We start from the raw sequence: 144,179 nt of genomic DNA on the forward strand, positions 1-144,179 counted from the left end.
TTAAGAAACAGGCATTCTGAAATGGCAAACAGGCCCATTAAGAAAAGCTAAGTGGTCTTCAGAGGAGACTAATGATAAAACACAAATGGGACTCTAGAGGCTGGCTCTAGCTTCCCATTTTTGTCCCTGAATCAGAAAAGACTTTAGTCTGAGCAAAGCAAACTTTCCTTTTAATATAGCAAATGAGTATTTGAAGGAGCAAACCTTGTAAAAGTAGCAGATCTTGAAAAAGACATCTGAAACCATGTATTCCATATTAGCAATTGTCTGCCATTTGCTAAAATAAAAAATTCACTAGAATTGCTGTGGTTCTCTAAGCATGTGGAAAACGTTTTTTTGACCACACTTTATACACATTCATGGTGATGTGTGCACTGGGTTTCGTTCACCTGAATGTCAGATGGGTGTTAGGAAATCAGTGTCTGTCCTCTAGCACTCACCTGTACCTCCAGAACTCCAGGGAAATTAATTATTTTAAATCTTCTGTTCCTTCCTGATGTGCGCGTGACATTTGTGGAGGGACTGTTCCTCAAGCAGAATGTGTAAAACAGTAGAGCCCTTGGCATTCACGTTGCTTTTCTTTCACTTTGCTTCATTGGTCCTTGGGAAACGATTTTGCTCTGGCATGTCCTGTAATGCAAGCTCTGAATTGGTCATGCATCTTGTAAAGCAGCATGCTTTTGGATATGCTGGAGAACATGATGGGGACTTTAGTTAAAGCATCCAGAATCCCTGTTCATGAATTACCAGTGCCATGTGAGGAACGCTTATCCTGAATCCATTACCCTGAAATCACCCCTGACAGCATGAGATGCAGACAGAACAGCTGCAAGGCATTTCATAAGAAATGGAATGCCAAAATAGCCTGTCTCTTCATACAGGAATTACATCTGAAATGTCTCTCTTCCTGTTCCCAATTATTTGCAGGACAGACTCTTCTTAACATTTTCTTAAGTCTTCCTTTATAACTTCTTAGGCTGCATTCCTTCTCAGCAGCCCACATAGCCTCTGAATGTTTTGAATCTCTCTTCTACCTTCCCCTATACTTGCTCCCCAAAACATTTCACGTTTTCACTCCAGAAGATATTTACTTCTCATTTACTTGTAGGAGTAAGTACTCTTTGCTTGTAAGAATCCATTCCAGTACTTGAAGGGAGTGTATAAACCACAGGAGGAATGACTGTAAACATGGGTGGATAGTGACAGGGCAAGCGGGAATGGTTTTAAACTAAGACAGGAGGTTTAGGTTGGATATTAGGAGGAAGTTTTTCACACAGAGGGTGGTGACGCACTGGAACAGGTTGCCCAAGGAGGTTGTGGATGCCCCATCCCTGGAGGCATTCAAGGCCAGGCTGGATGTGGCTCTGGGCAGCCTGGTCTGCTGGTTGGTGACCCTGGACATAGCAGGGGGGTTGAAACTTCATCTTTGTGATCCTTCTCAACCCAGGCCATTCTATGATTCTGATGCTTGTGCTTCTAACCACTGCTCTCGAGTTATGCACCAACACTGATTTTATACTGAGTTTTGCTGCAATGGCAACTCTGCTGCATCAGATTTGTGTTTTATTTCATTTATTTATTCTTGAGTGTGCCTTTGGCAATAGACAGAAACAGCTGGAACACCATAGTTTTTGCTTTGTACTCATTACAGTGATGTGAGAATTACTTCAGCCTTTCCAAAGAGCAGCAGCTGATGATGATGGAGCGCTCTCTGCTGCCCAAAGCACATGGACACTTTTCAAGTACCACCCCAGCTAATCTGTGTGATTTCCTGCATAAAACCACACATTTTTCTTTTTGCCTGTGCAGCATTTTGATTTCCAATTATTTTACATGTTGCACACAGAGTCACTATTCATTCAAATGTAACAGCAAAGCACAAATACCAGATACACAGCTTTACTTGGCAAGTAAGACAGACACACTAAAGATCAGTTCCTTTTCTCCGTTTTCCCCATCCCCTCCAGCACAATATCTCTTAACATTTCCTTATTAGCACCCATTTCAAACTTGACATCCTAAATCAGCTGGAGCTTCTGTTTTCTTCTGTTTCGGTGGAGCACTGCAATTGTTCCTTGGATGGCAAATCACACGCTACTGGCTCTTCTCTCTGCATGAAACAGAGATCTCTTATTGCTCCTCCACTATTTGTTTTTCCCTTTTGGCTGTTGTACTGTGTGACATACCTTTTCCTCTGTTTTTCACTTAGCTTTAATTTGCAGATTTCTATCAAAGAGTCTTCCTCTCTTTATCTCTGCAGATGGACCCATTCAACCAGTTCTATTCTTTCTGATACTGTTTTTCTCAGTTTATCTCCGCGTTCTTCTCTCTTCTCCAATTCATAAAATTTGATCAAGGACTACTTCTTTTCATGGGGAAAATGCAACTACTGAGGTGAATGGTTATCCTACTAAAATGTTTTTCCGCTAATTTGCTTGTGTCCTCAGTTCTGCAAAAAGGTATCATAACCATAATGAACTTGAAACAGAACACATTATCAGAAACAACACAACTGGGCATGAAAAAAATTGGTGGGTGTGATATGTACAGCTAGAGAAAGCTCACTGCTCAATGTGAAAAATGGAGAAATTCATGTGTACAGTTGAGCGGGTTAAATATTTATAGCATCAATAAATGAATTTAGTAAACTACTAGGAATGATTAGTCCCTCATGTGCAGGCAGAGCAGATTTCTTACACAGCAGTAAGGACATAATCCAACTAAGTTAGTCACTGTACATTAAAAAAGTTACTGTTTGGAAGAGAAAAATATTATGCTGATTATTCACAGAACTACAGAATATCCCAAGCTGGAAGGGATCAACAAAGACCATCGAGTCCAACCCCTGGCTCCACACAGGACCACCCAAAATCCAAACCCTATGTCTGAGGGCAGTGTCCAAATGCTCCTTGAATTCAGCTCTCAAAACAGACACTAAATAAACTATCAATATTACTAGGAGAAACTGGTATGCCACTTAATTATCATAGGCATTCTAAGTTTCCCTCCTACTGTGATATGCGTAATTTTTAACACTGTGCTGCTTTCCTATTGGTTATCCCACCTTGTAGCAATAGCTCCATGTGACTATACTAGCAATATTCTAGACCCCACCAGCACAAATTCTAAAGAGAGAAAATACCAACAGCTTTCTCTCCTGCCTATAATTACATGGTAGTTCCTAAGCAAAGCCATGTTAGATGTCATCAGGCATACTGTGGTATCCTTATAGGGCTGGTAGGCACAGTCCCACAGCTCTGTGGGACATGTCCCCTCTTGGAGCACCGCATTCTCTAGAAGCAAATCAAATGGCATTAAATCCATACATTCAGGCACCTTAATCACTCCTATATTGTTGTTACTTTCATTGGTAGCAATACAGGTCAGCTTACTGTTTTAATAGCAAACTGTTCACTTGTATGATCAGCAAGTTACTGACAAATCAAAATATATGCCTGAAGTTAAGTCTGTGATAAAGGTATCTCAGATATTCTGGAGAGAATGTCCTACTCTTATGCTCATACGTGCATCCACTTGCAGGATGCAGAAAAGGAAAGAAAATAGGTTTATATAAGGAGCAAGGCTTGCCATTCATGTAGAAATGAGACTTCTCACCTCCTTTTTAATGATAATCTTTTACTGTAGAATAAATCAAGTACTTTCCATTGGTCAGCCATTCCATTCTGAAAACTCATACTGTCAAATGTAGGAAACTTCAAACATTAAAAGATGTTTCTTGATACCTTCCATGTATCTGTTGATTTAGAATATCAACATGGAAGTGGATTGATGAAGAATATATTTGAAAATATTTAAGCTAGGCTGAGCCTATGAAAGCTGTCAGGCTTTAAACTACCCTGAAATAAATCATTCATTGTCCCTGTTAGTCTACAATGCAAGTGGGAAAAAAAATAGATCATCTGAATCTATCCCACTCCCTTACTGGTGCTATGCTAGTAAAATGCATTTGGGCAGTCCAAATAAGTCCTCATTGTTTATCAAGGAAATGAATTTGGCATTGTGTGAATACTTAATAGATCAATCATCAGCTGATATTCAACCAACTACGAGGACATCAACTATGCTTAAAATCATAGCAGGAATATCTAAAGTTGATTCAAACTCTTAGTGTGCTAGGTACAATAAGTACTTCTAAACCACTTCTGAGTAGTTAAAAAAAATCTCAAAATAGAAGCAAATCAACACACCATGTTAATAGTTCTGTAAGATTAGCAGTGCATACAGAATTTCACAATACAGCAAGAAGCTGATGGACAGATCCAACAGATTTCATTTCTAGCAATGCCTCTGTAAACACACCATTTGAAACAATGCTGCTCAGTAGGATCCTGCTGTGGATGTGCTTATATGTGGACAGGACACACTCGAAAACTAGGCAGACAAGTCAAAGTCTGAATAAGAAGTTTCAAACCAGGAGCTCTCATTCTCACAAATTGTTCCTCAAAGGTAAGCACTCTTTTGTGTATTATGATCATGACATAGAGCATTTTGAGATTTCACACAGCACTGATGAATAAAGAAGGCAAATTCTTCTTATTTGTAAACAGCTAGGACTATCAAAACACTTTACAGTAATTACTTGTTTGTAAAATGATTACACGGTCTTAGCTTTGTCTTCTCAAGCACACAATTTAATATTTAAAGTCAAAAGTAGCTCTGTACTTTTTAAACCTTGCTTTTCTATCCTTCTTAGCTTTGCCAGATACAGGAGTTAACTAGTTAAAACAAGCCTATTAAAATGGGCAGGAAAAAAAGCAACAAAGTATAATTGACTCTTCACCACACAAGTAAAAATCATAGTCACAGCTTCATATTTAATGTGGAATCACTTTAAGTATACAATATTTCAAAAGACTCAGAAACTAGTTAAAAAAGGAAAGCCAGCAGAATAAAAAACACAGGAAATCCGAAATACATCCTTGACCTTATTAATCCTGAAGTTTAGAGTCACATGTCTGAGGAGACAAGTTTTTAGCTTTATGCGGAATAAACTTTGGTATTTAGTTGAACTTGCCACATGAACAGCACCTGTAGCTTTCAAAATAAATAGTAATGGCTACCTAGATGCCATAGCAGCAAGACATCCCCCTTCAAAAAATAAAAAAAAGGACTAAGAACAAGCACATGCTTGGAAGCTACATCTCAAAGCTCGACTACAAAAACAAGCCTAATCTTTTTCTAAAGTAATTTTAAAGCACATGCTAATTATTGTTTTCTCTGATACTGAAATTACTTAAGAAATGTCTCCTATCACGAGAAAGCTGTCCTTATTTACTAATCACCCACACACAGTCCTCTTAAAATTATACTCTGATGCTTTAAGAATACTTCATTGCATCTTTTCTCTAAGATTCTCTCCACTTTCCTGAGATATCTTATTTGTATTCCCCAGATTCACCCTGTCAGCAGTGAGTGTTGCAAAAGAGAAGTACTGTCTTACTCTAAGATTTATTTAATTAAAAAGGTCAAAGATAAATTCAACCACAAACTGCAGCAGGAGGCTTTCTTAATGAATAGTATCAGAAATGATTAATTATCTTTGTGACATCTGATACTCTCATCAGCCACTGATAAAGTAGTCACCGGAATGTTAGTCTGTGTTAATCTGTGCGTTTTATGGGTTTGCAAATGAAGTGTAATAAACATTGAACAGAGTAAGTGGTACTTCAGTTTCCAGTGTGTAATGAATTTTAGTCACTTAATAAATTTTAGTTTTTATTTGCGTATTTCCACTGTAGTGCTGTGACAACAAATCACGCCTGTGTATCAGAGCATACATCAATGGTATGATGTAACTTACACCACTGCTATATTTTAGCTTTTCAAAAGAAACATAAGCATAACACTATGGCCACACCAAATAATTTTCTGGGCTTTTTTCTTGATAACCTCCACTTATCAATACTTCACTTCTAAAATTTGTATTACTGAAAAAAAAAAAATCACAGAAATTTTATAGCTATAAGGAATAACCTCACAGGCACCAATATGACAAACATTTATTTTTTAAGGACTGAGAGGCATTAATATCATGTTGCCAAAAGTTGATGGAAAAGAATGATTACTTTGTCCAAACGGAAAATGCCTGCTTCTGCTTATATTTTCAGAAAAGAAAGTCAGAAAGTTATTTCTTGGCCTTGCTATGTCACAAAGTCAATCATATGGAGAACTATGCATTTAGCCTAAAATAATAGTTTTTAAAGCCCTTCTATTGAAAACAAACATCATGCAAAACTTTAAACAGTTATGTGGCTGCTTCAGAACTGTTGCAAGATCATACTGTATATATTAGCTTTTATACTGCTAATGCACAACTAACAGCAAATTTGCTTAGATTAACACAAATTTGTCTTAATTACAACGTTATATCACACTAAGACAAACGCCACAAGATTGGCAAAAACATTTAACTGAGCACTCAAATGGCAGGCTAATTGTGTTGTAACCCCTCCATGTTTAGAAAAAAACATAATCCTGCAGTCTCACTTTACAAAAAAAAAAGGTTTGTAAAATATTAATTGGGAGGGGAACAGTTTATACTATCGAACACAAGGTAACTTACACAACTAGTGTCAAGAGCAAACAAAAAACCTTCTAAATAAAATGCCAAAATACACATTGCAACAAAAGCACAAATACTGCATTAAACACAGTCAAGGTAAGACAACGCACTTGTTCATTAAAAAAAAGGACAAAAAAATAACAAGAGTTACTGAAGTTAGCAATACTTTTAAAGAAAATGCTATGAGGGAAAAAAACTCCAAACTATTTTTTTCCTATGACAGTTTCCATTTGTAGTCTTTCCATCCATAATTTGTCTGATACAGCACATCCATTACAATGTTCAGAATCACAGAAGAGCCAGATCGTTCTCTTCCAAATCTAATTTCTGAGTTGGTTTTGGATGTTTTAAACAGACATTATTATGCATGGAGTAAAAACAAGGCAACAAATGGATATTATATCACCTTCAATCTCAGCATAAAAGGCGAACTTTTTTTTAAAAGTTATCATAATCTTTTTTGTCTTTTTTTCCTTCTGCTTCAAATCCATCAACTCCATCACTGTCCCTTCTCCTTTTACGATTGTTATGGATGTTGAAGCGTTGATTCATCTGTGGCAATGGATCCATTCCTAAAACTTTGTGAATTTGACGGAATGCAAGGAGTCTCAGTGCAAACTACAAAAAGGGTAGAAAGAAGATATTTCAGTTAGAAACAAACAACAATTTTGAATAATTTGTCCAACAATGAAGAAATGGTGTAAGATAATATCCCTCTCAGCTCCTGCTGTCCATGTTCTTCCTTTCCACAACAAAGTTAACATAATATGTGCACATCACATTTACTGTGTCAGTGCAAGTCCAGAAGCTAAGACATTACATTGAAGCTGGGAATGTGAAATTCATACAGCAAATGCTACATGCACATATGACTGTGCTGACTTTATTTCTGGGAAGAAGAGAGTGGACTGTGACAGCTATCAATGTCCAAAAAAATCCAAATTTATTTACTTGGAACATACTTCGCCTTACCTGTGCACTTGAAGTAATATCCTCTCGTTGCTGATCTGTCATTACAGCAAGTGTATCAAAAGGATCCTTTTCACAAGGGTCCAGAAGGCCAGGACCACCTAGAATGGTTATGTTAATTAGTAGCGTATCTTTACCTTGATTAATATTAGATTTTTATGTTACTTCAGCGTAAGTATAGATACAATGATCAAATTCAACTTGCCTTTAAGGATGATTCCTGAAGATATACACTCAAAAACTCTTCTAAGTGCATCCCCAGGGCTCTGCGGCCCAGTAGCACTGCTGATTGCTTTTTCCACAAGCAACTCCATAGCCTGTAATAGTAATAAAGCCTGGTTAATTTAGAAGACTGTTTGAAACAGAAGAATGCTGGTACTGTTATCCAGTCCAGAGCTTTTGATAATAGGAATTTTGAAGAACATTATACAACATAGAAGCATTTCAGTTAAATGAAAAAAAAAAAAAAGAAAAAGAAAAAGACTGTTTTATAAAGGCAAATAAAAAGAAAGCTGGTGCAAGTATCAGTCTTGGTATCTCTCTTTTCACAGCTAGCCCAAAAGTTTTTTGTAAGTTTGTACAGTGCTACTCTACCCATTAAGACAGCCAACTTGTCCAAGATTTTTTTGAGTTTGCATGAAAAAAGATGAGTTATCCGAATCTGGCAGCCATATGAATGAAAAATGCACAGTATACCTAATGAGATTAACAGAATGACAACATGTTTTGCTAGAAGAACACAAACTCAATCAAATACATAATGGCCTTCTGAAGTTTAATCTAAGCAGTTACTAGATCCTCAATTTAAAATAACTGAAGCTTACAGTCAATGTTTTTCCCGGATATAAGCTAACAGTAACTCAGATGTTCAACAAATATGAAAAAAAAACCACATTTAATGACTAGCAGACTTTCAAAAATTAACACATCTAAAATGGTTTAAATGACTATCAGCATCTTAAATACTACCTTTTTCTCTCTGATCCTATTTCTTTTTTTTTTTTTTTTTTTTGCTTTTCTTAGATATTATTAAAAAAAACCCCAAAACTGTAGAAGATATTTGCAGTACTAAGGAATAGCTTTCCTTAGCTTTTTCAGCATTAAATGGATGTTTCAATACTACTTCATTTGCAAAGTTCATTTGCAAACATTTTTTTTTTTCCCTCTTAGTTTACAGTTTTTCAAATGTTACCTTTTATTTTCACTTTCTAGGAATGAATTCACACAAGTTACTGTAGGCAACGTTGACTACAATTCTTCATTAAGGATGCTCATTCCTTCCTATTTTTGGCGTGATTTAACTGTTAATTTTCACTTCTTGATCATCACATTACCATGGTCCCACGTCCTACCATATTACTTGGACCAAGCTTCTCACTTCTATCAACAGTAATAGTTGTTTTCAAGCGTGAAGCAAAACGTAGCAGTAAAGAAAAAAAAAAAAGGGAATAATGTTTTTGCACTTACTCAAATCTATTTTTTCTGGATTCAAAATAGGACAGTGTGAACTACAATTCCCTGGTGTCTGTGTGCATTAGAGGCTAGATTACATGACTGGAAAATTAACCTTGAATTATCTTGAATGATTCGTAGGAAATTGACAAAATTCTTCAAGTTTAGTTTTTATTTTTAGGTATATAAGGAAGCTATTAATAATTTCTGTGTTTAATCTTCTGAAGATCTTGTATTATTAAAAATAGTTGGGATCTTTTTGAAAAGGTCTTTCACTTGCTACAGGCTACTAACATACACGTCAGGAGAAGTTCTGTATCCAGATCTGAAAAATTTCAGCTGTGACTAGCAGAAATCACATAAGTTTAAAAATCAACATTTGTCACTGTGTTGTTTCTTTTGTCAGGAAGACTTTGAGAACAGTCCAGAAGAATAACTGACTACACAGATTTCAGTGTTGGTCCATTTCACTCACTAACACAGCCTGTTCTGTCATCCTGTGCCAGAAGCAAATCAGGGAGCCTTCTTGCAGAGAACACAGCTACGCCTGACACAAATCTCTGTTCCCTTCAGGATGTGCCTCAGAACAATGTGGCAAAGAGGGAACAACATCCCTTGTTCTCCATACATACGTCTTCTGTGTGTTGTAATACTTACAAGGATGCTTTTCTACAAGTACGCCAGGGGTTATTTTTTGGTTCAGTGTAGTGGTGATAATAGAGATCAGTTAAATACTTCTCTAGTTTTTTTAAGCTGTATTTGTACAGCGTAACTTTCAGAAATGTAGCACAGTAATGAGCAGGATAATTGTATATTACTATAAAAACTTAAACATAACTCTTTTTATATTTTTTCCAGAAACAATCAATATTATCAGAAGTATTTTAATAAAATTCTCTGCAAGCCTAAAACAGCTGTAAAACATTCATTAAAATAAGGACAACCATTGAAACTGCCTTGAAAATGTTAGCTCTCTTCCTACCAAAAGTGAGGAGTTTACAGCGAGAAGCAGCACACTGCAACAGAGTTTGGTCTGTGGAACATACCAGTCAGTTTACCTGCATAATATACATATTTTTGAGAGTTTTTGTTTCATACTAATCTTCTGTGGTCAACAAATCGTAAAATAGATTGCATTCCTGGAGAGCATGTTTTAAAACAGTCAATGCAAAAGGAATTCTCCAAGAATATCCAGCTGGAGAAATTACCAGCTGGAAAAATTATGAGAAGTAAATGAATTCAACCTAGAAACCTATTCTTAAGTGGCACTGATCAAGATGGGAATTTTGACACATCCACTGACTAGAACTGTCGTATTTCATCTTGCAGAAGGGTTGTATTAACAATCACAGGAATTACTGTGATTTTTTCATCTTTAAAGTAACCTTTCCGTTATCACAGAGTTACCTGGGCACAGATAACTGTTAAATCTCATTCAATAAAGTTCAGACAATTTCTAATCAACCACCAGTAGGTGGCTAGAAAAGATAAATTTTGTTATATACAGTTAAAACAAACATCTAGAATAAAGATTCTACCAATAAATAATTCATATGAACAAGAAAATTCCTTTGGAAAAAAAAATTCCATCTCCAAATGGCTAAACCTCAGAAAATTAAGTTTCTACAGGGACTACATAGATTCCCTCTAAACACAAAAACAACAACAAAAAATACTACTGCTTGAAAACGTCAACATTTAATGGCAATAACCTTTTCCAGTGCCTATATATGAATTTCAAAAAGACTATTCAAAAGAACATTACTTACCCAGCTTGGAAAATCAGACCAAGTTGGCACACGCTGACAGAGATCACGAAGAATACGAATGATAATCACACAGGACTGCAGACCATTAGCTCTAGCCTTGAGAGCAATACAAAATCAAATTAATCAATCCCAGCACCAACAGCAAATATGACTTGTTGAAAGACTAAAACACCACTGTTCAATGGAAGCTCAGATCCAAGACTGAAACAAATCATTTTACAAGTTTACTCCATGAGCTGCCATTTACAGCAGTATTTTATACAGGGTTAGTAATTTAAGGTGGTAGAAGTCAAAGTGCCCAGGTTATACAAGAATAACATTTCTTGATCCCCTGTACACTTTGACCCATGTTCACTTGTAACAATAAATACAGTATCTTTCTATATTAGAAATAAAAAGGATAAAGTAAAGGTCTAAGAAGTAGGTATAGAGACTGAAAGGTCAAGGGAATCTGTTTGGTTTCTTTATTGTGCCTTTGCCAGAATGCAAAGTCACTAAACCAAACAGTTGCTTCTCACCTTTCATTCCCTACACTCAATGCACTTAAAGAAATAGGAAAAAGTCTTAAATCTAAACACAAAGCTTTAAACACATATTCCATTATTTAAAGCAAAGTTACTCTGCAGCCTTATGGAATATATAACAAATATACAATATATGATCACCCCAAGCGAGTCAAACTTTCAACATCGCCTTCTCAAAGAGCAGAAAAAACAATCATGTCAAATGAGCCATAACTGCATAAAGCAGTTCCTCCATACTCAACCTTCTACATTTAAATTTAGGGACCAGAAAAATATTAAGTATTATTAGCATGAACAACGCTGAGTGTTTTCAGACAATTAAACACTTATAATGCAACTGAACTTAATCTCTCATAAGGCTACAAGAAGAAAGTAAAATGATGTTCCGAACCTGGAACCACTTAGCGTGGCGTAGAGCAGCCAGAGCGTCAAGGCATTTTTGCCTGTCCAAGACGTCCGGTGGGTCTTTCACCATACCCGAGGTTACATCTAAAATGGATTGAATTGGCAAAATGCAGTGAGGAATGGGTGTTTGACCAGGTGAGCAAGACACTTCCTTAAAGTAGCTTCAATGTCACACATGCCATTTGAATTTTAAACCCTTGAACGAGTGTAAACGTTCCATAAAAGGTATTCAATTAGGACTAGGGCATTAACCCAAGGTGAAGATCAAGAGCGTAATTATCTTTTTGGTTACTTCCAAATGCATTGCAGATTATGCAACGCCTAGTGCTTCTTTGTTTAAGCTGCCAGTAGAAAAATACATATCCCCTAAAATTAACTACTGAAGGAAGGATGGTTGGACACAGTGCACCAGCACAGAGAACACAAGACAGAAGGAACACAAAAATCCACTTTAACCAAGTAGAAACATTCAAACTTCAGCTCTTTGTGTATTTTAACTGTCTCCTGTTTTTTGGGACCTAGACCTCAAAAGAAAAGTATAAAAACATCTCAAAAAAACCTAGATGTTTTGTAAAAATATTATTATTATACCTCATGATAACACAGTGATTTTGCTTTAAAAGCTGACTATAAGAACTGGAAATGCTCTTCAATAATGCAGAGTTCCACTGCTTTCTAAGTACCCTCTGTTATTCAGCCAAATTAACACCTCAATCCATGACCTACGTGCTCCAAAATAACTTAAAATGCAAAGAAAGGGAACTCCTTAAGACTTAGCAGAAAAAAAGCAAAGCAAGGAATAGTTTAAAAAACGAAGCAGAATGTCTGAAAGATAAAGACAATTCAGAAGATCCCATTTATTAAATATTCAGAAAATTAACTGACAAGCTGACTGCTTTGTTACCTAAATGGAAGAGATCACAATGCCATTTTGGAAGTGGTTTTATCAATGAAACAGGAACCACTGAATAAAGTGAAATTATATCTTCAGATTACTTTCAGTTGTAAGGCTATGCTGTAGCAATCAACTTTAAAAATTAATGTATTATGAAATTGGCTATTGTTAACTAGCAATAAGGAATACTGGTAGCATAGCTGGTAATGTAACACAGGAAGAAACAAAAAGTCCTCTCTCAAAGGCATGTTTTTCATGGGAGGTGGCTATATGAAACTATATAGTTTATGGCAGCAAGACATAAATTTAGGTAAGCTACTTGTAGTGATGCTGCAGAAAGACAGCTCTGAAGCTGCCACTTAGTTTACTAAAAAAGCAGAATAAATAGTTGGATACTTTCCTGAGTACAAGAAGCTGTAAATTAGCACAGTGCTACAAATTTCCAATACTGTAGTTAAATTTAAGCTGAAGTACTGCATTTACATTTAGGCATTTTCATATGATAGTCTTATTGCTCTGAACAGAATTAAATAAAAAAGTATTTCAAAATAAGAACCAGGTTGAGAAGAATATTGTTATCTTCTCACAAAAATACTCAAACGTAGGGACCATATGTTAAAGTGGAAAGAAAGCTAAAAAAGCATTTACAAAGCAAACGAACACATTTAAAGTGGTATTTAAAACAAAACAAAAAATAACCAAACACAAACAAAACAAAATGAAACCAAACCCCAAACCTATGCAAGAGAGGTGCCAGGTAAGATAACTGACAAAGTGAGCACAACTTGGATAATAGAGACAAGAGGTACACTAAGAGAAAACCTACAGAAGAAAAGAGTGGCAAAGTAAACTTGAGAAATTTAAAGCAGAAGTATGGTTTTGGTGGGCCTAATTATTCATTATTTACGTTCTTCTAAAACTAATATGCAATGAGGTGACATTGCAAATTTTCGGCACAATTTACTACTTTATTTTATACTCCTCTTACTTGATTTCTAGCTCTCAAAAACTCTAAAGTTGGAAAATAATTTTACAAAGCAGTATTACACTACTAAGTGCATAGAAGAGAAGCCTACTCAATGCTAGAAATGTAAATCTAAAATGTGCTACCAATATAGGAAAAACATATGAATAGAATACCCTTGAAACTTAAAAAGACTGTAAAAGTCAGAAGTTGCCAAGGCACCTCTCTCATTGAGAAAATACTGATTGAAAAAAAAAAAAAAAAAGGAAACTCTTGTAATATTTAATCTGTGGATTTTTGCATCTGTTTCACGTTGTAGGATTAACCCCTTAATGACTATTTAACTAAATTCAGACCCCCAACCTACCACCCTGTTACACTAAGGCACAGAGTTGAGTTAATTTACAAAACTCAATCATGAATTATCACCCTATGTAACATATTTATAACTGGTCTAAGTATAAGGGGTTAATCTTCAGTTAGACATGCTGTGTCCACACTACTTCTTCATTAAAAGTTAACAGGTATATCAATTTCGTAGCATTATTATGCGAAATACATATTACCCAGTCAACTGTTTCAAAACTAGTGTGAACACTGCTTAATTCTAGAAGAGAGACAAGGACAAGAAGAAAAACAAAACAAATAAAAAAATAAACACAAAGTAACAGTAGATGCTAGGACGATGCATCCAAACCCCCTTTCTTTGTAAAGTATGGCAGGTGTGACAGTGAGCTTTTGAAAACCTTGGTCAAAAATCCTTCCGATGTCTTGGCAGCAACCCCTGACAGGAATCAAGTCTCTTTGCTAGAAGGCTTTGGACCGGGGCTATTAGCTAAGGATAAAAAAAACCCACGCGCACACATGTATGCTTTATAGATATGTACACTTTGCTTGCTGAAGGAAAGATTCCACAGCAGGGGTTAGAACACTTCAATTATATCAGATTTGGGAAACTGTCAAACGCAGAGCACTGTAAAGAACAGTAGCTATGCGGTTAACAATTTTATATCGCACCGTATTTTTTTTATCATGTAATAGGATTATTATACATCAAACGTAATTCTTCTCCATATGTAAGTCTCAGTCTCATCTTTACTCAAACTGGCTCTTCCGGTAAAGCCTTCCTTATCACCTGAACTAGCTCCCCAAGCGAGCTAAAAAAAAGAAAACTTGTAACCATTGTTAAGACACAGAGCATGAGAAGCTGCAGTAAGAAAAAGAACACAAACCACGCACTGTTATAACTCTGCAGCAAATAAGCAGCAGTCTTCATAATAAGGCCTTCTTTGCTGCAACAATTTGCAATTCAGTCTTCTGTTTTCTTGTTTCAAGAGTGAACTTTACTGAACATCTATTTCATACTGCTCAGTGTCTTGGAGAGAAATCTAACTTGATTTTGCTTGCCCAGAGGCAGTACTGCATTCAGCAGTGAATAAACTCACAAGTGATCATTTTAACTCAAGAGTGGGTCAGACAAAAATACAAATTTGTTTCCTTTTGGAGGCATAAATTGAGGAATTAATTGTAGGCATCTTATTTTTATTTTTAGCTTGAATAATGTAATTTTAGACCACAAGCAATTTAATTGCAATTGAGTACTGTGGTAAAATCAATACTACCGTTTTTGCATAGCACATTAACATGGTGTTTAAGGTTAAATTCTTTTAACGATTATCTGACTTAATAATCAAGGCCATTAAATGAAAGTATTCTTATAAACTTAAGCAATATGCAAAGTCAGATCGAACAAAGACCAACCAAGAGTCACATTACACTTAAGATTGCCAAATCCTGAGTACTACTGACTGGATGTGACAGTCCACGTACAAAGCATTTATAGGTAGCTATGATAGGCACAGCTTAAAAATCATGTACAAAGTATTCTTAACTACTCTTCAGAAGGCATCCGAACTACAGGAGACATCTGGAATTTTCTCTGATTACACAGGATGATTTTGTTAACTAAGTTTGCTTATGATGCACTAGTCACAGTTACAGTTACATAACTAATGCAATATAAAGACCTCAAGTATTTTAGAGGACATGTAATGATGAGATAAAATAAAAAAACTGTAGCTTATATCCATATGTATATACAGAAGCACATATATACATAAACGTACAATTTTTTCAACCTGCATGAGAAGCATTAAAATAATCTCAGACCTCCTATTTGTAGGTTCATTGTCAAACACCAGAACCGTGTCTGCCATGATGTCTTTCAACTATGAAAGAACAGGATTAAAAGGAAACAAATGTTAATTTTATCTGACCCGTAGACAAAAGAACCAATGTACTGCAGACATTAATCATGCTTGTTGGCTTAAAAGCTTTCCGAGCTTTGAAAGTGTTACAGAATAGACCCTAAAGCAACACTGCTGGCACCAGAGAAACTGTGGACTTCAGAAACGTAAATTGATTTACGAACACCACCTTCTTCTTCAGCTCAGTGACAAGCTGTTTCTTACTGTACTAGTCTGGGTTTGCCAGTTGGATATGAGACTTATTATAATACCAGAAGCCTAAAATGTACTCAAAAAGCACTACAGACCAAAAAAACAACCTCAGAGAGCTGGAAAAAATTGCACTGTCTTTTAAAGTCAGAAGTGCTATTACCATCAAAAATATTACACAAGTGCATTTTAAGTGCCAATGCTAATTGGAATGTGTAAGTGATGGTAATACTGATCCAGTTTAAATCCAAAACTATGTGATTTGGTTTTCTAAAAAGATGTAATCTTTCTCTTAAGGCTCTAGAATGCAGTTTATAGCCACTTTCTACTGAATGCTTAGTTCTTCACTTAATCAAAATGAAGAGGGGAAAAAATAATCAAGCTTGTACCTTTTCCAGAAAGCTGAGGTTGGACATAAAGTTAGAATTTTAAAAAATTAAATAAATGCATCACATAAGTATTTATTTTAACCAACTGCTGTCTACCAAGACTGGTTATTGAAAAACAAGGTTTCAATCAGTGTTGTGCCAGCATGTTACCTTCCAGGACCTTAATGCCATCTTAAGCAGAATAGATAAACATATCAAAATACATAGGAGAGAGGTAATATCTTTAACAACTTCCCAACCTCCTTCCCTCATGTTCTCTTCCCGAATGACTGGAGATGTCAGTGTGATAGTAACTTGCATTTTGGGTTCCACACATGAATTTAAAATTATCGCTGCTTCTGGGACTGCACACTTGATATCGTATTTCTCAGGACTTATTACCTAAATATTGGGAAACAGAGATTTCTATTAGCAGATGACCAAAGCAAGTATGGAGAAGAAAATGGACTTCAAAACATTTTTTTAATAGAAAGACAGAAATGCAGTAATAATTATACAGTGCAGGTACATGTATTTTCAAAGGAGTCACAGTATATTCAATTAAAAAGAAACCTATAAACACATAGATATATATAGATACGGATTTACTGCTGCCAAATCTGCTGTCAACAAGCACGCAAAAGAAAAAGCACTATTCATAAAGGGAATTCACATGCAAAGTTAGTTACATAACATGAATCTTAACAGCGTTTAAAAGAAATCCTCACAGCCACTTGAAATGTGAACGGAATATGCCTCCCGTTTGAATACAGCAGCCACAAAGCTGCAGCAGTTCCTCTCCTTCTAGCTCTCACTTTTACAGGCTGAGTACTGCTAGGGAGATTCTTTACTTAGCTGTCACAGCATCCTCAGGTAGGAACAAAGGGCCAGACACCCAGGGAAAATGTTACAATAACAAAACGGTTATTCTAAATTGTTTCTTGCTACTAGATTTAATAGTTCTACTTCAAGAAGCAACAGGCACATCAGTCACCTCCTTCCACAAATTAGAGGTGACTTCTTTGCACAGACAGGCCAAGGTGTACAATTTTTTATTCTTCTTGTTTTGTTACTTTGAGCAGGACCCAATATTATTTTCTAATTAATACGATCCTGCTAACACTTCTACCATGCTACTGATTCTGCCATGCAATTCACTGAATTGTACCAAAACACTGATTCTATGGCAAGACTTCTATAATGATGGCAAGCAGACTTGGTTTCAGTAGGGAGCAGATTTTACATTCATTACTTATGGAAGTATTGCAAATGTTTTATATGAATTCCACTGAACAGTCTAAAACTGCATGTTTGATTTGGTAATTTTTTTGTAACTAAAAGGCTACAAGACTTATTTTGTTAACTTACTTGTTGAATCTCAAAGCATATACACTGAAAAGAGGAAGGTCTTAATTCAGAACATTGACTTCAGGCAAACACTGGAAAGACTCAGAAAATCAAAAGAAACTAAACCTGAGCTAGGAAATGCAGCAATCAGCTTAAAGAACATGACATATTCTATGAACAGATTTTTTTCTAAAAACAGTATCATCTCATAAAAATTAAGTAAAATCTCAATTCTACTTACTGCAAGTTGTTTGGGAAGACTCTCAGCAATACGACAGAGTAATGTCTTTGAAGGCTTCTCAGCACATAACAAAACAAGATTGACGTTCCTATCTCCACGCAGTAGCAGGCCTTTAGCCAAAACGCCTACCCGCAAAACTCCTTTCAAAGCTCTGTGAAGTAAACTATAGTTAAAAGCTGCATTCAAAGTAGAATTAAAACCTTACAATTAATCCTGAAGATAGAAAAATGAAATACAACAGGACTATCCCTAATCCATTTGAGGACAGACTCAGTATCAAAAATCGCTATATCAAAACCTTACAAGAACAGGATCCTTGGAAACACCGAGAACAGTCTGAGGAAAAATATAAAATGACTTTTAAAAACAAAAGATGAATTTCTCAAAGAAGAAAAATACCTGTCTTTACTGCCGTCTTTTTTATCATCTCCCTCTTTGCTCTTGTTTTTTTCATTGTCAGTCATGTTGTCAGAAACAAGTTTCAAAGCACGCTCAGTAATAGAAACAATTTTTTGGACTGCCTGAAGTTCCTCCTCTGTTGGATATATTGCTGCATGTTTGGTCATCACATAGCGGTCATCAGAGGAGTCAGGGCGACGCAGAGGCTAAACAGAGGAAAAAGAGTATTTCTGAAATGTGTGCATATTACAAAGTTCACAGAATATTCAAATCTCAAATCACTTAAATGCAATAAAACACAAACTATGTCCCTAACTAACTAGCACTCCTCACAAACAAGCTGTGGTCCTGCTGAGCGTGAGGCAAGGTACTAACATGACAAATCTCAAGATAAACTTATACAGCGGATTTAGTAACCTTAGAATAACAGAATCACAGAATGGCCTGGGTTGAAAAGGACCACAATGATCACCCAGTTTCAACCCCCTGCTATATGCAGGGTCACCAACCACCAGACCAGGCTGCTCAGAGCCACAGCCAGCCTGGCCTTGAATGCCTCCAAGGATGGGGCATCCACAACCTCCTTGGGCAACCTGTTCCAGTGTGTCACCACCCTCTGCGTGAAAAACTTTCTTCCAGTATCTAACCTAAACCTCCCCCGTCTTAGTTTAAGACCATTCCCCCTTGTCCTATCACTATCCACCCTTGTAAACAGCCATTCCTCCTCCTGTTTATAGGCTCCCTTCAAGCACTGGACGGCCACAATGAGGTCTCCCAGGAGCCTTCTCTTCACCAAGCTAAACAAGCCCAGTTCCCTCAACCTTTCTTCATAGCAGAGGTTCTCCAGTCCTCTGATAATCTTAGTGGCCCTCCTCTGGACCCGCTCCAAGAGTTCCACATCCTTCCTGTTCTGGGAGCCCCAGGCCTGGACGCTGTACTCCAGATGGGGCTTCACAAGAGTCAAGTAGAGGGGGACCTCTCCCCTTCCTTCTCTCTGCTGGCCAACCCTTTTGGATGGAGCCCTGGGCAGCCTGATCTGGTGGGTGGCAACCCTGCCCACAGAATTTGCATTTGAACTGGACGGGCTTTAACATCCATTCTAACCCAAATCATTCTATGATTCTATGGTGATTCTAACCATTCTCTGGAACTGATGAACCAGCCACTTTTTACTCATACATCTGTCCACAATCAAAATGTTTTAGGTTGGAAATAATCTTTAGATATCAGTATTATTAGTATTTAGAAAATACTGTTCTATAATGCATTTAAATAGAAAGTAATGCACAAATCCATAATCACACGTATTTCATAAGAATCAGTATTTGTCTTTGAGGCATACTTTCTTCTTACAGGTGGACCTTTGTTGAATGACAGGTTCACATAATTTTTTTGTTTACTATCCAAATACTTTACTAAGAAACACTTGAGAAAATGCAGCACTGCGTAATTTCAGTCCTTAACTGTGACTCCTGGTAAGTAAGATTTCATTTTTTCCCCGCCTTAAGTTAAGAAACTCACAGCTGGTCCTTGGGGCTGAGGAGGCATTCCTGGTCTAACTCCCAGCAGGCCAAGAGGTCCTGGAGGACCATGAGGATATCCTCCATCTGGTATTCTACGACGGTCATCCCAATGATGCTGCTCTTCTTCCATTCTCCTCCAGTACATGTCCTCCTCGTATCGCCTGAAGTGTGTCAAACAAAGCATTCTCTTTACCCAGCCATTAGCAATTCCAAACACTGTAATGAATTCTTGGATGTCCGCTCTAACCCATTTCTAGCAGTCATCTATAAATACCAGGAAACTCCAGAAGGTAAATAAAAATGAATGCCTCTTTGAAAGTCAGTCTCTTCATGGCAAAGTAATTCTATTAAGTCTACATTTCTCAGAAGGGGTCAACACTACCAAACAAAAAATCCTAGAGGATTTTTTAACTATTTAACTCAAAACAAGTTAGTATAGAGCTCCCATAACATTCAAAAGCACCAACTCCAGAGGCACCAACTAATTTTAGATGAATTTCACTGCAGCTTCGTCTCACTGGTATAAATGCATTTACCTCATTTCCATCCTCCAGCGTTCTTCCTCTTCTCGTCTTCTCCAGTATTCTTCTTTCTGCATCTGTTTCCTCATCTTTTCTTCTTGAATTTTTCTTGCTCGAATGCTGGGCTTCACTTCTACTTGTAGATCTGGGTTTACTTTTTTCTAGTTCAAAAAATAAAATAAAAAGAAAAAGAAAATGTTGGTTTTCCTCCCATCTCATTGTTAGAACAGTTTTTCTGGAATGTTTAACACACTACTTTTGTACAATAACATCAAGAGGAATAAAATACAGTTTTAGAACTGCACTAAGTAGTTCAAGAAAAATGTTTCCATTACTTTGAAGAACGAATGTATTACAAATATCATGAATTCGTTTTTCACTTGCCTCAAGAACCAAGCAATTTAAGATGAAAATGCTTCATGTAATACCTAATAACTTGCTGTTCAATCTGAAGCTAGAAAAAAACCATTTCCTCCCTAATATTGTGTGCTTCCTGATACCCTGTTCCTGAAAGAACATATTCACAAATTACTGGAAACATTTTTCTAGTAATTCTCTTTTGTCCTTTTCAAGATTATGCACACCCATTACATCTCCAGTAACCACAGCAGATTCTTCTTACATAATTTTATAATAACCAAAATGCATACTGTACATCAATCTCTCTCCATTCATGACTGAAAAAAAACACCTACGTTTGTTTCTCATGTCTTTACAAAGGGTTTATGTTGTCTACCCAAACAAAATTATTCAGAAAATACCTATATTTTTATATATATAATATATATATAAACATAATACTGTATTTTCATATATAATTAATTAATAATATATAATATATAATAATATATAAAAAACTACATTATGTAATTAATATATATGAAAATAAAACTATCCAGAAATACTCTTTTACAGTGTTTGAAATTAATGGTAAACAACATAGAAGAACCCCAATTTGCTTGCATATGTTGTACCATATTTTAACGTTGCAAATGTTCCCAAATATAGTGTTCAAAATATTAAAAAATAAAAATAAAAAATAAAAATGCATTTTCAGTCTGCTTAACTTATTTAAAAACAATAAAGAAAATCAACTAGAAGGTGAGTGTATTTCTCTACCTTTTCATGTGCTGTTTACTCAGAACACTTAATTTGGTAATCCTTAACGTAAGATAATGCAATTAGCCAGCTGACATGTGGCAGATTTTCAGATAGAAGCATAAGCATTTCTACTAACCTTATATTGGAGTCTGTGCCTCCTTCCTTTTAAGTGCATCTCCTTGGCATTAGGGTCATTAAAACTGCATTCACAAAGTTTGCAGTGAAAACGGATCACCTTTCCTTCATCATTTCTTACCTGGAAAATAAAATTATAATACATATTTTTATGGGTTTTGATTTTTAAATCCAAAACTGATGCAAAGATTAATTTAATTCAGTGATACTGGATATTGTCTGATTTCAACACATTAAGATATTTGTTTAAACACTAACTGAAATAAGACAAACTAGATCTTCTAGTTTCACAACCAAGCACACTGGTTGTGAAAAGAGTTCTTCCATTCAAAAGAACAGGCAGCTTCAAAGCTGAACATGAACATACTGAGTTGAAGTCAGTAATTGCAAAATATGAAAAACTGACATCAGATTCTGATCCTATACATTTCATCCCACTAACATGAATAGTGTCTCACTAAACTCAAAACAAAAACACACAATACAATAACGTAAGCATATAAACAAGCCTTTTCAGGTTCAATGTTTGTTTCATCCTGAACAATTTTTTTTACCAGAACATCTAAAAAAACCACCACAAATTGCCATATTAATACCTCCTCTACATAGTCATGTCCCACTGGCTGGACATCACTTTGCAAGGCAGCAAGAGTTGTAGGAGTCACTGGTTCAGCTGCTGTGTCTGGTTTCACTTCCTGTGTTTGTACCATGGCAGTGGAAGTTGCTTTAATACTTTCAGCCGATTTCATTTCTTCTAGTTTACTTCCTGTTGTCTGAAGCTTATTGCCACCTAGAAATCAAAGTATTTCAATTTTTAGCTTTCATCAAATGAGAGTATGATTACACGTGATATGCAGACTGATGATTTCATTTGCAAGTATCAATGTCCTGCGCAAAGCATTATAAGTCCTTTAAAACTAATTAAAACTTAAATATGCTGAAATTACAATTAAACAGGGTTTTGTTCTGAATAAATATATTTAAAAACACCTAAGCTACTTGAACACTTAGTATTAGCTTTTTATTTTAGCATGAAAAAATTTATTGCATAAATGCAATTTACGTAATAGAAGTTACATAAGTAACTGCAATTTTCATCATTTTCATGCTTTTTTAAAAGTGACAGGAATTAGAGGAACAGTTTAGCAAAGATATTCTAATGATCTCTTTTCATCATCAGATATTACTTTTGTAAATGGATGAAAAAAAGTAATTAAAACCATATGTTTGTGTTAGCAAAGGTATTATGCTCTTGCTTTTGCAACTGCATGGAGTCTTTCCTTCAAGAGCAGGATAACCTTATTTTGGAATATCTGCTTCTCATCTCTGAAAGTCTGTCATGCTCGTTACAGAAGTTTCCATGCTACATTTCCACTACCATAAGGATGTTCCAGTTGCCCAGTTACCAACTACCAATGTGCTTGAACAGCCCAGGCTATAAGATGAAATTAGGGCCAGCTGGACTATAAACTGCTGTACTCCAGAAGCTACTACACTCTTATGAAGTATGAACAAGCTTCCAGGAAAGGCAGAGACAGGACAGAAAACATCATAAACTGTGAAGCAAAACTTTTATACACATTTTTCTTTTCACCTATCAGTAATTCTCTTAAATACAACAGAGTTATCCATGCATAGTTAACTAAATACACTTGTATTTGCTACAGTAAGATCTTAAAAAAAACTATGGAATAGGTTAGGTTTCAAAATAAAGACTGACTTCTGTACTTGCCAACAAAGTTTATTTTCGGTGTAGATATTTTCTTTACTGCTATATTAGCAGCAGTTGAAGATGTTTTGTTGTTGGACGCTGTGTTAAGTGGTGTGTTTGCCGTGGGAGTAAGAATTTTCACTGCGGAGGATGCAACAGAGGAGTTCACAGTACTGCTGCTAGTTGCTATGCTTGAAGCAGAGGCAGCTGGTTTGGAAGCAGATGTGGATGTTGAGGAAGTAGCCTGGGTAACCACATTTGGTTCAGTTGAAGGAATGGGTTTGCCAAGTTTTGTGTGCAATTTTACTACCTATAAGAATAAAAAGAAATTCATATCACCTCCCTAGAAAAACTAGAAAAAATGAACTTACAGCTTATGGAAACTGTAATACAAACACGAACGTAACACCAAAGAAAAAAAATCAGTAATTAAAAAGTTAGCTACTGCTTCTTAACGAAAAGTGATCTTGGTATAAAAAGGACGGAGATGTAAAAGCTTTTGTCATCTGAAACTAGAAAATACTTATTCATCATCTCAGATTGCTTATTTTCATCACAAATCCATAGATTTACTCCAAAAGATATGTGTATGAGAACAGAAAGCCAATAAGCTAAGAAGGCAATAAAACAGAAGGAAATGTTTTGCTCAAATTGTTTCTACATCACTGCTTTGCTGCCTGGTTGCTTTTTCTTCTCTTCAAAAAGCACAGTTCATTAAGCTATTTTGGCTCCAAATTGCTTATAAATCAAAGTTATTTAATTCAAATTCAGGAACATCGTCTCTTTTGATCACTATCTTTTAAGAATGTTGAAAGAACTGCCAAATTACCTAGCAAATTCAAAGAGATTAGTTAGGGAAAGGTTGTTTCTTTTTTCTTTCTGTTTTTGTTTGTTTGTTTGTTTTGTTTTTTTAAATAAAGATCTGCAGAGACGATTAAGGCGGACGTGAGAGGAGTATTTCAGTGCTCCTTTAAGTTCACAGAAAGCGAAGAGGCACAATGCTTATTCTTAAAAGTAACGCTTAAGGTAGAATAGTAGTTCCTTCTACAGACAGCTGATCACCACTGGAGAAAGGAATATAGGGGGTTCATAAAAACCAAATACACACCATGAAAGCTAAAGTTTAAGAAAGATTTGAAAACAGCAAGAAAAGTCTGCTTTTATCTAAACCCGTAGACAATGATAACACGTATACAACAGCATACATGCACTTCTTTTTGTGCTTATTTTTTAAGTAAATCATAATCCCCATCAGAATACATATTGTCAGGTAGTGGAAGAAGTTTAAGCAACATTTCAAATGACTGTCTGAAGCAGAATGAACAAGGTTCTTCAGAGTGTACCAAAGTAATAGATTGAGATTTCAGTTTTACACAGATGGAAACCTAAATAAGCAGTGGCTAGTGACTATCTATAGGGCAAAGAAAGCTACATCCAAATGTATGAGGACAGTACGTACCATACCTCATGTACATATGTGATTATTGAGTATAACTCAAAAATTTAACATCTCAATGTATTTATAAAAGAAAGAATACTAGATGAGTTAATTAAAATTGTACTAACAACTGGACTAACAAAAAAAATTGTATTTAAAAAACTTTTAAATCATAGAAACAGAGGAGCATAAAATTGCTTAGGTTGGAATGGACCTTAAAGCTCCAACCCCCCTGCTACAGCAGTTATCACCCACCAGATCAGGTAGCCTAGGGCCCCATCCAATCTGGCCTTGAACATCTCCAGGGATGGGGCACTCACAGCTTCTCAGGGCAGCCTGTCCTCCCAGTGCCTCACCATTCTCTGAATAAAAAGTTTCCTGCAAAGATTTAACCTAAATCTCCTCTCTTTCAGTTTTAAACCATTCCTCCTTGTCCTACTACTATCAGACTGTGTAAAAACAAAAACTGTAAAAACAGGTCTCCCTGTTGTTTATAAGCTGACTTTAAATACTGAAAGGCCACAATGAGATGTCCCCAGAGTATCTTCTCTGGGCTGAACAAGCCCAACTCAGTCAGCCTTTCCTCACAGAAGTGCTCCAGCTCCCCGAGAATCTCTGTGGCCTCCTCTGGATCCACTCCAACATTCCATTTACTGCTGTACGGCCAAATTCAAACACAGGTCACAGGGGTTCACAGTGCAGCCTGTACTCTATAATACAGAATTCCTACCTAAGTGCACACTTCCCAAATTTTTCCAAATACTCACTATAAAGTCTACTACAGCATGCTGCTCTTGCTCCTGCACGTTTTCTTTGCAAGAAATGCCAAGGAATGATGACAAAGACAACTACAGAAAATAGTCTTGGAAAGAGTGAGGAGGGACATGTCCTCGCCCACTCTCTTCCCCACCTTAGTCAACATCTTCTTCCTATGATTTTCAAATTTTCCAAAACATCCTTTTCTCACTGATGCACTGGAAATATTTTTCCCCTCTTCTGCCAACAATGCCCTTCTAATAGTGAGATTAAATATATGTTTGAAAAAAAAAAAAAACACAGAACAAAATATTTTTAAACAAAATTATTCAAATTGTATTGTTTCTGCTCATTTTCTTCCCTCTAAGATGAGTGGGAAAATCTACAAGTGACAAAAACAAGTTCTTACTTTCTGATGCTTGGCTCCACGGATATGGGCAGCATATGCATCTGCTCCTGTACAAGACACATCACAAAGCTCACAGCGCAACTGATTCTGAGTTCCACGAGCAGAAGTGCTGTTGTTACTGGTGTTCTGGGATGCTTTCAACGCTGCTTCTTTCTTCTTGTGTTTCTGACCTTCTAAGTGTTCTTTGTAAGTCTGTTTAAACAAATAATACACACACACTAAGCTGCCTTTGTATTTTTGGCCATCGTTTGTGTGAACACACATAGTATAGAATGCAGCATAAAATACATGCTTTATGTAAGAAACAGTCAGTATGCTGAGCATTTCTTTCATATGGCAAGCTCTAAGGCATAAATAAACCACTTTTAAGATTAGGACATTTTCTTCTCTTCCAATACAAGTCCATGGAATCACAGAATCACAGAATTGTAGGGGTTGGAAGGGACCTCTAGAGATCGAGACCAACCCCCCTGTCAAAGCAGGTTCCCCCTACACCAGGTCGCACAGGTAGGCGTCCAGGTGAGACTTGAATATCTCCAGAGAAGGAGACTCCACAACCTCCCTGGGCAGCCTGTTCCAGTGCTCCGTCACCTCACCGTGAAGAAGTTCTTACGCACATTCGTGCGAAACTTCCTGTGCTGCAGCTGATGTCCGTTTCCCCTCGTCCTGTCTCCACGTACCACTGAAAAGAGACTGGCCTCACCGCTATGGCCGCCACACCTCAGATATTTATAAACCTGGATCAGGTCCCCTCTCAGTCTTCTTTTCTCAAGGCTAAACAGACCCAGTTCACTCAGCCTTTCTTCACAGGGGAGATGCTCCAGGCCCTTCACCATCTTTGTGGCCCTCCGCTGGACTCTTTCCAAGAGATCCCTGTCTTTTTTGTACGGGGGAGCCCAGAACTGGACACAGTACTCCAGATGAGGCCTTACCAGGGCAGAGTAGAGGGGGAGGATCACCTCCCTCGACCTGCTGGACACGCTCTTCTTAATGCACCCCAGAATGCCATTGGCCTTTTTGGCCACGAGGGCACACTGCTGGCTCATGGCCAACCTGTCGTCCACCAGGATGCCCAGGTCCCTCTCTGCAGAGCTCCTCTCCAGCAGCTCATCCCCCAGCCTATATTGGTGCATGCAATTATTCCTCCCTAGGTGTAAGACCCTACACTTGCTTTTGTTGAACCTCATCCGGTTTCTTACTGCCCAGCTCTCCAGCCTGTCCAGGTCTCGCTGAATGGCAGCACAGCCTTCAGGCGTGTCAGCCAATCCTCCCAACTTCGTATCATCAGCAAACTTGCTGAGGGTGGCCACTATCCCCTCATCAAGGTCACTGATGAAGATGTTGAACAAGACCGGACCCAGCACAGACCCCTGGGGGACACCACTGGTTACAGGTCTCCAGCCAGACTCTGCACCACCAACGACGACCCTCTGCGCTCTGCCACTCAGCCAGTTCTCAACCCACCTCACTGTCCACTCGTCTATCCCACACTTCCTCAGCTTTGTTATAAGGATGTCGTGGGAGACACTATCAAATGCCTTTCTAAAATCAACGTAGACTACATCTACCGCTCCTCCCCCATCCTCCCAGCATGTGACAGCATCATAGAAGGCCACCAGGTTGGTCGAGCACAACCTCCCCTTGGTGAACCCATGCTGACTACTCTTGATAACCTCCTTTTCTCCCAGTTGTCTGGAGATGGTATCCAGCACAAGCTGTTCCATCACCTTTCCAGGGACGGAGGTGAGGCTGACAGGCTTATAATTACCCGGATCTTCCTTCTTGCCCTTTTTGAAGACTGCAGTGACATTGGCTATCCTCCAGTCTTCAGGGACCTCCCCTGTTATCCAAGACCTCTCAAAAATGATGGAGAGCGGTTCGGCATTGACCTCCGCCAGCTCCCTCAGCACACGTGGATGCACACCATCAGGTCCCATGGACTTGTGGACCTTAGTACTGCCTAGGCGCTCACGCACGTCCTCTTTCCTGACTAAAGGGAAGTCTCCCATTCCCCAGACCCTCTCACTAACCTCCAGGGTGTGGGATTCCTGTGGGAGAGCCTTTTCACTGAAGACGGAAGTAAAGAAGGTGTTCAGTATCTCTGCCTTCTCAGCATCCCCCGTTACCAGAACCCCCCCCTCACTTAGTAAGGGGCCCACATTCTCTCTAGTTTTCCTTTTGCTGTTAACATACTTGAAGAAGCCTTTTTTATTATCCTTTATCACTTTAGCTAGATTCAATTCCAGACGGGCTTTAGCCTTTCTCGTCGCATCCCTGCAGGCCCTGACTACATTCCTATATTCTTCCCAAGTGGTCAGACCCTTTTTCCACATTTCATGGACCTTCTTCTTTCCTTTGAGCTTGCGCATGAGCTCCTTGCTCATCCACACAGGTCTCCTTCCAACCATTTCCCGATTTCTTGCTCACAGGGACGCACCGATCCTGAGCTTGGAAGAAGAGCTGTTTAAATGCTGACCAGCTCTCAGAGGCCCCCTTACCTTCTAACACCCGAGCCCACGGGATAGCTCCAAGTAGGTCCCGGAAGAGATCGAAGTTGGCTCTCCTAAAGTCCAGGGTAGCAATCCTACTTATTGCTTTGCTTCTTCCACTCAGGAACTTGAACTCCACCATCTCATGACCACTACAACCCAAGCTGCTCCCAGCCTTTACTTCCTTAACAAGTCCATCCCTGTTGGTGAGAATAAGGCCCAGTAACACCCCTCCCCGCGTCGGTTCCTCCACCACCTGCATCAGAAAGTTGTCTTCAACGCACTGCAAGAACCGTCTGGACCGTGCGTGCCTGGCCATGTTGGTCATCCAGCAAATATCTGGATAATTGAAGTCCCCCATAAGCACCAGTACCTGGGAACGTGACGCTACATCCAGTTGCTTTTGGAAGGCCTCATCAACCTCCAAATCCTGATTAGGGGGCCTGTAGTACACACCCACAACAGTGTCACCCATACCAGCCTGCCCCCTGATTCTCACCCATAAGCTCTCCACTGCTGCATCACTCTCCCCCAAGTGAAGTTCAATACATTCTAGCTGCTCTCTAACATGAAGAGCAACTCCACCACCCTGCCTAGCCAGCCGATCTTTCCTAAAAAGCACACAGCCTTCCATGACAACATTCCAGTCATGCGAGCTGTCCCACCACGTCTCCGTGATCGCTATGAGATCGTGACCTCGCGACCGCACGCAGAACTCCAGCTCTTCCTGTTTATTCCCCATGCTACGCGCATTAGTATGCAGGCACTTAAGAGAAGCAGCATCCCCCCACCCCTCTCCAAGCCTTTGAACTCCACTGTCTCCACCCATCAAGTTCTGTTTGGAGCCTCGAACTGCCCCCTCAGTCCCAGCGGTCCTCATTTTGTCCCCTTCCCCCTTCATACCTAGTTTAAACACCTGTCAATAAGTCCCGCCAGTTCCTCAGCTAGAACCCTCTTTCCCCATGGAGACAGGCTGCATTCATCTGCAGCCATCATGCCAGGTGCCGAGTAAATTGCCTCTTGATAAAAAAAAAACAAAACTCCTGCGTTTGCACCAACTCCTAAGCCATTTGTTCAAGAGATGGGTTTTTAGGCACATCCCAGTATCGCTTCCTGCCACTGAAGGTACAGATGTAATAACCACCTGCACACCTGTTCCTTCAACTACACGTCCCAGTCCCCTGAAGTCATCTTTGATAGCCTTCAGGCTTTTCTCACCAACTTCTTCACTGCCAGCCTGTACTATCAATAGTGGATAATAGTCAGAAGGGCAGATCAGTCTGGGATGTCTCTGACTCATGCCCCATGGAGGCAGCACACCTCTCTGTGGGTAGGGTCGGGCCGGCATATAGGTCCTTCGGTTCCTTGCAGCAGGGAGTCGCCTATGACAATCACCCTTCTATCCTTCTGGGTGGAGGAAGTCTTGAGGCGCGGGGTTGACCGCTTCCCCCGAGGCACCCTCACGGGTGGGCCTCCCTCCACACCTGAACACACCTCTCCCTCGGGTTCCAGGGCCTCAAATCTATTCCGCAGAGGCACCTGGGGAGCTGAGCATGGTCGGGGGGGGGGAGGGAGAACACTTTTAGAGGTAATATTGTTTGAGTACTCCTCTCCAACACCTCCTCAATTCCTCAATGAAGTACTTTTCAAAAGATACTGCTGTGGAAAACTTGATATAATCACAGAAGTTTATCCCAGTTGCATTATCCTGCATCGCACAGAATAATTCTCAGTTTTGAATTTTTCATCAACTTGTATCATGACAGAACTAAAAGACTGGATTCAAATAAAGGTAAAAGAAAGCTCAAAATGAAATGCAGAAGTTGAGATTAGCTGCTGTACTGACACAACCTGGGAGATAACGGCAGGTTCACTTAAATAACTGTATAGCCTATCACGCACAAACACAGCATTAATTGTTATCTACTTTTTATACACTTGTATCCACTGAGAAACTAAACTGGGATGATGGAATACCATGAAGAATAATTTTCATGTTTACCATTCACAACATTTATATGGTTCAAGAGTTTTGACGAAAGTATTTTCTAAGAAGTCTGCTATCCTAAAAAAAAATCAAATCAACTTCAACTTTCAGAATACTTATGAGTCTGAATTACAGTTACAGCTTTTCTGTACAGAATGCACCTTTCTGTTTTCTCACTGTTATTCTGTAACAGCACACATTTTGATTATTTATCCCATTAGCAAAATTACAGAGTCCTTAACAGGTCCTTAAAAGTTAACAAATATTTTTGAAGGAGTCTTTATAGCTGGAGAAATTGTAACAAAAACGTATAGCAGAATATTACATAATACAAGTACCTGTGGTCCAGCACAGCTGATCTTACAAACATCGCAGTAGTGGATCTGGGGTGGTTTAGGAGGTTGTTTCGGTTTCAGTTGCTTATTTTGGAATGGTGCCTTTTTAGTAAAGGTGGTCCCTGTCCAAGCAGCCGTTGCTGCAGCAGCAGCAGCAGCAGCCGCTGCCTGCTTCTGTTGCTGCTGTTGCTGCTGATAATAGGACGATGCAGCTGAATACACTGCAGCTTCATAGCCAGAATAAGAGGTACCTCAAAGATCAAAACAAATAAATGTTACATCACTGTAGATCATGTATCAATTATATAACACACAAATTATAAGCATGCGTTTTAATAAAAATTGAGGGAGCAGGGCAGAATACAAACAATGTATTGAGATCTTGTTAAGCAATCCAGGTTTTTCTTAATGTTTCACAATACGCAAATATACAACTTTTATCAGAAACACATTTGATTTTTGACACATCTCTGCTACACACAGTTATGTTGTTGGATATAACTAGCATCCCTAAAGAATACGTGAAAATTCCTGGTACATCTTGCAGGTCTCATTATGGTGTAACAAGAATAAAATATTTATCGAAGGCCAGTTGAAGCAAACAGTTTTCCTGAACCAGATTTACAGTTCAAGCTGAAAGGGAAGGTAGATTGTGTAGAGTAAGGGAAAAAAAAAAAGAATATTAAAAATATAACACCTTGCGTTATCACATTCCACTTCAGTGATTTAAATTGTTCTAGTGCAAAGCTGCTGGTCTGCTAAAACCTCTGCAGCACATGGTAGGTATGCACTCCTTGGTTGCTACTACTGAAGTTGAATAAGTCAAGAAAACTGGGCTTTTATACCTTTGAGCCAGTTTTCCCATAAACTTTCTACATCTACTGGTTCAACTATTTTAATCCTTTGTTTCGAGAGAGTCCCTATAAAATCCCTTTTATAACAGAAAAGAAATGAAATAAAAATGTTTAAACTAGCTATAATACGCCAGTTTGCCAGCTGGTTCTGGATTTCTAATTACTGAAGATGTTTTTTTTTTTTTTCTTTTCTGTTTTTGTTTCTTTGTTTTTCTTCCAAAGCACCGATTAGTCTTCTGTTTTGGTTCAATACAATCCAGATTTTTAAGATTTATAATGGATCATTCCTCCTTGCCACTACAACTGTTGTTTCACGGCATCAGGCTTCCAACCAATTTCCCTAGGTTAATATTTGTGTGGATGTGTCTCCTTTATTTTTATTCCCCCTCATCTTTTCCCTAAATCTTGCTCTAAGTCTCAATACATTGGCAGTATCCTACATATTTTCACATGGGACAAAATAGGCATATTTAAGCATCAAATCTCTTTTAAAGATAGATCATTATACTGGCAAAATGTTTTTATGTAAGTGGCTGATACTTCTCAGTAGACTGACATGATTGAATAAAAAATGCTAAAATTCTGAGCATTTAAATCCTGTAACCTTCTGTAACAACTGCAAAGATCTCAGTAGCATAATTTGTAAAATTCTTACCGGAGTAAGTAACCGCTGTTGTACTGTATGTTGCACTCTGAGTATAGGATGGAACAACAGTAGCTGCAGCTGCTACTGGCTGCACAGTAGAGGATACTGGATATATAGAAAATGTAGTCGTTGCTGGACTTGGGGTTGCAGGTTTTATAGCTGTTACTTGTCGTGTTTGCTGGGCTTGAGTATACTGAGTTGCCCCTTGGCTATATCCTGCTTTCGGAGCTAATTAGGATAGAAGATATAAATGTACAAACACAGACAGGCTTTAGTTGGATGAAGTGCCAATCATATTAAGTAATATTTAATGATATTTGATTATATTGTAGGGAACAAATCTAACAACTGGAGGTAGCTTTTCTGGTTGGCTCTTTTTGCTTTTTATTTTTTTTTTTTAATTTATTTTTGAAGTCATAGTTACGCTCTGTATTACTGTGTTATTCAACACTGAATAATGATATCTCAAGTTATATTACTAAGAATTAGTTACTGTGTTTTTTTCATTAAGAGTGCTGCCAAACTAACCCTCTTATTCAATAGTTTTACTGGAGCGTATGCTGAACTGAAGTACATCAAAATTTTCACAGCACTTTTTAATGTAAAAAAAGTAATTATGCTTTGTAGCAGTAATGATACTAATAATTAAAGAACTACATATATTAACCAACTAAAGAACAACTAACAAATATACCAAATTATCACCTGAACCTGTCCTTGACATGTTAACATACTTCAGCAAACTTCCAAGACAAATCAGCAAAAGGTTTGTCTAGAAATACGTGTTGGGTACATATATTTTAAGGTATTAAAGCAGTACCTAGGCTGTATAACAACAGGAGTTTGGAGCATGCAACCCACCTGTCTGGTAGTACGACTCAGCCACTGAAGGTTGAGGCTGGGCAGCAGCAGCCACAGCTGCAGCAGTTGCTGTTGGCTGCTGATAATATTGCTTGCTGTCATAAGCTACAGCTGGGGCAGTAGATCGAACATAAGAATAGGAATCCTAAACATTTAAAAAGGAAAAAACAGTAAATATATCCTTAAAATATGCATCTGGAGAAAAACGTTATTAGTAGAGGAAAAAATCCAATAACATTTCCTTCTAACCTACACCGAAGATTTTTTTGAAAAAAATATTTACAGAGGCATTGTATATAGATACATTAAATAAATTAAAAAAATAAAAAAAATAATTAAGTTAAATAAATTAAAACTGAAGAAAAACCTGACATACCTTGCCAGATTTAATAAAAAATTCACCAAATGCTTTTAAATTACCTTCCTTCACAAACTATTTTTGTAACTAAAAAAGCAACTTTCTTTAGCTTTTCATAATGACTATCATATTCCTACAAAATATCTAAGAACAAAAAGAACGAACAATGCAACTGTTTTGACAAAATATGAAGTCACAAGATTACAAATATCATAGAATCATAGAATTGCTCAAGTTGGAAAAGACCTTAAAGATCATCGAGGTCGACCACAACCTAACCATGCTACCCGAACAACTCTCTGCTAAACCATGTCCGTGAGCACCACATCCAAACGGTTTTAAACATCAAATTCAAACGGTGACTCAACCACATGCCTGGGGAGCCTATTCCAGTGCTTAACGACCCTTTCTGTAAAGAAGTCTTTCCCGATATCCAAACTAAACCTTCTCTGGTACAACTTGAGGCCATTTCCCCTCGTCCTGTCACCTGTCACCAGTGAGAAGAGACCTACCCCACTCTCACTGTAAGCACCTTTCAGGTACTGGAAGAGAGCAATAAGGTCTCCCCTCAGCATCCTCTTCCCCAGACTAAGCAGCCCCAGTTCCCTCAGTCTCTCCTCACAGGGCATATTCTCCAAGCCCTTCACAAGCCTTGTTGCCCTTCTTCGAACCTGCTCCAGCACCTCAATGTCCTTTCTGTACCGAGGTGCCCAAAACTGAGTACTTAAGGTTAAAGCCTCACCATCATCTTACATTGACCTTAAAAATTCCAACACAGACAGATCACAATAATTTAGCATAATTTTTTTTTATTTGTTTAACACACCTGGTAGTTCTGCGTAGTGACAGGAGGTGGTGGTGGCGGAGCTTCTTGTTGCCTCTGTGTATAGCCATAATCTGTAGCTGTGTGCGCTGTAGGATAGCCTCCATACGCAGCAGCAGTTGCAGCAGCTGCAACAGCCACTGGAGCAGGCCTGGCTACTGCAACTGTAGCTGCTGCTGGAGCGTAGGCTGCAGTAACTGTGTGCGCAGCAACTGGTGCCTGGTGGACAGTGTAGCTAGCCACTGTAGTTGGATGGGAATAGGCTACACCCGAAGCTGGCTGCTGACTATATGGGAAAAAGACAGTAAGTAAATAATCAAATTAATTCAATGTACTAAGCTAATGCCTAGACATTTCAGAATCTTGGATTTGATTAACACTTGGCTATTCTACAAGTCACCGAGGAACAGCTATCTACTTATGAGTACCTTTCAATGGGTTCTATTACCTCTTTCTCCTCCATGAAAAAACATCTATATCATTTCGAAGTTTCCATAAGTACAGAAAATTGAGTGGCCGGTGAATTTTTCTTAGAGAGGATTTGTGGGTTGGTTTTATGATTGTTTCTACCTGTAGCAGTAGAATTCTTTAATTCAAAGAATTCAAAACACTCAAAACAATATGTAAGTCTTTCCATACGTAAGCTATCTTTCCATGTCTAACAAAATTTTAAGTGCTTTATTAGTTCTTCAATAAAGCTATCTACCAAATTAAGATAACTACTTTCCTGCGACAGCTCATTACTGACCTGCACTTGCATGATGTTTTCTCGTAAAATGCACTGAAGTTATGATCTTTATCAACTTCCATGAACTCTTAAAATTAAAACAGGAACACTTAAAAGCATACCTCTAATACCATTTTCCCACAAAAAGATTAGAATTATTAAATGCTGGCCCTGCTTGTATAGCAGTCCACAGCCTCACAATATAAATCATATGAATCATCAACAAAGGACAGGCAGATCAAGCAAGAACACTGCCATCAGGGCTCTGGCAATCTTCCAAGCACATGCTGAGCCTGATCTGCCTCTCAAAAATTTGCGGGTGGGATATTAATATGTGGCTATTTACAAAGAATGCGTAAACACTACCAGTCCAAATAGAAAGTTATGGCCTCTGAAATTTAATTATTTGAAGAAAAAATGATGTTTCTGCCCTACTTCAATCTGTAACCACGCATTACAATTAAAGCTTAGAATAGTTACTTCAATTTATAACAAATACAGCAAACTGGCAAAATAACACTGACTGCAACAATGACAAAAAATGGAGATTCAGTGATTACTATGATTTTGTTTTCACATTTCTACCACATTTCTACACTATGGTTCAACTATCATGATTGAAGAATCACGACAGGATTTCAGATCTCCATAGCACTATTGAAAGATAATGAAAACCCCATTTCATGTCTATCAAAAGACAGTATCTCCTATTTTAAAGATGCTATCTCACTTGGAACATACTTGGCAAGTTGGAATTGCAGTGCAGTTCTGCTCAAAACCAAAAGGAACAAGAGGTCACAGTATTTCTTCCACAAGCCTACAATATTCTCTCTAACATAACTACCAGAAATGAAGCATCCTTTTGCTGTAGATATAATTTTTGCTAAAGACATTTCCACAACTCCCTTGAATTTAGTAACTAAAAAGAAATAAAACTGTAATTTAATTACAGCAGAACAAATCAACATATGAGAAAGCCATTCTTATGGCAGAAACACACACACAAAAAATTATTACTACTGGGCTTCCCTATCCAGACTCTACCTCTTTCCACCACAGGCCCTTGATATTTCATTGCTCAAAACACCAACTACATTCTGTCCAAACTAAACTCACAAGCATACTTATTTTCAGCTTCTGAGCTTAGCAGTGGAAGGAAAAGATGTGAATAACAGAATCACAGAATGGACTGAATTGGAAGGAACCTCAAAGATCATTAAGGTTCAGCCCTCCGGCTGCAGGCATGGTTGACAAGTGCTAGATCAAGCACCAGCTCAGGCTGCCCAGGGCCCCATCCTGGCCTTGAGCACCTCCAGGGATGGGATGCCCACAGCTCTCTGGGCATCAGTGCCAGCAGCACACTGCCCTTTCAGTGAAAAGCTTCCCTGACAACTGATCTGAACCTCTCTTTTAGTTTAAAACCATTTCCCCTTGTCCTATCATTATCTACCTGCACAAAAATGTGCTTTTTCTCTTGTTTATAATCTCTCTTTAAACACTGGAAAGCTGCAATGAGGTCTCCCAGCATACTACTCCAGACTGAACAAGACTAGCTACCTCAGACCTTCTTCACAGGAGATGTGCTCCAGCTATCTGAACATTTGTGCGGCCCTCCTCTGGACCCCTCCAACAGCTCCACATCACCCGTGTTTAGGGACCCCAGACCTGGACACTGTACTCCAGCTGGAGCCTCAGGAGGGCAGAGTAGAGATGGACAATCACCTCCCTCACCCGCATTGGTGTAGCTCCTAACACTGCTTGAAGCAATTCCTCCTGCTTGACATACATAGGTACTGTCTTTGTTTTATCAGTTCAGGTTCAGAAATCAGACTCCACCAGAAAACTCAGGAAGACTATTTTATGGTGGTAAAAGTGAATGATAATCTATAAAATTAGGCAGCGTTATCCATTTATTTAACAGCAAAGACGAGTGAATGTGTTAAGATTAATTCACAGTGTCACATGAATCTAATAAAAACATACAACACTGACAGTGCAGGCAGGCTTATACTTTAACTTGTACTGCACCTGAACTCTTCAGCAATCCAACAAGGAAAAGCCTTGTTTCACCTTATCCTCAACCCCAGCCCTGCCATCCTGTTCCATCCCTTGTGTTAGTTCAGCCACTTGTCAAGCTACTGATTTACTGCATTCATTTCGCAGAGCACGATCAGATTTTTTTTTCTGGACTCATTTTTTAACACAGTAGAACTGTCAGAAACATTGGAGATCAGAGAACAGTATGCCTGCCAGAACACGAGGTATACACATGGAAGCAGGGAAAAAATGGGAAAAAGAGAAAGAAGAGAAGCCTGTCCCAAAAGTATTAACTCCTCACATTTTATGGAACCATGCTCAGTTTACTATTACAAAATACATTAAGGTGCTCACAACACACTGTGAGGTAACATTATTAGACAGTTTATAAAAGAAAATGCTTTTATTCTCAGAATATATATTACTAAAGCTTTCTGAGTTTTCAGTATTCAATATTGTGAAGAGATTTTGATGGCTCTGAACAGAAGCTTTAAATTCTGCCCAGTACCACTTCTTTGCTATTTTTCTAACTAACTTCCTTATCATGGTATAGAATTAACAGCCCCAATCATTTGATTTCTAAGGCTAATACAGTTCTATTACCATGTTTACTTTAGCAAACTGTTCCCCTTGCTTCTGCAACATCATGCAGAGCTAGTGATCGAGTTTGCAAGATTAGATATTCTAGAATATTCCAGAACAGACTATTACTGCCTTTTTAAGAGAACTACTCATTGCAATACATGGCATCTTCTTTTCCAAATTTATGAGGCTTCTTTTTCTCTCTTTTTAATATTAAGATGACCAGACACTTCCACATAACTAATTTCTGCTAAAGGATTTTTGAGCTGTTTTTTCTTCAACTTAGTACAGGTATTTATGTCAACTAAAAATGAAATTGCAAATATAGGAAAAAAAAAAAATCTATGTTTTTTCTTGAAATCTTGGAGCCTATTCTCCAACTCCTCTATCAAAACAGAAAGTAACACTGTAAACTTCTTAGTGTTCACAGAAGCATGTTTAGCCAATGTATCAAAATGCGTAAAATTAGCACCCATAACTTCATCTTGTCATAATTTAAGTTTCATTTTCAACAGCTGTATTTTAAAACACAGCACAGGTCGATTTTCACCTTGAAGACATGTTTGACTCATTTAAATGAGCAATCATGTCCACTAAAAATGCAAAATCAACCCAAGTTTGATAATTAAATAAGAAAATGTCTGCTTAGTAGAAAACAACATGCATCTTCACAGGTACACACAGGTGTAGGTAGGCTGAAATACTACCATCAGCAATCACTGCATTTCACTTGCCAAGTGGCACAGCCCCACATAGCATCATACACGCATACCAGTTGGATGGAGCGGGTATGGTGGGATGAGAGATGGAGTCAGCACTGCACTGCAGCCTCCACTCCGCAGTTCTGTTGCCGCCTACGCAGTTTGCACTGAAGCTATGTACAATCATTTCATGAAAGATATCACTAAAAACTACAACAATGGTAGAAGTTTACAGTTACGTGGGGCTGTGCTACTGGCTGCTGGGGGGGCAGACGGCCCGTGGACTGGCCTACTTTAGAGCACCAAACACTGAAAACTCTCTTCTTGCAACTAAAGGACATCCCTACATTTTCAGTTTTAACCTTCTGAAGATCACCATTCTGATACAGATTAAAGACAATGGCTAAGCCCAATTTTGTCTCTACCCAAATTATAAGTTTTCTCAAAAATGCCAACTTCTAAATAACATTTCTAGGAAACTTATTTTTTTTCGTACAAAGAATACATTTTTCAGGATAGCTTAACATAACAGTTATGCTACTCATAAGCATAATTTTTAAACTACAAGTATCTTTAAGTAAAACAATTAAGCCTTGTTTCTTGAATTCTAACTTCTACAAATATTTTAGAATTAAGGAACTCATATTTATTGAGATCTAACTGCAGACTTTCTCAAAGTTTGATAGACTACTGTGTTACTAGCAGGATAGTAAAACTGTTTAAAAATACAGCTCTGCATTTTTTCTTTCAGAGACTGTAAGACTGAAATAAGTATGACCTAAATCTACAAAAACTGAAATAAGCATTACAACCTACTGCTTCTTTACAGAAACACATATGGAGGCACTAATAAGTAACTGATGAGATGAAGCTGCAGGTCTGTGAATGAAGTCTGGGCTGAAATAATCATCACAATAACACTGGTAATAATAATAAGATTCATTTCTCTTGAACGCAATTAACAATAAACATCTCAACATTCACAATATGGTGAAGTAAAATATTCCAGTAAGATATTTTGTAAGAGTCTGCCACTGAATAAGCATACAATTTTTATGATCTGAATAAAATTATTTAGAACATTAATGGAAAATATTACTTCCTATTATAATAATTCTATGAACAGAATATTGATTGTAATGTAATTCACTATGAACCCAAAGGGTGGCCTCAAGCTATGCACATATACAATGCCCTCAAATCCTGATAAATTCTAGCAGCTCTTGGTAAAGCATTCTACAATCTAATTACATCTTATCTGAAAAATACAGTTCCTTAAAACAACTGTTATTTTCCCTCCTCTTCCTTGTTTCTAAAATCATCGTTGTATTATTCCACTAGATTCCAAATGTACTGACTGCTACTAATAGCTAAATAATAGACTATCAGTAAGTCATCTCAAAGATGCTTATGTTTTCAACACACTCTTCCCGTTTAATTAATTTTCACGTTTGTTCTCGCTACTTGTTTTAAAACCAATCAAATTTGACAGCTCTCTTCACTTCACATCACACCATAATTGAAGCGTCTAAACCAGCGGTGCAATACAAATTCTTTATCTACCACCCCGTACTCTGTTGCACACAATGGGCTGCTCACTGCCTATACAGAGTCTTACATTATCAAAATGTTGCTTTTTTTCAAGAGTCTTCTTAAAGCCACATTCACAATGATAGCACAAAACAAAAAGAACAAGTTGAGATGCAATATCTGCCTAAAAAACTAGTAATTACTAGCATCTTCTCTGTCAAAAAAAGAAAAAAAGCTAAAATGGGCAAGTTCTGTATTAAAGAAACTTCACTAGCACGGAAAATTGAATTTGGTTCTTCAGACATTCTTTATTTCCTAACTGCTGTGCTCTAAGTACCAGCAAGGCAACCACTAAACCATTTTTGTATTTAATCAGTGGACAAAATTTCACTTATCATATAATGTTCCACCGTTAAGCCTAAACCGTCAAACCATTTTGAGACTACAACTACAAAGGACTTAAATATACCAATAACAGAAAACTCTCTCCAAGTGCTTGGTTCTTATACACATGATCCTGCTGCAAATTTAAACAAGTTGGCAGACTTTCCTTTCAGAAACAACAAAGGCTCCTCTGATTACCGAGGCACCTTGCCCTCCACAGTTCACCAGCACCTCCTCTGACGCCCTGTCACTACCATTATACAGTCCACATTACCAAACCCAGAGCTTCCTACTACCTCCCTAAAGTTGGCATATATCTCCTGAAAGCAGCACGTCACTTGTTTGCATGAACAGCAGTAGCTTATTAGAGGTTTATCATGTATATTTCATCAGCTAAAATGCCACGTTTAGGATAGCTCTTAAGACTAGCATAGATGAGCAAAGGATAATCAGTACTGTGCAGGTTGATCATACCAAGAAGTTACTTCTGCTAAAAAAAGAAAAAGAAAAAAAGCATATTCTTCTCAAGACGTGACACAACTCAAAGCACTGTCACAAAAATCAGATTTGGGAGATTTTACTCTGTGACGTAGGCACATTCATCATGAAATAAAATTACATAGGTTGTTCCAAAAGGAATACTTCCTATTTATTTCCACAGAAACTGTAACAGATACAAAGAGCACAGGAGCACTCTTAAACAAAGCAAATTCTCAGTTACAAAACGCCGTTTTTCAGCACAGTTGCCACCATTTGCTATCCATTTTTGCCAGCAATGAACAAACATTTGCACGCAATACTCATAAAAATATGCACCAGCAAAGGTGATCTGCTGTCGCTTGTTGCCACTGCTGAAATACACTGCCCGACATCTCGCTGTGCTCACATCAACTGTTTGGTTTCCATAAACATTCAGCAAAAGATAATGAATATCAATGGATGACATTTTTACACACCTGTCTTTCAGATTCACCTCTGCGCCAGACACCATTCTGTCAGATTGCCCCTCTGCTGTCTTCTGTCACACAGCAACAAAATTTAACAGAAGACTGGTGGGAAGGTTCATCCTCTACTGCCATAGCACCAACATCTGCCCCTAACAGCATTGAGGGACAGCATAATAAAATAGGAGGCATCACTTTTTGGAGCCCTCTTACTATTAGTTTTGTTGTCTGTGTTTAAGCATTGGGTGTGCTTAACACTACCTAAGATTAATAAACATTAAGTTTGTTTAATAATGCACTTTCACTTCAGAATAAGCTGTAACTCCTAATCAGTACTGTCTATTGTGTTGCCCACCACTGTAAGCTTGAATTATGCTTGATGATGCTTTAAGGTTGGGCTAGCAGGCCTATGTGGATTACAGTTTTGACACTAAATGCTTCTGGAATGTGCATCTGATTGAAAAACAGACACTCCTGAAATAAAAGTGAAATTAAGTGCTATCAAACATGAAAAAAAATAATACACACCCACACTCCTCCAGATTTCTCAATCACAAACTTATCCTCTCACGGTATTTCCCTTTCCTTTCCTGCTCTGCACCAATTCTGAATGTCCTGTAAAACTCTGCACAGCACACATATTCCATATTCCTGTTTTTTTGTATTTTTTTTTTGCCGCACAGAAGACTGCATCTTAACCTAAACTTGCACACACTGTGATCTGCTCTGTGCCTGAATTGCTACTGTTTTCCTTATGTGTTATGGCTCGCAATAGTGAATTGGTAATACCTGCACAACTTGCGGGCAAATTAAAATTAATAAATCACTCCTAAGTACCCAAGGATTTCCCACCTTATAACCTGTCTCATTACTGTAGGGACATCATTAAATGAAACTCGAAGAGCTACTCTTCTTAACAGAAACCAAAAATCTTAACACAAAGTTCATTAGACCATTGCAGTTGTAAGCAAAGAAAAGCCCACTTCTGTCCAAATTCTCAATGCCCTCATCTCCCCATCAGTATCCCTATGTGCCAATCAGACAACTTTAAAATGAAAGCATAACAACACACTGAATATTTCTTACACACAGAATTGTAAGTCAATATTAAGATCTTCATCTCAAACTGAATAGACTCAGTGGCTCAAATGAACTACAATGTGCACATATTCACACAAAAGAGGACTGGTATGGCCAAATTACACATTTATTTCAAACTGTAAATAATCAGAATATTGTTACTGAAATAAGTAGCAGATGAATTCCGCACTGCAGACAGGTTTATAGCTTTAGACCCTAATACCACCTTGAGCAGAAAGTATGAATCGTAATACTCAGATTAATTTCTAGGATCAGTATTTGCATACTTTAATTATTCTCTCATTAAGTCATGATATTATTACTGGCTAGTTCACAGAATTCTGAATGAAGTGGGCAGCAGGAAAATTTATGCAGTTACAACATTGAAAGGAACAAGAATGCTTCTAATCCATTATTTATAGGTTTAAAGAGGAGATCGTTCTTTTGCTGCCTTTGCTTAAATATAAAGCGAGGTAAGATTTCAAGTGTTCTTTATGAAAATCAGTGTTCGTGAACAACAACAAAACAAACATCTGAGAGAGTTTGTTGCAATATTATATCTTCGATTATCTTTCCCTACCACCACCATCTTTTGCTCAACTACACTGGAATGGATTATACATTCTGTAGCACTCCGTAAACCAGCTATTAACAATCTGACAGATCTGTTTTTTGATAATAAATTCCCCCTTCCGATCTTTTAAGCACTTCCTGTGTTTTCTGCTCAAAATATTAAATTCTTACGAAAGGACTGCTTTAACGCTGACTGCTGTATCTCTTAACTTTCCAAGACAGTTGACATACACACCATTTGTAGCAGTCTTTTACTGACACACAAATGGAACAGTCTACCATACTTGTGGTAGGAAAGGAAAAATCTCCTTTTGTTCAGTTTTTCCATTTTCTCAAAAACACATTTACAGTTAAATGAAAACAGTTTTGAAATCGAACTTTATTCTAATAATGTTTTTAAGCTGCAGTGCAAAAGTAAATTTCAAATAAGTTGTTCAAGTTCTTAAATCTATACACCTCAGCTCCACCATAAAAGGAAAAATAACTTTAGCACTTCATAATAGCAGTCATATGGTTCTCATAGTTTATTGTTCACTTACAGATCATTTGTTTTCTTATCTGAAAGAAAAAAAAAATCCTCTATGCTATTTAAAAACTCTTCCACATTTCATGAGGACTCAGTTTCAAATTTCACTATAACTGTCAAGTAGCACATAAACATGTTGCAAGCGCCCCATCTTAGAAGAACTGGAAGATATGCTGAATTTAATCCTTTCCTTTAAATTTTCGAAACTGGAAGTAAATAAAAATGAAAGCATACTACGTCTGCTTCCAGAAAAGAATAGCTGCACGATCTTGAGAGTCATTGTAAGACCTCCATAAAACTCTACTCTCCCGAAACGACATCAGGTATGCAAATTTCATTACCTTCTTACCACTAACACACACTTGCATTTGTTTCTAACAGCTTCCCATGTATTTGCTTTATTCTTTTATTTGACTGTTTTCCCATGAACAAAGACTTTAGAGTCAAGGCAAGCCTTCATTACAGATTTATGAAACAACTAACACGGATTTAAATGCAGGCCTTAGGTCGCTACTCCAATATAAGTCAAAACCATAAATGTTTCTGCTTATAACCACTTTTTTTCCCCTCTCAAATTAAATAAGTTGATATCAGAAGAAGAGATAATAGGTGTTACCAATTCCTACTTTGTTTTTTACACTCTGATACACAATCCTCAATGAACAAAAACACCAACACTTACGGGAGTGCCCCTGAACAACAGGTACGGTTTCAGGTCCCTGAGCTCCGCTGTAAGACCTCTCCTGGTCTTAGATAGTACCAAGAAAGGAAATCTTTTTGAAAGCCGATAGGCCCTAAGATACCTCCTCTATTTTCTTAGACAGAACATTCATTATATCATAATATCATAGGGAAATGAGACAGCCCACCGTATTTTCTGGACCTCCAGCTCTTCCCTCATCCACCCACTTCCCCACAGACTAGGCTAGGTAATTTTAACCTAGATTAATGAGGACTGCACCATCCCACGCCGACAGAGCTGGGGGGGGAAAGAGCTGAGGAGCGAGCCCTGCCCTCAGCGGGGCCGCAGGAGTCGAAGGGCCCGGGCCGCAGGCGGAACGTGCCGGTACCGGCTGAAAGTGGCCATTTTAAGGCCCCGGGACGCGATGCCGCCCCCGGTTCCCTCCGTCCTCGGTGCCCAGTCCGACCTCCCGCCCTCACACGCGAAGGAGCACACACGGCCGCGGACGGGGCGGCGGCAGGAGGGTCCCGGCGCGGAGCGGGGTGCGGAGCGAAGCGGGCCCCGGGGCGGCGTCCAGGTGCGGCGCCGGGCGCGCAGCCCCACGGGGCGGGGAAGAGATCCCGCCGCGGGACGAGAGCGCGGACTGCGGGCCCGGGCGGAGCGGGGCGGGGTCGCGGCGGTTACCTGTACTGAGCAGCAGCACCGCTATGGGTGAATCCAAAGTAGTTGCCGGTGGCCATTTTGGCATCTTCTCCCAGCCGGCTGGGCACTGTGGCGGCGGCAACGCAGAGGCGGCGGCGGTCGGGGCCATGACAGGAGGCCCGGCAGGAGGAGGGAGGGAGGCGGGGGAGGGGAGGGGGGGGGGGGGGGGGGGGAAGAAGGGGACGCGGACACACAGACAGGGGACAGAGAGAGCGCCAGGTCAGACGGGCGCCTCCGGACCGCCGCCTCCCCCCCCACCTTCCGCCCACCCCCCACCGCCCCTAAGCCGCCCGCCGCCCCACAGCCGCCCCTTGCCCGCCCCGAGCGCGGTTACTTACCATAGGTGAACGAAACTACCGGGCATATGGGAATCATGAGTCCGAGCTGGCGGCAGCGACGGCGGCGTCTGAACTCTCAACTCTCACCCCCCCCCTCCCACCGCCACCTCCTCCTCCTCACCGCCGCGCTCGCTCCCTTCCCCCCCTCCCACCCACCCACCCACCTACGGCGACAACGGCGGAGTGCGGCCGAGCCGGCGCCGTGCGCACGCGCGAGATGTGCGAGGGGTCGCTGGGAGCTGTAGTCCGCACCGCGGCCGCGCCTCCTCCTCCCGCTCGCCGCAGAGCGCGCCTAGCGCCGCGGGGGCCGCCGCCGCCGCCATTTAGAGGTGAGGGTGCACATGCGCGGGATGTGCAACGCCTCCTGGGAACTGTAGTCCTCCATCTTGAGGCCGAGGTGCGGGGGCGTTGTTCGTAGTCCTCCGCCGGCGTACTCGTTCCTTCGTTATCCCAACTTTTGTGCTTGTAATCACACCGCAGCCATACCTACAAACTTCTGCAGCGTATATAAGCCCGATTTTCTCACTGTTGCACACACTGACATGACGCAGCACAGTTTGTAGAATCATAGAATTGTTAAGATCGGAAAAGAGGATTAAGATCATCTAGCCCAATTTTTAATTCCATCCTCCCCCCCACTAAGCCATGTCTCTCAGAGCCACATCTGCACTTTTCTTGAACACCTCCAGGCATGGTGACACCACCACTTCCCGCGGCATCCTGTCCAAGTGCATCACCACTCTTTCTGAGAAGATGTTCTTCCTAATATCCAAGTTGAACCCTTCCTGGTGCAACTTGAGGCCTTCACTTCTCATCCTATCACTGTTACCTGGAAGAAGAGACTGACCTCAACCTCGCCACAGCCTCCTTTCAGGGTGTTCTAGAGTGTGATGAGGTCTCCCCTGAGCCTCCCCTTCTCCAGACTGATCAATTCCAGTTCCCTCTGCCTCCCCTCAGACAGACGGATCCAGATCCTTCTCTGGACATGCTCCAGGGCCTCTATGCCTCTCTTGTAATGAGGTGTCCAGAATACAGTCCTTGAGGTGTGCCCTCATATGTTTAGTGTTGGTAACTCAAGTAGCAGAAGTCAAGGTGAAAGAGAGGTCACCATTCTTCTTGCCCCATACCAATATTTGTCCCATGCATGTACCAGATGTATCAGTATTAATTGTCTTTCACACCAATTGTGTTGTCAGCATTCACTTCAGTACAACTCATGCAAGGCCATGCAATCAGAGGGCAGCACAGCAGAAGCTCTTGGTGTGATCCAGGAATTGGCTTGACTTGCAGCAAGCAAGTTTCAGGTTCATTCAGGCCTCAGTGTGCACCACACGAAGAGCAAGGGAGCTGCCGTCCAACTAAAGCCACTATCTGACCTGTACCCAAGGTGCCAGAGCAGATGCTGGGCAGTATATTGCAGGTCATGCAGTAACTTTCTGGTGACCAAAAGTGCATTTCAGGGATTCTGTACCCTGTGAATAGAAGGCTGCTCCTCGAGACTTGTATTCAGTTTTGGACCCCTTGCTAACAAGAAAGGCATTGAGGCCCTAGGACACATCCGGAGAACGTCAATGGGGCTATGAAGAGTCTGGAGCACAAGTCTTGTCAGAAGTGGCTTAAATACTTTCATCTCATTTGTGAGCTTTGCACTATGATGTACGATGATAAATGTACTATGATAAACTAAATCTCATAAAATACTTTGAATTAATTTGGAAGTGACCATTTCACAAGTATCTGTTTCCATAAATTGTTCTTATTCAAAACATCCCTGCTATTCTTGCAAAACCACAGGTTTCCCTTATCCCAGAATTCATGCAGTTTTCTCGGGCGGTAAGACTTCGAAATACACAAGACAGATTTTTTTTTTTTTTTAATAAAACAAATGAGAAGAGGAAAATAATTTCTCATCTGAAGTTTATATTATTGCAGGTAATTATCAAGTATAGCTACTTAAGATGCCATATATTTTTGCTTATTCACTAAATATAATTCACTTATTGTTATTACTAGTTTTGCGAAGGAACTAAATAGCACTGTACTTCTTCTTCTTATCCTAATTAGAGTATAATAGGAAAGGAACCTGTATAGGAAAAGGAATGAATTTCCAACTTCCGTTGTGTGCTTTAGGTCAAAGTGCTTTTCTGCGACGAAAGCAGGTATTAGGTAAATACATGTAATTACAATTTCTGAGAAAATTAAAACTCCTAATGCAGAACCTAAATACAAGTGTACTTCGGGAAAGGTCTCTAAATAGCTTTTCATAGAAGAACTTACAGGATATGGACTCCATAACTAGATTCTGAACAGGCTTAGGACACAGAACTGAGATATATCTATATTTACTGTATTAAAAATTGTTCATAATTGGACCACAATTTTGTGTTACTTGGATAAAAAGAAAATTAATTTTTTTTTTGTTCCACTGCCTTTCAAATTTTGTCAGCTACAAACCTTTCAACATAATGAAAAACATCGAGTATACAAGACGCATTTAATTAAAACTATAAATATTGATATGCATGCATAGACATATGCATGCCATTTAAAACTGTATCACTAACTAAAGTTATATTTCATGAGTGGAAAGTCCTGCTCTTTTTATTTCTTCCCCCCTCCCTTACCCACCGTAAGGCTGATAAAGCTAATTTGGAATATTTACTCTCTTTCAAACATCCACTTTCATGGGCTGAAGAACAACAGGGCTGGTTTATTCACAATGCAGATTTCCATCTTAGGTTTCATAGCTTCTTTTGTCCAAGTCATTTGTAAGATTCTAATTCAAATATTCCATTTTTTTTTTTTTTCCTAAGTCTTCTGTATGTTTTGCATCAACTCTCATTTGGCAGCTGGATTCAGTTGCAATTTCACCAGAAGTGTCAGATTTCTTTTCCAGATAAATTTTGCTCTTTGAATCTTCAGTGCATATAGTGGAACAGAAAAAATGTTCAAGATTTTCCATATTCTTGAAAAAAAACCCTACTGAAAAACAGTGGTATTGTGGAACTTTTTCTCTAAGCAGTTTCCTAATAAGAACCTGATGCTTCTTGGTGACTTTGTGAGCCATTACATAACATCTATTTATGTTACTGCTAGCTCACAGGATCAGATTCATAGCCTGTACTTAGAAAACCTCAGTGGATTATAAAACAAGATTGCATCTCTCTATGATGCGTATCATATTTGCAGCAAGACGAAACAGTAATAAATTTAGATTAACTCCTTTAGGGCATTCTGAATTCTGCCTATTTCTGCATCCTCAGCCGGAAGGAAAATAAATTGAGTGATGAAGTGCATATCATGTGGCAGAAGAAGAAAGGATAATAAGCTCTAGTAAAACATTATGTATATGTGTGTGTGTACATATATGTATATGATCTATCTATCTGTTTATCTATCTACCTAAAACCAAAAAGGAAAAAAAGGTCTATTTCTATTCCTATTAAGATTACAGAATGAAAATATACAGTGGAGCACAAAACTTCAAATTGGGATTAAATATACACTTATCCTATTTGTCCAAAGTTCAGGGAGTCTAAGAATATCATAGACAAAAATAGCAATATATTGTTTAGAAAAACAAATCTTTGACCTTAATTTTATCTATATAGAAGGAAATCTTCAAAATATGTTTAGAAGAAAGTCTGTAATTTAACAACCAGTGTCATGAATCCTACTTTAAGATGCTGCTACCATAGGACGGCAAGACTGCAGTTGAAAGAAAAAGCTCTAAATCTTTTCTACCTTCTCTTAAGAAAAAAAAAAAAAAGAAAAAAAAAGAAAAGAAAACATAGAATATATACTTCTTCTTGTTGTTGTTAGTGTATTGAGGTAAGATTTCTTGGAGGCAGCCTTTCAGTTCACTCAAAACCGAGACCTTTAGCTGGCTGGTGTGACCACCAGAGGGCAGGGCACATATAGCAGAAGATAAAAGCTTTTCTCTACAGCGAGTAAGGAACGTGCTAACAAAAGCTGCACTTTCATTTTTTGAAAAGATGATCTGATATTTAGCGTTCTCCTTGTAAAAGCCCAAGATAAAAGGAGTTTTTGGCATCGGCATAAGGAGTCCCATTCTCACTTGGAAATTATTTAGGATACTACACAGAGGTAAGACATTCATAATCTTATTGAGTTACTTTAAAATCAAAATATGTTTTTTAACAGTGAAGACAAAAAGCAGATGTTTCCACCATTTTTTTTAAATAATTAAAGTAAAAAAAAAGTTACCTTTTAATGACAGAGTTTAGAAGTTGAACAGTGACAAGATTAACGTGCATGGTAGTAAAACAAATGGATTTCTTTAATAATACATGAAAGTCATCAGTGTTTATAATACCAATTTCCAACAGAAAGTAAATCTTAACATTGAATCATAGTACAAAGTTGTTCAAATGTTAATATACACTGAGCCTCCATGGGAAATGAACTATTTACAGTACACATGCAAAAATAACAAACTGCCTAACAAATCACTTTACTCTATCTTTCCTAACATATAAAAAAACATGTCTGTATTGTAAGCTAACCTTCCTCATTCAATGTTCCTTACCTACTTTTTATACTATTTAGTACTTAATACCAAAAGAGCTGTCCCTCATTTTGCCTCCCCAAAACTTGTTTCTTACCAACTCTATTACTTGTAACTAGTGGAGTGAACAATCAGTTAACAATTGCTATGAGATCAGTATTACCTTCTATTTTTTCAGCATTCCTGTTCAAATCTGCATTCTAAAAATCCTATCTGAAGAAAAAGCTAATGCTTACAACATTCTTTTCAAATGTGTGATATGAAATGAGGCAATCAGACAGTCACTAGAAGAATTTAATTCCTTTTAAGGCAACTACCAAAGTGTCTGATGAAGGAACAAAGAGATAAAAAAAAAAATAATAATTAGGAGCTCTGAAAGGGAATTGAGTGGATAGATGACTCACTTTGAAGGTAATAGGAGGAATTTACCTTGAAAAAATTAAGATTCTTCCACTACTTTTCAAAAGTCAGCATCTTTTCTTAGTATCTTCTTTTGTCTTCTTCTTCTTCTTTATAGAAGAAAATACAGAAGGGGAAATTGACTAAAAAGCTCAAATGGTCACTGAATTTAACACCAGAGTAATTCTCAAATAAATCTGTAATTACAGAAGAGCATAACATATGTAGTCGTAGCAAACACTCCATCCCCCATCGCTAACCTATTATTTGAAAATTCAGCTGTTTAAAAATAAACTTGGTCCTAGCTTCAGAGGAAATGATAGAGGTGGGAGATGTTAACTTATTGAGGTTCAAATTTTAACTTATTAAGGTCCAGATGAAAAAAATCTCTCCCTGTTAAGTCATTTTGATTATTTCAGTGCTGAGGGAGTTGATTAAATATGTGTAAGGAATTGTTAATTTGAATGTGATGTTCCTAAAACCTCTGCATTCTTTGTGTACCAGGTGTTGATTGAATACAAGTACATAATGCAGACAGGAATTACAGATTGAACTGCTATTTCTATTCTAACATAAAAGTTGGTACAGGCCTTGAGACCACGTCATAGTCGGAGAATATATATATTTTTTCACTTAAATATTACATATACAGAGTCCACCTCATGTTGAACTTCTTTACTGTTACTATTACGTATTAAAGGATCATCTGTTCATCTTCCAAGATTAAACGGATTGACAGTTTTGATATTTGCACTGTTTATATGCATGTGACATAACTGTGCTTCAATTGTGCTTAAACATACATTTTATTTTCCAAACGTTTGTATGAAGAACCATGTATTTTTTCTTTTTATTTTCCAAGATATGAAATAGCACTGTGAAACAAAGAATTTACAAGAATTAGTTACAGGGGCATACTTGTAATTTTTTATATTAACTTCCTGTTTTTCTGTTAATAAAGTAAAAAAAAAACATATTGAGAGCCTATATATGCCAATTCACAGTGAAAACTATGCATACCCCATGAATATTCTCCAGCAGCCTCATCCCCCAACCTACTTTTTCCTGAGTATTTAGAAGGACTGCTTAGCATTTGCTGACTTTGGATATTATCCTGTCTGATGAACAGAAGTCTTTGGAATTTAAAAACCCAATACTTTTGATTTTAAACATTTTATTAAGAGGTAACTGCTCTTGGAACCGCAGAGGATGCTCACCCGCACACAACCTCCGCAACCACATCGGCTTTACCTGGGAAATACACTCATGCTCTAACAGTACGTCAGGCATGTCTGTAGCCTGCAGTCTGCATGTGTCCCAGGACAGACAGCAATGCATCCCAAAACTTTTAACATAAACTAATAATAAACTTATAACATTATTGTGTGATTTTTAGCAATATTTTCCAGGAATAGATTGTGCGTAGTTCGAGCGTGGGCCATATTAGTGACAACAGAGCACTGCAGAGAGGAGTGCATGGTGCAGTGCCAGCTCCACGACTCATGCCTACCACAAACACTCGGTTGAATCAAGATCCATGAGTTGCACATTACATGTGCTTGTGCACCTGGGGCTAAAATGCAGTGACTGCCAATAATAATATTTCAGCCTACATATATGTATGTGTACCTGTGAAGACACATGTTTTTTGTTATGAAAGAGACTTGCAAGTTTTATGATTTAATTATTAATTAAATGTGTATTATACCTACGTTTATTCACTTTTCCTCAGAAATTGTAAATTTGCCAAATTATGTATTTAGCAGCCCCTTTTTTCCTCATGAAAGTAATGTTAAATATTTTACAATAAAATCTAAAACACAGATGAAAGTAAAATACAAGAAAAAATAAGTAAATATTTCAAAATTAGGCATAATTTCAAAACTTTCTCACCTAACCCCTACTTCTTAGTTAGGAAAGGAGCAGCAGATATAAAATTGCTATAAAATAACCAAGCAGTGAAACATCTGAATGTAGTAACATCTACAAATGGCAAATGAAACACAGGGTGTGCAGCATGGGGATTTTTAACTGTAATTCTTGGGAGGGTAAGAGTAAATGTAACACCTGTGGTGTCCTCATGTTGGCACAAAGAAGTACAGAGTTACAGTCAGACATTCTATTCAAAGAAAAGGCTAATTGTATCTCTTTAACAGACTTTTCTAAGAGGCTTCTTATCAGAGAAAAATATCCCTTACTTCTGCATCACCCCTATTCATATCATCAGTTTTTGGTAGTACACATATTTGTGAACAACTATTTTCAAGGGTGAAGTCCAGGAAGACTAAAATTTCATGACGAGCTCCTTGAGAGCTCAGTAAGAATGGCAACATCTGCCATTGAACCAGTGGTGCATCAGTTTCACAGAAATGAGATAAAATATCCCAAACCAGGTTTTGTTGCCCTCTTTATTTTTTAATTAGAAACAAATAAAAGTTTTGTTACGTCTATACATGAACTATATTTTATACCTGGCCCAAGACTATCCCTCTTTGTTCAATATGGCTCAGGCAAGCCATAGAGGTTGTTCAGCCATGGCATAAGCCTTCCTTCCCTAGTCTCCTTCTCCTCACTCCCTTCCTCCAAAATTGGTGGTATTTAGGCTTCTCTGAGGAGCACTTTAGAGCAGCCGAGCCTCCTCTCTTTTCCAAACCACTGCGCAGCTGCCATCATCGCGGGGCTTGTGGTGCAGCAGGCTCTGGGGTGAACCTGAGGTTGGTGAGCTGCCCTGCCAAGGGTGTTTACAGTCACGTTTCGTTTGATTGATTTATTTCATTGCGTCGTCCTGCACAAGCTAGGGGGACTTCTCATCAGCAGCGTTTCCACCTTGCTCCCCCGGCCCTGGAGAGACAGCAGAGCGGGCAAGGAGAAAGGGGGGAAGGCGGAAGCGGGCAAGGAGGAAGCGGCGCGTTCCGGAGCGGCCTCAGGTGTTGCCGGGCCTGCGGTCTCGGCATGCAAAGCAGCGGCCGTGGCCCCGCTGCGCTTCCTCCCCGAGCTCGAGGAACTGAGAGCGGCTGTTCATGTAGCCGAGGGCCCCGCTCGGGCGCCATCCCGCGCTCCTTGTTTCTCGCGGATCCCCAGCGAGCGGCGCTTCCCAGCCCGCGCCCCCACTACCAGCGCGAGGGAAGCGGGAACGAGCAACAAAGGGACGCGCGCCCTTTAAGCGCTGCTCCCCGTCACATGGCGCGGCGCGGAGGCGGGGGCTCCGCTTGCGTCACTTCCGCTCCTCTCCTGGTACGGCGGGGCAGCGCGCGGAGCAGGACGTGAGTCTCGGGGTGCCTCTTGAAGTCCTCCGCCGCTTTCTTTTGCCCTCCCTCCTGAGGCCGGCCGCTGGGGTCGGCATCTACTGGCCGGTCTCGGGGAAGCGCGGGGAAAGCCGTGCGGTGCGGCCTGCCTCCTTTCCTTGAGCGCCCGCTGTGCCCCGCGGCGGGGATGCCCCGCCGTGCGGTGCAGTGGGGCTGGGGCGGGGAGGAGCTGCTGCCATGTTGGGGGGCGAGGAGGATTTGAGGGAGGGAGGGAGAAAATGGCGTCGGGGATCCGCCCGGCTCCGTGTCCCCCGCGCCGGGATCAGGCCATACCCGCAGCCGACCCCCGACCTTTTTTTCCTTCCTTCTTTCCTTCCTTCCTTCCTTCCTTCCTCTTTGTTCGGCTTTCCCTGCCTCCCGCCGGTGCTGAACCTCGGCCCCTCACTCCGCCCTGCCCGCAGGAACCGGGCCGTGCTCCTGGCCCCGCCGGCCTCTCGGTCCTCTTTCCCGGAGGGCAGCGGGAGCTGTGGAAAGGAGGGGAGGAAGATGGCGGCTTGGATCTGCCTACGGCTGTTCCCGGCCTGTCTTTCTCCTCTCTCGCCTCGTCTTCGCGTGGCCCGTCTCACTCCGCCCTCGCTCCCCCGGTGCTTCGCCGTCTCCTCGCGCTACCTGCCGGGCTCTCCCCAGCAGATCGTTCCGCTCCCACTTTCTCCTTTTTGCAGTTTTCTCCCCCGCCTTCCTCCGTGCCGCCATTCGCGCATCCCAAGGCACATTTAAGAGCTCGTGGCCCCCGGCCCCCTCTTATCAGCCTCGTTCTGCGCCCCAACTTCACGTTTCCGGCATTGGACTCCGAGCTGTGATGACAGAACTTGCCCCACTCTTCGACTGCATCGAGCTACTAGCGTTATTCAGACTTGTGCTCTGTGATTTCACCCTTAAAAAAACATGCTGTTCCTTTTCCTTTGCTAAGACATGCTTCTCTTAGCCTTCCTTAGCTTGTCTTTGTTTTCTCTGTCATGCTCGTTATTGGGAAAGAACAAATGAGCTATTTATTTATTACAAAGAGTTTCTAGTAGCAGGCAAGATGTTCTGCTGCTATATCTAACCACATGTCTGCATAGTGGAGAGATGCAGAAGTACATCTGGCAGCACGCATTCAAGGAAAGTTGAATGTCTACTTGTCTGCCAAATGAATGGACTCTAGTGACTGATCTGTTAAAGCTGCAGTTGAAATAATTGCAGAACTGTAGTTCGTTGTAACTAATGCATTTTTTAAGATCTTGTATTGCTGATGGGGGAGCTTAGCTTCTTATAAGATTACTATATAGCTTTTGCTTGCAAATACAACTAGCCAAAATGCCTTTGTAAGAATATGGATAATGCTGTGGCTTTTGTAGATTAAATTAATGTAGTGTTGAGAATTCAAGCTGAGGATAGTCATGTACTGTACTGTATTTTTTTCTTTTCTTTTTTTTTTTTAAAACCATAATGGAACTAGCAGAAAACTGTCCCTTCTAAACTGTTTGAAAATGCCACACTTGAGGCAGTTAAAGCAAAAAAAGGGAAAAGCTATAAAAAAGGAATTGTGTATGAGATTACATCCTAATATGCCTTAAAGTTTGTGTAAAAAGGCAGGAAAGTCTTCGGGAGAGTAAACAGTCTCAAGATTGCTTTCTAGATGTAATGTGATTTATTTCTTGTACAGTGTTCTCATATTACCTTTCTCATCCTAGAATGCCTAAGTCAAAGGAACTCGTGTCTTCAAGCTCATCTGCCAGTGATTCAGATAGTGAAGTTGACAAAAAGGTGAAAACTATGTGTTTGATGATTATGATTTATTATGATTGTATAAACATTTATGTATCAAAATACGTGTCATTCCATATCATTTATCGGACACTTGGAAAAAATATTATTAGGGCTTGTGTGGAAAATATACTTTTTGCTTTGCAGTGAACTTTTTTCTTAGGTTGTATTTTGCTTTATTTAGGTTTTTCCATGTGGTATAGCTAGACTCAACCTTTCCGGAATTCCTTCTTGCTTTGTGTCAAGAGAGAAAAGGTTTTGGTATCAGCTGTCCCTTGTAACAAAAATTTGGATTAATTTTAAGACTACTCCAACCTCCCTCCCTTAGTTTTGTCTGGATAACTTGCTAGTTCAAAACGTAAACCTCCAGCTGCCCTCTCATCCCTGTCAATTGCTTTTCTTGCTTATACATATTTTTTTTTTGGTTTCAGATTCTCACTTTTTGTGAGATCTGTTTACTCTGTCTGCTATTTTCTCACTTAAATGCTCAGCCAAGTTGGATGTCTTTCAGTTGATTAATTTTAATGTGTTACCTATTTCTAAAAGTGTAAATTGAGTGTTCACAGTTATTTTTAGTAACTTTTTAATTTGTAAATTTCTGCTAGTATGCTAGTCATTATTAACAGAACCAGAATACAGTAGAGAATTAATGCTAGGTGTTAATGCAGACTTATAGTCGGTACTTGAAAAAACAGTCTACTCTTCCGAGTTGATTAAAATGTGACTTAGTTGCCCTAAACAAATCAGACATTCTGTCAAATCCTAATAGAGAACGTGGACTGGTATGTGTTCCTAAAAAGTTAAACTTGAACAGTTTGCTTTAGTGGGTTTTGTTGTCACAACTGCCTACATCTGTTGCAACCATTCCTCTTTAAAATAAATGATCCATAATGTTGTTCTAACAGTTGAGAATAATTTTTGATATCTCTGTAACATTCTTTGAAGTGGAGGATTAAGGGAAGATGAGCTATAGGAGCATGACTACTGTATAAATATTGGTAAAAATAGTAACTTTATAGCAACTGCAAGTAATGTGATACACAGGTGATATGATCTGAATGTTTTAAAAATGTGTTTAATTTATCTTGATATGGACAGAGATTGGACTCTGATTAAAAAAAGGAAAAAATGTTCCCCTAATAGAGATGACTTCCAGATCCTTCCTTCAATATGTCTTATTTTTTCTTTTTTTCAGAAGTGCTATTAGCTGTCCTGCATTTTTGTTGCTCCCACTGGAAAGGAATGTGAAATTTCCACCAGATTTTATTTTTTTAATTAAAACTAGTGAACCAACAGCATTGCTATGCAAAAAGAGTAGGCTCTTGAAAATAATAAATGGAAATAGTATAATTTTTTTTTAAAGCTGAAACATTCTGGTAAGTTTCACGAAGAACAGAACTAGGTTCATTTGGAGACTTTAATTTTGAAATTGTATGACATTGGAGTCCTGCCTTCACAAAAGGAAAGTGATAGTGTGTGTTGCATGATAGTAGTTCGTGGCCTTTGTTAGCTTTTCTGTAACTGGTAAGAATGAGTTGTGGTTCACGCAATTGTTTTATTCTTGCTCCAAGGCAAAGCGGAAAAAGCAAGCAGCTCCAGAAAAGCCTGTAAAGAAACAAAAGACGGGTGAGAGTTCAAAAGGTGCCGCTTCTTCTAAACAAAGCAGCAACAGAGATGAGAATATGTTTCAGGTAAAAATTAATGACCGTTTTTTAAGGCAGCCTGTTACACCATATTCAGTATAAATTTTGGGTTGATGGGAACGTCTTGATTGTGTGGTGCCCAGTCTCCTGAAGTATCCTTTGGGGGGGTTATACTGAATGATGCAGTGCAGGTGAGGTACTCAGGAAAACAATCGTCAGGTCTTAGTAAAATAAAAGAAACTGAGTTGTGGCAGTTGATCCAGCCTTCATGCATTTTGCCCATGGTAACTCTCTGGGAAGTCATTTTGTCTGCAAATACAGTACTTATCATAAATACACTGCAAATATTAAATCAGGACAATCTCTGCATGGACGCTTCTTTTAATTAGAGGTTTTGAAAGAAATGTTCTTGGAAGGCAAAATAGGGTCTCTTAATTCCTATTTAACTAGGTCAAGGGCAACTTGGTTTCTGTTTTATAAGGCAGTGCCTTGGAGTAAGTTTTGCTTGTTTCTTTGTTTTGTGATACAGGTTTTTCTCATTAAACATCCAGAAAGATTGCAATTCTGATATTCTTGTTTTAGATGGCGTGAATGTAGATTTTTTCCTTAGCACAATGTATTTGTAAGCTTAGAGTGGTATACTAACTTCTAGGGTTAGCTGGGGCAGTAGCAATGTGTACTGGAATTAGTAAATGTCTGTGACTAGCTGGATTGATAAAATCAGGGAATAGAGAAGAAACTTAGAGACTCTTATTCTTAAGCTTGTGAAGGAGTCTGGGGAGGATGTTTAATAGAATGATCCAATTTCTGGGTAAGGCAAAATAAATTGCTTTGGGCTATTGCTGTGCAAAATAATATAGCAAAAAAATTGTTTTCCAGACAGAAGACCTGTATAACTGATTATGTAATACAGATCAGCTACTATTAATTATCAGTCTTTAGTCATGTATAGTTGGAGGGAGGACTTCAACTGAATACGTGTTAATGCCTAGACTCTTCCATCAGTGTTCTTTGGTATTTGCCTACCTTTGAGTTACTTAACAGAAATGTTTTTTAGGTTGCTTATTCTGTTATGAAAGCATTGCAGTGCTACCTCAGCTTATGTGCCTTAACTGAGATGTGTCTGTTTTGGTGTAGAAATAGCATTGTGAGTCTATTGAGAGTTACTTCCTCTCTGTACTGCCCAGGAGAGGACGCTAAAAGCTCTAGTCTTTAAATTTTTAGGTATGATTTTGTTTGTTCTGAAACTGTTAGTAATACAGAAAACTTTCTCCTTTTTAGTTCCTTGTAGCAATAAAGTGATCTCTGATTTGCAGTCAGCACTGCACTTCAGGCACTTGACACCTGACTTGAACTGGTATAAATCAGGATGTGAAGCATTCATAAGATATTCAGTTTTGTGACATCCATGTTTTGTGTAGGAGTGATGTGAAACATAGAAACTTAAGGTTCTAAATGTTTAGGCTGTATTCTGGAAGAGTTGCAGCTTCCTTTTTAGTGTAGAGCTCATTTTGACATCATTTTTTGCAAGATCTATGTTTTATGTTTTTATTTAAAATGAATGTTAATACTTGAAACTCATAAAGAGTAGAATTATTATAAGTAGTGGGAAATTGTTTCAGTATGAACATTTATTTATTTACTTATTTATGTGTCTTGGCCTTTTCAGACTTTAAAGGTAGCTTTGTGTACTTTGGAATTTGGTGAAGGGATTTGGGCATAAATGAGATGCAGAAAATTAACTCACTCCTTGCATGATGTGTTACTAGTGGTCCTAAGGACAAGCATTATTTGTGTGGAAGGTTTTAGTGTTCTTGCATTGGATTCCTATCTGTGGCTTCAGCTCATGTAAGGTCTGCATCATGTGCTCTGGGTAGTTTGACAAATCCTGTCTTCAACCCTGCCTAATTTGGGTAAGGCTTGTTAATGCTGTCAGAATACATTATTAGTAACTGTCCAGAATGGAGCCAGGATGTTTCACAAAATTTGTAACTACTTTTTGTTGGAAAATACACCCACACTCCTTCTTTCTGAAAGTTAAGTTTTACGTGTTTTTTGACTTGTCAGAAATATGTTATTCAGTTTCACAATGCAATGTCTTCACCTATCATAAGATCCTAAAAATAGATAAATACATGTCTGCAGTGATCCGTAAGGGTGTTTGATCGTGAGATAATGTTGCGTGAGTATCAGTTTCAGAATTAGTGTTCTAAACCAATTTGGTGTGTTGCAGAGCTCAGCTGTTTACAGGACTCTGCATTCTAGGAGTTTATACTATCTTTCTGTGCTCCTCATACTATAGAAAGAAGGCTGCTTTTTTGCAGATTCCACTTTCAGTGTGTGTGTTTAAAAGAAACTGGCCATTGGAACGAAAATGTAGATTAAGCTGAAACTCATACAGGAAGTCAGTTGCATAGCTGCAAAAGGAACCTAGATGCAGTTCAGTGTATTGTATTCTAAGAAATGAAAACTTGGAAATAGAATTTTCTGATTTAGTAGAGTGGTATGTCTAAAGAGCTGTGGTATTTCATAAAAAGCATATGGACTTGTGCATGAAAGTTGAACTCTGCTATAAATCATTCTCTTTTGGAACACTAGTGTGATTACAGTGATAACAAAGTGCTTGAGCCCAGGGAAGTTATTCTAGTACTATGAGCTGCTGCATTAAAAAGTTGTTCAGAAATGTCTTAATGCCAGAACAAAAGGTATATGAACTTGAAAGAAAAAAAGTCGTCAATTTACTTGGGTAAATCTATATTTGGTGAATTCTGGCAACTTTAGTTGCTAATAAGAGCTACTTCAGAAACTACAGTTAAAACTTTTTACAATGACAACTGTTTTGTATAAAGTTCAGCTTAATGGTCTAAATGTAATGTGAGCGTTCAGATGATTTGCGGACAGAACCATTAAATGTAACTTACAATCCCAGATTTGCTCTAAAAAATAAAATCTGATAAGAACACAGCAGAGTAGAGATGCAAATATGGTAGAAAGGCTTAGAAACTGGATATTAAAACTGAGAGCACCTATATTAATTCAACTACAATAAGGTGAGGGGAGAAGAAAAACATTAAGCTAACATCACATAGCCAGTAAGTCTAAGTTAACTGGAAATAGTCCGATATGAAAATCACAGAATCATTGAATGACCTGGGTTGAAAAGGACCATAATGATCATCTACTTTCAACTCTCCTGCCCTGGGCAGGGTCACCAACCACCAGACCATTTCAGAAAATGCTGAAATTATTTGGTAATGCACTAATAGTTAATTGATAGATATTCCGGAGTATTGCTGCTTTAAGTATTAACTTGAAACTGGTGAAGTATTACAGTGAAAAACCATGAAATGTTTTTTATGCAAGCTATTTGTAATATTCTTTGCCAACAGTGCTGACAGATTTGGCCAATCCTACCAAGGCTATACCAAGTTAAGTCTGAAAGAACTCAGCTCATCTGACATCATACCTTATTTTTGTCTGCTGTATTTGTAGTGCTGTGGAAGTATTTAATAAATCAATTGCAAAATAACATAAACTGAAACTTATCGTTCACTTAAAAGGATACTTTGAAGTAAGAAAAACACGTTTTAGGCTTACAGTATCTAAGAAAGCTTTAAAATTAATTTTGGAGTTAATTTAACGTGGTCTGCATAAGAAGTGGCCTTAACTGAACTTAAGGCATACTTGTTTGTATCTATTTTGTGAAGTAATGGCTTATGACTTAAACATCTGTGCATGATTGTTGATTTGGGAATTCATGTTTCTGGTCAGACTTAATGCTAGTAAGATGTATGTGATCCTCTGTTAAGTTGTCAGTAGAGAATGCACATTAGTTTTATTAGAAAAAAATCAAGCACAGAATCACCGAAGTTGGATAAGACCTCCAAGATAATCCAGTCCAATTGTCCATCAATCACCAGTATTTCTCCACTAAACCGTGTTCCTTAGTGCAATCTAAAGTTTCTTGAGCACCTCCAGGGATGATGACACAGCACCACCCTGCACAGCCCATTCCAGTGCTTCCCCGCTCCTATGGAGAAATTCTTCCTAACATGCAACATGAACCTCCCGTAGTGCAATTTGAGGCTGTTTCCCAAATCCCATTGCTAGTTACACAGGAGAAGAAGCTGACTCCCACCCTACCACAACATCTTTCAGGGAGTTCCAGAGAGCAATAAGGTCTCCCTGAGCTTTCTCTTCTCCAGACTGAACAATCCTGACTGAACAATCCCAGCTCCCTCAGCCGCTCCTCATGTGCTCCAGACCCCTCACCAGCTTTGTTGCCCTTCTCTGAACACACACACCAGGGCCTCAATGTCTGTCTTGCAGTGAGGCACTTAAAATTGAATGCAGTACTCAAGGTGTGGCCTCACCAAAGCTGAGGGTCGCTTCCTTGCTCCTGCTGTCAGCACTGTTTCTGATAGAATGCAGGACGCCGCTGGCCTTCTTGGCCACCTGGGCGCATTGCTGGCTCGTGTTCAGCCATGTGTTGACCAGCATTCCCAGATCTGTTTCTTCCACACAGTATAAAAGCTTTTCTGTCCCAAGCTTGTAGGGTTACCTGAGGTAGTTGTGTCCAAAGTGCAGAACCCAGCACTTGGTCTTGTTAAACTTCATCCCAGTGGCCCAGCGCAGCAATCCAGGTCAAATATTCTATTTCAAATTCTTTATTTAGGAATGAGTTCTTTCTTCATAAACTTTGTCCAGGAGATACATATGAAATGCTAGCCATTTCTTAATCTAATTGTCTTTGTGTGTTTTGATTATCTAATTTCTGATTTTCGAATTCCCATTGTAGTTTGATTTGGTGTGAACAAATACTTCCATTAAATATGGGGAAACCTTTAGAAAGCCTAAATATATAATGCGATCCAAAGTGTGATGCAATTTGCTGTTGTTTCTCCTGTTGTTCCCCACCCTCTCAAAAGAAAAAATAAAATAAATGTACAGAAATGACAAAATTCCAAAAGCATCACTTTAACAAAACCAGTTTCATGCTGTGGTATGTGTTGGTAAACTTTCAAAACTTTTTTTTTTCTTTTTTACTCACTGTTCCAATTAAGTATACCAGGAGGATGTGGAGCAAGCATGAGACAGTTAGTGTCTTCCTTTCATTTTCATCTGTTTTGCTGTGTTTATATAAAAAAACAACAACAACAAAAAACCAGCAACCAAATAACATTTAAACCTGTCTAGAGATTGTACTCAACTGGTGTGAATATCTAATTTGGTTTTTTTTTTTTTTTTGTCAATAGGGATAGTACTAAAATTTATATTTTAGAGTAGAGCTCTCTCAGCTCTCTCCCTTCTTCTGTGTTTACAACTGCTGTTAACAAAGGTGTTATGATAGAGACAAAAAAGATCAGACGATCAGAAAAAGCTGAATACTTTTCTAAGAATGCTACTTGCTAAGGATGTAGGCTTTTTACTTCAGGAGAATGAGATATGCAAAAAAAAAAAGTGTTGAATGCTCAACTGGTTTTAAGTCCTTCATCCATTTATACTGTCAATACCTATTAGCCTACTGACTACTCTGGATTAAGCTCTTGTTCTGGTTGTTTCTCTGGTATCTAAAATAAGCTGCAGTGGGTCATGTCACACATATAATGCTGTTTGGAAAAGTGAATACTGTAATATGTAAACTACATAAAATATCTTATGTGTTTTAACAGATTGGCAAAATGAGGTATGTCAGTGTTCGTGATTTTAAAGGGAAAGTTTTAATTGATATTAGAGAATATTGGATGGATCAAGAAGGTGAAATGAAGCCTGGCAGAAAAGGTACTGTTCTGCTTCATATTGTTCTGTATCAAAACATTGCTTACTATTTACTAGAAAATTTTGTGTCAGATTTATATAGCTTGTTACTGCATTATATTCTTAGGGTAATATTTTTATTTAAAAAAATGATTAGTTTTACCTGTAGATAAATGCAACAAAAGCAGAGTTAGCCTGAGCCCATTTTTCTAAGTGATCTTGCACAATTTATGGAAATACAGCATCAGGGAAAATTTATTGTAGCAGCCATACTTTCCCCCTCCCCCCCCATTCCTTAAATCAATTTCTTACCTTTTTTCCAATAGGATTTCTATTTCTAAATTGATTAAAAAAGTTTCATTTTATTTGGAATAGGGTATTAAATTCTTTAAAACAATTATGTTTTTCAATTGTTTAATTTCAGATTAAAATAACAGAAACATTTCATACAACATTTTCTGTGTCTGTCTAACCTGCAGCATAGCACATAAGCCTTAAGTCTTTAGTTACCACTGCCCTGTCTGATTTTTATAGCATCATTTTAATGGACCATTTTCAGAACTTTTGCAATCTGTGGGATAAGAATGGGTTGACCATTGCAGTAGTAGTGCTTTTCTTAATGTCTTGTTGCTTCTTTAGAAATGTATTATTTTTGTATTGTACCAATGAAACAGGTAAGCACGAATTGTTCTGTTCTGAAGATTAAAGTCATTTAATCTAGAATCAGCATAACGTTTATTGTTTTTTCCTGATGTATCCAAGAGCAACACAGTGAACAAACACTTGGAAAGCTTGAGAATTGTTTTCAACGTAATTTAAATAATCACTGTAGGTTTATGTGAAGAGGTTGTACAAGGAGGTCTTTGTTGAATGTGTTACTGCAACTTAGCAAAAATTGATTACTCCAAGCTTGTAGGGCTAAACTGTATCTTGAGGTAGAAGTGAAAAGAACATCAATTGAAAGCTTGGGAAACCAAGGTGATTCTTAATGGGCAGGCAAATTCACAAAAATTGTGATATAGGTGTAAATGTTTGTAGGGGCGTCAAACAAGTCTGGATTTAATTAGGATAAAATTGCTAATCACATATAGCATCTGAGTCTAACATTCTAGTGGTACACTTGAAGGCTGCTTATGTAGCTATCCTTAAAAGGATATAATTGTAAATTTGTAATAAAAATAGAAATCTGATTGTTTCAGACAGCAGGTTTGAAATACATGTCTGCATACAGTCTTTATGATATGCTGTTTCGGGCCAATTTGATGATATTTTTTATCCTAATAATGCCTGGCCAACTTTTCTGAACCTTTCACCTAAGGACTGCTGGGACAGCTGCTTAAAGCAGAGCCATGCAAATGATTTTCTGCTTAAAATAATTGCGATTCTCTGATGGAACTCCAGTGGAAATGAGAAAGAAAGGGGGAAAATAATAATTAAAAAAAAAAATTAAAAAAAAAATAGTGATGCTCCCCAGAGATGGAATTCATAGTTTCATCTGTTTTCAGGTCCTGCTGTATGTACAGGAGGAAGGCAATGAATTGAACACTGAGGGGTAGAGAGCGGGTAAATGGTAGAAGAGCCTTGCTGCAGAGAGTGAGATAGGCCTGTGAGTCTCTACTTGCTTAGAGTTGGCTTAGAGATTGTAGGGAAAGAGTGAGGAGAGTAAAGCACAATGGAAATGTGGTCTGTAGCTCGAACAAGTAAATGTTCAGAACTGAGGAGATGGATTGATGGGGACTAATCATTAGTTGAATGTCATAAGCATTTATAGTGATCTTAAATTGAAGAACAAGAACAAAAAGGCAGCTAAGCAAGAACACTTCTGTGTTGAGTTGTGAGTGCATTAAGAAAAAAGGAGAAAAAATAACCAACCAGAATCATGTTACATCATAAATACATGAAGTTCCATCCACAGAGGTGGACTTTTAGCAGCAAACAGAAATACAGTTGGTTTCCTACATCTCACACAGGGCTTTTGTGCTGCCTCCTATCAGAACCAGAGCTCTGTTTCTCTTCCCGTGATTATGGAGCATGTGAATGAATTTATGTTGTTGCCTGTTTACTTTGTAAGGTAAACTTCTCTCGAGATAGGCAATTTCTAAACTGAGGTATTCCAAGTGAGTAGTTTAACCATGAATTTAAGTCTGTTACTAAATTTGATGTATCTCAAGCATTAATAGTTGTGATGTAGGCTTTGTGTATGAAATCAGTCTGGATTGTAAGTATACAAGATACTGAACTATAGTTTTATTTTTTGTACTAAATATTTGTTTTTCATGCATTTCAGGTATTTCTTTAAATCCAGAGCAGTGGAACCAGCTGAAGGAACAGATTTCTGATATTGATGATGCAGTAAGAAAATTGTAAAGACAGAGTCATACAGAAATCTTTATCATGTTAGTTGTTTCAAGCAGTCTTTTTACATTGGCTTTTGTTTTCTAAAATATTGTTTTCCAAGCTATTGTATATTTGGATTGCGAAACAATTTGTAAAATGAATAATTTTTTTATGTGCATTAAACATGTATTCTGAGTGAGGCTAATTGTGTATACTTTACTAAAAGGAAATGTGTTGCTTTCACCTGATGGTGTAAAGTAAACAAGTCAAGTCATATGTAAAGCTGTTTGTGTGTGTTTGTGGCCTTTTGTTTAAAGATGTTTGCTGACAAGGCCACCAACTAATTGTAGGCTTTTTAAATTTAGTTAATAGTTACTGATTTTGTTTTCTAAGGGGATTTTAAAAATGTCTGTTTAAATTTTTTGTTTTGTTCCATATCCTTTGCTGTTTCCCTCAGCTTTCAGCTTTAAAACTTGATACAAACAGTGAATACCTGGTAAAACACATTTTTGTAGATAATTTTAAATACTGTATTTGCTAATTTACCCTATTTATTCAGATGTAAACAGTCCTGAATATGTAGACTTTCTTGCATATTTGCATGAAGTGTTATGCTAAACAGTAACACCAGAACACCATCCACACATCGTCTGTTCTAGTTTTTGTATAGCTTGCTTGACATAGGGAATACAATTAGACTTTATTCAAGGTCTCTAGATCTTAGGATGCATAAACTTTTACAGTAATAGACATATACCTCAGAGTAAGACAGTATTTAAAAAGCTCCAGACGTGGTTATTATTTTAGGTACCCTTTTCAAACTTTGCATTAAATTTATTCTTGAACGCATACCGATTACTTACTCTATAGAAAACAAGATTTAATATGTCTTTGTAGGGCTTCTGTTTGTTTGAGAGTATTGTGTAAACAACACTGCTTAAACTAGGCTGTAACACAGGTTAAACAGTCACACAGCCAAAACATCAGGTTATCATGCCCCATGCCCTTGCCCTGTCCTCACTGCCTGACCAAATCATTTGACTTGGCTTGCCTTGAGCAGCTTACATGTGCACAACTTTTTATCTTTTTAGAGAAGGTGCTTACAGTGGAGCGCTGGTACAGAGTGAATCCATGACTCTAGCAGACTTCATTCACCAGTTACTATTCTGATAAGAGAAGCTTCTATCCAGTGGGGATTCTGTTAGACTAGGTGTTGCCTCAAATTAAGGAGATCTTTGTAGGTGTTGTGGTTATAGAATGAAAAAGGGAGAATGTGATGTTTGTATAAAACTTGAAGAGATAATGGGTGCTCCAGTAGAGAAATTAACATTGAAGAATCAAAGCTCACATAGGAAAACTACAGTGAAGAAGAACCTTTCCATTAGCAGAAATGGAAAAGAGTTCATTTTTTGACTTCTGTTCACAGAGAGAAGATGAACCAACTTCATGAGAATTGACATTTCAAGAATATGTAATGAATGTACAATTTTTTGTTTCACCCATGATTTTTCCACACTTAAAAGTGTTTTTAAATTTTATATAGGTAAACAAGATTTGCTACTTAATTCTGTAGTAACTTAATGCAATTGTTTATACTGAGGACATGCATGGACATCGTGTTCTGCTAAGTGCCATATGCAGACCTTGTGCTGCAGAGTTTATAATTCACTACACATGGTTTATGAAGGGTGAGAGAAAGTAACTTAGTGATATTAAATGTGTATTACTTAATTTAAATATTATGTAAGGTACTTCATTCTGCTTTATAACTTACTGAAATATGAATTTAAGAACTACAGTGACGGTGAATAAAAGGTGAAGAGATGTCTTACTGTAGCTGCACCGTTTTTGGGCACAACTTTCTTCAACTGCTAATGACATGCAGGGACATCTGGACCAAATAAAACAAAAACGAAATACCTGTTAACATCAGTGCATGAAATAAATTGCTTTAGGTCTCTGAGAGGTTTTAGGCTTTTTTTTTTTAATTTGCAGTATGTATTTGCAGGTGTTTTTTCCTTTAAATACAAAGTTTTGTGACCAGATTGTATCTTTTAACCTCAAAACCTTCATGGGCTATCTTGACAAACATGATTATCACAATGGAAGGAGCATAGTCGTCAGTTAGATTACTGTGGTAATAAGTAATTGGACAGCAGTTGTATTTCAGAGCATGAGATAATTATGTTCAGGAAGGTGAAGAATTCATTCATTTGGAGAGAGTAAGTGAAAAAGTTTTGATATTGTGATTAGTTCTCTTGTGGAAATTCGTGATGGAAATGTTCAAATAAATTACTCCTAGTTCTTACAAGACAACACTCTTACTGTATTTGTGGGGATATCTACCAGAGCTGCTTAGCCCATTTTACTAGATAGAATTTGAGGCACTTTGATTTTACTTGGCTTGTGTATTGAAAAATAGCTTTCCAATCTGCCAGTTATATTTCTGCCTGTATTATGGATTAAAATATATATATTTTACTTGAGCTGGTGTTAACATCTGCATGAATGTCCTACCAAAAAGGGTAGCTAAATTAAACAGTCAGTTTCTCAGATGAATTGTGAGGAAATTCTTTCCACCTCAAATGACTGATGGCTAAATAGTTGACTTGTATCTTAAACATTCAGTGTTACTTTGAAATTAATAGTTGGTTGTGATTTGTTGTGTGTTGTCTTCAGCTGTACTACTTCTTACTTGAAAGCTCCAATTTTTGGGTACAGATTATTTTCTTGCAGATGAAATAGTACTTAGAGTACAACTAGAAGAAAATTGTGCATGTTTGAAAAGACTAATATGAGGTAAAAATAAACACTACTCCCTTTCCCACTGAAGTTGCAAAAGAAAGATACGTTTATTAGGTGATACTGATGCAGGGCATACTAGCAACATGTTTTATGAATTTAATTACAATGGCTCAGAGATGGAAAAATACATCAGTTAAACCAGCCAAAGTACCATGCGTTTGCTAAATCAAACTGTCACGTATGATGTTGCTCTTTTGTAGAAATATTCATATTGAAATTAAAAAAATGCAGCACTAAGTTTGATATTTCTGTTACAGGAAATGCCCCAGTTATGTAATTCTGATGTGATCTGTTGGAAAAAAAAATCGGGAACTGTAATTCTGGTAACTTAAATGTCATATTGTTAACCATGTAGAGTATTTTATGTTTTGTTCTGTGATCTCTACTGCAGAGAGACCACTGGAAATATGAGCCCTCCAATTGTACTTTTAATGTTCAAATAAAAAAGTTGAATGGCAAATGTGTAATAAGAATTTGAACACCTGGAAATAAATGAAGACTTCTGTTGAAATAGTGTTATTTTTAATAGAAATTTAACTGCACTATTTTTTTTTTCTTGTGAAAATTGCTGATTGTTTCTTGCAACTATTGTAATTTGGGAATTAGAATGCTTATCCATTTTGTATTTGGTCTGTGTTTGTGGGAGGGGGTTTGATTGTGTAGGCCAAAAGGATAGTAGTTTTTTCTTTTTGAATAGAACAATTATCTTGTAAATATGGAAGCAGCAGATAGGAACACATTTTCAAACCCTGAGGTTTGAAAGAGAAGGGCTTGAAAAGTCACTTTTGTTAAGAAATCGGGCAATTGTCTTTCCAGTGGAGTTTTTTTACCTGACAATAAATGTCACTGTAGGCTGGGTAGAAAACAGCTATTCACCCACTGTTTTAAATCACTAATTAGGTTAGTGTAGGCTTCTTTAGGAAAGATATTTCTTCATGCACTCTGTGACAGGATTATCTGATTATGTGATTGATCCAAACATTTCTTAAAGTAATTTTGATTAGTTCAGCATTTCATGGCCACTGAAGTAGTAGAGAGTGTAGTTCATAGGGAAGAAACACCATTTGGAGTTGGTAGAGAGTTGTCTACCGTTACTCATTACTGTCTTCTCCTTATGGATAGGATCCATCTTTGATTGTAGCTCTGGTGACTGTGAGATGGTGAGCTGTAGAATACAATATGAATTGAGATAGTGAGCTGTAGAATACAATATGTAGGGGGTCCATAACATCCTTTAGTTTTGATAACTCAAAGGGAATTCGCAAATAGCATTGCTTAGAGGAATTTATTACTAAACAACTTACTGTTGTTTAGTTTAACCATTTGCTAACTCAAGACGGATTTATTGCTTAGTTTAACATTTTGCTTTTCCCGAGCGTGTTCTCACAGGGAGCTTTCTCACGTCAGTGGAGAGAGGCCCCTAAGAAAATAATGGAAGAAGCAGATAAGCAGGATAAGAAATTGCTGAGGCATGCAGGGCGGGAAAAGAGCTCAGAATTAGGTGAAGGTCGAAAGGACATGGCGAGGAAGAGGTCTGACTTCATCCCGGAACGAGCATCAAATGGGGAGGAAGACATCGAGCCTTCATCCACTGGAAGCTAATGCGCATGCCCTGGGGAGAGGGACAGTACGTAAATGAATTCCCGGAAAAGAAATGAATATGTCAATGGGTCTTGGGTAGCACTGTTGAATATGTATGGTTTGGCTTATAAATGTAACGAGACCCCACACTTCGGTGTGCAAGCTAGGAGGAGTGATCCCCCTTGCACCCAGCGTGTGGCGCAGCGCTGAAATAAAGAACGTATCTGCTCTTATAACCTTACGTGGGTTAGAGAGTTTGATTCCGCAAATCAACTGTATGCAACTGTATGGTTAATGGAAGGCAAACACAGTTGCTTTGTAGCCTAAAATACATTGTTAAACTGTGGGAAAAAAAAAAAAGACTTTGTAAAGTCTTACCTTCTTATCCCTAGGTAGGGATGCAAGCCTCCATCCTCATCTTTTTTTTTTCTTTTTTTTTTTTCCAGTGATCCCTACAGTTCTGCAACTCCTTTATATTATTGTTGAACATGCTCTGGTTACAGCTTTTGAAAATAGACTTGTTAAATTCGGGCTTGGATGCATTTCTAGTAGTTTATGTCAGGTTGATTCGTAGGGTGTTATCTTAATGAAGAGCGTTTGCCGCGCAGTCTGAGCACCTACTGAAAAAGAGGTGCAAGTATCTGTCAGAATTGGAAAGTTACCATCTTGATTTGCCCTACAAAAAGGAGTAGAGGGGATTATGCAGCTAAAACGTGCTGAAACACGGCTGGGTGTTTCGAGCAGAGTGATTTACTTCAGATCAGTATTGCCTGTGTGCTATGAGTAGTCTGCTTTGTTAATGAAGAGCATCTCTGATTTTTTTTTTTTAAAGAGTTTTTGATGCATTTACTGAAGTAAAATTTTGACGGACATTTACCTTTGTGTGGTGTTGTCCTCAAGTGGGTTGAGACTAGCACATAGTCAAGAAATCTATAATTCCATAGTTTGTGTATGGTTTAGGTAACTTTCCAATTCTGGTTTGTATCTGGCTGCATTTCTGCTTGAGTCAGACTGCTGGTGTACAACTGGAGGCATAATCTATACAGTATTTAAAATGGGAGTCAGTGTTTTAAGGTAGTGCCAAACAGTAGTCATTCACTCTTAAAGTATTTCTGAATGTAAATACTTTCTGTACCTCACTTGGCCTTTAAGGGTTAAATCCTCCCCTGTTTTATAGAGGGCTCTGTTGTGGAAACAATGAGGTCTGAGGCTAGCTTAGTGGTTGTGATGAATTTTGAATAAATCTTGTTTGAGTGTTCTGTACTGCTGGCTGCCAACTGTGCAGGCAGCTGCAGCGTTTGGAAATCGAACATTTGCGGGAGTCCTTTTTACTACCCGACACACAAAGCTGTGGGCAATGCTTTGTCTTTGGTGGAACAAGGATTTGTGTCATTTTCTAAGTAATGTGAGTTGAAGTTAGAAGTAGTGTCTTAAGTAGCTTCCTGTTACAATGTTAATAATGGGATTGCGGATATTAGGAGCGGTTGTCTTCAGCCCTCAGGAAAAACATTCCTGTGTCAGTTCCATTTGACGACTTAATTGACCAATGTTTTACACATACATTTTTGTCTTGATGTAAATACTTCGAGCAATATGCTCAAACAAGACAAGGTTCATTGTTCAGGATACTTAGAATAAGTTGTTTTCAGTTGCTAAGAATTGTGTTTCAGCATGTAGGAATGCTGTCTGAGCAATATGAAGAACCACAGATCATGCTGGCCACAATAGTATTGTCTATTCCTTGCAGCTTCATTGTTTCAGGCACTGCTGAACTTTCACTGCTGTGAATATAAATTTGAAGGCTCCTTTGGAAAATGTGTAAGGATGGGTTGTTGTAAGTGAGCTTGGCTTGTACTTTGGCAGTGTGTGAGTTCTACTCGTAACTATTCTTCTGATGCTACAGTACGCTGTTTTTCTATGACATGAAGCATTAATTCACCTCTTTAGTACAAACAATTATTTCCTTAATGTTTGGCAATCTTACTATGGCCCTAACTATGTAATTCTTCCTTAAGTATATTTCACCCAGCAGCTTCTCTGTGGATGGGCATTCCTCCTGGAGTACTGGCACCCTACCTGCTCTTTGCTCTGGTACCTGTTAACGTGTTATCTCCAGCATTCTGTGACACCTGGAGGAAGAACAGCTTTCTCTTCTTGGTAGGGAGAAAAAAGCATGGGAAATGTATATCTAATTCAGTAAATTGTTTCCAGGATGGCTATGCCTTTTGCTTCTTGAAAACGGACAAACTCAGTTTCTGGCATAAGTAAGGTTCAGTTACTGACTTCTGGAGTATTTTACGCTTGCAGTAGATATGATGTAGGATAAGCTTGTCCTTTGTTAATGAATGGTCTTTTAATGCCGTTTTGAGGGAATTTCAGATTAGCATGCTTAACTCTGAAACAGAACCATCTTCTGCGATTACATGAATATATGCATAGCTTTTCTGATCTTTGAAGGCGTCGTGTTTAGGTTACACTGGAAAATGCACATAGGTCACTCTGAAAATAATGCCTTCTATTTATTTCAGTGGAAATTACAATAGCTATGGTGAGCACAATGATATTATTTGATAGAGCCAATTCTCAGCTACAAAACACTATTCTTCAACATAATCACCACCATTAGCTATGCATTATCTATTCAATCCTGTGAGATTGCTCCTCCAGAACGATGTTCAGCTTTGGGCCCTTCACTACAAGGAGGCCCTTGTAGTGCCCAGAAAAGGGCAACAAAGCTGTGAAGGGTCTGGAGCACAGGTCTTGTGGGGAGCAACTGAGAGAACTGGGATTGTTGAGTCTGGAGAAGAGGAAGCTCAGGGAAGACCTTATTGGTCTCTACAACTACCTGTTGGAGGTTAGTGGTGAGGTGGGGTTGGCCTCTTTTCCCGGTTAACAGTGATAGGATGCAAGATGATGGTCTCAAGTTGTGATGGGAAAGTTCAGGTTGGTTATAAGGAAAAATTTAATCTTAGAAAGTGGTGATGTATTGAAACAAGCTGCCCAGGGAAGTGGTGAAGTCACCATCCCTGGATGTGTTCAAGAAACATGAAGATGTGGCTCTAAGAGACACGGTTAGTGGCATGATGGGGATGGGTTGATGATTGGGCTAGATGTCTTAGATCTATTCAAATCTGAATGATTCTGTGATTCAATGATTTTCACAAGCAATGAACGAGAGCCTTCATGCCGTGCTTGTAAAAACTTGCCCTAGCAGAGGGTGACCTGCTATTGCCACTGCTGGAAGGCACCTCCTGCTGCCTCGTGCTCACATCCACTGGTTGGTCTTCATAAACATTCAGTAGGTGTTGATGAATGTCAGTAGGTGCCTGGCTCCAACTCATCCAATATGATAATTTTCAGGCTCCTGATATTTTAGGGAAGACTGGACTCTACTTCTGGTATATTGAGCTCTATCTGGCTGAAGACTAAACCCTATCACAGAATCCTAGAGTTGGAAGGGACCTTTAAAAGTATCTAGTCCAAATCCCCTGCAATGAACAGGACACTAGCAGGTTTTGTTTTCAAATTTATTTTATCCTATGGTCCTGTGATTATTTCAGTTTCGAAGAGGGAAAGCGTAGTATTTTTTTCCCTCTCCCTTCTATACGACTAAAAATTTATGACCTCTGCACAACTGGGATACATTGGAACTGAACAGCAGACTACGAGACAAGGTATGACCCTGCCAGGTGGAGCCTCTCGTCACTAAAGGTTAAGAAATGAATCTAGGTGTACACAGCAGTAACTTGCAGAAGGTGTGTGTGAGTGGATCCAGCCACTAGATGTCAGCATTCTTTTAAATATCAACTGCAGAACCACTTGTTCGTTCCTGTTCAAGCTGTGCTGGCGTGAAGTTGATTTTTGACTATGAGTAATAGGAGTTGTGCTGTATGTTCAGGGTCAGAGTCAGTAGGTGTTTGTGGGTTCATTCTGCTAAAATGGGTAATGCTTAATATGGGACTTGATAACTAGTGCAGTAGGCTACTGTTTGTTGTATTTGTAAAATGCTCACAAAATGCTTCTGTACCACATAGCTCTTCAGCTTTGCTGAACACAGCTAAAGGTTGCATCTTAAGGAGAGTGTTGGCTAAACAAATGTAATAGCTCACTGATACTGAAAAGATGATCCTCTAAGCACTGCTTATTTAGCAGATCAAATAATAGAGCAGGAACAAGTGAGGAGTTTTATTCTGGGGAGAACAACAGCTCTCCGATCGGACAAGTGTCCAAACCAGCACCAAGAGTGAGAGTGTGCAGTCAGAGCGCAAGGGAAGGAAGGCAGAGGGGAAATGCTTTTTGACAGATGTAATTATATTCTTTGTTGCTATGTTCACCCTGTGAGGGTGGCGGAGTCTCCTCTGGAGATATTCAAGACCTGCCCGATGCTTTCCTTTGTAACCTATAGTAGGAAACCTGCTTTATTAAGGAGTGAACTAGATGGTTTTCATGCAACCCTTCCATCCTCTACAACTCTGCGATTCCTCATTTTTGCTTGATTCCTGCTTGAGAAATGCAACATCAGCCTGTCCAGTACAAGCCTTAATTTCTAACCCCTTTTCCTGTTTATACTTCCCTTCCATGTATGCCTTATATAAAGATGCTGAGTAGAGCTCTTCAAGTGTCTTCTGCAGCTTTCAGCTCTGTGTCAGTTTTGTTGTTTCCACTGTTTCACTAATCCATCTCATACCATTCCAATCATTTTTAACAATTTCCTTTTTTTTTTTTTGTATTTCTCATAGTAAATGATTTGTGAAAATGTCATTAACTCTTTCTGTATTTCCTACTGCTTCATACTGTTTCTTCATAATACTTTTGGTGCAGTCACAGAGTTTCATAGAATCCTAGAATGGGCTGGGTTGAAAAGGACCACAATGATCACCCAGTTTCAACGCCCCTCCTATGTGCAGGGTCACCAACCACCAGACCAGGCTGCCCAGAGCCACAGCCAGCCTGGCCTTGAATGCCTCCAGGGATGAGGCATCCACAACCTCCTTGGGCAACCTGTTCCAGTGCGTCACCACCCTCTGTGTGTGAAGAACTTCTTCCTAATATCTAACCTAAGCCTCCCCTGTCTCTGTTTAAAACCATTTCCCCTTGCCCTGTCACTACCCACCCTTGTAAACAGCCATTTCCCCTCCTGTTTATATGCTCCCTTCGAGTACTGGAAGGCCACAATGAGGTCTCCCTGGAGCCTTCTGTTCTCCAAGCTAAACAAGCCCTGTTCCCTCAACTTTCCTTCACAGGAGAGCTGCTCCAGCCCTCTGATCATCTTAGTGGCCATCCTCCGGACCCGTTCCAAGAGTTCCACGTCCTTCCTGTTCTGGGAGCCCCAGTCCTGAACGCAGTACTGCAGATGGGGCCTCTCAAGGGCTGAGTAGAGGGGACAATCACCTCCCTCGTGCTGCTGGCCACCCCTTCTTTAATGCAGCCCAGATCACAGTTGGCCTTCTGGGCTGCAAGTGCACACTGCTGGCTCATGTCCAGCTTCTCGTCCACCAGGACCCCAAGCCCTTCTCCGCAGGGTTGCTCTCAAGGAGATCTTCCCCCAGTTTGTATAAATACCTGGGATTGTGTTGTCTCAAGTGCAGCACCCTACACTTGACCTTGTTGAACCTCATTAGGTTTTCATGAGCCCACTTCTCTGGTCTGTCCAGGTCCCTCTGGATGGCTTCTTTTCCTGCCAGTGTACTGACCGCACCACTCAGCTTGGTTCATCTGCAAACTTGCTGAGGGTGTACTCGGTGCCATTGTCTGTCACTGATGAAGATGTTGAAGAGCACTGGTCCCAAGACCGACTCCTGAGGGACATCACTTGTGGCCAGCCTGACACAGAACCATTGATCACAACCCTTTGGCTGCATCCAGCCAACCAATTCTTAGTCCATCGAACAGTCCATCCTTCATATCCACACCTCTTCAATTGAGAGCGAAGGATGTGGTGAGGGTCCATGTGGTTTGTGGTGGTGGATCTCTATCCATCTTGACATTTGGAGTTTGAGAAGGTTTATAAGCTGGCTTGAGCAAGTGGCAGAGGGCCTGCAACTGTAATTCCCTAAGGACAAGGACTGTCAGGTGAAGAAGTGAATATAACATCAGTGCTTAACAACTAATAAAAAACAACACAATAATCGTTCATCTAAGCTCACTTTGTGTCAGTGTTGAAACTACCTCTGCTGTCTTGCAAAGGATTAATTTCTGGTGTTGTATTATAGCTCTTGTGCAGCATAGATGCTACACAGCTTGTTTTAAGTGGTTTATAACATTTTGTATTTTCGTAGGCTTTTGAATGCCTCTCCTACACAAATCTTTTGCTGAACTCCTATTTTGTCTATTAGCATTATTCACTTGGAGTGAATCCCCTCTTGCTTTTCCAGAGAAAGGAAAGAGGTTACCCCTTACTGTGGCTTGTGGATCCTTTTGTCTCAAGTGTATTTGAGGTTAAGAGGTTTTGAAGTGTTATTGAATTCTATACTCCCCAAAGCACTTACATGTTTTTCAAAATTGTTATGTTTGGTAGAATCCAGTAAATACCAGACATATACTTTATTTTGAGCTGGGAATTTCATATCCTTCTGGAACAAAATACTTTTTCCCACATGTTTTGACTACATTATGTTGGCGCCGTTCATGTCACTCCACTTAATATTGTGTCAGCATTCTCATTATATGCTGTTTTCAGAGGTTATAACTTGGACATAGAAATTTGCTTCCACTTGGAAACTTGGTCTGAGACCAGAAGTAATTACAAAAAATAAATAGATTCCTCCCCCTCCCTAAAATGTGTTGTTGATCTGGGAGAAGAAGGGAGAACAAAAAATCAGCACTGGCAAAGTGCATGTTATAATTTGTTCTACTTTGACCAGTTAAATGATGATAAAAAGTCAGAAGATAGGGTGTGTATAATTCCTACACTTGTGGACCTGCAGTTAGAAACCCTTCAGCTTTTTTCCAAAGGCGAGAGGATTGTGCATGCTGAAAATCTCCACACTACTCTGAAATTTATACCACAACAATTTGAAGCACCTTTGTCTGCTGAATGTGCCATACCTTCTAGTAGATATGCATCACAATTCACAATGCCATTACCTCTTTCTGGGTTGCAGGAAGATATTGAAGGGCTAAGGTACAGTGTAAGGAGGCAGATCCATTTTTTTGTGATAGATGTGCATGGACAGGGTGCCTGACAGGAGTAGATGGACAGAAGACTGTTGGGGTGTCCCAGGTGAGGCCTTTCTCCAGGTGGGTTGTAGTCACGAGATGCTCTTTGTAGGGTGTCAAAGTACAACTATTTTGTTTCTGATAACTCTTTTAATGAATTTGCAGTGATTCTTCAATTTTGTAGGATGGAAGACAGCTCAAAAGATTATTTTGTTTGGATTTCTTGAAAGAGTCCATCTAAATGAATGTACCTTTACTCTTGTATACTTACATAAATCTTCAGGAGACAGGCCGATTGTAAAACACTATGGGGTAGTCAGATGACTATTCCCTACAATAGAAGTACTTCTGCAATTAATCTGTTGCAAAAGCTCTTTATTGTGAGAGGGAAATCTAGAAACAAGATCTAACAACTCATTAAGTTACTCAGAATTATGTCCAAGATACACTTAATGCATTTCAGCAAGCAAGTGTTCTGTGTAGTTAAGAATTTCAGCAGTAGTAATTGCAGACCTGGGCTAATGACTTTACTGATCAGCAGAGATTTTAAGCTGAGAAAAGGTGACTATCTAGTTACAGTGAAATATGAAAACTAAAGCAGTCTGTCTTCATGATAAAAATGCAAGATTGTAGTGTTCTCTGCTTTCCAGCCTGTACAGAGTTCAGAAAGACAGTGCACCCAGTATGAATTACCAAATAATACTGGATCTGTCCTTACAGTTTTCTAAACCAAAAATATCTTCCAGAATGACTATTCTGAAAAAAAAATCCCTATTTAAAAAAAAAAGCTAACACAAAGTTAAGCCTTATCCTAAAGGAAATGCTGCTGATGTCTGTGAAAACAAAAAGCTGCAAGTCCAGCAATGAAAGCAGTATGAATGGACCTGAGGAAAACAGTGTGGAAATGTGTTTAGCTTCCTGTTCTGGATTCGGTGTGCATGCTTATGCTGTGCACACTTGTGTGTTTCCTTATGCCAGTATAGTTTCTCCAGAATGAACCAAAGCCTGGGATTAACTGGTAAAAGGTAAATGCCTCATGTGTACCCCAGTCTAAGAAATATGTTAGCAAATAAATCTATAAAGCAGAATTAGTTGCAGGCCTATGTTTTTAGGATCTTGGGAAGCTGAGGTAAGAACAGATGATCAGTTGCACATAGCTTTGCTCGGATTGAAAAGAGGCTTTATTTTTGATAGCAAATTTTTGAAGGAGGTGATCTTTCCCCTCTGCTTGACACTGAAGTGGTGGGTTCAGTACTGGTCTCTCCAGTATGAGAGAGATGTGGGCATACTGGAGTGTGTTCAGTGAAGATGGCAAAGGGACTGGCACATTCATCCTGTGGGAAAAGACTGAGAACCTGTTTGTTTCACCTTAGAAAATGGAGAGATTTGGTTGGAGTTATCAACGTGTTTATTATCCCTGGTGAGGTGAGCAGTAAAAACAACAGAACCAAGCTCTTTTTAATGAGAGTACTAGAGGCAGTGGCAGCAAGCTTGAAATATATAAAACTCCATTCAAATGTAAGAAAACTATTTTTTTGTTCTGAGGATTATCCAAAGTTACAGTATACTCTCCAGAGAGCTGGTGGAGTCTCCAACCTTGGAGATATTCAAAACTCACAACTGCTGTAATTCCCATCTTTGAGGAGGCAGTTTGAGTTTCAACCTCATCCCCTCTGTGAAATGTGGGCATAGTAGATCAGAGATCTGGGACAAGACAAACCTTTTACAGAAGATGTAGCAAATCTTAATTTCTAGTAAGTATTTAGAATCCAATAACAGCTTTGGAACAACAAAACAGTCTCATTCTTACCTTTGCAGCAACAAAGGGAGTGAAAACTAGGCTCAAGTACCATGAAGAGTCAAGGATCCTCAGTATTAATGCTTTAGTTGTTTTGCAAGTTTGGCCTTGAAATAAAATCTTCAAAATGAAAATTGTTACACCATGCTTATTTTGCTGGTTCGCTGCAAAGATTTTTTGTTTAGAAATGCTTTTTACATAACTTAGTGCAAACAAGCCCTTTAAGTTAAAAAAAAAAAAAAACAACAAACCACTAATAACCAAATTCTTGCTTGGGGAATCAAATAGAATCATAGAATCATTTGAGTTGGAGAGGACCCTTAAATGTCATCTGGTCCAACTCCCCTGCAATGAACAGGGACACCCACAGCTTTATCAGTTGTTCAGAGATCAGTCCAGTCTGACCTTGAATGTCTCCTAGGACTGGCATCCACCAAGTCTCTGCACAACCTGTTCTGGTGCTTTGCCATTTGGATTGTAAAAAATTTCTTCCCTATACCCAATCTAAATCTTCCCTCTGTTAGTTTGAAGCCACTCCCTCCTGCCCTATCACTACAGATGCTGCTGAAGAGTCTGTCCCTGTCTTTCTTACAGCCCCCCTTTAGACACAGACAGGCCACCCTCAGGTCTCCCTCGGCCTTCTCCAAGGCTGCACAGCCCCAGCTCTCTCAGCCTGTCCTCGTAGGGAGCTGCTCCATCCTGATCATTTCTGTGGTCCTTCACTGGATGCACTCCCATGTCTCTCCTATGCTAAGGCTATGTTCTATTTCATGAAAATGTGGGCTATTCTTCAACTTCATTCACGAAGGTTATGAGGAGCTGAGCCTGAGAGTTTGGAGTTTTTGCAGGGGTAGAATCTAAAAAAGTGAATGAAAATTTCTGTCTGCTGTGTAAAAAATGAGGAACATGGAAATCTGAAGTGCAGTGCTGTGAAGTGTGGGATGAGAACCTTGATTGACTGAGCTGAAAAGGAAGTATATCTTACGGAGAGAGAGAACTATGGCCCAGCTGCAGTGAGGAGAGGAGTCAGAGAAGAAAATGTTCTCAAATGTAGTCTCTTAGGCTTTTATTTGTAAACTAATTTGATCAAACTTTTACACTCACACAAAGCCCTGTTGCAATGGGAGTTTGTGCAGGGTTGCGTGCGTCATCTTGCAGGAAGGGGACTCTGAGTCCTCAGAAAGAGTTTACACCTAGTATAAGTTAACATAAGAAATCACTGGAAATGGTACATCTCAGAAGTTCGTGGTTTTGAATCAGAAGCAAACCAGCAGTTGAGAGAGAGAGCATCCAGGAAGATAGGATTGCAGTTATGATGTTGTGCTGTCAGTGCTTCCATTAAAAACCCCCAGTGGAATTTAACATTTGGTATTGCGTCCCCTACTCCCAAATACCTTTCAGTCTACAATTTGGCAGACGAATGTTCAGTCTGGGAGGCTGATGTTTTTTGAAATATGATCACAATTGGTTTAGACACACAGCTTTGCAGGGAGTCTGGAAGGAAATATAATATCAGTTGGTTTTCCATTTGTTTTACAGAATAATATTTTATACTTGAAAAGCTAGTTATTGTAGAGAATACCGTTAAGTTTTGTAATTAAGCTAAGCTAGAGTTTTATTCCTCACCATGAATCCTGCCAAGATATTTGCAATGTATTTTAGAAATGTTGTTGACCCGATTGCTTTGCAACCACTGCGCTTTACATTTGAGTATCTAAAAATTTCCACCCAGGTAATTTCATTTAATGACTTATTATGACTGCTTCACCCAGCAGAGATTGGCTGTTCTGAGTGTCTTGTTATGCCCCATTCCCCCTTGTCCTATCACTATTTACCTGAGTAAAAAGTAGGTTCCTCTCATTTTTATAATTCCCTTTTAAATACTGGAAGGCTGCAATGAGGTCTCCTCGCAGCCTTCTCTTCTTCAGGTTGAAAAAGCCCAGCTCCCTCAGCCTGTCTTCATAGCAGAGGTGCTTCAGCTCTTTGATCATCTTAGTGGCCCTCCTCTGGACCCTCCAGTACTCCAGCTGGGGTCTCATTAGAGCAGAGTAGAGAGGGACAACCACCTCTCTTTCCCTGCTGGCTACCCCTCTTCTGCTGAAGCCCAGGGTACCATTTGCCTTCTGAGCTACAAGTGCACACTGCTGGCTCATATTCAGTTTTTCATCCACCAGAACCCAGGTCCTTCTCTGCAGGGCTACTCTCAAGCAGTTCTTCTTCCAGTCGGTGTATGTATCTGGGATTCCTCTGACCCAAGTGCAAAACCTATGTTGAACCTCAGTAAGTTCACATGGATCCAACTTTTGAGTTTGCTGAGGTCCTCCTGGATGGTGTCCCTTCCTTCTTACGTGTCCCTTGGGGTTGCTTAAGGATTATAGAATTAATTGGGTTGGAAGGCACCCCAAAGATCATCGCATTCCAACCCTCCTGCCACAGGCAGGGTTGCTAACCTCTAGATCAAATTCTACATTAGATTGCCCAGGGCCCCTTTCAACTTGGCCTTAAACACCTCCAGGGACAAGGCATCCACAGATTCTGTGGGCCTGTTCCTGCACCTTGCCACTCTCTAAGTAAAAAACTTCCCCCAGACATCTAATCTAAATCTCCCATCTCCCACTGTCCGGGTGAGAGATGTTGCTAGGAACATCATTTGCCTGGTTAAGCCATCCGATTATTATCCATTACTGGTTTTCCACATTGGAAATGAAGAGGTAGGCAAAAGAAATTCTCAGGCGAACAAAAGGGACTTCAGGGCTTCTGAAGGGATTGGGGGCGCAAGTTGTGTTCTTCTCTGTCCGCACTGAGGATCTGCACAAAAGGAGGAGGGTGGGCATGCTGAATGAATGGCTTTGTGAATAGTGTCATACTCAGGGCTTTGGATATTATGGCTTGGGACCCAGCCTTGAGAAAGGGGGAATGATGACAGCGGACAGGAGCTGACTGACTAGAAGGGCCACAAATATTCTTGGGAACAAACTGGCTGGGCTGGTTAGCAGGGCTTTAAACCAGATATGATGAGGAAAGGGGGTATACTAGGTGACAGAATAGAGTGAGGGAATACTGTCACTTTGGGAGATGGTAAGGAAAACTCCAGACTTATCCTGGAGGTACTAGGGAGGGGTCCTCTGAGAAGGCAACAAGGCCAATAGCTAAGCTGAAGTGTCTCTATACCAATGTGCACAGCATGGGAAATAAACAGGAGGAGCTAGAAACCATGGCACAATTGGGAAAGTATGAACTAATCGCTATCATGGAAACATAGTGGGATGAATCCCATGATTGGAATAGCCTGATTGAAGACTACAGGCTTTTCAGAAGGCATAGACAGGGTAAGAGGGTGGCAGAGTTGCCCTCTATGTTAGGAAGTGGATTGATTGCAAAGAGTTGTGTCTGAGCAACAGCCATGATCAGATTGAGATCTTGTGGGTAAAAATCAGTGATCGGTCCAGTAAAGGGCATCTAGTTGTTGGGGTCTGCTACAGGCAGCCTGATCAGTAGGAGGCTGTTGATGAGACCTTCTTGCTTCAACTGCAGGAGGTATCACACTCGCATGCCCTTGTCCTGATGAGGGATTTCAACCACCCAGATGGGACAGTGGCATGGCAGGCGGCAGACAATCCGGGAGATTCCTGGAGTCTGTCTAGGTCAACTTCCTGGTCTGGGTAATAGATGGACCAACCCGAGGTGAAGCCTTACTGGATGTGGTGCTCACTAATGCAGAGGATAGCATTTAAGAGGTTAAGATTGGAGGCAGCCTGGGCTGTAGTGACCATGTCTTGGTGGAGTTTGTGATCTTGAAGAATGCAGGCCAGGCAAAAAGCAGAGCTAGGACTTTGTACTTTAGGAGAGCAAACTTCTGGCTGTTCAAGGAACTGCTGAGTGGGATCCTCCTTAAGGGCATAGGCACAGAACAGAACTGGCAGCTCTTTAAGGACACCCTTCAGAAAGCACAAAGGCTCTCCATCGCCCAGCAGAAGAAGCTGAGCAGGCAAGGCAGGTGTCTGTCATGGCTATGCAAGGACCTGCAGCTTAAACTGAGAGAAAAGAGGGAAATGTACACAAAGTGGAAGCAGGGTTTTGTAGCCTGGGAGGAATACAGGGCTGTTGTCCATGTGTGTAGAGATAGGGTTAGGAAAGACAAGGAGCAGATGGAGCTGAACTTGGCGAGGGATGTGTTGATCTGCCTGAGGGTAGGGAGGCCCTACAGAGGGATCTAGATAAACTGGATTGCTGGGCTGAGGTGAATAGGATGAGTTGCAACAAGGCCAGGTGTTGGATCCTGCACTTTGGTCACAACAACCCCATGCATCATTATAGGCTTGGGGATGAGTGGCTAGATGATTGTGAAGAGGAAATGGACCTGGGGGTGCTGGTTGATGCTGGGCTGAACATGAGCCAACAGTGTGCCTGGGTAGCCAAGAGGACCAACGGCATCCTGGCCTGCATTAGAAATAGTGTGGCCAGCAGGAGCAGGGAGGTGATCATCCCCTCTACTCAGCACTGGTGAGGTCGCACCTTGAGTATTGTGTTCAGTTTTAGGACCCTCACTACAGGAAAGATGTTGAGGCCCTGGAGTGCATCCAGAGAAGGGCAATGAAACTGTTGAGGGGTCTGGAGCACAGATCTTATGAGGAGTGGCTGAGGGAGCTGGGATTGTTTAGTATGGAGAAGAGGAGGCTCAGGGGAGACCTCATTGCACTCTACAACTTCCTGAAGGAAGGCTGGGGTGAAGAGGGGTTTGGCCTCTTCTCCAAGGCAACAAACAGGACCCAAGGAAATGGCCCCAAGTTGTACCAAAGGAGATTTAGGTTGGACGTGAGGAAAAACTTTTTCTCTCAGAGAGTGGTCAGGCACTGGAATGGCTGCCCAGGGAGGTGATGGAGTTGCAGTCCCTGGCAGTGTTCAAGAGGCATCTGGATGAGGAGCTACAGTATATGGTTTAGTGTGTGGTAGCAATGGTAATGAGAGGACGGTTGGACTAGATGATCTTGTAGGTCATTTCCAATCTTGTGATTCTATGATTCTACGATTCTATGTGGAAGATAACAAGAAGGGGTTCTACAGGTACATAGACAGGAGGAGTGGGGTGTGGTTTCTGTCCTACTGTAATGGTGGAACAAGTACAAATCCTCCTCATGAAATTGTGTGTGTATAAGTCCACGGGGCCAGATGATGTCCACCCTAGGGCTCTGAAAGAGATGGTGATGTGGTGAGGGCAAGAAGGAAGATCCGGGTAATTATAGGCCTGTCAGCCTCACCTCCGTCCCTGGAAAGGTGATGGAACAGCTTGTGCTGGATACCATCTCCAGACAACTGGGAGAAAAGGAGGTTATCAGGAGTAGTCAGCATGGGTTCACCAAGGGGAGGTTGTGCTCGACCAACTTGGTGGCCTTCTATGATGCTGTCACATGCTGGGTGGATGGGGGAAGAGCGGTAGATGTAATCTACCTTGATTTTAGAAAGGCATTTGATAGTGTCTCCCACGACATCCTTATAACAAAGCTGAGGAAGTGTGGGATAGACGAGTGGACAGTGAGGTGGGTTGAGAACTGGCTGATTGGCAGAGCGCAGAGGGTCGTCGTTGGTGGTGCAGAGTCTGGCTGGAGACCTGTAACCAGTGGTGTCCCCCAGGGGTCTGTGCTGGGTCCCGTCTTGTTCAACATCTTCATCAATGACCTTGATGAGGGGATAGTGGCCACCCTCAGCAAGTTTGCTGATGATACGAAGTTGGGAGGATTGGCTGACACGCCTGAAGGCTGTGCTGCCATTCAGCGAGACCTGGACAGGCTGGAGAGCTGGGCAGTAAGAAACCAGATGAGGTTCAACACAAGCAAGTGTAGGGTCTTACACCTAGGGAGGAATAATTGCATGCACCAATACAGGCTGGGGGATGAGCTGCTGGAGAGGAGCTCTGCAGAGAGGGACCTGGGCGTCCTGGTGGACGACAGGTTGGCCATGAGCCAGCAGTGTGCCCTCGTGGCCAAAAAGGCCAATGGCATTCTGGGGTGCATTAAGAAGAGCGTGTCCAGCAGGTCGAGGGAGGTGATCCTCCCCCTCTACTCTGCCCTGGTAAGGCCTCATCTGGAGTACTGTGTCCAGTTCTGGGCTCCCCAGTACAAAAAAGACAGGGATCTCTTGGAAAGAGTCCAGCGGAGGGCCACAAAGATGGTGAAGGGCCTGGAGCATCTCCCCTATGAAGAAAGGCTAAGTAAACTGGGTCTGTTTAGCCTTGAGAAAAGAAGACTGAGAGGGGACCTGATCCAGGTTTATAAATATCTGAGGTGTGGCGGCCATAGCGGTGAAGCCAGTCTCTTTTCAGTGGTACGTGGAGACAGGACGAGGGGAAACGGACATAAGCTGCAGCATAGGAAGTTTCGCACGAATGTGCGTAAGAACTTCTTCACGGTGAGGGTGACGGAGCACTGGAACAGGCTGCCCAGGGAGGTTGTGGAGTCTCCTTCTCTGGAGATATTCAAGTCTCGCCTGGACGCCTACCTGTGCGACCTGGTGTAGGGAACCTGCTTTGGCAGGGGGGTTGGTCTCGATGATCTCTAGAGGTCCCTTCCAGCCCCTACAATTCTGTGATTCTGTGATTCTGTGATTCCCGAGCCACTCCCCATCATATTTGAAAAATTATGGGTGTGGTGAATTCCCTGGTGACAGTAAAAATGGAAATGTTACTCCCATTTTTAAGAAAGGGAGAAAGGAAGACACAGGGAACTACAAGCCAGTGAGCCTCACTTCTGTGCCTGGGAAGATCATGGAGCAGATCCTTCCAGAAGCTTTGTTAAGATACGTACCAGATGAAGAGGTGATTTGAGACAGCCAAAATGGCTTCACCAAGGGCATATCGTGCCTGACCAATCAGATGGCCTTCTATGATGGAGTGATGGCTTCAGTGCATAGGGGAAGGGAGGTGGATATTATCTACCTGGACTTCTGTAGGGTCTTTGATATGGTCCCTCACCACATCCTTCGCTCTCAATTAGAGAGGTGTGGATATGAAGGATGGACTGTTCGATGGACTAAGAATTGGTTGGCTGGATGCAGCCAAAGGGTTGTGATCAATGGTTCTGTGTCAGGCTGGCCACAAGTGATGTCCCTCAGGAGTCGGTCTTGGGACCAGTGCTCTTCAACATCTTCATCAGTGACAGACAATGGCACCGAGTACACCCTCAGCAAGTTTGCAGATGAACCAAGCTGAGTGGTGCGGTCAGTACACTGGCAGGAAAAGAAGCCATCCAGAGGGACCTGGACAGACCAGAGAAGTGGGCTCATGAAAACCTAATGAGGTTCAACAAGGTCAAGTGTAGGGTGCTGCACTTGAGACAACACAATCCCAGGTATTTATACAAACTGGGGGAAGATCTCCTTGAGAGCAACCCTGCGGAGAAGGGCTTGGGGTCCTGGTGGACGAGAAGCTGGACATGAGCCAGCAGTGTGCACTTGCAGCCCAGAAGGCCAACTGTGATCTGGGCTGCATTAAAGAAGGGGTGGCCAGCAGCACGAGGGAGGTGATTGTCCCCTCTACTCAGCCCTTGAGAGGCCCCATCTGCAGTACTGCGTTCAGGACTGGGGCTCTCAGAACAGGAAGGACGTGGAACTCTTGGAACGGGTCCGGAGGATGGCCACTAAGATGATCAGAGGGCTGGAGCAGCTCTCCTGTGAAGGAAAGTTGAGGGAACAGGGCTTGTTTAGCTTGGAGAACAGAAGGCTCCAGGGAGACCTCATTGTGGCCTTCCAGTACTCGAAGGGAGCATATAAACAGGAGGGGAAATGGCTGTTTACAAGGGTGGGTAGTGACAGGGCAAGGGGAAATGGTTTTAAACAGAGACAGGGGAGGCTTAGGTTAGATATTAGGAAGAAGTTCTTCACACACAGAGGGTGGTGACGCACTGGAACAGGTTGCCCAAGGAGGTTGTGGATGCCTCATCCCTGGAGGCATTCAAGGCCAGGCTGGCTGTGGCTCTGGGCAGCCTGGTCTGGTGGTTGGTGACCCTGCACATAGGAGGGGCGTTGAAACTGGGTGATCGTTGTGGTCCTTTTCAACCCAGGCCACTCAATGACTCTACGATTCTATGATCTTTTAGTTTAAGAAATTTGTATGTGTTGCACTGAGGAGCGTAATTAGTGTGCATGGTGAGGATGGCCTGATGTTGGACTAGATGATCTTAGATGTTTGTTCCAACTTTAATAATTCTATGGTTTCTGACAGCACAGCTCAGCTTCAGATGGACAGTCTAATCCCAGCAGATCTGAGCAGAGTGCATATTCCCACAAGTTGCTTGTAATCACAGATTTTCCAGACTTTCTGTGGAAGTTAGCGAAATCTTGTATTTAAGGTATGTTTAGTACAAACCCATAATTCCAAGAGTTTTGTCCCATTAGTAAAAAAAAATAAATAAAATGTAATGAGTAAAATTCACTTTTATGCTTAACTATTCTTCATCTTGATTTCATCCCGAACTATGAATTGAAATTCCTGCTCTTTTCTTTCAGCCACAAACAAGGAATTTACTATAAAGCACAGGCCAGCACTAGACTGATTCATGGTACTATACCTGCGTGACACCCCAGAAAAAGCTGAGACTCCCCAGTCTGTGGGGGAATGGCTGGGGAGGTTTGTGATTGATTAAGAAAATCTAGAAGGCAAGGGATAACTGAAATGAAGAATTTCTGATCTCTGTCCCACTACACGAGTAGTAGATGACATGGAAGAACTAGTGATATGCATTAGGGAAAGGTTTGAAACAGAAAAAGAAAAGCACATCTGGATCCTTCTGCCTCAGTGGCAGTAAAGGTAGGCTGGAAAAAAGCTGTGACAAAGACATATGCAGAAAGGGGTACTGAAAAAACAGGGCTGTACTCAACAACATCTGTCTTTCTGGATGGTGGGGAAGGACAGTAGGACTTGCAAGATCATACGCTAGGCAGTATTCACTTTACCACTGCTAGATCTACATACAGTACCCAGCTAAATAGACCATAGGTCTGACTCACCAGGGCAGTTTGTAACAGTACAGGCACTGTTACATGTCTCAACTCGTATCTTCACACTTAACAAAGCAGGGAGATGAGGTCCCTATCTGTAAGGACTGGTGGACTAGACCTATGAGTAAGTTTCCCTCTGAGTGGCTATGAAAGCAAATGAGTCTGCAGGGATACAGATAGCAGCAGCAATTTGGCTCATTGTTTTTCTGGTTTTGTAAGTTGCAGGTATATGTCTGGCAATACTGATGCAAACCTTTCCAAACACAGTTCTGTTGTCGTCAGTGTGATGGCAACAGAGATTAATTTGGCTCTTAGTATCTTTTCTTAGATTATTGAAATATAATCTTAAAATATTTTCTTTCAGTTTTTAATAATATTTTCCTAATTTTTGGAAGATCTGCAACTCAAGCAATATATGACAGATTGCATATAAGCCTACTTTAGCTAGAGAGCAGTGCTTCAGTGCATTCTTAAAAAAAAATGTTATCAAAAAGCATAAGAATCTATCCTAAGTGCATAGATGGAAGAACATTCAAATGTATATTTTCCTTTCTGCGACTTTCTTTCAAGCCAGTTTCAGGGTGAACCTCTTTTCATTTGACTGTCTTGGCTCTTTTCCTTCTGCTCCAAACTGATCCACAGATCTAATGGAATCAGATTACTGCGAATTTGTGTGACTTTTCTTCAAAGGTTTCTCTACATTTTTTAGCTATGTTATAATCTGATCCATGCGGATCTTTTGTGTTCATTTTTAATATCGAGCACAGAACAATAGTACCACTTCACATACATAAGATTCCTAACAAAAAGCTTGACTTCTCAAGCCCCATAGTAAATGGCAGCAGGGATTTAAGCAGAAAGTTGTTTCTACAATCTTTTATGTTTTTGTGGTTCAGCTTGTAATCCTACAGATGACATCTGCATTGCTCTTAATGCAACTTGTTGATGCAATCAGGAAATCAAAGATTTTTCTGGTGAGGTAGAAGAAAAGAAAGGAATGCTTTTTGGGGTATAATACGATTCCACAGTCTCTTGAGACAGCTTAATCTATAAATTCATCTTATAAATGTGACATATACAGAAGTCCCCATATTTCTTGTTGCACTGAAATTGGTGGGCGCAGAAATGTTTAACATCTATGTAATGACCAGCAAAGCTGCTGTGGCGCAGTACTGAAAACACCCTGCTTTTGGAACAGCCTGAAGCAGACAGTTTTCTGTAGAGGAAGATGTTTCATATTGCCTCCATCAGAAAGATGTTTTAAGTAGCTGCTTTTGGAAACAAGGCACTGAACTAGACGTCATTAGGCTGTCATGTTTTTTGGCACCAGAAACTAACACCAACTGTAAGCCTGTACAGACTGAAAAGAAGGCAAAGAGTTATGTGGTTAGAAGGAAATAATATATTTTAGGTGATTTCTGATTCAGGAATAAGTATTTGCATTAATAAGAGTTAGAAGAAGGCACTGTGATAGCTTTTAAAATGTTCAGTGTTGTTCCAGGCAATGGTACAGCCAATTCTCCCCTTTCAGATTTGTATGTTGCTGAACACAGAGTATATGACCTTTTATCACAACATCACATAGCACGAGCGTGACAGAGTACAAAGCTGCCCATAGGGGAAATGTACTCACAAAACAATTTTTTTTTATCAAGACGTAACTGAGGTCCCTTTTTGATCTTTTCAACCCTTGTAACAACTGTTCTGTTTCCTCCTTTTTGCATAGGAGGTACAACTGACCAAAGTCTTTCACTCTTCAGCTTGCTGGGTAAGAAATATGCTCCCCCCCACCCCCCAAATTTACTTTTTCCAAATGGTAACCTTCAATTTAAGGGAAAAAGAAAAAAATATTTAGTTTAAACAGGAATATCCTATTGTTTTTTAACCGTGAAAATAGCTTTCTCTTCTTCTCTGAAATGAATAAACCTACAGATAAAACTCTTCTTCCAGCACCATTTTATTTATACTTTTATGTTTCTTAATTAGTTGATGCTAAGAATTAGTCTTCAAAGTCAAACCTCAAGGAATATTACGTATCAAAAATCCCTCTGATTTCAGTCCTATTTTTTGGTGAGACCATAACCTTTACTGCTACGTAATTGAGGAGTACTGGTATCTCCCCTTCATGGCACTAATCAAGCACTTAAGCTATGCTTCTGGATGTGTTCAGTACAGAGTGTTTGGATGTGGAGCACGCACATCTACAGATTCACTTACAGCTATAAGGTGCATTACTCAAGCTGAGCATTACTGAAGCTGAGCAGTGTTTAGTGTAGTCTGATTCCTTTTTTGACTTGTAAAATACATCTACAACTAATGGCTTTCTCTGGCTGTCCTCCAAAGGACTTTGTTGGATGCCTCTCTTCACTTCTGTTTCTCATACATTTAACAAACTGCGAATGTGAAATGTGAATACCATTTCACTGGAGATATCTCCATCCTTCTGACAGACGATTTTCTTTTACCTTGTTCTTGCCCTCACCTATTCCAACTGCCTTTTGCACTATCCTTGATTTGCATCTTGATCTCTCATTCTTTTAGCTTACTATATGGAGTGTGAAACTTTTGTCTCTTCTTCTTCACTTCTTCTGTGCTTTCAAATCTTGCCTTTGCCTGTTTGGAAGTCCTTGTCCCAAAGAACTATGTCTGCAGTGGTCTCCCAGGTCACATGGGTGACACAGAAATACTGTGCACAGAGAAGAGGATGATGGATTATGATCTTCTGATTATTTACATTTTGGCATCTGAAGAACTGATTTCTTTGTGAGTGTGAAATCATCTGAAATTGAGCTGATTGTCTTATGCAGATGTGGGAGATTTGGGTGCTGAACTTGAGAGGGAGGAGCAGGAACATGGATCTGAAAATATGTGGAGAGTGCGATCCTTTGGGTAGTAGTGTGAGTATAGTTCAGACCTACCTGTATGTGAAACCATATCCAGAGGTTCCACCAATTAAGGAATAGGAAGGAAAGGTAAAATTCAGCTTTGTCATCATGTATTTTGAATAGCTGGAGTGGGAAATTCCTTTAGGAGGAAAGCAGTAAGAAACATAAGTATTGTCTTTTCACTCTGAAGTTCTGTTGTCCCAGCTGAAATGTAAGTCTGGATGCCTCAGAATGTGAAATACAAAAAGGCAGAGAAATAGCTTTTCTCTTTACTCTCTCTTCTGTGCAGTTGGTAACTGATATCCAGCAGTCCTTAGGTGTGTGGGAACTCGCTTGTGAATTCAAGTGGCGGTGAGAAAGAAAACAACTGTTCTTTCAGTCCAAGGATGAGCTGTGTGTAATACCAGACATGTAACACCAGCAACTCTTTTAAGGATGGCCTCAGTTCGAGGAGATAATTCACAGGCTTAAAATGCTCATCTGCAACTCTCTTGTCCTATGATTTGAAATTTTGTGTCCAAACCCCATTGACACTCACTGGGAAACAAGCACACACTTCCCTGTTTGGGAAATAACAACTCTCATTTGCTACATGTGGTAAAACCTAATAACTTATGACTGCTTTTATTTTTCAGCTTGCAAAGTGTGTTACTTACCTCTGATTTCATTATAAATGCCAGGAATAATCCTTGGCAGCTGTTTAATGGTGTCTACAATTTGTGGCCCAGTGAGAGGATTTACCTTTCTACCCATTGCTCTGCAGAGAAAAGCAATGATTTTACTTAATTTTTTCCTAAAGTAAAAGTTGACGGGATCTCTAAGAACGATTGCCTGATTTCCTGTTGATACTAGTAGTATAATTCCTTCAAACAAAGCAACAAACCCAGCATACAGAACTTCTGCATATAATTCATGTTTAAATCCCATTACTCATACTCATACCTGATACCTCACCAGCTGAATTACTGCTTAATGCCTTGCTGCAGCAGTTCCTCAGTGATCAGAGCTGGTTGTTCATTTTCTGGCAACAGGTCTTATGGTGCTTTGAAAATAGATCCTATTACAGCTGATTATTTTACGTAAATAAAGAAACCAAAAGTATGTTGCAGTTCCATGGTGGGAGGCCAAAGCAGGCATCTGATCAGCTATTCCAATCAAACGTCTTGAAATGAGATCTTGTTTTCTCAGTTGTAGCACTTTTAGACTTTAACCTTTCTGAGATTCAGAAGTTAGTGACTGATGGTGGCTCATATGGGTTATTATTTGATTTTTTCTGACATCAGTTCTGATTTGGAAGCAGTAAACCAGGCTCTTCAGTTACGTGTCTGTAAAGGTATAGAGTTGTGTGAAAAACTGTTCAACTGGATTTCAGCTTTCCTTAGCCAAATTTACACTGAGCTTTATGTTTAGACTCAAGACTGATTTTTATTTTGGAATGTGAAAGATAATCAGGGGTTAAATTTATTCAAAAACCTTTTTTTGGTTCATGTTTGTATGATAAAATCCAATGCTTTCTGAAATAATGTCCATATTCTGTACCTATCTTCAATGCAAAGCTTATTGCTTAGAGAACAGCTGTGCTAGAGAATAACACCATAACACTTCCCTGATGTGGGGCAAGTCCTGAGGGATATTTTCATCATTTGATACTGTACATACTCCACCAAATTATCTTCAGAACATGCTTTTATTTCATTTATTTTGTATTTATGTGAGAGATGCTGTGGTTGCTCTAAAGTTTGAGCCCCATGTCTGAGCTATCTACATATATGAGCCTGCATAAACTGTATGTCTTTCCCATATACACACTAAAGCCATTGAGAGGAGAATTGGCATTAAGCTATGGTTTGTGTAACAAATACTAATTAGAGTAGTCAGAAGGATGTAGTTATTAAACTTACTTCAGACCAGAAACATTGTTGCTGCTGAGATAATTTACTTGACTCTGCTTAGTTTGTAGCATTGCCTTTTAGATGGAACTAGAGCTGATGAGGTGGAATTGCATTGCCTTCCCACCCTATGAATGCATGCATGTTTAATTTACAAGCCTTTTATTCCTAAGCTCAGGCTTCAAGATCTTTCTCAGTTCTCTTTGGGAAACTAGGTTATGTCTGCCCCAGGAATATAGACACACTTCTGAACTGCAGCATTACAGAACTGTTCCCTGGTCACATTCTAGCTCTGCACTGGTGCAAGATCCACACTATGTGACCAAAAAGCAGATGCTCCAGACAGATCTTAATCTCAGTGACCAAGAAACCAAACACCTATATGGTGTTTGGTATATATATGGGAATTCAGCCTCCAAGACCCATTCCTACATAGGTTGTCAGTTGTAGAGATGCAGGAAAGTAATGCCAACAACAGACACAAGTATACAGATATCCTTGCAGGTGCATTGACACGTAGCTGAGAATTTATTACATTGTTGTGTCTTCCTTAAATTTGATGTCAACATGGACTAATCTGTGCTTGAAATACAGCAAGAGCACAGCCTGTACCAGAATACAGGTAAGTGTAAGTGGGGAATTGCAGGGTGTGCTGCATTTGCACTTGCAGCAGTGATACTGTGCTGTTAGCAAGGACTGCTTCCCTGTAGTGGTGGTTACAATCCCAAGGCAAACACAGTTGTACTCAGACCAGTGGACTTGGTATTTGGACTCATATGGGCAGCACTGAAATCTTGAACCATTTCTAAAACATGTAAATAAATTTCACAGTTAAAATTGATTGTACATTATGTTCCTTCCCTTCCCTTCCCTTCCCTTCCCTTCCCTTCCCTTCCCTTCCCTTCCCTTCCCTTCGAGAGGCAGGAAATGTCCTTCTTCACCTCTTCATATTCAGTGAAAGAAGAAACTGGGGCAGTTGAAGAGACTGTTTTTTTTTTTTTTTTTTTTTTTTTTTTTTTTTTTTTTTTGTGGGATGCCTTCTTGTAGGAAAGGTCAGACAGTTCAACAGCTCTCCCACCATATCCTGCTGTCATTCCTCCTTAGGTGCTTCCTGCCTGCAAGGAGGAGAAAGGAGGGAGTGCAGGGATTTGGGAGGAGAATTTAGAAGCATGGGAAGGTTTCCTAGAAATGTGCTGCTTCAACCTCCCCTCTGCCCTGTATTCTGTGGCACCAGGCAGTTCTCACCACGTACCCTGTCTGTACGCAGCTGAATGGTTTTCGACACTTGAAAAAGGAGACATAGCCTGGCTGGAGCCACATTAGGAAAAGTGAATTTTAGAGGTGGGGTGAGACATCTGCTTCTCCCTCAGATTTATGGCTGCAGTGGATGCTCCTGTCATCCCTCACTCTGCACCTGCACCTTCAGTCACTGCTCTATTGTTGTTATTTCCAAGCGATAATGGATTTCATCTGTCTCCTGGTGCAGTCTGGGGCTCCTCCAGGTGCATGCGCTGGCTCACAAGATGTCCTCTGGCCAAGAATGGCCCTCTGCCTGCAGCCTGAACTTGTTTGTTTAAGAAGGATCTGCCAAGAATATATACCGTTTTTTTTATTTTTTATTTTTTATGTTGTAGATACCAGTAGATAGCATATGCAATGTTTTTATTAGTACTGGAGGACAAACAGATGGAGAGCCAAGGCCTGAATCCTGGCTACTGGAGGGGCTGCTGAGGGAAGGGATTCTTAGCAAACTGAAGATGGCAGTCCTACAGGTGGGTCTCTTGTCCTCAAATCTTCCAGATTCTGCTGAAATGTGAATTCTACTGTAACTACAAGCTTGCACCAGCATGGCTCATATGTACCTGGATGCAGTTTGGGGTAAATGTAGTACCTGCCACCCAGTGAGGGTTGCAAGGCTGTTCTGGATCTTGCTGGTTAAAGCAGTTGAACTTGGAGTGAAATCCAGCCTACAGTGAAGCCCTTGTGTCACAGGTCAGCCTTCAGCATGCACCTAGATAAAGCCACAGTGTTCCTAGAGGGATGAATTATCACCCTAGCCATCCTGTGACAGAGCACTTGCTACTCAGTTCTGCTGAACTGGTGAGTGAAAGGGCAATAGACCTTAAGTACTCCGATAAATCTGCCACTCCCTACACAGACCCTTCTAACTCATATTATCTTTTACTTTGTGAAACTATTTCAATTCATTTGCTGCCTCATGTGAAGAATTTCTTATACTACCCATTAAAGGGTTTAGCCCCAGCACACCAGGAAACCCAGGTGCAGAGCAGGCTGGAAGAAAGCATGCATCTGAATAGCTTAGAATCATTATGATTGGAAAAGACCACTAAATCCAACCACTAACCTACCCTCACTGTGTTCACTAACTGTGCCCCTCAGTGCCACATCTCCATGGTTCTTGGATACCTCTAGGGTGACTCCACCCTGTGCCAGTGCCGTACCATAGTTTTGGAGAAGTGTTTCCTAATATCCAATCTGAACATCCTATGGAGCAATTCAAGGACATTACATCTCATCCTTTCATCCTACCTTCACCGTGCATGCCTATTCAAGAAGAAATGAAAGGAAAGAATCGGGTATCTGTGCAAAATTCAATAATCTATTAAGACCTTATTAGCAAAATATATTCGAAATTCAAAACATAAAGCAAATCTTTTTTCCTTTACTGCTGGCGCCAGACAGCACACTGAAGAAGGCAGATCTGAGATTTAGGAGAAGATAACCACTTGCCCTGAATTTTGTAACACAATTAAAATTTTGTCTTCATACATATATACTATAGTGCACTGTATAACTGGAGAGTGGTTCTGCTCCTACTGCATGGGAAAACCAGATCTAACCAAGCTGGATCCATCTATATGTTGCTCAGTAATCTGCAGGAGACACTTTGTGCCTCCTGCAAAGGCAGAAGCACATTAGAAAAAGAGTTAGTTTTTAAATATCCTTAAAAACTGAATTTGAAGTGCCTGGTTATTTGTTCAGTGTTGGAGCTCAGCCTCTCTGAAATCATGCTGGCAAAATTTTCTGTTTTATGAGTGTTTTTAGATACTATCACATATGCAGACTTGTACTTGAACCAATTGTGGCAGAGGAGAAAAGAACGAGCTGTACAGCCAGGGGTACAGTGCTGTTGCCTGCTGATGCTGGAGGATGATGGACCCTCTGTGCCCATTGGTTTTCCCTCTGGATGTAGTGTCTGACTCCAGCAGTGCTATCAGCTGCTGGAAGACTGTCCTTCATAGCAGCAGGGATTGACTCTTCTTTATCTGTCCTTTCTCACCCACAAGATGGAGCATTAAAATAAAGTTCCTATGCATAGTGCAGGACAAAATATTTTTTCCCATTATGTTGGAATGCATCAAGAGCAGAGAAACTGCTTTGGGTATGAAAAAAAGGAAAATAACAATACAGGGCTGTCTGCAGTGCAGCAAGGGAAACAAAACACACCAGGAGAGGCGTCCTGAAGCATACTTCCTGCATGTACTGAATGCTTTGTTTCCTTTTAAAAACAGTGAACCCACTGGCATCACAATCTTTTATTTTTTTGGGTCAAGTGATACATTCCTGTCTTCGTAGGACACTTTGCTGCAAATGAGATGGCATTCAGCAGTTGTTACTATCACAGACAGAGAAGAACTGGCATGTGTTGGGTTTGGATGAATATGCAATCAAGTTTTGTGAGAAAAATATTTATAAAAATGAATCAGATGCTGTCTTGCTATCTACTGCATGCTCAGTGGTCCATGGTACTGAAAATAAACAATGCTTATAAACATTTTATGGGTCAGTATAAAAACACACTGCATTTGACTTTGTAATTTCATATGATGTTTTTCAGCAGCATGCGTTACTTTACAAAAAAAAAAAAAAAAGAAAAAGAAAAAGAAAAATCCTTTATTGATTATTTATTTTCTTTTCATGTGGAAAATGTTTTTTTTTCAGGCTCGCCAAAGATGAGAGCATAGTGTAATATTTGACTAAAATTCTTCATTATTGTATCTTGTTTCTCCAAGAGGAAGAATGTACTGTTATTCCCAGAACTTTGTTAGAATAGCTAACCCACCTCCGCAGGATGACCCTGCAGCAAGCATCTTCTTTCATATGCCCAGTCATCGGTCAACAGGAGGGGACTAAAACAGGACAGACAGTGGAGCACACAGCATTAAAGAGGATTCTAAAGACAATTCATTATTCTATTATTCTTGGTTTTTGTTTCCTCCTCAGGAGGCCTCAAGCTAGATGGTGGGCTGAGGGCGCAGTAGGCACATTCCTTACATGAAATAAAATGCACTCTCTTCTAAAGAACTGATACCAAACGAGAAAACATGCAGGGAAGAAGAGCTAAAGATTCATGAGAAGACACAGAAATATGAAGCAGGTTGACTGTGTGTACCTAGTGGCAAAGTTCAAAACCCTTAAAAATTTTGTAGTACCTATTTGACTTATAAGTGCCTAAAATTATCAGGAACTGTCTGATAGTCTGATAGTGATAGAACAAGGGAAAATAGCTTTAAACTAAAAGAGGGGGGATTTAAATTAGATGTTAATGGGAAATTCTTCCCTCAGAGGGCAGTGAGGCGCTGGCACTGCTGCCCAAGAGCTGTGGTGCCCCATCCCTGGAGGTGCTCAGTGCTGGGTTGGAATGGGGCCCTGGGCAGCCTGAGCTGGTGGGGACAACCAGTCCACGGCAGGGGTTGAAACTGGGTGATTTTTCAGATCCTTTTCTATCTAAGCCATTCTGTGATTCTATGATATGTGACTTGGAAGTGTCTTTTGATACTTGGCATGGATTCAGCAAGGAAAGCGTCCTCCTTTTGCCCCTTGTCTCAGCCAAATCTCTAGCAGGAAGTGTGGACTCAGATGCTTGCATTCAGGGGGATATGCGGCACCTGCCCACCCTGTACATGCTACTGGCCTACAAGGATGAATGTTGTCAGCAAAATCAGAAAGGATGTGATGAGAATCCACAGATAGTAAATGAACTGTGCTGTAACCCTCTTTGCTTATTTTTTCTCATTTTCTCCACAAGACTGTTCTCCATGGAGGGAGACCTGAATAATAGTTTGCCAATAGCTGCCATAGCTGCATTCTCAGGATCAACAGCATATATATGAATGTCTCGCATCATAACTAATAAATAATCAATAAGCACAGAATATCCCAAGTTGGAAAGGACCCACAAGGATCACTGAGGTCAACTTCTGGCTGCACAGAAGACCACTCAGAATCCGAATCCTACGTCTGAGAACAGTGTCCAAACACCTCCTGAGCTCCAGCAGCTTGGGGCCATGGTCATTGCCCAGGGCAGCCTGTTCCATGCTTACTATCCTCTGTGGCAGAGCCTTTCCCTGATAGCCATTCTGAACCTCCATTCTGAACCTCTGAATCACAAGCCCTTGTTCAAATTGGGACCCATGTGTTTGAGAACAATGCTTTAGTGATGAAACTGATGTCTGCTCAGACTTTGTGCACCTCAACTGGGTGTCGCTTTGAAACATCTGCAATGCATTTCTAGCTCAAGTTGTAATCAAAGCAATCTAAAATTCAGTGAGTCTAACTACCAGCAGAGGAAGGACGATGTTTTCAATTATTTTGCAGTTAGCATCTTTTAGTAAATTGTTTGTGCATTATGAGTTGTTTTTCTTTGTATATCTTCTGTAAAATTACCTCTGAAACTTTCACTGACGGAGCAGAGTTCTGGTTTTCAGCAGAAGCTGCTGATTGCCATTTGATACCAGACATTTTGATGCTCTTTCTGTGAGCAGTTAGGTTTGAACTGCAGCAGGACAACCACTGGTCGTAATGAACAGCATAGTTGAGGGAGATATTGTATTTGTAACCCTTCACAGACAACAGGAATGGATGACATGCAGCAAAAAACAAAGTGGGTCAGTATTTTACGAACAGTACTTAAATGGAATGTAATCTGTAATGAGTCATCTTAGCAATAGAAAATACTGCAGAAATGTTGCATGGCATTTTTATAATGAGAAATTTGATGGAAAATTATGGGCCCTTTATTCCTCCAACATTTTGGACACATCACCAGCCACATGGACGGTTGTACTGATAAGGACTGGAAATTTGATAGTGGCCCAGCACTTCAGAGCAGGAGAAAAAGCTCCTTCCCAATGGTTTAATATCACATATAATGTCTCCTTCTAGTGAGTGAGTAATTACACAAGCAAAGTTAGTCTAATTCTGTTTTATCCATTTGTGTTCAGAACAGACAGCCTGTTGCTACTGCAATTGATACCTAGAATGATGGGAAAATGGCCATTGCTGCGTAAATGAATACTATGAAAGTGGAAAAAGAAACAGAAAAGGAGAGGAAAACATCCCTGGAAAAATATGTGAAGTACTGTAGAAGTCAGGGGAGGAAAATCAACTGATGAAATAAGCCTCAAAGAGAAATCTAGGAAAAAAAACACTAGTGAATACAACAAAGATCCCATGAGTGTTTTGGGTACATGAACTTAAGAGTGGAACCTACAACAAGCCTGTAGTCTCCAGGTTCCTGAGACCTGCCCAGGGCAGGGGGCTGCACATCAGTGCCTGGTTTTATACAGATGTCTGCATCCACAGCGGTTGACTCACTGCAAGATCTGCTTTTCTCCTGGTTGCTGCTCTGCTATGCCCTACCTGTATTCAGCACCTTGGTAGAGCCCATATTTTGAAGATTCTTGGATCAGAGTCTTGAAATATTGCCAGGGTGCTGTCTGAAATAAGTGTCACTCAAAAACAGATGCAGTAATAGTGAATGGGCTATACTCACAGTCTTAATTTTATTGTAAAATCTAGATATAATCCCAGCCAGAAAGTAGGACATAGAATTGTAGAATTGTAGAATCATAGAATCATTTGAGTTGGAAGAGACTATTAAATGATACATAGTCCAACTTCCCTGCAATGACTAGGGTCACCCACAGCTCCATCAGGCACTCAGAGCCTGATCCACCCTGACCTTGAGTGTCTCCAGGGATGGAGCATCCACTGCAACGCTTGGCAACCTATTCCAGTGCCTCATCACCCCAAATGTAAAAAAATTTCTTCCTTATATCCAATATAAATCTTCCCTTGTTTAATTTGAACCCATTCCCCTTGTCTTATCACCACAGATACTGCTGAAGAGTCTGTCACTGTCTTTCTTACATCCCCCCATTAGATACAGACAGGCCGCCCCCAGGTCTCCCTCAGCCTTCCCTTGTCCAGGCTGCACAGCCCCAGCTCTCTCAGCCTGTCCTCGTAGGGAGCTGCTCCATCCCTGATCCTTTGTGCGGCCCTCCTCTGGACGCTCTCCAACAGGCCCCCGTCTCTGCTGTGCTGAGCACTCCGCCTGTGGACGCAGCGCTCCAGGTGAGGTGTCACAGCGCAGAGCAGAGGGGCAGGATCCCCTCCCTTACCCTCCTGGCTGTGCACTGCTCAGTCCAGGTCTCTCTGGATGGCACCCCGTCCCTCAGCCGCATCGACCGCACCACACAGCTGGGTGTCATCCGCAAAGTGCTCAGGGTGCGCTCCATCCCATGTCCGTGTCACTGATGATGACATTAAAGAGCGTCAGACTCAGTGCTGTCTCCTAAGGGACACCACTTATCGATGTAATTAGTTTGTGTCCGTGTCTGTTGCTTGCCTAGCATTTAACAGACAACAAAGTAATAATAGCATTTTTTTTCCCCGTGATTAGTCAGAGAAATAGACAGCAACAATGATGGTGGAATATTGACAGATCATTTTCGATGTTAGCACCAGGCTCCTAAATCAGCAAGATCATAGTGAATTTTCTAAAACTATGTGGGGAAAGATACAGAGCTCATGACTGAAGAAGCAGATACAGGAGTCTGGAAACACAGGGAAGGCTTTTGGACTGCAGCTGGTTTGGGATGGCTTCACACGCCATACATGCAAGAGGAATGGACAAGTAGCTGAAATATGATCAGAAAGCAAATGGCCAATGTATTGAGTTTTGCTCTGTAAACCTGGCAGGTAAGAACATTTTCTACAAATGAACAGGTTTTGGTGTTGCTGGGTATGCTACCAGGATACAGTTTTACCCTCCTCTATGGGATATTTCATCTTATCTAACCTAAACTAAACATTAATTGAAATTGTAAATACAGACGAATATGTTTTGGAAGATCTCGTCCATAGACCTTCCCTAATGGAAACAGAATGCCTTATGTGAATCAATGGTCTTACATGAATCACTGACTTTGTCCCCACCCTAAGAAAAAATAAATTTTGGATGCCTCTCTTTTAACCTGACTCTAATTTTCATGAAAACACATCTGATAGATTTGGAAACAATAATGGTTTGTTCTGTACAGAAATATTTACTAGCCTTTTTTTCCTTCCTTTGGCATCCACTTGAAAGAATTGTTGGAAGATGATGCCTTTTGGAAACATTTATCCATTTCATGTTAAGAATGGGAGTAATTGTGTAGTGTATGTCATGCATATTAAATGTTTCACTATGAAAACAAATTTTAGTCATTGTTTTTTTCTTATGGAATTCCAATACATTCTCTTAGAATACACTTTACTTTCTGCCATCTGCCCAATTCTAGAATTAGGATGAAGGGCTGATCCAAAACTTTGTATAAATCTCTATGGTTTTAAGATTAGGCTTGGCAAGAATGCATTCCACCAGCTCTTCAGCCTGGAACCAACAACAAAATAAGTGTGGGGTGTCAGGAAGGGACACAGCTTGTTGTGAGCTCTGCATCACACTATCCAGTGATGGAAGAGGATCGTAAAGATTATTCACTGGTAGATGGATTTTCAGGGTAAGGCACTGGTTAAACCAAAGGCAATTCAAATTGGCGCTGGACTGATGGTGGTAGCAATTTTTATAGATTTTTTTTTTTTTTAATTGAAACTGTAGATTTTTTAGTCCTTGTTTTGAAGATGACCAAGTGCTCCCAAGACAGCAGAACGGCTGTACAAAGATACAATTCAAAAGCTACCCAAAGTTGTAATACAGAGCTCCCAAACACAAACTGAGAGGTAGGAAACATCCCTGCAGAAATTATGCTATGCAGGAATCATGGAAATCATAGTGGAGTGACCTATGGAGGTCAAATTTTGAGGAAGGAGAAGATAGTGAACTGCCATATATGCTCTCCACTCCTTCTCCATTGCTGAAGAAGATAGAATTTAATTGAGAAATTGATTATTTTAACATGTGAACTGACTACCACTAAAATAATAAATCAAAGATGATGGTCAAGGCTGAAAATCACCAATAATGGACCGTTCCCTTACGTTGTGCTGGTATTCTGGTGTTGAAAATGCAGTTCAAGTGTAAACCACAGAAGCCCTAAAATAACGCCCTTGGGACTGATAAAATTTTTCTCTCTACTGCACTCTGTAAAGAAGGGATGAAGTTTTCTTCTACTGTTGGCAAATACTGGTGGAGCCTGAAAACGTAACATTAGTCTGGCTGATAATACTTGGCAGTTTTAGTTTGTCTGGGAGAATTTTTTCTTCAGACTGTCAAGGTCCTTCTCTGTATCTCAATATTATTCTTGATGCAGTGATTTATTTCCTTGAACAGAGAAATAGTAGGTCCTTGCAAGCCGGAAAGCACTGCCTAATATCCAACAGGTAAACAGACTGCTGGCTCATGTTGCCTTAAACTGAAGAAATCCAAAAGCGGTCAAGAAACCTGATTACCCTAACTTCTCTGACCCTAAATCTTGCTTGTTTTTTTTTGATTGTTTTTTTTTTTTTTTTTTTTTTGTTAATTGAAACAAATATAATTGCCTGTGGACCTTCCTTCTCTTTATCCCATCTCTCTGAAACAACAGAAGTTTTGGGAGGTAGAAAGTTGGGTATTCCAGCAATCCGTGCTGCAGGCTCCTGAGGTAGAAGCACAGAGACAGACCATCCCAGCACCCTGTGAGGTAAGTCCATCAGCCCTCTGGGAGAACTCTGAACCAGGCCACTGAGAGCAGGGTTTGAAAGCATGCTGTGCTTTCTGACTTTATTGCCTTTTCACACTTCATTTCCTGGCAGCTGAGATCCATAACAGTTCTCAGTGCAGTATTTTTTAACAGTAAACTAAGTCAGTGAGTGAGTCCTGGTGGAAAACAGAGAGAAGGGAAGATAAATTATAGGCTTTTAAATAAAGTTTTGATTCCTTATGATCTTATGTAAGCAATGGAAAATATGCTCATCTCTTGCTACTGTAGTACATGACATCCTCACTCTGTATGTGCAGCTTGCAGTGCACTGGAAGTGTTGGGATACTTCTTGCCAGGACTTTGTGATGGACGGAGGTAAGTCTGCTTTATGCTCCATGAAGAAACTCCTGGGAAAGTTCATTTGTGTCCTATGGGATGCTAACAGGGAAGGTACAAGGCCAGTATATTGAGCCTGGATGACAGAGTGGTGGAATAGGTGAAACCTGGAGGAAGATGTGGCAGTTGGGCTTCAGTTTATCTGACGACCAAGCACTTGACCTGCAGTGAAGTACCTGCTTTTAGAATCCTGTGCCTGCATTTTACATCTAAATGCAAGAAAACAGCTGAAGAAACTAGTCCATTTAAGGCTTCCGGGAAAGCTGAGTGTAGGAATGGATTTCAAGTGAGGCACTGTCAATGTAAAATATGACACGATTGCGCTAGAATAATCTGTAGAAGTCAAGATTGAATAGGAGCATTTTTTGCAGCCTAGTTAATTCCTCCATGTATGTCAAAGATGTGCTGTGCTACCATTCAGCAAGACCTGAGCAGCTATAAGCAGATGAAGCTTAACAAAAGCAAGTGTAGAGTCTTGTATCTGGGAAGGAATAATTGCAAGTATCAGTACAGTTTAGGGCATGACCTACTGGAGAGGACATGTAGAGAAGGACCTGGGGATCCTGGTGGACAGCAGGTTGGCCACGAGCCAGCAATGTGCCCTGGTGGCCAAGAAGGCCACTGGGATCCTGGGGTGCATTAAAAGGAGAGTGGCCACCAGGTCAAAGGAGGTGATCTTCCCCCTCTACTCTGTCCTAGTCAGGCCTCACCCGTATCTAGTTCCGGGCTTTCCAGTGCAAAAAAGACAGGGATCTCCTGGAGAGAGTCCAGCAGAAGGCTACAAAGATGATAAAGGAGCAATTCCCCTGTGAGGAAAGGCTGGGTAACCTTGTGTTCAGCCTTGAGAAAAGAAGACTCAGAGGTGATCTTATTAATTTTTATAATATCTTAAGCGCAGGACTCAGAGGGACAAGGCTGACCTTTTTCAGTGGTTAGTGGGGATAGGACAAGGGGAAACAGCCATAAACTGGAGCATAGGAAGTTCTGCACAAATATGTCAAGGAACTTCTTCACAGTTAGGGTGATGGAGCACTGGAAAAGGCTGCCCAATGGGGTCTTGGAGTCTCCTTCTCTGGAGATATTCAAGGCCTGACTGGATGTCTACCTGCACAGCCTGCTGTAGGGAGCCGGGAGCCTTGCTTTGGCAGGTTGGACTCAATGCTCTCAAGAGGTCCCTTCCACCCCCTACGATTCTGTGATCAGTAGAAATCTAAAAAATGAATGTAGAATGGAAAAGCAAGATAGGTTTGTCAGCTGTTTCTACTAGAACTGAAAAACAATAACACTGTAAGTCAGTGGTACAACAAATCAACCATACTTAGAGTCATCTGGTTTCAAATACCACTCCCACATCTCAGCAGGCTTCAGCCATGTGAGAAAAACTCCAGTTCCAGCTGGTAGACCTTCAGCTCAGTGGAGCTGAAGATACTGGTATGAATGTGCAGTCTTGGCTCTGTGCCTGCTGATTTCAACAAGAGCTTGGTGAATGTTGATTTTGGAAAGGGCTGAAGTTGAAATAATGTATCTGCTTAATGCCTATGAATTAGTAATAGCTGTCAGTGCAGATGGTTATTGCTCAGGATCGTTCCTTGTAATGACCTATTTCAGGGTAATAATTGTCAAAAGTTGCAAGGTTTTATCCTGTTCTTACAGTACTTTTCACTGAGTGTTAACCTTATTCCTTTGTCAGTCCTTTGCCAAAATCCTATTTAGTGTCCAACAGAAACAAGTAGCTTTAAAGGCTTATGAAAAGGGTCATAAACATGATTTCCACTTGTGGAATTAATTCTTGTTAGAAACAAAGCAAAAAGCCTCCAATGTCCCATGCCCAACTGGCCCTGGGAGTATAACTCTGCACTCTTCCAATCATCACTTGTGTGTTGGTAAATTCTTTTGTAAATCTTTGTTTCCTTAATGAAGTAATTCATGGATTTTGCACCCTGTCTTCATCCAAAAATAGCATGAACCTTACCTGACCATATAATGCAAGTAATATTGATTTCTCTAGTTCTAGAGTTGATAATGGCAGATCTGGGATTGTACATATACAGTGAGGAAAGCGAGCAAGTACTTGTAATCTATGCTGGTCAAAGTATAAGAGTGTTAAGTCAACTATATGCAAGCTCTTACCCTCACTAATCAAATCTTCTCCTGAGTTGAGGGTGTGGAGAATGTCATGTTTATTACATGTCAGCTTCTTCCTTTCCATGGGGTGAACTGCTGTTTTGCATCCATTCAACAAGAGTGGACACTGCTCTTTCTTTCTAAGTGTAATGCTAAAATTATAACCCATCCTGCTGATATTAACTTCACCGACTAAAGATATACTTTTGTATTTCTCTTCCCACGCCCTGCTTGCATTTATATTCAGGTGATTTATTCAAGTGTTCAGATTGCTGTTCCAGCCCCTGCTTGGCACTGATGAGCTCCACCAGGACCACCAGACCCACCATAGCTGATCCTCACTCTCACCAAATGTCTGGCTAAACCTGTCCTTGGCTGTTCACCCACACTGCTGCCATGAGCAGAGCAGAAAGGATGGGGAGGTGATATTTCATTATAGTTGTAGCATGTAGGATGTTTTTCTGCAATGCCCATCTACCATCTATTAAGCAGATCCACAAGAAATATACACATGCATACATACAACATTGTTATTTGAAATTATTTTAATTTAGGAAATACCTATATACACGTCTTCTGCAATGAGAAGAGGTAACAAGGGTCACCTTGCCCAAAACAAGGCTTTTTACAAGCTAAAAAAAAATTCACCTCAGGAGATTACTACCTGAGCCAGTCACAGCACATTGGCTAGTGAACATAATGAGGTTCAACACAGCAAAGTGCAAGGTTTTGCACTTGGGCCGGAGGAAACCCAGGCATCCATACAGACTGAAAGGAGCAGTCCTTGAGAACAGCCCTGCAGAGAAGGATTTGGGGATCCTGATGGATGAAAAACTTAACATGAGCCAGCAGTGTGCTCTTGCAGCTCAGAAAGCAAATGATATCCTGGGCTCCATCAGAAGAGGGGTGGCCAGCAGGGACAGGGAAGTGATTGTCCTTCTCTACTCTGCTCTTGTGAGGCCCCATGTGCAGTACTGTGTCCAGGTCTGGAGACCTCAGTACAAGAAAGACAGAGAGCTGTTGGAGAGGGTCCAGAGGAGAGCCACAAAGATGATCAGGGGACTGGAGCACCTCCGCTATGAGGACAGGCTGAGGGAGCTGGGCTTGTTCAGCCTGGAGAAAAGAAGGCTGTGGGGTGACCTCATTGCAGCCTTTCAGTACCTAAAGGGAGCCTACAGACAGGAGGGGAACCAACTCTTTGAAAGAGTAGATAACAGCAGAACGAGGGAAAATGGTTTTAAGTTGAGGGAGGGAAGATTTAGGTTAGATGTCATGGGAAGTTCTTTACAGAGAGAGTGGTGAGGTGCTGGAACAGGCTGCTCAGAGAGGTTGTGGATGCCCTGTCCCTGGAGTTGTTCAAGGCCAAAGGGGATGGGGGGCTGGTCAGCCTGGTCTAGTATTAAATGTGGAGGTTGTTGGCCATGCATGTGGCAGGGTGGTTGGATGTTCATGATCCTTGAGGTCCCTTCCAACCCAGGCCGTTCTGTGATTCTGTGATTCTGAACTCTTATTTGTAGGCCTCAGACTGCACAGAGCAGTTTCTCCTTGGTCTCATGGTAGAGGAAATAACACTGAGTCTCCAGAAAAGAAATCTCCAAGGCTCCAAGGCTTGAAATCCTGTGAAGTGTGATATTCTCCCTCCATCGCATCAAGTCTTAGCTCTTTTCATATTCTGAGCGCATCTGATCTGTATCCCAAGTCTGTGAGGTCAATATGAATATTTCTTTCTCACACCAACCTCTGGGAAAACATTTGGATGAATGTTATTAATCCCCTTGGTGCCCTGCACGTCTAGGAGATGTCTACAAAACAGTACGCAAGCAGTGCTTGGAATGAATATAATGAGGCAGGTCTGATCCAAGTAACAACGGAAGCCTGTCACACACCTAAATAAACAGGCGAGCATGCCAACGAACACAGTCGGTTGCAGGATGATGTTAGTGGTAGGAGCTGCATGTTGTTGCCTGAATATTCAGGCTGGAGACTCTTTAACACAAAAATGAGGTGACTTGTTCTGCTGGACTCAGCTCTGTTTTGTTCAGAGCAACACGGAAGAGCTGTGGCATTGCTGTTGATGCTTCCCAGCCTTGGGCAAACACTAACTTTTGTCCCCTCCACAGGAGTTCTTTCAATAGAGCAGAACAAACAAACAAACCATCTCCAAGATGTACGTAGTGAGAAAGGAACTAACTCCTAGCTTTGCAGAAATACAACCACAATAGAATCACAATGGCTGAGATTGGCAGGACATCTGGGTCCATGTATCTCAGAGCCATCCAGAGAAGGGTGCTCAGTACCATATCCGGGTGGATTTGGAGATTGCCAAGGAGAAGACTCCACACATTCTAGGCAACCTGTGCCAGCACTCTGTCATTTGCACAGCACAGAAGTGCTTCCCGATGTTTAGATGGAATCCTGATGTTCTGTTTTGTGTTCCTTGCCTGTTGTCCTGGCACTAAGTACCACTGAAAAGAGCGTGGCTCTGTCTTTGCACCCTTTGCATCCCCCAAGTAGCGTGCCTGGTAATTTCCATTGTCTAGTTCCATCCAGACAAAACAAAGGCTGTGGAAGTCTGGTAGTGGACTATGAGCTTCCTCTGGGAGGGTGTTTTGGATGACATGCAATTGCATTTGATGAGAAAAACAAGAGGTAATGGCCTCAAGTTGCTCAAGGGGAAATTCAGGTTGGACACTGGGAAAAAATTCTTCTCACAAAGAGTGGTGAGGCACTGAAACAGGCGGTGGAGTCACTGTCCCTGAGGTGGTCAAGACCCGTGGAGATGTGGCACTGAGTGATGTGGTTTACTGGGATGGTGGTGATGGGCTGATTGTTGGACTAGATGATCTTAGTGGTCTTTTCCAAACTTAATGATTCTATGATTCTATGATCCGTATTAATAAAAGAGCCAACTAAAGTAAGATGGATCTGGGAAAGCTATAACATGGAATTACCAGCATGACGATCCCTAAAAGCATATTCTAAATTGATCAAATTAAACTCTGTTACTTTAAATGTAGAAGTGCAACATGTTTTGTATCATCTCAAAAGCAGCTCTTGTCTGCAGCTGTACACTGAATTAAACATGTTGTCTATAATAATTCAACCTATGTCCCTGGTCAGTCAGGGATACAGCACCTGCTTTTTAAACATGTATTTCCTGTTGTGGGATTTTTCTTCTACCCCTACTGTTCCCCCAGTTATCTCTTCTGAACTGTATTTGATAGTTGCTTGTTGCAAATACTGGAATAGCCTGATAGAGATTTGCTGTGTAGAAGTAGCAATCATGGAAATATCGTTTTTGCACTTGTGCTATCTAATTACAAAACCAAGAGGACAGGACTGGTACCTTGATGCCATCTCCAGGCTTCCTCTGGGCAGCCTTACATTTGTGACCTTTAAGACTCCCACTGTTGATCAGACAAGGCAACATGGCTCAGGAGCTGTGCTCTGAAAGCACCCTAACTGCTTGGCCTAAGTCCTTAGTATGGTTTGTGAGTGTTTTGTCACAATTTAAATCAAACTAAGCCTCTCAGTTCCTGCTTCATTCACGCTACTGGGAAAATAACTTTGTTTACCTAGCTCTTAATAACTTTTGCAGTGACCATGAAATCATGAATTTATGCAATTTTTGTGCTCCTTCAGCACCTTCCTTTTGAGGATCACAGTGTGTCTCCTGGCATGGTTAAGGAAACATCCTGTATTACTTGCATTTAATTCAATTACTCACTCTGCTCGTGCAAGCAGAACAGGAGCCCCTGTCACTGGGCTCACATGAGATCCAGCAACTTCACAAAATTTCCCAGAGCAACTTCATTCAGAAACTTGGATGAAGTATTTTTCTAATTAGTTAAAAGTCTTTTGACATTAAGACTCCACATAATATTTTAACAGCTTAGAATAAGTCATTAATCCTATCTTCTCTGCTGCATACACTGTGTAACATCATGCCCTGGAACCTGGGCTCTCAGTACCACGACACCTTAAATCCTCGTTCTCTTCCTGCTCACTTTCCATCAGGAAAGCAGCAGAGGAGCAGCCTGATGCCCTCTCTCTCATGTTGACCTTTCTACAGGACTCCTTCACGAGGCCCCTGTACATCCCACACCAACCCAGTGCAGTGAGCAATCCTTGTGAGCTTAAAGGCAGTCCGGATTTCCTGCTGCTGGCTGCAGTGCTTGGTGTGAGAATGGGGGAAATTGATGACTTCTGAGGGATAAATTATTGCTTTTTGTTTACTTTGGCTTTTGTTTGCAGGCCACGCAATGCACTGCGCAGTTTGTTAACTCTTTCTGGGCAGCATGTGAGGTGCTCGTATCTCCTGAGCTGACCATCCTGGTATGATGCTGCACTCGTTGCAATCCACGCTCTGCTCCAAGCCCACGAATAATTGAAATCCCACATGAACCCTGAACTTTTTTTTTAATTTTTTTTTCTCTCTCACTGCAAATCTCTTATCTGCATAAACACTTCCTGGACTGCCTGAGTTCTCATGCAGCCTGGGAGCTCCAACACAATTCGACTGAGCACTCTGCTGAACCGGGAGATTTACGATTTCTGCAAGTGAGGCTGCAAGTTGTTTTTGTTCCAATTAAACAATGGAAATAAGGAAAAACAAATGGTGCTGTTAAAATAATCACCAAATCCATGTGATGTGGGAGGAGAGAAGCAAAGTTCACTGTTACTTCCCATGTATGTGCATGCTCCCCATCCGTGTATATAGGTATGGTACCTTCAATGAAAAATTAATTGTATTGCTTAATTATCAGATACCATGGGTTTTACTACTTGTGTAGACCCTAATCTGAGTTCTGAGTATTGAGTTCATTCAAAAATATACCAGTCTTTTGTTTTGCTTAGTTGTTATATTATCTTATATATCTATATGTAGAGTGCAAATCATACAATCACAGAATCAGTAAAGTTGGAAAAGACCCCCAGGATCATCCAGTTCAACCCCAAGCCATCCTCACCATACCCACTCACCACATCCCTCAGTGCCACATTTCCATGGTTCTTGAACACCTCCAAGGACAGTGACCCCACCACCTTCCTGGGCAGCCCGTACCAATGCATCATCACTCGTTTAGAGAAGACATTTTTCCTAATACCCAACTTGAACCTCCACTACTGCAACTTGAGGCCATTAACACTTCTTCTAATGCTAGTTACCTGGGAAATCTGTACCTATATCTACAAAATCTTTCTTTCACAATTATTTGTGACATAGTCTCTTATCCAAAATTACTGCTGCCTGAACATATGTACATATGTAGAAGGAAACATTCAGGGGTCCTTTTAAGAAAGTTTTAAAAATTTTAAACTATAGAGAAATACTGCCCTGGATTTTCCCAGCTTCTAGGAGATAACTAGAAAATTCAAAACCATCTTGTGCTGTATGGCAACAATGGCTTTCATTTGCAGTCAAATGAAAGTTGGTCTGAGATTTGACTGTTCATATAGTATTTTATTTGCTGCCTTGTCTGTGTGTAAATGCGTGTGCTGTAGGATTTTTCTAATTGCTTTTGGCCACTTTCTAATGTCTTCTGGACCTCTGGGTGCAGACAGCTCAGGCTCGAAAAAGGTGGATAGGTCATTTGTAGAGAGATCTGTTATTGTTTGGGGCTTTGTTTTGCCTGTCCCCAACAAAGTTTTACAGAATCACAGCTCAATTTGCTTGGTTGGACAGGGGTAAAAAAACCCTGATTTTTTGGCAGAACTGTACAAGAAGCAGAAACAGTACCAGTAGAAGGGGCTGTGTGACCCTTCACAAAGGTTATACCTATTTATAATTTACCTGTTATACATGGGAAATAAAGTAAGGGACATATCATAAAAATAACCTTGAAAATATGCCAATTTTTTCAATTATTTGAGAAAATTAAGTTTTTGAACTTCCATGAATAGTTGTCAAAGAAACAAGCACTTTGAAAACTCATGTTTTATTGCCTCACTTTTAGAAAAATTCAACCAAGGGTATTAGGAACCAGATTCATTTCGACTAGGAATCTGAGGAACTGTTCTTTACAAGATGAATGGAGCAAGATGATTCTTGGGTGAGCCTTTCCGAGGTTCATTTCTCTCTCTAATAACTGTGCAGGGAGATGAATTTCTCCCAGTTTAAGAGGGATGAAGCTGATCCTTGACGATGAGCAGGAAGTTCATCAAAGTGGCTATCCTAGGTCAGACCAAGTTCTCTTCCTGATCTGCATCCTGTTTCTGAAGAGGTTGTAAGTAATAGACAAGGAAGAGCAAATCCAGGAAAAGCAAATAGGATGTTTCTCTGAAGCAGCCTTTTAACCTTTGCCTTCCACCCAGGTGTTTGTTAAGCTTGTTTTCTATGTAACTGTCAGTAGATTTCTCTTCATTGTACTTGCCAGGTCTCCTCTTGAGATGAACAACATTTCTTGTGTATCACAGCAGCTTCTGGCAGTGAGATCTGTGGAGGCACCAAGCACCACCTGCAGCTGGAGTTTCTAAGCCTCACTGACAGAAGCTTTTTCTGAGGCCTTTAAGTATCTTAAAGAGATAGGGAACATAGTTTATTCTTTTCTGTTCTTTCCATTCCAGGAAGAAACTGGAAAGGCATGATGTTCTGTATGTCATCCTTGCCTTGTGTGCACCAAGGTGTTCTTCAGCCTTGTCCAATATTACTTGGGCTTGAATACTTGAGCTCATGGCCAGCAAATAGGCAACTGGATCTGGCTGCCTTCTTGGCTTGGCCTTGGCCCTGCCTCATCACCTTGGACCTGTCTGGTGATCCTTAGGCTGTGGCTGGCCTGACTACTCATTCTGGTCTTGTGGAATGGGACTTCTGGTACTGTCACTTCCTTGAGGTCTTTTTGTCACCTTCAGCTCTACCTTGCCATTATGTACAAGATATACACTTCTTTCTGCTCCCTGATGTGCTTTTGGGTCTCATCTGATGCATTATCAGCCCATCAAACTATTCTAGATTGATAAACGAATATTGTAGAAATGTCCTGCTCTCCACTTCCTAGCTGTACAGCATCCACAAGACCTACTTGTGTCCAGGAAGGCAGCTATAATCTTTAACCTACCTCTTGCTTTCATCTTGTCTTTTCACCATGAATGACAGAACATAACTCGTATGGCTTGGCTGTAGGCAAGTCTAAGTAACTTCATTCAAATAAAGAAATTTTAAAATGCAGATGTTCTTTAATTTTCAGTATAACAGAGACATGAAGAGAATTATGGTCACTATAGAAGTGAGAGAATGTAGCCCAGATTACAAATCTGTTAATGTTTACAGTAACATGATCACATTTTTATTGCTTTATTCCTCACTATGGAAATTAACATCTTGGTAAGGTGGCAATTTTACTGTCCGCACAGAAAGATATAAGTATCCTATAAAGCTTCCATTATTTTGGGAAGACTCAAGTTGTTAACTGTTCTCCAAAAATGTATTTTGAAACACTGTTGAAAGATGTATTTCTTTGTAGCCCTGATGAAATTGTAAGTAACTGAATTTATTTCTTTATCCTTTTACAAGTTCTTGGTTAAGCTGAAGTGCAATGAAAGCATGAGACCTGTTGACTAGTTTGAAAGCTCTGTGCTAATAGCTCCCTGTTACAAATCCTCTGGCGCTGTTACCGGTTGCTAAGCAGAAGGGAAATAATGTCATTTGTTAAACAAAGCAGACAATGTCTTTCTTTGTAGACTTTGCACATTCTCTCTGTGGTGTGAAACCCATGTTAATAATCAGCTCACAGTGGAAAGGTCCTAGTTAAACATTACCACAAAAAAAAAACAAAAACAAAAACAAAAACAAAAAACAAAACGAAACAAAACAAAACAAAAAACCTTGTGAGCCGTCTGAGGGCACGAAAAATACTATTTCCCAAAAATTCACCCGGATCCTTAAAATGGTCAGTCTGTTTGTTCTCAAGGTGTTCTGACCAGGAGAAGAAGCATTTGCACAGGCAAGGAGTACACAAGACAGATGTTTGGCAAGGAGGATACATAGGCATACTCTTCATTCTTCCCTATCCCTCTATTTGAGTCGTGCAGGTATTAATTTGGATATTCTAGATGTTTTTTTTTCACAAAATAGCTTTGTTAAAGAGAAGTCTAGGATATCCTGTGACAGTATAACTATGCCTTCTGAACTCCTATTACTACTGAGTCCCCCTGTGTGATCCTAGCAGAAGCGATGGGCTTCTTGCTTTGCTGAAAGAGCTTTGGGCTCTAATGGAGAGGGAAACTGCACAAAATACCTATTATAAAGTTTCCTACGTCTCCACCTCTCTTTGAAGCTCAGAGTGAAGTTTCTGCTTTTTACTTTCCTTTTATTTTTTTTTTTCCTTGCACTTCCACTTTTTTGACTTTCCTTGCTTAAAATTTGTCTTTTCTCTGCCCAGAATTCTTTGGAGGGAAGCAGTTCCTTCTCTTTGCAAGAAATCTTACAGGAGAGACATACGTATTTAAAGCACTCACATCTCAACTTTTGGAAGGGTAAGAATGCAGCTCTTTCACTGAGACTTCAACATGCCCATATATATCTGACCTGAGGCTCTATTGTGGCCAGCAAATACTTGCTCAGTGCTGACATTTTTTAGAAATGACAACACCATGTGCAGCAGATGTTACATCTCTCTAACAGCCTGAGTCATACCACAATGTGACAGCAGAAAGGAGTTTGAATACAACTTTGGTATCCAACTACCTGTGTCCTTAACACCTATAAGGAAGAGTAATCACTCTGAATTTTAAATATGTTGCTCCAGAATTGAGCATTAGATGATATCTATAGGTTCCATAGCTTGGTCTGGCCATTTTACAGCAAAGATGTATATTTTTCACCAAATAATTCCCCAGATATTTTTTATAGATATTTCAGTAATCTTTCTGTTGGCACAAGTCTTCAAAGCTGATCTCACTAGTGTGTACAAGTCAGCATAATTCTGTTGTTCTAAATTGTTTATCAAAAAAACTGAGCTGGCATCATTGGCCTCATATTTACAGTGGTGGGGATCTGTACAGTGACTTAAGGGAGCTTCCTGCATTGCTTTCAAACACTTCTTGCTGGAAGAGCCCTGTTATTTATGTACTCATGTATATATGTATATAACAATCTACATCTGTTGCCTTGAAAAGGAAAACTTGGTGTAGAAGTATGAGAGTAGAATTAAACCTGTGGCAACCAGCTTGTCTTACATCACCACACTTTCTCTATCAGAGTGTCTTCCCAAGGGCTGCAGCATCTTTTTGAATTTCAGCATGTCACTCCTAGGAAGTCTTAGTGTACTCTTCCACTGCATTGATTAAAGGCATGGTTGAGCGTGGTCTATACCCTCATCCACATTCAGCAAGAGCATCTCCATGGGCAAAGCAAGCAAAGCTGCTGTAGATGGACTGCACATCACCCACAGTACTGCTGTACCTTTATACCCTATGGCATTAAAATGAACAGTGAACTTACTCTCACACGTTTGATGCTGGAAGACTTCTCTCAAATTCCTCAATCTCTGTAAGTTTTAAGATTGAGTAGTATTTTAAGAATGAATCTTAAGTGAAATGAAATCTTAAGATTTTCATTCTTAAAATACTTAAAATACAGAGCAGGATATTCAAGCAGCTTTCACACATTAGCTTCTTCTGTGGGATTAGTGGTTGCTTCTTCTCATTGTGACAATGCTGCAGTTTCTCTAACTGTGATGTATGGATGCTGTCCAGGCCTGGCCAGAGCTCACTTTTTCTCTGAACTAGTCACAGCCACTGTGTTTTATTCTTTGCAGTTGACTTTGGCTTTTCTTGGAGTGAAAAAGCTCTAATACTCTGCTACTGCCTCCCAAAAGGGCTGTATGTACATGCACCCTTGTGGTTCCTTGCAGCGTGCCCAGCTGGCAACACAGGAGTAAAAGCAGCACTGTTTGGATCACCTCCCCTAACCTCCGTTGGGAGAACGTGACAGGAGAACGTTACAATCTGTGTACAAAGCAGATGACCAGTGGGTTTTGACCATCACGTGGGTTACTGAAGGGACAACTTTGTCATCAGACTCAACCACTGACCAGGAGAGAAACAAATAACAAAAGCAAACTGAAAAGAGGAAGACAGAGCAAGTATGAGCAGCCACTGCAGACTTCCTGGCCCCACCCTGTGGGTCACAGCAAGGTTGGCCTCCACCAGTCTTAGCATCTATGTTTCCATGTGTCCTCAGCCTTCAGAGGGCTGTGTTCCTTCTCACAGATAGCACCTGGAAAAGCACTTCTTCTGGGGAGAGCTTCTAAGAACTGCAAGTAACCTTTGCTGTTGAAATGCTTGGTGGGAAAGAGGGTGGTGTACGCAAAGTGGTGATGTAACAAGTGGTGGGATGTAGATGCTGTTCAGCTCACCAGCAAAACAGTGTCAGCCATGTCTTTTTCAAAGCTTTGTTGCTGGAAGGTGGCATTTTGTTTCCTGCCACATTGCAGGCTGCAATGAGAGATAAATCCTGCTCAGCTGTGATCACAGTAAAAAGGCCACCCCAATGGGTGTGAATGCTGGAGATCTGACCTATGTACTCAGAAGTGCAGACAGACAACCAGTCTCATAGGGAAACCTTGGAGAGCTTCAAGGTAGCTGACTATACCCTTAACCTCAAAAACAAAGGGTGGCCTTTGAAACCTGGGATGCACGGCTGGAATGAGGATCAGGCACACCAGTGCTTTCATCTAATTTTTGATGGAGTAGCTTTGAGCTGATGTGGAAGTCATTTGATCTGCCTGACCTTTTGAAGAATAATTTCTGGCATAGAATTTACAAGTTCTTAATAATTTATTTCAAGAGGAGGTGCTGCAGCAGCAAGGCAAAGCTGGAGCAAGGGGAGGGTTGTGCTTGAAATGGGAAATATGTCTGCCAAGGGTAGAGTTTCTCTGAATGCCACTGATGAAGAGTAAAGTGCATTAAGGAGGGCAAAATTAAAAGGAGTCATTCTCCTCAACCTTCAACCAGCTTATACAGGCCACTTCACTTTGAATTTTTTAGGATCTGTATGAACCATTCTAAAATCAAAATAAATTATTTTGATTTCCAACCTGATCTCATGGTATTTTCTAGTCAGTAGAGGAAATACTGAAAATCCTGCAAGAGATCCTGTTCTCATAAAATGCTCAGCCCAATTTTGTAAGTTCAGGAGGTTTTGGCTAGGCCAGATAAGCTTTGGAGAAGCATCTGAATATTCACTCAAGCTGAACCCACATTCCAGACTGTGGTGTGAGCAGTTTCCTGCACTTCTGAGTTTCTGTTGTGTTGAAAAATTTTGTTGACTCCAGAAATATGAGGACAGGGAGAGAAGAAGAACCTGTTGCCCCTCTGTACTTAGGTGTCTGGATAAAGAGAAGCACGGACAGTTGTTCCAAAGGGGATGGATAGAACAAATTCAGCATGGTTAATGGTGCTTTCTCAGTGAGATGCAAAGAAGTATCTCTGAAAGCCTCCTCATACCTCTTGGGAAGTAGTAGTTAAAAAGGATGCATTGGTGGTGGTGGCTTAAGCTAAAAATTGGCTAATAATTACTGCTACTCTTGAGTATTCTTGTGTCTCTCACAAGAAAAAAAGAAATGTCACCTCTTCAACCTTATTTCTTCAGTTCCCATCACACAAATATTTGAGCACCTCCCACACACTCAAAAATAACCCAAAAATAAACATAAGAAAAAGGTGTTACTTCCTCAACCTGGTAAGAATGCAACAGTCTTCCAGTCTGGCTCTGACCTCACGCCAGCATGATTACAAGCAGGACGTTATACTTCTCTGCACTTCCAAATCACAGATTTGTATGCAGTTTGCTCCCTTGTCAGTAGGATCTCTGTGACTGGGCTGATAAGGGATCCACGTTGAGCTAGTTGGTATTGCTCAAAATCTCTTGATGGCTTGTTTTGGGCCAGCTCAATGCAGAGCAACGTTTCCCATCTGGAAACCATTAGCATATGCTAAGGAGTTCTTAACATACGCTGAAGATGTCAGAAGGTTTCAAAGATATCTTGGATGACCAAAACATATAGAATAGCTACACAGGAAGTTCTGAGTCAGCCTATAGGTATAGGCAAGAGACGCCAAGCTGGATGCCTCGAATGTTGCCTGGTGGATTTGTAGAGGCACGTGTTTGCACTGGGAAATTCTGTAAGGGCAGAAAGCAAGGGCCTTCAGAGAAGCTGGCTCTGGCTCTGGCCATCAGCCAGGCTTGTGATGTAGGAAGGAAAGATAGGTAGTAGGGTATGAAGGAGGTTGCTTTTCAAAGCAAAGTCTCTGTGCGCGGTCACTGAGATAAGACACCCAGACAGACATCCCACTGACTGGCAAACAGTGAGAAAGTCCCCTTCCTTGGACAGCTACAACACTGAAGAACCAATCTTTTCCTTTGTTGTAAAGCTGTCTATCTCTTCACCATAGAACATCCATTGTCCCATCACCATTCTTATTTTAACAGTCTTGATCTTTCCGTAGCCCAGTCTTCACAAATTGGAAGCATGGGATTGTCTCACGGGAAGAGTGTGGGTGCCCATGCAGAGCCCTATATGTGTAATAATATAATAAACAGGACTTGGCAAATAGATGTTGATGTTTGTGACACTTTCTTGTATTAGTGCACACTTGTCCATAGGTCAGAAGTTCTTTTCAAAAAATATTTATCAGTACTTTCAATAACTTCTTAATTTGCAGGAGAAACTTCCCAGTTGAAATGCAAACTCCTATAAAGTGAAATTAAATTGAGTGATATGGCGATGGATGTACTTCTTTTATATAACTTTGACAATATAGCTGAAAAAATGTTTGAAGACAAAGCTATATAGAAAAATAGAGTTTCCTAGGATCACGCTCTTTTCCAGAGTATCCATTTTCTCCAGTCCAGAGAATATAATCTAGTTTAACTTTTATTTTTTAATGATTAGAGAATATAATCTAGTTTAACTTTTATTTCTTAATGATTTGTGCCTCAGATTTTTCATCTCTAAAAAACACATGCCAGTACAAGTCCCAACTTACATCGCTACCCATTGCTGTTGCTCTTCTGCATTTTCTTCATAGAATAATCACAGAGTTGTTTAGGTTGTGAGGGACTTCTACATCTCCTCTTGTCCAACTTCCCTGCAATGACTAGGGTCACCCACAGCTCCATCAGGTACTCAGAGCCTGATCCACCCTGACCTTGAATGTCTCCAGGGATGGAGCATCCACTGCAACTCTGGGCAAAATATTCCAGTGCCTCATCACCCCAAACGTAAAAAAATTTCTTCCTTATATCCAATATAAATCTCCCCTTATTTAACAGGCTGGGGGATGAGCTGCTGGAGAGGAGCTCTGCAGAGAGGGACCTGGGTGTCCTGGTGGACGACAGGTTGGCCATGAGCCAGCAGTGTGCCCTCGTGGCCAAAAAGGCCAATGGCATTCTGGGGTGCATTAAGAAGAGCATGTCCAGCAGATCGAGGGAGGTGATCCTCCCCCTCTACTCTGCCCTGGTAAGGCCTCATCTGGAGTACTGTGTCCAGTTCTGGGCTCCCCAGTACAAAAAAAACAGGGATCTCTTGGAAAGAGTCCAGCAGAGGGCCACAAAGATGGTGAAGGGCCTGGAGCATCTCCCCTGTCAAGAAAGGCTGAGTGAACTGGGTCTGTTTAGCCTTGAGAAAAGACGACTGAGAGGGGACCTGATCCAGGTCTATAAATATCTGAGGTGTGGCGGCCATAGCGGTGAGGCCAGTCTCTTTTCAGTGGTACGTGGAGACAGGACGAGGGGAAACGGACATAAGCTGTAGCATAGGAAGTTTCGCACGAATGCGCGTAAGAACTTCTTCACGGTGAGGGTGACGGAGCACTGGAACAGGCTGCCCAGGGAGGTTGTGGAGTCTCCTTCTCTGGAGATATTCAAGTCTCGCCTGGCAGCCTACCTGTGCGACCTGGTGTAGGGAACCTGCTTTGGCAGGGGGGCTGGTCTCGATGATCTCTAGAGGTCCCTTCCAACTCCTACAATTCTGTGATTCTGTGATTCTGTAATTTGAACCCATTCTCCTTGTCTTATCACCACAGATACTGCTGAAGAGTCTGTTCCCATCTTTCTTACAGCCCCCCATTAGACACAGACAGGCCGCCCCTAGGTCTCCCTCAGCCTTCCCTTGTCCAGGCTGCACAGCCCCAGCTCTCTCAGCCTGTCCTCGTAGGGAGCTGCTCCATCCCTGATCCTTTGTGCGGCCCTCCTCTGGACGCTCTCCAACAGGCCCCCGTCTCTGCTGTGCTGAGCACTCCGCCTGTGGACGCAGCGCTCCAGGTGAGGTGTCACAGCGCAGAGCAGAGGGGCAGGATCCCCTCCCTCGCCCTGCTGGCTGTGCTGCTTTGGATGTGGCCCAGGATCCGGCCGGCTGTCTGGGGTGTGAGAAGTCCAAGTCAGTTCCTATGGATAATGCCGGTAGTGACAAGAAAACCAGATAACAATAACAAAAAAGATAATATTTCAAGCATAACACCTGAATTTGACATCTTAACAGGAAACGGGTAAGGAAACACTGGAATTAACGTTATCCATGCAATTGTAACTCTCTCCTCTACCATAAAAATACTTCTTAAGTTATGCTCCACTATTCAAACTCTGTCCTAAAAGTTCATGATTATCCAATGTGCTTTTTCTTCATGGCACTCTGGTTTTATGGCCAAGCTCTCACGTGCAAATAGCATTTCGTTCATTTTCTCAGCATTGGTCAGAGGTGATATTTTTTACAGAATAGTTGTTAAGGTTAATGTAGAGGCAACAAATTCATTTAGGTATATGGGCTGAGGTCATTCATTTTGCATATATTAGATGTGGATTGCAGAAATGCTGACCCAGGGCTCCATGACACATTCCACAGAACAAAGTTCTCAGGTGAAGGCTAGGTTGAATGGGGCTTTGGGCAACCTCATCTAGTAAGAGATGGCAGGGCAGCTGGAACTAGATGATCTTTAAGGTTCCTTCCAACCCAAGGCATTCTGTAACCCTGTGATTCTCCAAAGCCTTCCTCTTTTCTCCTGCTTCATTTCATCCAGCATCCAAAATCACCAAGTTCCTCAGCCTCCTCCTGCCACTTTTCTCTTTACTCCTTCCTGTTGTCCCCCATTTATGTGCCATTCTTGAGTCCCCACTCCTTGTGCTTCTCTTTTAAAGAGGATTTCTGAGTCTTCCCCTCCCACATCTCCACCCACGTGTCTGCCTCTAGTCTGTTTTGGACTACAGGAATTTTCTTCTTCACATTGTCACTCCAATGAATATCACTGGGAACACAAAAGAGACAGACTCCTGGCACTCATTTCAGATGCCTGGCTCTGATGTATGCTGTGGAAATCTATGGCTGAAATTGCATGGAAAGACCTGATTGAACTTAGGTTGAAACCTGCTTAGGGAGAATAAAAACTTCAGAGGTTCAGTTATGAAAAGAATCTTGTAGTTTTCTACCGAGCATGTGCAAATTCAGCTTTCCAAAGACATAAAATGTAGCCAAATCTAGGCAGATCTTTGGAAGGGCAAAAGGGATGTCTCTGATGAAAGGCAACCCCCTAACAAGTTCCTGCTCCAAGGAAGAGGGGTGCCAAGGCTTTTCAAAAGAAAGGTCATAATTGTTTTTTAACTTGGACAAAACAATGAATTTTTCCTTACCTTTATTATTGGAAACGGCTGAGTTTGTGGACAATCTCCAAAAGCTTCAGCCTGAGGCAGATACCTGGCATGAAAAATTTCATTCCAAATGGTTATAGTTTGGCAACGTTTTATGCAGTTGAAAATAGGGTCTACAATGCGAGGGACTGAGCTTTCACTCTAATGCAGAAAGTGAATCTGCCAGCCTTACCTTTGGTCACATCCCAGCACCTTGTTTTATCACCTGTACTGCAAACAAAGCAGCAATGTATGCTCAGAGTGAGGTTGAATGCCTTTTGGGGGATTGTATTCTTTCCAGAAGCAAATTGTTGGGATCTATACTTAATAAATGGATTAAAGTGTCAATACATTCTTTAATGCAGAGGGTTTCCATGGTATATAGGGGTTTTATAATGTAGAGGAGTTTCTGACAATGCAGTTTACAGGTCCCCTTTCTGAGTTCTGCTTGCCTGCATTTATGTGCATTCATCCTTTTTTAAATAAACGTGGTTTTCAGTTTACTGACAAATGTGTTAGCAACAGCTCATCCTGCACTGTCCTGGTTTCTAACAAGCTCCAGTTGGGCTGTCATTACCATTAACTCATCCATCTATTTCCTTCTTTTATTGCACTACCACCTCTCCCTTGCTGTGTTTTGAAAGGATGAATCCACAGACACAGGCTGCCCCCCAGGGCTGGGTACAGATGCTGTGCAGTGTGTGATTTTCCAGACATCTCCTATTCTTCAACATGCCATTCTTTGCGTGTCTCACACAGTCTCCTGGCTTCTTGGCTGCATTTCATACACCATGGCAGACATGTGGGGTCATTGGCCATAATCTACAGGATCAGACTGATTCCTGGAAAAGGCAGAGGAGTCATAAGTAGCTAATGAGCTCAAACTGAGTTGCAGATATTTCACATTGGCCGTATATGAATCAGAGCACAGTATCTCCTCCCATGGCCAAATCACTGGCTGCTCAGAGTGCTTCACAACAAATTGAACCATGGCAGATATTCGGGCACCCTCTGCTGCTTTGTAAGACCTATCTGAGAGCATTCTGTGTTATTTTTTCACCACACAAGGACACCATCACTACTGGACACTGCTGCATTGGATCCCCTTGGAAAGATATGTGCCCTTCACATGGAGTCCAGCACATAGGATGTTATGGCAGGTCACCTTGCCTGTGAAATACTAGCTCTATTTGCACAGGTGTTAGATGGCTTTACAGCCTGGATCAGTGGATGATATGAGTGTCCAGGAGGTCTATTGTGGCATACTGAGTCTGATGGGCAGTGAACACTTTCAAAATGAAATCCTCTTTAGAATTGCTGAAACTTTCGCAAGGAACGCTCAAAAGATGTGCTTATTACCTAAGCTATTTCACATGTTCTTTTCAGTTAGTGGCAGAGAAATATCAGACCTTGGATAGATACTCCTTTCCTAATTGTTAGCTTCCTGGGACAACAGAGAGGCAACGTGTACAAATGCTATAATCTAGGGCTGACTAGATGGTCTGAGGAATGGGCCCAGTCATTTATTTTTCTAAAGGTCCTGGAAATTACTACACAGTAGTCCATGTTTGCTTTGTGAAATGAAAAGTTATGTTTACTATTAGGAAGGTTAAATGGAGTGAAAAAGTGGCTGGTGAAGTTCAGGCATGCAGGTAGTGAGGAGCAGGGAGGGGAGAGTGTTTTCTGTGCTGGTGGAAAGAGGAGAGGAGGCAATAACAGCAACAGCTGATTGAAATCTGAACTGATTAAAATCAGAAGAAAGGAGGAAAGCAGAATGAATAAAACAAGAACTGATCAAAAGTATAATAAAATACAACTGGTGAAGAAACACCAGCCTTTTATCTCATGTCCTAAAAGAAAACAAGCCTGTTTTCCAGCAGAAGGAATAATAACCGGTTGTCAATTCAAGAAGGGCCGTGCGGGCTAGTGGGCAAGCAGCGCCTGCAGGCAGAGCAGCAGCTAGGTGGCATTGCTGGCTGCACTATTTCCCTTCACATTTTCTCCGAGCAGGGCTCCATGCAAATGCTTTAAGCTTGGCTTGCCCAGATGTTGTTTTCTTTCCTAATGGCTGCTGATTTAGATTAAAAATGAGGAAGATGAATTTTGGTCAGAAGCTTCAGCAGGACTCAGAAAGATCCAAAGTGACCTTGTGGTACAGCCTGAAGGGTGACTGAAAGCTCCATTTTTTTCAGTCCTTGCTGGGTAATTTCAGCCTTCTCTGGACCACAGGTGTTCTATAAGAGCTGTAACAATTTTTAGAAAGTCACTGTTACTGTGAAAAAAATAATCCAACACAGTAGTGCTGCAAGGACAAGGATTTGGTTTTATCCATCAGTCTGAGAGAAGTGATATGTACCCTACTCTTCTGTTTGCTTCTCTAACTAGCTATTACCCAATCAGCAGAGGAATAGCATTAACTCATAAATGGATCACTTCAGCCATGCTGAAGTCCATCATCAGGATGGACTCCTGAGGGAGGCACTGTCACCTCTATGAGCCTGTTCGACTGTTGTTTTTTAACACCACTCTCCATCCAGGCATGATTTGCATGTTTATGTACTTCAGATTTGAGGCTGATTTTCCAGGATCATGTTATTGGCCAAATCCTGACCTTGTCTCTGATATAAGAATACATATTTTAAGAAACTCCCTCTTTGACAACAAAATTAACTGCTGTGTGAGAAGCAAATGTTAATTGTTACACTTCATCTAAAAAGCACAGTTGCTGTGTACTTACACTGCCTTCATGTCTCTGCTGCAGTTTCTGCCTACTACTTTCTCCATTATCCATTCATAGAGATCCTTGAAGAACCTGGGAAAGAGAAATGTGTTCAAGCACCAGCTGAGCACCTATCAACTGTGCCATGAAGTGCATTTGCTCCCAAACTACCCTTTGCTCCACTGTGCAAGGCTCTGTGTTCTGGATGCCTCCTGCCTTTGATCCTCCAAAGCAGGATGACAGCAAGGAGTTGGCTTTTGCTCTGGTCTTCATCCCTTGATTTCTCTCAGGATACTCTGGCTGTCAGGGAGGCCCCAAGGGCCAATAAGATTCCTGACACCCTTGCCCACAGGGCCTAGCAGCTTTCTTAAGGGTTCAGCTTGCTGCCCACAGATCTTTGCAGCAGTTCTGTGGACGAAGAGAATGATTGTTTCTCTTAGCTGTGTGACAGAAGCAGAAAGGATCCACATGGAGCGTCCTCAGCAAAAAGTTAAAAATTAAGCCATTGGCTCCACATTTAGGATATATTTTGTTCAATTCTAACTTAAGCACACACACCCATAGTGCAAGTCTAAGCCACATCACAGAGCTGTCTGCTTTGTGCAAAATGGTGTCACCCAGCAGGACTTCTAGAGAAGAGACAAGAAGTCAATTATGAGCTGAATGCAGAGCTGAAGCCAGAATGAGACCCCAGTGGTCTTTGAGTCACAATGTATTAAGTATCATGAAAAATGTAGTGCTTTCCCTATCCCACAATTCCACCTCCTTGAAAACAGCCCAGTGGTACACATTACATGTACTGCATAGGATGTACTGTGGGGTCCCATTCTACCACTTACCAGGCAATCACCCAAAATTCAAACCCACTTCTCTAAGTTAGGGTCAGAATTGTTACACAAATGGAATGCAATACAAACAAGCTCCAACAGAGGAGCAATCTGGATGCAATCTGGTCCAATACAAAACAAATAGCAGTTTCTCATTTACTGAAAGATTTTCTTGGCAATGGTAATGAAATATCCTTTCTTCCTTCTGCCCCTGAACCCTCTGTGAACAATCTCAAACTCATCTGTTCCAGGTTGCAGAAGAAAGGTCACTGCTCTGCTCACACTGTGTCCAGAGGAATGCAGCTCTGCTCAGGGAACTCAGGAAGGCTTCTTGCAGTGGTGCCATCCCTGGCCAAGATCCTCTTGCTTTCCCTATGGTTTCCAGGCAAAGTTCTTGCAAGTTCACAACCAATTCTGAGCTAGAAAACAAATTAAAAGGAAAAGGAAGAGCAAGCAATTCATCTCACATAGAGAAGCTAAAATATCTGCAGTACTTTTTGTATTTTTCTGTGGCTACCTCACCTCAGGAGATAGGAGCATAATCCAGGGTGTGAAATCCAAGGAGGAGGTAGTGCTTCCATGTTCTTGCTGTCTCTCTTCTTGCTGCTTTCCCTTCTCCAGCTCTTTACCTTCACTGTTTCCTCATAACACAATTCATTTGCCTTTGGCTTAGAAACGTGTCTCCTGGTATCTCTTCCCACAGCAGAGCATGCTTCCTCATGGTCTGTCCCCTGTTTCAGCTGTTCTTCCCCAAGAAACCCTCTTGTAAAGTTAGCTAAACCCCACCTCTAATCAAGGCTAAATTCCTTTCCTGATCCTGGCTAGAAATAAATCAAATCCTTGGTTCAACAAACCAAGCTGCAGTGCTTCTATAAACCTGTCTCTTTCTTGTGCTCCCTTGCAGGCTGGCCCTGCCACCAGCGCTGCTGGTGACACCTGCTCTCCAGGGAGCCCTGTTGATATCCTCAGCTCAGAGTGAGGTTCCGAGGTCTGAACTGGAAAGCAGAACACAGTTTCTTACCAGAAATTCACGGTGTCATGCTCTTATTACATACTTAAATAGTAGGAAACTTCTATCACTTTCAGTTGGAGGAAAAAAATGTTCATTTAAAAACCCCCAAGAGATGTGCTTTGGGCAGTTTGGCATGAGGATATGAATAAGCACTTTTTGGAAAGACGCGAGTAGCAGCTCTTTCCTCATACTGCACCTTGACTCGTTACTTAAAATTGCTGTTTGAAATGTTTGTTTCTGCAAACTGAGCTCTCGTAGTGTTAATCTCTTACTTCGAGATACTTAAACCCTGAGCTCTTTGCTCTCTTATGTAGACTGGAGAAACACTGTGAATGATTCCCCTCCAAGAGGGAAACTCCCTGCTGCTGACTGCAGCTCAAACATTTACTACAAGGGGGAAAGGGTGCACATATGTGCTGTGGTGGGGCAGCAAGGGCCATAGCCAAAGCCAATTCTGTGTGCTTGGCCCCCTAGCATCGCAGCTGTACCTCATACCAATGACACAACACTCTGTGAGCACAGCAATGAAATGGTGCAAACTTGCCACGGCAGCCCTTAGGCGCTCTGGACTCCCAGACTCACTGTTTTTCTCCAACAATTGTTGAAATATATCCAAATATATTATGAGAAGTGGTGTTGCATCAGTTTAAGCAAATTGCTTTTAGGGTAAGTGTTCATTTTTGCATTTAGGCTGGTTTGGAAAACATGTTTGTGTTGGTTTTCTTTTTAAATGTAGCCCAGGGTGAAAAATAACTTTTTTAGTTATTGAATGAAAAAGTTCTTAGTAACAAGGGATAATTGCTTCCAATCCATGTTGGTCAGAGTTAACACTGAGAGACTCTTAGCCAAGCTAGTTAATGACTATGATATGCAAAGAATTTCTGTTTCCAAACTAATACAAACCAAAGGTTTTCCTTACCAGCATCATAAAATGACCATGACGTCTCCCAGGGAAGAAAAGGGATGTGTGCCTGCAGTCTTTATTAGTTAAAAAATCTTTGCTTCTCTCTCTCTCTCTTTTTTTTTTTTTTTTTTTTTGTTTGTTTGTTTATGCTGTCAAACTGAATCAGAGTCCTGGAAGAAGAACAAGTTTAGTCTTCGTCCTATCAGCCTCTACAGTGATTCCCTCATTTTGAAAATGTGACAAAAAGCTTTGTGCAGTTATTCTTGTGTACTGAACAATGATCTTTGCCTATTGCTTTTGAACAGTGTGTACACACATACAGTTTTAGTTCCCCTTGCTGTGTCATTCCTACACCTTGATGAAATACTACCTCTTTTTCAAAGATAAACCCATAATATTTTTCTTGTTTATTCAAATGCCCTTTTGCCTCTCAGACCTTTCAATTTCCACCAGTGTTGATCGTAATAAATAAAAATGAAACAAAACAAATCAAAGAACAAAATGAAACTTTTCCAGACCTGAGCAGTAATTTATCTCCTCCATCAAGGTGCTCACTTTCCCTCTGTCTCCTTAAATGGATGAAAGGTCTAAAAGGAACAGCATGAGGGAAAAAGGTTATAAAGCTACCTTTCTTGTCTCAACACATCTCTGGTGTCGGAGCTGTGTATTCATTGGTATTGGAGAGACTGGTGCTGCAGTGAGTGGGCTGTAAAATGAAAAGCCTTGGGTACATCAGTGTGTTAGTGTGGTTGAGCAGCAAACACAGCTCTAAGGGCTGATGGGACCTTGCAATGGGGCATCCCATTTTGTTGTTGCCTATGGTCTGTGAATGTTGGATATTTGCTCATTTTTTTTGTACAACAGGAGAGAGAAGCTTGCTTTGGGGCAGTAAAGGAAAGAGAAGAGACTGTTGCGCAACTCTAAAAAAGTAGATAGAAGGAAACTGGAAGATCCCAGTGAAGAGACTGATCCAATAGTTGTAGACAAGAACCTATTGAAACTGGAGCATGCATTGCTTTTTTTAATTGTATTTTTACAATAAATTCAATTTGAATAACAGAATGTAGAAATATTCCTACGCAATGGTTTTGAACTACCCAGGAAGGTACTGTGGTATGTGCTTTGCTGTGTACCTTTCCGCAACATATTTTGAACCTTTGAACTTTTGAACCTGAAAGGTTTATGTGGAGGAAATCCCTGTTGCCCTTTATATCTTTGGGTGTGAAGAAGAATAGACGAGCATGTTTCTCTGCCTGATGTGGGGCTTAGGAAGAAATAGGAACGTGAAGGGATATTGATTATATTTCCATGGATTTGTCCACAGAGGTATTGATTATAGCTCCCTTGTAAATGTCCAGATGGTGCAGAGATTGCTCTTGTCAAGGCTTTGGCCATTTGCTGTGGAGCATTTGGAGTAGCCAGATTATCTGACCAAGAAGCAGTATGAGCCACAATGGATTTTATTTCCCACTTCCAGGGAATTAAAGCTCTCCCCAGTTTTCAGCTCTTCCACCACAGAGCTCTTTCATCCCATACGCAGAAGGTCAGTCTGCTGGGGAATACAAATGCAGCTCAGAGCCCTTGTACACTGCCTGTGGCTGCAAGAGGTGGAAAATAGCAAAAGGAGCCTCTGGGGAAAAAGGACGATAATGGGGTTTGAAAGATTTCAGGCTGGATGATTAAGGCAGATGTGTTGCTCATGGAGGAGAGTAATTCCTAGTAAGGCAGCTGGGAGATTTCTAGGAATTACAGAGAGATATCAAAGATCTTGCACGAGGAAATTGTCTGGATTGTCCCTGGAAGAAAGAGAGACGTTTCCGTTCAAGTCACTAAAATATTTTGATGGAAAGAGGAATTATACAAACAGCCTGTGCATTCTATGCTAAAAAGAGCAAACTCCCTGGGTCAGGAGGTCCTCCTTTGCCTTTTTCCTCTGTTCACCAGTAATGTGACCCTTTTTGCTCTTTGAGATAGAGAAGCTCAGAGTTCCTAATTAAGAGAGCTTGCTGTAGTGTTTGTATATTGTGAAAGCCTTCCCTTTAAAACAGCAGCAGCCCAAGACTGTCATCTAAACCGGCACTGGATTACTGGCAAAGGTTTATTTTATGCTCTCAGCATTTATTTTGAATGCTTAGGTTTGTGGTTTTATTTACTTTCAGTGAAACACATTTCAGCTGTTTTGCTGTTTTGCAGTAGTTAAACTTCTGCCCAAAGGCTGTAGAAGGTCTGCTTTTAAGGCTTACAAATGTTTGTGAAATAAATTGACTTCCTTTAAAACCCTTACCTTTGTTTACCTTCCTCCTGGAAGATTGCCCTCTTTTAAAAGATGATGTGGTTTGGGCATTGTGGATATATAAAAAGTGTAATTGTGTAATGCTGCAGTTCCTGCCCCTTCCTTCCCCTCTGAACTTGCCATGGCACAAGAACGATCTCATCTCATCCTACTATATTTCAAACCACTCCTGGCAACCTGAGGTGGCTTCCTTCAGAGAGCACAAGGGTGAAGCTGGGGTCTCACCCCAAAGCATTGCCCAAAATTAAGGTCCAGGCCCCAGAAGTGGTGTTCCTGTTTCACTGGAAGCTGTCTCAGCTCTTTCGCATTGCACTTTTTTTTGGTATTTTGATTCTCAGTCTTATTTTAAAAATGAAAATAATTTTTTCATTCCTGCCTGCATTTAGTTCCATGTGTAAAATTGGTTTTAGTTGAATCACAAAATTCTTTGATGTCACTTTCCCTTTGCAATCCCTGCTTTGAAGTCACAGAAACACAGAATCCCAGAATTCTTGAGGTGGGCAGAAGCTCTGAGTCCACCCGGTCCTACCCATACTCAAGGAGCAACCAGGAGCACGTCCAGTCAACTTTCGGAGATGTTCAACTAGGAAACTCCACAACCTCTCTGGCCAATCCATACTAGAGCTATTCAAGCCCACATTTGATATGTTTAATTTCTGTCCTGTGCTTGTTAAGTGTGAATTGCTAAAAACATGCTGCATTCTTTGAAAGTTACACTCAGAAATATTATAAGGGTATATTTTAGCTGTCCTTGTTGCTGGTGGTGGTTAGTATCACTTCTAGCTCTGACTGTTTGTACTTCTGTGATTTATTTTTGATTGTATCTTCCAATATGTTCAGAAATGAACTTCATTGTTTGCTCACGAGCGCTCCAGTCTCAACTGGTTGACCCTGAAACCATGCCATATTTTAGAAGCTAGTAACTGGGTGGCTAGATGCCTAGATGCCTCATCCATTAGCTAAAGTTCAAGCCTCAAAGACAGTGTTTATCAAGCAAAACAGAAGAAGCCTTCTGCACGTTGTCCATATGACTAGTGCACTTGCTTAAGTAGAGGAAGTGCTTGGCTTTATACGCTCCTCATCTTGAGGACATGTGAATCATGGCTTCTCTGCTCTGGAGAAAAACATAATCATCCTGCTGCCTTGGCAAAGAGCTGTTTGTTTTCCCATCTGTTGAAACTGAATGGTTATGATGTAGTATATATGGGGCCAGATAATGGCAGTGTTTTCAGAGAACTGTGATCCTCTGCCCTACTGAAGACTTCAAAGTTTGGATTTTAGGCACAGATGTATTTTTAATATTAACAGTCAACCAGTTAATGAGCCCCTCCCATTGAGCAGAATTAATTGAAAAGATTTCTTTTTTCTTTTTTTTTTCTTTTTTCATAATCAGACATTGATCTTTACTAGTGTACTAGCGGGAGGAAAGAAATAAGCTTTATGAGGAATACAAAAGAGTTAATGAGGTCCCTTGAGGTCAGTCAATTACCTCCTGCTATATTTCTTGTACTTTTTTGGGTTGGAACAGAGGTTAGAAGGGCAGAAAGCACTCCTGGGATGGCTGCCCCAGAAGGATAGTGGATGGACTTACTGCAAGAAGATGGCACTGATGTGTGAGAGGTGGATCTTCAACCCCAGCTCCTTCACTCTATCAGATCACTCACTAGTAGATATATAATCAGTGAGGACTTCTATCCTCATCTATTATTATTCCCGTATCCGGTGTCAAGGCTGTCCCAAAGACCTTCAGGCTTGCAGCTGACACAGGGCTGACCCTGCCAGGACAGCACTCCTGGAGGTTGCTGTCTCTTGTGGGAGAGATGTGGCTGGGGCTAGAAACTCAAAGAAGGGAGGAGGGAGCCTGATGTGTTTTTTTGGCTTGATTTTTTACCAAAGGTTTTCATTGATGGATGCTGAGTAAGCTCCTCACTTCAGTGACCCCATTTGCAGAGGGCAATGGATAGATAATTAAAGAGTCTTTTCCTCACACATGTCTATTTTATCCCTATCTAACCTTCCCCCATGTCCTGGGAAAGGTTAACCAGTGTAGAATTGAAGTGCAAAAACTCTTTATATAAATCACTGGTTTGGCAGACTGAGAGGCCTCAATCTTGATAACACAAATGCTTGTGCTATTTTTTTTTCATTTTCATTTTTTATTTCGTTTTTTCTATTTGAAATAAAAGGTGTCAGACAACCGAGTACTCTCTCGCTTTTTCTTTTTATCATTCTGGCTTACTTTTAACACTGAGTCAAAGTGAGACTTGGGCTTTGTAGCAATGGTGGTAAACTCATGAACTTTTAACCTTCTGAGACTGCAAACTGGGAGGAGGGATTTTTAATCTGTTTGAAACCTCGTCAAGGACTGAATTTAGCAGGAGATAACAAACAAACCTGGGAGAACAGAGCTGTAATATCTTCAGGAATTCCTATTTTTTCCCCTGAATAGCTGAGAACCTCAATAAGTAATCAGAATAACTTTATAAATTGTAAGACCTTCCGCACTTTTCCTTTACAACATAACAGTCAATCTTTCCAGAAACTATTTATGCATATTAGATGCTGAAAAAATATACACAGTACTGAAGAGGGTCATGGCCCCATTTACATGTGAAGAAACAGCTCTTCATTTTAAGTATAAATGGGGTAAGTGCCTGTTGTATTCCTATAAAACTCATGCTAGCAAGGAGATCACTGATGTTCACTACACTTAAAGAGCACTTTCAAGAGTTCAGATTATTTCCAATATGCTTAACAGAGAATTTCTTAGAGCTTCTCAAAAAGGCTCAATAAAACTTTATGTGACAGCTTCAAATACGGTTAGAGAACCAAAGAACTTTGCTTTTCTGCTTGGATATTCTTCCACTGATGTTTCTCTTAGGATGTTTCATTGCTTAATTTTGGCAAAAAGGATTAATTTTATGTACTCTCATATTTTCCTCTGAGTAACAATGATAGAAAAGCATGATTTTCATTAAAATTATCCCAATCCCAATTCTCACACTCAGTCGCATGCTTCTGATCTGCTTTTACAACACACGTTACTGATTTCTTTTCAATCCATGTTTAAAAAACAATGACTCTGGGAACAATATAAAAATCTGAAATTGAATGTTTAAACTGAAGTTCAGGTCTAACTTTAATTTGAAGGGACGAGTGGTGCCTATGACTTAGTAAGTTCTACGGTCTGTTTTGCACAGCGATTTACAACTGATAGTAATCAGCTCTGTAGGATATTGGGGTTATATATGATGAAGAGGGGACCACATTATGTGTTAATGAAGGAACTTAATATCACACATAGTAGCCATGGCATGAATACTGTTGCTGTCATCACAGCTATAAGTATTCTAAGAATATTTTTCTTCAGTTTCAAATGAGAACACAGGCTACGAAATATCTCTCCTGGGATTACATGCTGCATTTTGACAGTCACAGCCGTGCAGGCCCACATGAAGGTCCAGGAATTAGGATTATAGTCTCTTTGCTGGGCTTCAGTGTCATGGCTACACTCTCTTTTTACCAATCTGTTCCTTGTGTGTGGAGGTGTGCCCTTACTTGCTTTAACTATAAAACATTTGAATGAGCAAATAATACTGGTGTTTATTTCTGTTTCAATTCTAAATGATTGCAATTGACTTCTGCAAGTTGTGTTTTCCATTGTCAGCCATTGTATGACATCTAGAAAATCTTATCAGAGGGGAAATGGCCAACTGTTGATCTTATATGTGATCCCAAACAAATATCTTTGGGCAAGAGCAGCTTTAAAGCATCATGAGAGAATATAACAATTAGAGGTTTTGATGTTACCATGAATGTCATGTCATGTTGCAAATGGTAGAACTGCACATTGACAAAAAATATTTACAATTAGGAAGGTTGCAATCAATTTTTTCTTTCTTTCTTTCTTTCTTTCTTTCTTTCTTTTCTTTCTTTCTTTCTTTCTTTCTTTCTTCTTCTTCCTTCCTTCCTTCCTTCCTTCCTTCCTTCCTTCCTTCCTTCCTTCCTTCCTTCCTTCCTTCCTTCCTTCCTTCCTTCCTTCCTTCCTTCCTTCCTTCCTTCCTTCCTTCCTTCCTTCCTTCCTTCCTTCCTTCCTTCCTTCCTTCCTCCCTCCCTCCCTCCCTCCCTCCCTCCTCTCCATTCCTTCCTTCCTTCCTTCCTTCCTTCCTTCCTTCCTTCCTTCCTTCCTTCCTTCCTTCCTTCCTTCCTTCCTTCCTTCCTTCCTTCCTTCCTTCCTTCCTTCCTTCCTTCCTTCCTTCCTTCCTTCCTTCCTTCCTTCCTTCCTTCCTTCCTTCCTTCCTTCCTTCCTTCCTTCCTTCCTTCCTTCCTTCCTTCCTTCCTTCCTTCCTTCCTTCCTTCCTTCCTTCCTTCCTTCCTTCCTTCCTTCCTTCCTTCCTTCCTTCCTTCCTTCCTTCCTTCCTTCCTTCCTTCCCTCCCTCCCTCCTCCTTCCTTCCTTCCTTCCTTCCTTTCTTCTTTTTTTTTGAAATACTGAAGCTTAGTATTTGAGAACTGTTTTTTTACTTTCACGGAAATCAACAAGTTTGGGGCCATGCTTATAATTTGAAATGTTTACTATGGACTTGAAAGAGGAAAGTATATACAAATATTTAAAAAAAATTAATCAGATTCTCAACTGCTCAGACTTCTCTCATTTAGAGAAATAAACAGTTTCTGTAAAAAAAGAAAAAAATTGAAGGTTTTTTTTTTTCTATCTGATTTCATATTTTTAATCCCATTTTAGCTGGAGTTTTCTTGAAAGAGCGCTAGTATGTAACATTAGCTGTTTAATGATTTGTTGAGTTTTTAAGCAATTATCATCATACCTAGTTGTATCTTTGAGACTTTTCTTTAGCCTAGAGGATTTGAATATGTAGAAGCATCTTAGTTCGTTTTAACTGAACAGAATTTTACTTGAAATTTCATGTGGTATTTTCCAAGTTTTCACAATCACATTATTGTCTTTATGATTAGTGTCCATTTACTTATAAATATCTGAGTATAAACTTTAGGGCTCCAAGCAGCTGATTACTATTCAATATCATTGCTAAAGGCTCCCTGACATGGCTGATTGGTATGCACTGCCAGCATATGAATTCTATCATTGTACATAATCAAACATTTTTCAACTCATTATTCTTTGTTCCCTTTTTTTGGTCTTCACAACTAAGTTTGTTCGGATTTTGTTTGGATCAGTAAATGCAATCTAGTAAAAGTAAGTAAGCCATTTAGCAAGCCCAAAGGTATGAAAAGTTTAAGTGGGAATGTAGATTTACTTTCGAGTAACTATTGGTTACTGCATTGTTTGCTTATGTTTTCCTTGAACTAGTCCAGCCACAATTATTTCATTTAATGTAATTTCTTACTGGACACAAACATTTAACATTTTTTTCTAATTTGAACATTATGTGTTGAACAACTCTGAGAAATATTCTTTGGCTCTAGAGACACAAAGTTCAAGAGCAGACTTTTACCTCTAAGAGATCTCACTAATATGAGACAAATCTATGCCTGAAAGAGAAGCTTTGAAGAAGAGAAGGAAATGCTGGTTGATTTGTTTGTGCGTCTGCCCCTCTTTAACAATGGCTTTGCATTGATGCAAGCAAGCAGGCCAAAGCAGAAGGGAATCAGAGGTTTGTGCCTACAAAAGAAAGGAAAATCTTCTGGTAGGGAGAAAAGTAGGCAGCCAAGTGCTTGTGAATTGCTTGGTTCAGTGAATGCTCCTTATTCATCTTTGCATGTCTGATGTCTGTCTCTGGGAACAAAATTTCCTTGAGACCTTCCCTAATGCTGCTTGCAAAATGAGAATGTATCTGACTTTCCAAAGTCCTTATAGGGCAGCACTTGCATAATAATTGGTTTGAAATACATCCATAGGGAATGATTGCTGTGAATTCAGACCAACACATCTTCTTGTGATGCATGTCAGACTGCTGTCTACCGTAATTACCCTACTCCTGTATGGTATTTCTTGCATGTCCTTTGATAGATTTATGTCAGAAAAAAAGATTATTTTTAAAAATGGTTCATCTGCAGAGAAGTAAATCTACCTATATTAATGCTGAAATAATCTGTTTTCCACTATGGTTTAAAACTTTTGATAAAACCTTCTAATCACACTTCAGGAGAAACTCTGTGTTCTTTCATTCCATGCTGCTGCTTCCCATAGGAGTGTCCAGAAAGCCAGGCCTTTGCATATACAGCATCTATGTATACAAAATAAAGGAGTAAACAAAGCCTCTAACAAAAAAAAATGCTCTTTTCAAAGGTGCTGCACTGCTCTGTCATTTGTCTCACTGTGTCTTGTTGCTCTAGCAGGCTGGTGCAGGGCATGCTCATGCTGAATGTAAATGAAATGCATTCACCTCAACACAGTCTGCACTAATTTGCCACTGAGTGCCTTCTACCAAGTGCTTCCTGCTTGTGGAGGTGGAGGTTGCTCACCCCTGGACCTCTGGGTGGTTGAGAAAAAGAAGGATCATTCTTTCACTTTCTGTGTTGACCTATGTTTCTCAAAGATCATGATGCAAAGTGATTTACATTCCTAAGTAGCAAGGAATTTGTTTTGTGAAAGTAGGATGTGGGAACAATTTAATGAAAAGGCCACATTTTTGTAGCATCTGAGAAAAGAAAAGCTGCTCATTAGGGAAAATATGAGTGCAGCCATAACTGATTTCCAAGCAAGTAGTCTTGCACAGGTGGCTGAAAGCTGACCTGTGACAGGTGCAAGGACAAAGTGGCTGTAAAAAACAATTTCTTTGACTATGTTTGTTCTGCCTGAAAATGCTCATATTTTAGGCATCTATTCTGCCCATTTCATTTAATCAAGTAATCTTATGCAGTTCTATGTCCTGGACCTTTGTTCAGGGTTTGCAGTTCCCAGTTGCTACGTTCTTTGTAGACTATTGGACTTGCAACCCCATCTGCTCTGCTATGGAGCCGTGTTCACTTTTCAGTGAGAATAAAAGCTGTACTTACATACCTACTTCTTCTTCTTCATCAACAAAGCATATTGATATTTAAATTAACAGCAATAATGCTGCACAATTTTTCATCATTTTAATTTCAGTATCTATTATAGATACAACAACTTTCCTGCCACAGAATTTCTCTTCCAATATTATCCAACGGTTCAACAAAAATTGCTTGTGTTTGTCCTTCCATATGTTTTCTAAGATTCTAAATCAGACAAGAATTTATCATATTTCCAGGTTTCCTGCATCACTTTGAATGAATGTGCTTTCTAGACTATTCTGTCTTCTTGATGATAATATAATTAATCACAGAGAAACTTACAAAAGCTTCATCTACTCTTTCATTGCTGCCAAGCCTTCTAACAGATCTTTTTGAAATGATTACTTAAAATAAATATATGAATGGAACTTTCCTAAAGTTTTACATTGTAACGATTTTTAATAGCACTAATGCAGCAACAGTTTTGCTTTGTTTTTACAAATGCTGAGCTCACTGCCTTATTATTCTTGTTACAAAATCCTCCAAGAATTGTTCAAATAATCTAAACAACTCCAAGAGCTGGAAGTCTTTATCAAAACTTCAATGGCTTAGGCAGAGATTTTTTGACAAGGTTAAAACGAAAATGAGCAGGGTTAATCTTGCTCGAGTGCAGATATTGTTCTGCATTTCTCACACTTGGTTTCTCTTTTCCAAATACTGAGTTGAGTGAAATGGCAAACTGTGTCCTCAACTGGCAAGAATGTTTCCGATTTGCCCACAGGCACTGGAGGCCGCCCAGCAATATGTAGCCTGCTGGGAAGCAAGACGTGATTTTCTTCCAAAATACACTTTAATAATGAAATAGTGAAATTCTTTCTGTTGTTGTTCTTGTTGCTTCTGTGTCTTATTTGCTTGTCAAAAGACTCTTTTTATTCTTTCCAAAATAACTCTTCTATTGCAAAGCAAAACACTTTTAGATGTTTATTAGTATCAGTTTTAAGTCAGCAATTCTCTCACTGTTCCAAAGGCTGGGTTGAAAATTCCATGAAATCCTGTGACCTATACCACGCAGCGCAGGTAACTAGGTGCTACACAGCAGGCTCTCATACTTGCAGATCTTGTTATTACATTGTGAATTATTTTTGGCTTTCTTGATTCAATAGCTCTTTAATCTCAGTGAGTAATTACTTCTTTTTCAATGACCATAGAAGCAGCTTGTGTATTCTTTTAAAATTCTTACTTCTGAGATGAAAACAAAATACATTAGGCACACCTTAAAAACCAGGACTTACTTGTTGTATTTTGTAGGCTTTGCCTTTTTCGGATTTGATCCTGGAGGCTGATCTGTATAGGCACTAAATTTGTGCTTTAGTATAATAGGTGTTTTGTCTGAGAATAAACACATGGTAGGACTCTTCTGGTGGAAAACCAAGATTATAAAAAAGTATGCAGAGAACCAGTTCTCATGCTGAAATACAAAAAAGAACCCAGTACATGTTGAATTTTAATGTAACCTCATGACAGATTTGACATTCATAACATAATGGTGTACCGTAATGGTGTCTATTTAAGGCCAAGGTTGATGTGGGTGGTCATCAGGAAGGATCTGTCTTTTTAGAGAGGCTGGATATCATGTGAATGCAGGCAAAAAGCCCATGGTCAAGAGGCCAATGTGCAGTGCTGCAACAAATGAGGAAAGGAAATCTGGCCTAGTCCATTCTGCAGGTTCCATGTTAGCTGCACTATGTCAGGGGTGCAATGTGTAAGCTATGACAAGAGTGCTGTCTGATCCAGTATCCATTGCACATGTATATTTGCAACACAAGTGTCTGATTTCTGTGCATCTACAGGATTTTGTGTGCACATCTCCAAAACCAAGAAGGTACTTTATATTTTAGCTAATCATTGAGTTTGCATGCTCTCCATGCTATTATCTGACTTCATCTATGCAGACAAAAAGGTGTTTTTGCATGCAGTTACTTCTTGTGACACAGCAATGGAGATTTGCTTGCTCAGGGACATGGTTTAGCAAAGGGTTGTTAGAGCTAGGGTAGTATGGTTAGGTTGTGGTTGGATTTGATAATCTTTAAGGTCTTTTCCAACCTGAGCAGTTCTATGATTCTATGATTTCTGAATCTCTGACACCCCTTCAGTCAGTTTGCCAGTAAATGCATGTCAGCTGCAGTGGGGCATTACCTTAAAACAATATATACAAAGTCCTTACTATGTTAGTATTTTGAATTTGTAAAAGTGATATTTTCAACAGCTACTTTTAGAAATTTATATCGGAAACATACTCCATGTATAATAACAACTGGCTTTTCTTGATAGTCTAATATCTGCTGTAGGCTTTGTAAGACTGTTAACTGTAAAAACACCTAAAAATGTTAGACTAAAAATCTAACATTAAGACATACTTCAATAGTTGATAATTCTTATCTTTTCTCTGTTGCCATTTGAGCATTTGCTATTTATGACACCTTTTCATGAAGTGCTTTACCACTTTATGCATCTGTTAAAAGATTTAGAATGGAAAATTTCAAGGTGTGTCTTGTATAAAAAAGCACACTAATAAATTCCTGCTGCTTCAGCACATTATTTTAACAAATATATTGAGTGGAAAGACTGGCTGAAGATTTAACATGCTACTTAAATTCTTACCACCATTATTTTCTGAACTTTCAAGTAAAAGCAATGCAATATGTATGGATGGATTTTGAAATATCCGTTGTTGGTTCAGGTGTTCAAATTAAGATTTCGCTTCAATCAAAACTTGGCACTTAATCCAAACTTCCAAACATGTACTGGAAGGTGTTTTTCTCTCCTTTTAAAAAATGCATATATATATTTTATCACATCACAAAACACTTTACATAGTACAAATATAACCTGTTTTACTTTGCCCTAGGGCAATTTCCATTCTGTAGTAAAAGTTGCTTTATTATCACAAATCCATATAAAACATGGTGAAAAATGTTATTCAGCTAAAATACTGAAATAATGCGTGGATTTGCAGCAGCAGATTTGTGACTTCCATGGCTAAAAATACATTTAAGAACTTCCCCTGTATATAAAAGAACTGCAAATAAATCCAAGCGAGATATAGTCCAGCAAAGTGACTACTGAGCCTACATGAGAGAGGACAATATTCACTATGTGCTTAAACTGTGAGAAAATAGTGTTTTGGAAGAATGGCTTGCATGCACGCTCAACTTCACCTCGACAAGTACTCTCCTTACTCAGAGTCTAGTTCCCAATATAATCTTGCTATTATGACTTTGGGAGAGGCTGCACAGCTCTGCTTGCACAGTGAAAGCACTTCCAGTCCAAAAGCCCAAGGCCAGCCAAATAAAGAGGATCTACCTCCTGTTGAAGAAGAGACGGGCAACTCAGAAAGAATAAAAAGAAGTTGTTAAGATGTGTAGCAAGAAAATCAGAAAGGCAAAAGCCCAGCTTGAACTCAACCTGGCTGCTGGGGTAAAAAGGATCAAGAAACTCTTACAAATACATCAACAGTAAGAGAGGACTAAGGAGAATCTCCATTCTTTACTTGATGAGGCTGGGAATGTGACCACTGAGGATAAGGTAAAGGCAGAGGTTCTGAATGCCTTTTTTACGACTGTTTTTAAAGGTCAGACCAGCTATCCTCAGGGTACTCCACTCTCTGACCTGCTAGTCTCAGCTGGGGAGCAGACAAAACCCTCTACAATTCAGAAGGACACAGTCAGAGACCTACTACTCCAGCTGGACTGTCACAAGTCCATGGGGCCGGATGGGATTCACCCAAGAGTGCTGAGGGAACTGGCGGAGGTGACAGCCGAGCTGCTTGCCATTATCTATCATTATTGCTCTTTGTTGACTGGTGAGGTCCCAGAAGGCTGGAGGCTTGCCAGTGTGACTCCCATCTACAAGACGGGTTGTAAGGAGGATCTGGGGAACTACAGGCCTGTTATACTGACCTGTGTGCCAGAGAAGGTTATGAAGCAGATTGTCTTGAGGGAGATCACACAGCATGTGAGGGAAAACTGGGAGATCAGGTCTAGCCAGCATGGGTCCATGAAGGGCAGATCCTGCTTGACCGACCTGATCTCCTATGATCTAGTGACCTGCCTGGTAGACGAGGGAAAGGCTGTTGATGTAGTCTACTTAGACTCATGTAAGGCTTTTGACACTGTCTCCCAGCATTATTCTCCTGCAGAAACTGGCAGCCTGTGGCTTGGACAGATACACTCTTGGATGGATAAGGAACTGCGCTGGAGGGCTGGGCCCAGAGAGTGGTGGTGAATAGAGCTAAATCCAGCTGGTGACCTGTCACGAGTGGTGTTCCCTAGGCGTCGGTGCTGGGGCCTGTCCTCTTCAGTGTCTTTATTAATGACCTGGATGAGGGCATTGAGTGCACCCTCAATAAGTTTGCAGATGACACCAAGTTGGCTGGAAGTGTTGATATGCCTGGGGGTAGTGAGGCCCTACAGAGGGATCTGGACAGGCTGGAGAGCTGGGCTGAAGCCAATGGGATGAGCTTCAACAAAGAAATGCTGGGTCCTGCACTTTGGCCACAAGAACCCCAGGCAACACTACAGGCTTGGGGTGGAGTGGCTGGAAGACTGCATGAAGGAAATGGACCTGGGGATATTGATTGATGCTCAGCTGAACATGAGCTAGCAGTGAGTCCAGGCAGCCAAGAAGGCCAATGGCATCCTGGATCGCATCAGAAACAGTATTGCCAGCAGCAGCAGGGAAGTAACTGTCCCCCTGTACTCGGCTCTGGTGAGGCTGCACCTCGAGTACTGTGTCCAGTTTTGGGCCCCTCACTGCAAGACAGACATTGAAGCCCTGGACCGGGTCCAAAGAAGGGCAACAAAGCTGGTGAGGGGTCTGGAGCACAGGGTTATGAGGAGTGGCTGGAGAGCTGGGATTGTTCAGTGTGGAGAAGAGGAGGCTCAGGGGAGACCTTACTGCTCTCTGTAACTACCTGAAGGGAGGTTGTAGTGAGCTGGGGGTCGGCCTCTTCTCTCGTGTAACTGGTGGTAGGACTAGAGGGAATGGCTTCCAGCTGTGCCAGGGGAGATTTAGGCTGGATGTTAGGAAATACTACTTGTCTGAAAGAGTGGTCAGGCACTGGAATAGGCTGCCCATGGAGCTGGTGGAGTCACTGGAGGTGTTCAAGGAATGTTTGGATTTTGTGGTGAGGGACATGGTTTAGAACTATGGTGAGAATTATTGGTGATAGGTGGATGCTTGGACTGGATGATCTTGTAGGTCTTTTCCAACCTTGGTGTTTCTGTTATTCCATGATTCTGTGATAAATCCAAAATTTAAACAATGAGGTTAGGATGGCTTGACTCAATGGACTTGAAATTAAAATTTGGCAAGAAATAGTTTTTCTGTCCTGCAACCCTTTTCTTCTTACATCTTTCAACATATTCCTTTTCTATGTTGAGTTAGTACCAAGGTCATTTGAAACTTTCTGAGAAATAGAGAATAAAACATTCTTCTCCCTATGCCTGCTTATGAGCCCTGAAGGATGCTTCTTTCTCCTTCTGCAGACACGGTCATGTCTGGAGAAGGGCAGGTCTGTTGGATCCAAAGGCAGAGCAGCAGAACTGCTGGAGTGATGGAGTAATGTGTATGGGAATACTGTCAAAATACTGGCAGCACATCACTGCATATAACCCTTCAGGATTCATACCTTGTCTGCCAATTATTCCCTTTTCCCAAGAAGTCATTTTCTGAGGGCATTCAAACCTTCAAACCATTCAAACGAGGGTGGATAGTGATAGGACAAAGGGGAATGGTTTTAAACTGAGACAGGGGAGGTGTATGTTAGATATTAAGAGGAAGATTTTCACTCATAGGGTGGTGACACACTGGAACAGGTTGTCCAAGGATGTTGTGGGTGCCTCATTCCTGGAGGCATTCAAGGCCAGGCTGTATGTGGCTTTGAACAGCCTGGTCTGGTGCTTGGTGACTCTGCATATAGCAGAGAGGTTGAAACTAGGTGATCAGTTTGGTCCTTTTCAACCCAGGCCATTCGATGATTTTATGATTCTATGATAATATAAATGTTTACATAATCTTGATCAGATTTTCTAAAATATCATCAAGGCTAAAATTCCATATATTCCACGTATAGCATTAAAAGTCCCTAGGTGTCTTGTAGCAGCAGTCAGGAGAATTCTTTATGTAGTATTTTTGACCTATAGAGAGCTGAGTTCAATTAAAAAAAATAAGGAATTTAAGATATGTATATTTAATACACATGAAGGACTAAAGCCATGAGATATTGAAGAAAATGAAATGACAAGTGAGAAAAAGGTTTTGCATCTTCAACTCAGCTTTTCAGAGTGTCTTGATTTTCTTTTTAAATATTCTTCTGCTTGACAAAAGCAAAAATTGATGGAGTGTGAAAATGCCTTTGTGAAACTTCGTAAAACTACTTACGTGTAAACTCTGGGTCAACTTGCAATCCAGAAATTTCCCCCGTTTAAAAAAAAAAACAAAAAACAAAAACCTGATTTTGTATTAGTTTTAGTTTAGTTTAGTCAATCCAATACTTGAGTGATTCATTGTGAAAAACTGATCTTGAATTGCAATTCAAAATGAATTACTTAAAAGATCTTCACTGCTCATTTAGTATCAACCTCCAAACGACACATGTTCAAGCAACACATCTATAGATGTTCATATTTTCACCTTAGCTTTTACCTTCCTTTTTAAAGCTCACAGAAATACACCACTGCAATTAAAATCAGTAGAAAAACAGTAGTAGGAGGGAGATGAATGTTGTTTTAGCTCTGAGCCCCAGGCAGAGTCAAATGCCCACAGGTACTCCTCTGAACTTGTCCACACTGGGCAATTCTGGCTTCTTTCTTGGTAAAATTTAGGCCTATTAGTCCGTGTTATAGGGGGCACACAGGCCTGGGGGATGGGCTCTGCACTCTTTCTTTACATTTACATTTCATGTATTTGAAGACAAATATCACATCTCAGCTATATTTCCTTTTCTCTGGACTAAGCAACCTCCTTCTCTTTTCTGCTCTTGCCTATGACTGTTACTTGGGGTTTCCCCCAGGCAGGGTCATCTTATTAGCAATGATGATTTATATCCTGCTAAGCAAATAATTAATGAACATATTAAATTAGTCCCACTTAGGTCAGATATGCTGGAAGTCTTACTACACTCTTCCTTGCACTGAAAAATTGAGAAATACTTGCTCTGGTTTCTAACAGTTTGGCACGCACTTCATTGATTCATGTAGAAAATGTGTCTTTGTTTAACTTCTGAGAAAGCCTAGTAAGGGTTTTGTCACAGCTCTGTGTAAATCAACATAAATGACATTTGTGGCTTATCTTCACCCACAATGCCTATTATTCTCATAAAGAAAACTTGAGTTGTTGCATGCGATTTGTTCTTAGCAATTTGTGTCGACTGTAATTTATTGCTTACTTGTCTTGGAGACGGTTGTTTATTTGTCCTTTTACTTTTAAGTAACTAGATTGAAGCTGACTGGTTTGTCTTTTCTTCTTTCCCTCCTTCCCTATGGCTTTTTCCAGGTTTGGGAATCCCTCTGTCCAGCAGGCATTTTCAGTGATAACTGTTACCAGTTCTACAGCTGACCTACTTCTCTGAGTGAACATTGTCCAGATACTTATTTAAAAATCATACACTTTCTCCTTCTACTATTATAATTTCTATGCTTCCATAAAGTACATGAACTAAGTTTGCCATCTGCTTGAGAAAAATATAATTAAAAAATTAAATTTTCTAGCCACGGCTGTTCATATCTTTTCTTCTTCACAATTATATTAATGCATATTTACAGTCCACTTTGTTAGCGTCCCTTGCTAAGATCTCTGAATGTTACTCTAAGATTCCTAACCGTGGAACAAAATTCTACATGCACTTCATTACTATCTAATAATTTCACTAAAATACAGGAGTGTCAATCAAACTGGGACATCCCTGTGTCAATTTGAAAAGTATCACTGAAAGCAGGAGAGAAAAAAAGAGTGGAAAGATTTTAGTAGTACAAAAGGGATAGTTTACATAGGTTTCATGTATCTTGATGGATCAAATAAGTTGATAAATTTCTTATGGGGAGAAAGAATAATACATCTGATGCAGAAAGGTTCTGAAGTTGTAACAACAAAAAGACCCCCAAATGCTATGCAAACTAAACAATCAACAAAACTTAATGTACTAGTAGTAACCTGGATCACTTCAATCCAAAGCCACTGTGGTGTCAATTCTGATTTAACCCCGTGAGTAGAATCAAGGTCTTAGTGACTTGTATAGCCCCTAGAGATCTTCCATAAATAGGCCTACTGCTTTCCAGTCTTTCATTAAAGCCCTCACCTTTGACTGCAAGATCATCATATCTCCAGTTAGGAGATCAGGCACCTTTCATCTCTGTGTCCAGAGAAATATCTTTATATATTAAAGCATAATCTTTAACATATGGCCCACATATTGTGGCTCAAAGAAAGCTCTGTTGTTGTGGGATCCAATTAAAATCCGGAGAAAGCTAAAGAAATATTTTCTCATTAACTGATGCCTATAATGTACTTCAAATTGCTTTAGCCATTGCAACATGCATTGCATTGTGTGTATAAATAGAATGAAAATCAGACACACCGCAGCTTTAGCTAAGATGCAAGAACACTTAATAGTTAAGGTGTATTTTTAGTGCAGATCTTGGGCCTCAGGTAGAGAAGGTCTGAAGGATGTGATATATTGTTTCCACTAAAGCAATGCTTTCCCAAGTGCTTTTTCTCAGGGAGAGCACTGCAACGTTTCCCAGAGGCATGAACTAGCAGTAGATTTCTGTATAAATGTTATTTTTCTAGATCATTTCTGCAAGGCTTCTGCAGCATTTGCTAACTGCGGTGACTAAAGGGGAATGGTGAGAGCATGAAAGATAAGCAAGTGCACGGAGAGGAAACTGTACTTCCTTCAAACCATTCTCAGCACTGTTTCTAAGTTGTTTACTTCCTATTTTGATACCTAGAGCAACAAGAGACAAGGTTTCCTAGCAGGTTTTGATTGGCCTTGGGCTCTGTTCGGCCTTGCTTCCTTTCAGGAAGCAATTGTGATAAGGTCTGGGACTTTGTTCTGGGAGGTTTTTCCATCCATAATGTTGGGAACACAGTTCTCTATTCTTGTGTTAGTTTATGAAGACATTTTGAGGCACTTCAGTGATTTTAAGAGGTTTTTGTGTGCCAGACAGGATCATGGAATCACAGAATAGTAGAGATTGGAAGGCATCTCTGGAGATCCTCTAGTTCAATTGCCCTACTCACTATAGTGGGTTGCACAGGAAAATGTCTAGGTAAGTTTTGAATATCTCCAGAGAAGGGGACTCCACAGTCTGTCTGGGCAACCTGTTCCAGGGCTTATAGTAAGGATTTTCTCATATTCAGATGCAACTTCCTGTGTTCCAGTTTGTGCCTGTTGCTCTTT

The 144,179-nt window shown here is 40.3% G+C and overlaps 2 protein-coding genes, 1 long non-coding RNA gene and 1 other non-coding gene across 10 annotated transcripts; 1 reads left to right on the plus strand and 3 right to left on the minus strand.

Annotated features, from left to right (window-relative positions):
• Positions 1-4,815: 4,815 nt before the first annotated feature.
• ZFR (zinc finger RNA binding protein) lies at positions 4,816-45,258 on the minus strand. Of its 4 annotated transcripts, XM_085212989.1 has the most exons (21): positions 44,672-44,896; positions 40,356-40,378; positions 39,524-39,535; positions 34,323-34,605; positions 33,139-33,283; positions 32,287-32,505; positions 30,781-31,028; positions 25,967-26,158; positions 23,373-23,673; positions 22,249-22,442; positions 21,654-21,773; positions 20,432-20,577; positions 19,894-20,056; positions 18,373-18,578; positions 17,974-18,124; positions 16,646-16,787; positions 11,689-11,786; positions 10,774-10,869; positions 7,758-7,869; positions 7,556-7,653; positions 4,816-7,201 (listed from the first exon to the last, which is right to left on the minus strand). In XM_085212989.1, exons 1-21 carry the CDS (start codon positions 44,894-44,896, stop codon positions 7,022-7,024), a joined length of 3,354 nt encoding a protein of 1,117 aa, XP_085069115.1. In that variant the 3' UTR covers positions 4,816-7,021. The 4 variants fall into 4 exon arrangements, 3 of the variants coding, with proteins under 3 accessions (XP_085069115.1, XP_085069113.1, XP_085069114.1); XM_085212987.1 differs by lacking the exons at positions 39,524-39,535; positions 40,356-40,378 and adding an exon at positions 45,126-45,258 and having other exon boundaries at positions 44,770-44,854; XM_085212988.1 differs by lacking the exons at positions 39,524-39,535; positions 40,356-40,378 and adding an exon at positions 45,126-45,257 and having other exon boundaries at positions 23,385-23,673; positions 44,770-44,854.
• Positions 37,621-37,756, minus strand: LOC116217568 (small nucleolar RNA SNORA66). Its single transcript, XR_004162262.1, has one exon. It is a non-coding gene; the product is annotated as a small nucleolar RNA SNORA66 (small nucleolar RNA).
• A 3,804-nt stretch (positions 45,259-49,062) lies between the features above and the next one.
• Positions 49,063-69,462, plus strand: SUB1 (SUB1 regulator of transcription). Of its 4 annotated transcripts, XM_010725305.4 has the most exons (6): positions 53,225-53,315; positions 55,031-55,103; positions 56,675-56,794; positions 62,419-62,527; positions 64,791-64,899; positions 66,267-69,462. In XM_010725305.4, exons 1-5 carry the CDS (start codon positions 53,233-53,235, stop codon positions 64,868-64,870), a joined length of 465 nt encoding a protein of 154 aa, XP_010723607.1. In that variant the 5' UTR covers positions 53,225-53,232; the 3' UTR covers positions 64,871-64,899; positions 66,267-69,462. The 4 variants fall into 4 exon arrangements, with proteins under 4 accessions (XP_010723608.1, XP_010723607.1, XP_085069244.1 ...); XM_010725306.4 differs by lacking the exon at positions 53,225-53,315 and adding an exon at positions 49,063-49,232 and having other exon boundaries at positions 64,791-68,156; XM_085213118.1 differs by lacking the exon at positions 53,225-53,315 and adding an exon at positions 53,369-53,387 and having other exon boundaries at positions 64,791-68,156.
• A 52,094-nt stretch (positions 69,463-121,556) lies between these two features.
• On the minus strand, positions 121,557-124,545 carry LOC116217517 (uncharacterized). The gene is made up of 4 exons (XR_014880553.1): positions 124,081-124,545; positions 123,841-123,977; positions 122,750-122,824; positions 121,557-122,255 (listed from the first exon to the last, which is right to left on the minus strand). It is a non-coding gene; the product is annotated as an uncharacterized LOC116217517 (long non-coding RNA).
• Between the last annotated feature and the right edge of the window lie 19,634 nt (positions 124,546-144,179).

The sequence above is a fragment of the Meleagris gallopavo genome, chromosome Z (assembly GCF_905368555.1).
Source record: "Meleagris gallopavo chromosome Z, MGAL_WU_HG_1.1, whole genome shotgun sequence".
Lineage (NCBI taxonomy): Eukaryota > Metazoa > Chordata > Aves > Galliformes > Phasianidae > Meleagris > Meleagris gallopavo.

Excerpts from the sequence above, each read along its gene's own strand:
- SUB1 (XM_010725305.4), top strand. The coding sequence starts at position 53,233 with ATGGCGCGGCGCGGAGGCGGGGGCTCCGCTTGCGTCACTTCCGCTCCT. Across the intron at positions 53,316-55,030 it reads GGCAGCGCGCGGAGCAGGAC|AATGCCTAAGTCAAAGGAAC; the intron begins GTGAGTCTCGGG and ends TTCTCATCCTAG. Across the intron at positions 62,528-64,790 it reads AATGAAGCCTGGCAGAAAAG|GTATTTCTTTAAATCCAGAG; the intron begins GTACTGTTCTGC and ends CATGCATTTCAG.
- ZFR (XM_085212989.1), bottom strand. The coding sequence starts at position 44,896 with ATGGCCCCGACCGCCGCCGCCTCTGCGTTGCCGCCGCCACAGTGCCCA. Across the intron at positions 22,443-23,372 it reads CTTTGTTGGCAAGTACAGAA|GTGGCAATAAGCTTCAGACA; the intron begins GTCAGTCTTTAT and ends TTTGATTTCTAG. Across the intron at positions 11,787-16,645 it reads AGAGAACATGAGGGAAGGAG|ATGTAACCTCGGGTATGGTG; the intron begins GTTGGGAAGTTG and ends AATCCATTTTAG.